Genomic DNA, 144,179 nt, shown 5'->3' with positions numbered 1-144,179 from the left:
ACTATGTGATCCCAACAATGACCATTTATTCGCGACCCAATTAGCACCTTAGCACATCCAGGCACAGAGACAATGTCAACAACTGGCCTTACCTGAGATGGCTTATTGGATGATGAAGAGTAGAGGTAAGGCCTGTCTACTCTAGAAGCCACCCTGCTAACCTGGTATATATAGTACATGTGCAAGGAGTGGCCACTCGAGAAGAGGACACACAAAAACCTCCTGATGGTAAATGGTGCTGCCAGGTGCCAGTCCATGCCTCCAGAAATCCAAATGCTGAACCAGTCCTCAAAGAATGCAGTTGCAATGCTTCTATACCACCTCACCACCCCCGCCTGACCCCATGGACTGGCTTACTACGGCTTCCTCCTCCACCTCCACGCCCGCCAACCTGGATGACTCCAGAGCATCTTCCGCACTGGATGGCCCCTGTGTTGTATCATCTGTTCCTCCCGGTGTTGAGGTGTCCATGTCCACATTCACCCTCTTGGACTTCCCCAGCAGTTTTGCCCGATGGTCCAGATGTGGACCTAGCCTCCTCGCTCCCCGATGATGTTGTGTCCAAGGGGCGTGGCTTGGCCTTGATCCTCTGCCTGGTGGAGACAACCCATGTTTTGTGTTTCTGGGTGCCACAGCGTATTGCATATTGCTTTTTCTTATCACGTGAGCACCTGAGGTGTCGCTTACACACATTATTGATTTTTGGGATGCCTGTGCATTAAGCATCCCATATATTTTTTCACCAGGGGTAATATAGAGCCTTGCTGGATCAATGAAGTATGTTGACCATCACATACACTGCCCCCTCACTCTGATTGCCCAGGACAATTGCTTGGTGTGCCTTCCGCTGTACTAGTCCATCTGTACCATGAGTGGTAAGGCCCCAAGAGGGCAAAGTGGCAGAAGTGGCCGGGGTCGGGGATGTGCAGAGAGAGCTGTGGTCCCCACCACCTAGAGTCAGGGACATGTAGGGGCTGCTGCTGTCCCCACCACCCAGGGTCTGGGAGCCGTAGCGGTAACTGTTGTCATCCCCCCAGGTACACGGACACCCAGGGGCTGCTCATGTCTGTCCCTCAAAAGGGAAGGGACGTCCATGTAAAGCTGCTGTCCCCAGCACCCAAGGTCAGGGAACTGCAGGGGCAGCTGTTGTTGTTCCCCTGCCAGGTACACGGACACCCAGGGGCAGCTGATGTCCATCCCTCAAAGGGGAAAGGACGTCCATGTAAATCTCCTGTCCCCACCACCTGGGTTAGGGACCTGCAGGGGCAGCTGCTGTCCCAGTATCAGTGGGTGATGGCATGGCCCAGGCCACTAGTGGTGCAGGATCTGGTGCCCTGAGTGGTATCAGCCACACAGGGTCTGCACAACTTGCCAAGTAGGCAAAGCATGCACAATAGGAAGAGGCTCAACCCTAATGCACAGCACAGGACACCACCATATCGAGAAAGAGGAGCTTCAATGATGAAGAACCCCAGATCCTCGTGGACTATGTGCGCGAACACGACCGTGACATGTGCACGCAGCCAGTGAGCACACAGAGGCCTGCTCAGCATATGGTGCACTGGCAGTGAGTCACAGATGATGTCAGTGCCTTAGGGAATGAGAGGTGCACAACTGCTCAGGTCATGAAGCGGTGGAATGACCTCCACTGTCGCACCAAACACAAGCTGGGTGACAGCCTTGCCTCCGCTCTGACAGCTGGAGGGGGATCAACAATAGAAGCTCACACCACATGAAGAGGCCATGAGCACATTAATTCATGTGGATCAAGTGCAAGGAGTGGGAGACCTGCCAAATTACGATGACATGTCTGGTAAGTGATCAACCATTAGCATCCTGAATATGTGTATGTAGATTAAAAAAAATAGTATGATTGTGTGGCACTTGGGCATGCATTTGAATGAATTCCCTGGATGAACCATGTCATGGTGTACTGACTCATGCACAGTGTACTGCAAAGTGCATACAACCCATGTGCTGTACCTACATTGAACATGGCTTTGTGTTAAACGAATCTTCACGGGATCGTGGTTTACCTCTTTTTCCTGTAGACCGTGGAGTTGAGGTTGCCAGTCTGTCGAAGTCTTGATAGCCGATGAAAGAGTAACGCGAGGAATTAGCCCAATCCCCTCCTGACGGTATATGACAGGATGGCACTGAACCAACTCCCAACGCCACGGGTGGCACTTCTCAGGATTAGCGTGACGTCGGGACAGTGTTTCCACTGGCTGAGAAGGCTTGATGAAATCACCGATGAAAACGGAGAGGAACTCAGGAACTTCCAAGGCAGTAAGGCACAGGTACCGGCAGGGCACAAGACAGGCAAAGGAAAGCAAACTGCAAGAAGAAGCAGTACTGACAGGGGTCCCCACTACTACTAGGAACCCAGACGAAACCTCCTCCACCCTGAACCAGGGACTGGCTAGTAACGAAAATAAGGGAAGAAAGGATAGGAGGACCAGTAAGCAAGAAGGAGTAAAGAGAAGAGGCAGGACTGAGCAGGAAAGGTAGACCTGGAAACTGGAGGACTGAAAACCTAGCACCAGGGCTCCAGCAGCGCATACACAGTAACAACCGCGTTGAGACGCGTTGTCCCTGTGTATGCGATGCCTATTTATGGTCCGGGGTCAAAACGAGGCTTGGAACGCATGTTCCGATGCTGCGCATGCGCGGGACGTCGAATACTGACGATCCGCGCATGCGCAGATCCTCGCAAGATGGCGGCGTCCACGGCGCCCATCCGAACCGCGGGTCGGCGTGAAGAGAGTCGCCACCGCGGGTACAGCCTCCATGAAGGAGGAGACTGCTGCGGCCGTGGACCAGGGACCCAGGTAAGTGGCGCCGACGCCCGCGAGCGAGCGCGCGGCGTGACACCATACCCCCTCCCGGACAACCCCGGAGCACCGGGTTTCCAAGGAAAGCGGAGATAGAAATCCCGAACCAGGCGCGGTGCATGCACGAAGGAGCGCGGTTCCCAAGTGCGGTCACAAGCTGGATAACCCTTCCAGCTGACCAGGAACTGCAGAACACCGCGCCAAATTCGTGAATCACAAATCTCCTGCACCTCAAATTCAGGGACCCCCCGAACCAATAGCGGAGCAGGACGGGAACAGGTACGACCCATAACATCGGGCACATAGGGCTTTAAAAGGGAAACATGAAAGACAGGATGGATCCTCCAAGAGCGAGGCAAAGACAAACGAAAGGCAACAGAGGAAATACGCTCAGAGACGCGGAAGGGACCAAAAAAGCGGGGGGCTAGTTTCACAGGTAAGTTGCGTACTGGTAGATTCTTGGAGGATAGCCAAACCATGTCCCCAACATGAAGGACAGGCTCCGGGCTCCGTCTCTTGTCAGCCTGCTCCTTCATATGTGCTTGTGCCGCTGCCAAGGTACTGGCCGCCAGACGATGTTGATCCTGCGGAAGGAACGGTGCTGGAATACGTTGGATGAACAGGCAGCAGGCGAGGATGAAGACCAGTAGAGCAATAAAAGGGGCTGAGTCCAGTAGCGGAATGAACAGCGTTGTTGTAAGCTGCTTCCGCGGTGTCCAACCATTCCGACCAGTTGTCTTGGGTAGCATTGGCATAACAACGTAGGTATTGCTCAAGGGTCTGATTGGTACGTTCTGTCTGTCCATTAGTCTGCGGATGATAGCCGGAACTCAGGGCTCGCTGAATGTCCAAATGTCGACACAGTTGACCCCAAAAGGAAGAGATGTATTGAGACCCCCGGTCTGACAAGATCTTCTCCGGAAGACCATGAAGGCGATACACCTCATGTAGAAAACATCGTGCCATCTGAGATGCAGTGGGCAGCTTAGGAAAGGGCAAGAAATGAGCCGTCTTGGTGAAACAATCCACCACCACCATTATACAGGTAAATCCACCGGACAAGGGCAGGTCAACGATGAAATCCGTGGCGATGGTATGCCAAGGGTACGGAGGCGTAGGCGTGGGTTTCAGAAGGCCAATTGGCCTTTTGCGAGGAATCTTGGTCTGGGCACATACAGGACAGGAGTCCACGTATTGCTTTACCAGTGTAGCCCATCCAGGCCACCAGTACTGTCGTGCAACCAGTTCTTGTGTTGTGCGGACTCCACGGTGACCGCAAACGACGGAATCATGGCAATTCTGTAAAATGATTTTCTGGAGTTCCAATGTGGGAACGTACAGACGATCCTTGAAGAACAACAAGCCGTCACGTTCCTTAATGTCGGCACGTTGTAGTATCTGTGCTCTTGTGGGATCCGTACGTGTGGCCTCAACAAACTGTTGGAGCCGGGGAGTCAGCATCAATAGAAAATGTTTGGATGCAATCAAAGGTTCCGGTTCATTGACACCTTCAACGTTGTTTTCCAAAGAACGAGACAAGGCATCAGCCTTCGTGTTCTGGGAACAAGGAATGTACGTGACAGTGAAATCAAACTGTGAAAAGAAAAAGGCCCAACGAGCATGACGGGAAGTTCTGCATTGCAAAGAGCGCAGGAACTGTAGATTGCGGTGATCTGTGCGAACCACCACCGAGTACCTCCCACCCAGCAAGTGATGTCTCCATTCCTCGAAGGCAGCTTTTATTGCCAGTAGTTCCTTTTCTATCACTGCATAGTTTCTCTCGCTCACTGACAATTTCCTTGAGTAGTATGCCACCGGGTGTTCTGTTCCTGTGACTGCATCTTGCTGTAGTAAGACCGCACCGATTGCGTAGTCAGAAGCGTCTGTCTCAACCACAAATGGTTTTTCATCATCTGGATGTCTAAGAACAGGAGCCGACATGAAAGATTTCTTTAATTCCAGGAATGCCTCCTCGGCCCGCGTGTCCCAGATAAACGGCACCTTGGTACTGGTCAGGCGAGTTAGACTGTTGGCCAGTTTAGAAAAGCGTGGGATGAAACGCCGATAAAAGTTGGCAAAGCCCAAGAACCTTTGAAGCGACTTCACGCCATGTGGTGGTTTCCATTCTTGTATAGCTTGCAGTTTTGCGGGATCCATCTGTACTCCTGTGTTGCTGATCACATAACCCAGAAACTCCATGCTTTCCTTATGAAATTGACATTTTTCGATTTTGGCATACAGGCCGTTGTGTATTAACCTCCGGAGGACTTCCTGAACATGCACTACGTGTGCAGTACGAGAGTCAGAAAAAACCAATATGTCGTCAAGGTAAACCCAGACAGAAATCCCAATAAGGTCAGAAAAGACATCGTCCATGAACCGTTGAAAGACTGCCGGGGCATTGCAGAGTCCAAACGGCATCACCCTGTATTCGAAGTGACCAATAGGCGTTTTGAAGGCCGTCTTCCACTCATCTCCATTCTTAATCCGCACCAAGTGATAGGCCCCTCTTAGATCCAGTTTGGTGAAGATCTGTGCTGTTTTCAGAGATTCGATGATGTCCCGGATGAGTGGTAACGGGTACCTGTCTTTCCTCGTGATTTCGTTTAATTGACGATAGTCGATACAAGGGCGCAAAGTGCCCTCTTTCTTCTTGACGAAGAATAACGGGAATCCCGCAGGGGATTTGGAGGGTATAATGTAGCCTTTGTTCAGGCAATCCGTAATGTACTCCTGTAGGATGCCTTTCTCGAGTTGAGTCAACGAATAAATCTTGCCGTGGGGAATGATCGCACCAGGCAGAATGTCAATGGAACAATCAAAGTACCGATGAGGTGGTAATGGTATGTCTTCAGGCTTGGAGAACGCCTTGTGGTAGTCAGCATATTCATGAGGTACCGATTGAGTGGCACATAGACGAGTAGACACGTCAGCAGGATTGAGGGACTCCATAACTGCAGGAAAGGTTTCATGGATTACGCAATCACTAGGGCAACGTGTCGAAGTAAACATCAAAGAGCGAGCGGTCCAGTCGACCTGGGGATTGTGATACAACAACCATGGTAACCCCAGAACCACCGGAAATGAGGGGGATTTGATGACGTCCAAGGAGATACGTTCGAGATGCCCTTCTACAGAGAGCCACAAGGGATCAGAGTGTTGGCAAACAGGACCCGAAGACAAAGTAGAACCATCGATCACCTCGACCGCTGTAGGTCGTTCCTTGTTATGTAAACGGATCCCCTTGGCAATCGCAAATGAGGCATCGATGTAGTTGCCGGATGCTCCGCAATCCAAAAGGGCCCAGGTCTGCACACATTTTCCAAGCCAGGCAACACCGATTTTCAGGATCAACAAAGGTACTGAGTTCATGGGAGGAAGGACGGAATCAGAAGGGCGGCCCGTTGCTGCCTTCGCCTCAAACAACGGGCCTGTTAGTTTTCCTGTTTCTTCAGCGGGCGCAGCGGACAGGTGCCTAAAAAGTGGTCAGAACCACCGCAATACAGGCACAAATTCTTCTGTCGTCTTCTTTTCTTTTCGGTCTCGGACAACGGACCACGGACGGCACCCAACTGCATGGGTTCTGGACCTACTTCAGTAGAAACAGCTGGTCCGGGGTTCTGTGCAAGAGGAATCGGTTGATACCTGGCAGACCTGCGGCGTTCACTCCGTCGTTCGGTCAACCTGTGGTCAATGCGTAAGACTTGTTCCACCAAAGCAGGCAATGTTTCTGGCTCCGGAATGTGCAGTAATTCATCCTTGTACTCCTCTCGTAATCCCCGACGAAACAAGGTTTTTTGAGTAATTTCAGGCCATTGTGAATCAGTTGCTAATTGTCGAAACCGACTGATGTAGCGGATTATGTCATCTGACCCTTGCTTGATCTCCATTAATTGATTCTGAGCCATGGCTGCCAAATTGGGTGGTTTAAAGACGTCCAAAAAGGCTTTCTCAAAGGCAGTGAAATCACCCAACAGAGGACTGTTAGTAGAGACTAGAGGTGCTGCCCAGGCGAGTGCATTGCCGGTCAGATTGCCAAGGATGTACCCGATCTTGGCCTTGTCTTGAGCAAAATGAGTCGATCTGAACTGGAAATGGATCCGACAATGAGTACAGAACTCAGCCACTCGACGCGGATCACCATCATACTTCATCGGAGTCGTGTAAGCCATGGAGTTCTCTGGCGGTGTGACAGGTTGTGCGGGACTAGCCAAACACCGATCCAATGCCTGTCTGAGGGTGTTGTTCTCCTGGCGGAGAGTGGTCATTTCAAGACGCATGGCACGCATTTCTTCACGTAGTTCCTGTATGTCGTCCATGTCGGAACTGGGGTTAAGGCGTCTCAATCTGTTAAACGAATCTTCACGGGATCGTGGTTTACCTCTTTTTCCTGTAGACCGTGGAGTTGAGGTTGCCAGTCTGTCGAAGTCTTGATAGCCGATGAAAGAGTAACGCGAGGAATTAGCCCAATCCCCTCCTGACGGTATATGACAGGATGGCACTGAACCAACTCCCAACGCCACGGGTGGCACTTCTCAGGATTAGCGTGACGTCGGGACAGTGTTTCCACTGGCTGAGAAGGCTTGATGAAATCACCGATGAAAACGGAGAGGAACTCAGGAACTTCCAAGGCAGTAAGGCACAGGTACCGGCAGGGCACAAGACAGGCAAAGGAAAGCAAACTGCAAGAAGAAGCAGTACTGACAGGGGTCCCCACTACTACTAGGAACCCAGACGAAACCTCCTCCACCCTGAACCAGGGACTGGCTAGTAACGAAAATAAGGGAAGAAAGGATAGGAGGACCAGTAAGCAAGAAGGAGTAAAGAGAAGAGGCAGGACTGAGCAGGAAAGGTAGACCTGGAAACTGGAGGACTGAAAACCTAGCACCAGGGCTCCAGCAGCGCATACACAGTAACAACCGCGTTGAGACGCGTTGTCCCTGTGTATGCGATGCCTATTTATGGTCCGGGGTCAAAACGAGGCTTGGAACGCATGTTCCGATGCTGCGCATGCGCGGGACGTCGAATACTGACGATCCGCGCATGCGCAGATCCTCGCAAGATGGCGGCGTCCACGGCGCCCATCCGAACCGCGGGTCGGCGTGAAGAGAGTCGCCACCGCGGGTACAGCCTCCATGAAGGAGGAGACTGCTGCGGCCGTGGACCAGGGACCCAGGTAAGTGGCGCCGACGCCCGCGAGCGAGCGCGCGGCGTGACACTTTGTGACAGTAGTCATCATCAACCGTCATATACAAAAAGACATTTCCTATATGCCACCACAACGTGGAATCTGGTTAATTGCATCAGTGATGTTAGTAACTCTGCTATGCTAGACAAGTGCATGTGTCTGAAGCACATGTTACACATCATGCACTGCATGTTGTAGATAGTCCTTCCACACATGTACGTAGTTGGTTCCATGCTACAGATGACTTCCATGAACACTGTAAGCGGGCCTGACAGTGTGTCATGAGTGACATCGCATTTTTCTACACTGTGCACATCCCCACTGCAGCTATGGCACTGATGCCATTGTGAAATATTTGTCAGGATGCATCCATCACGCACCTGGGACTCCACACTCAGGCCATGTCCACATTGTATGCACTCCCTGTGCCAGTGGTGCACTGGTGTTTCATGTAATTGTAATGGACATGGCTGTGAACATGTGTTCCAGTGTTCACGTGTAGTGTAATGTCATGTTGCATATCCACTTGATGAGTCACATTTAGCATGTTTTTGTCAACTGTTTGCTGTGCCATGGGACAGAATATGCTTCCAGAGATCCATGGCTGTTGGCAAAGTGTCCAGTGGCTACATGGTCTGAGACTTGGGATGTTGTCTCAAGTCTGCATATGCCATGATCTGAAAGCTTTTTGTACATAGTGTGTGTATGCAATTTATGGCATGGTAACATGCATGGCAATGTGTTGCAGGACACCATTGTGATACCAATGTATATTTTCGATGCAATTAACATGATTCTTCATGTCTTTATATGTCCTTGAGCAGGTGATGAGGCACCAGATGCAGGGAGGAGGTAGAGGAGGAATAGCAGTCTGAGCCGGAACAGACCACCAGTGGAGGACGTGGTGTGGCAGCCAATGAAAATCCACTAGTGCTGCAGTCCATCTATCTGGGGTATGGCTCAGCATAACACTGACTCCTCTGAAACCAGTAGCATTGTTGGTGAATCAGTGGTCCATTCCTCTATGCTGTCAGAGGTTGGTGCACCAAGTGTTGGAGTTGTTGAAGCCCGTGCATCTGCAGGGGTTCAGGTGCCCTCACAGGGCCAGTCAGTGGTGTTGCGTCCATCTGTGGTGGTTACGGCTGCAAGGCCACGCTCCACATTATTGGTATCTGATCCTGAGACACATGTCCAAGGGAGGGATGCAGTCCTGCAGCAACAGACAGTGGCATCACATCAAGGGCCATGCTCCCTTGGGTCAGGCAGGCGTGGGCCCGCACACGTGGTGGACATGTGCAGGCTGGAGAGGCAGTGTAGGAGCAGTCATTGTTGTGTATTGCACAACAACAGGGTGCTGCGTATGAGTTGTTGGCTGAGGGCATGCATAGGGTGGCCAATTCCCCGATACCACCAGAAACACAGGTAGAGCACTAGCTGAAAGCATTGCGGTCCAGATGGCGCTCACACAGGCTGCACATGGAGGCCAGCAGCAGGAGCCGATGGGCCGATCTGCGGTCTCTCCCGGCATCCCTGATTGCAGATGGTGGGGCCCACAGGGAAGCACAGAGGCAAGAGTTGTTGGCCCTGAGAGCTTTAATGGAAGTGCTAGAGGCAGCGCGCAGTACACCGTACCAACAGGAGATGCAACTATTGAGGCAGACCATCTCGGAGGAAAACCACGCATCCGGTGAGGTTTGCAAGGGGACCTCTGAGGCTTCATGTTGCAGATGCATTCATCTGAGTCCTGCCTGGTCGCTGCCACTGAGGACCAGGCCAGGGCACTACATGGTCAACCGCCCTTACCACTACCACCTTCTGATTCTGCACAGGAAGGTGGCCACAGCAGAAACATGCCTCCCAATCCAAGATTGCCGTGCGGTCATTGAGCCCATGGAGGGAATTGTTTTCTTCAACATCCACCGATGTCGAAGTTGACGTACACTCTGCCTCTCTCCCTTTGTGGGTCCCCTTCCCCGGTCCAAGATGGACATTTTTATTCCTGTTTTTTAAAAATGTTTACACCCCCCTGGCCATATGTTGTTCCATTAACTCCTCAAGGACTACATGTGTGCTGTGGTGTACATGCAGTCATGCATAGTGAAGTCAACTGGCATGTTTGCATGGTGGTACACAGGATAGCATGTGCAAGTAATTAGAGGTTTGGTGTTCCGTTGCACGTGTGTGCTATCTCAATGGTACTTCACAATGGCTTTTTTAATATGTTCTTCCATGTTGTTTCAGTAATCCGTGATGTGGCAGTGACTGCTGTCCATTTGAAGTTCATGCTCCCCATGCCCTCCACCAGACACTGTCCTTCCTGTACCAAATTAGGAAACACACTTACTGGTGAATGTGATGTGGGATTTCCACCATGAAGGCACAGTCAGAGGGTAAGCTTTTGCACAGTCTTGCATTTTGAGCATGCCTCATTGTTGTGCATATTTACTGCATGTGCCAGTTGTTTTATCTGTCCTTTGCATCCTGTCATGCCGTTATGGTAATTTGATTGGTGTGCATGTCACTGTGTAACTTACCTATGTGTATACCGCTATGGGAGCACCGACTTTACTGTGCAGCTTGTCATTGTACATCTGAAAACAAGGCCATGTAGTCAGTAACCTGTCATTTCCTTATTATTCCCTCTTTCTGTTTTGGTACACTGTACGCCTGTTAAAATCCCAATCGATAACCATTCACCCTGTGGCACCCTGTGTTGCTCCAGCATTGTGTGCTCTATGCATATTTCTTTCACTGTAGGTTCATGTTGTTTGTGCTGTTACTCTGCATTGCATTCAATTTAGGTAAAGTATCTCCCAATGGGTGTATCATATGCAAGGCAAGTGAGTTACATGGACAGGTGCTGACACTTCTGTGGTTTTTGCATGGGAGTGGGTCACTATGGGCCTCATTACACGGATGGCGGTAAGGGTTTACCGGTACTGGTATTTTACCGGTACCGGTAAATCCTTACTGCCTTACTACAAGGTCCCTTTGCGGGTTGGGGAATTTAACGCCTGCTTTTTGCAGGCGGTAAAAACCAACCCGCAAAGGGACCAGGGAGCTAATTACGGTACCACAATTTGCGGTACCGTAATTAGCGCCTTCCCCATTCCCATAGAGCCCTATGGGCCAAAAATGGGAATGGAGAAGGGCAATGGTGGAAGGGGGAATTACCGTCCCGCCAACCTTGGAATAGGGCAGTAATTCCCCTTTTCACCAAGGCGGTGCCGGTATTTTACCGGCATGAACCATGGCGCTAATAGCGCCATGGTTCACCGCCATCCGTGTAATGAGGCCCTATGTGTGCTCAGTTTGGTTTGACTTACCTTATGCTCTAACTGTTATGCTCATCTGGTATCCATGGGGACGACACCCAGCCAGTTGGTCGTTTTTGCCCTTCCCAATGATTCCCTGGTGTGGTCTCGGTGTCGATGGGATTCCGCCTGGAAATGAAGACTATATTAGGACTGGGCGACCAAGGTAAGTTTTCCCCCACCTCCCTTGTGTTTCCAGCCCCTCCAGGTTCTCTTCTCACCTGGTTGTCGGAATCGGTGGGCTCTCCGTCCTGCTCTTTGGGCAGGGGCGCGTTGTGTTTTGTGGGCACGGGCGGTCCAGTTATTTCACTGACTGCTTCCTTATAGTGTCTTTCAGGTAGGTCTTATTGCGATTGATGGCGTTGTAATTCTTGCATGCCTTTTCTCTGTTCTAAATGTCTCTTTTTTATCTCCCTAGGAGCGTGGAGTGTCCGCTTGGAGAACTGGATATGCTGGTTCTCACCAGGAGATGATGGCGCGCTATAGCGCTATGATGCGGTAAGGAGAGGCGCTTTGCATAGTGCAGCAATGTCTTGTCCTCACTGACCGATGCTTTTCTCTTTTCGTAGGTCGTGGTGAGTTCCCAGCGTCGATGGAGTTCCGGAGCTATGCCGGCCGAAAAGCAACCAACCAGGTAAGTCTTTAAGCGCTTTGTGGTTGCAATGTCTCCACTACCTCCTTTAATGATGTCTTTCTCCTTTTCTCAGGTCCTTCGATCCGGGTGGTGAACTCCACCAACAGAGCTGCCCAGGAACTGCGAGCAGTGAAGGATGATGAATGCAGGTAAGATTCTGCTGCTAACAATGTTATTGGTTTTTCTGCAGGTCTGAAACTCACCAGGTTTGTGAGAAAGCTGGACATGGTGGTCGTCACATTGCTAGAAGCAAAGAAACGCGAAGCGTGTTGTCTTGTTCGGGTGTTGTTTAAATAGCCACTGTAAAGTAGTCCAGGTAAAGTAGTCCCTAGGCCACCACACCCAAAACACTAGACCGCATAGCTTGGTTCTAGGAAAGCCTAAATAAAGTAGTTCCTCAAGCAGATGTCTTTCCTTACTGATGAGCCTGGCCCCAAGAGGGCCTGAGAAGTGGATGCCAGGCCTTATTTTGATCCGAGGCCTGATTCCACCTGGCCAATGGGCTTGTTAGTGGGGATCAGGGCTGAGGGTCGTGACACTAACACTATTGCTTTAGGGGGGCATGATTTACACAAGGGTGATTCTAATGGGGCCAATGGTCATGTTCTTCAGATGGATAGCTGGGCCCACTGTTCACTGATTATGATAACTGTGGTTTTTATCTTTGTGGTGGGCTTTCATGGTTGTTTGGGAGTGTGTATCATGGTCTGGACTGTGTCAGGTGCAGATGTTTGGGCTGAGATGTGCCTCATTCAACTTTTATCATGTCTGATGAGTGACACATCAGATCCCTAGCAGGGTTCTTGGGATTGGGATGATTGTCACATTTGGCAGGTCAAAATTATGGATGAACTATTAGGGTGTCCTACAGCATTGTGAAGCCACAAACATGTGCTATGTCTTATGGTATGTGTGATATTTGATCTGACAGCACATCAGGTTTTGTGTTGTTAGTGGGTTTTCTTTAATTTCTCATGCATGCAGCAACATGGTGTATGCAGCTTCTAGTACAACACGTATGGATGCATGTTGGTGCTGCATTGTAATAGATGCAGCATTGGACCATTCCTATGCGGTGACAATCAAGTCTGCATTGACCATGGTCTGGTGGTTTGCTGTGTACTTTTAGCATGATTTAATTGTCAATCAATTTATCTATTTGCTTTGTGTTGTCTGCTTATGTCTTCCATTGCAGCTTCATCGGAGTGCAGAAATCCTTGATGCCATCAAGCATGGTTCTGGCGGAGGTGCAAGAGGTGAGTGGCTCAATGATTTATGAACAGCGTTCCTGGCTAGCAACATACTGGGGAATAGCTTCACAGGCCTTGCAGGAGAAACTGGTTGCCAAATTGGTCTGCACACAAATGACCCACATGGGGGCATTCTTGTGGATGTACATGGATACCAGTGTGAATTGAAACTGTCTGGATCAACAGACACTGATCTACAGGGGTCACATGAGTGAATGGTACCATCTTTCAATTCATCATGTCCAGCAGTCCTGATCATCCTTGATGTCTAATATGATTTTCACACAATGATGCATGCCATCCTCTTTTTGATGCTCCCTGAACAGACAGTGGACTTGGTTAGGTCATTCCAAAAAATCTATTTCATGGATACCCCATACTGTGTCCTTTCTTCTACCCTACTTCAGCCGCCACCTGTGGCATTGTTAGGGAGAATTCTCTGTTTAGGCTGAATTTCCTAATTTAGTGAGTCCCCCAGCAGCTTTGCTGGATTTCTGGAGTTTGTTTTTTTCCATCCTGCCAAGAGTGAGACTCTTTTCTCCCACTCTTGGACATGAATGTGGTAATTCCTTTGAATGTCAATCGAGGTCATTACGACCCAGGCGTTAAGGGTTAATGCCGTCGTTAACCCTTAACGCCTGATTCCAATTTTAACGGCTGCTTTTAGCAGGCGTTAAAATCCATGGCGCTATCCCGCCTTGGTGCTAATTACGGCACCGTAATTTACGGTGCCGTAATTAGCGCCTTCCCCACTCCCATTATGCCCTATGGGGCAAAAATGGGAATGGGGAAGGGTAAATGGGAAATGGGGATTTACCGCCCCACTCACCTTGGAATGGGGCAGTAAATCCGCCATCCACCATGGTGTAAACATAGTTTACACCATGGTGGTAAAGTTGGTGTACTTACCGCCTGGGTCGTAATGACCTCCAATGTGTTCTATGGGCTATGGGTTCTTTTACTCCATAGGGTCTCATGTGTTTTGCTATGTGTGTTACAACGCACCCTCCGTGCCGTAACACCGGGGCGAACTAGAGGACCCCCACCATAGACTCCATACCCGGGGTCTGACTACTGTCTCCCCGGGCATGTAAAGTCACCATTGGCTTTACTAGACCTAAATTTACTAACAGAACTAGTACAAACCATCCTATTGTGGACGTACTGGTAGGGGTAATTAGATTACCCCTGGGTCTGTTATTCGAGGGGGCACTGTTCCGTCCCCCCTCGTCGAGTTTTGGCTGGTGGCAGTGGAAACTACTTGTTATATTCGACCCCGAATATAACTCTATGGGATTCTTCCCATTGTTGGAGGTTGATACTTTTTCTCGTTAATCTCTAACATACCACCGGTTTATTTGTCTTAAACAAATCTATCGGTTGGTATTTTCTGCCAGAACTCGGTTTTTAAAATGGCGTCTGTGTTCGTCTCTGTGACTCCTAAACCAAAGGTTGAGCCCTTTGTTCCACTTTTGGCGAGCTTCTGCACAGAGGCCCTCCAAAGTGGTGCCATTCTGTCTGGGTACCACAGGGGGTGTGGGAGGGGGTTTAGGCACCCTGGACTGAGTTGCCTTGCCAACTCAAGTCGCACTCTGGTGTGATTGGCCCAAGTGGTGAGGCACCCCGCTCACCACTTAGCGTGTTTTGATTGACAGCTAGGCTGAATGAATGGGGGTTTTCTGCATAAAAGCAGGGCTTTTGGGACTGGATCTTCAGAAGTCGCCACAGGACCTAAGAATCCGACGAGGGTAAAGCTGAGCCGACCTGCAACGACGACACCTCCGGAGGAGCCCTGCTGAACCGACTCACCACTTCCCGACGACAGAGGAGATCTCCCCGCCAGAGAGTCTTCTTCCCCTGACTGGTGGGCACAACCAGTCCCCTTTGCTTTTTCTTCGCTTCCGGGGCGTAGTGGTCAAATTGCCTGTGCGGAGCACCCCGGAAACCGGATAGTCACTACCCCATACCGTGACCAAAAGGTGGTGCCTTGTGACGGAGCACTCCGCGGCTGGTCTCTTCCCTGGTGGTGCAACGATCTTCAACTTTCCTTCGACGACGAGATCATCTCTTCTCTTGGCAAAGCCCCGACTTGCATCCACCACCAGGAACAACTGGCCCCGCTGGAGCTGTCTCTCCACAATCAAGGTACCGTGTCCGCCTGGCTTCCCTCGTGACGGATAGCGTGAGGTGTCTTAATCCTCGCCTCTCCATTGGGTCGCCTCCAAGCTTTCTTAACTTTCTGTTCTGAACTGGTCCAATCTTTCTATAACAATTTGCGACAAAGACTCGAAGTGCATTTCCACTGTGATACTTTTTGGGACATATCGCCTTGCCTCTCTCCGAGTGGGCCTGGCCTCTGACTTTGCGATCTACAGTAGACCCTGCCTTACTTGCCTTGCATTTGTTCGTAAAAGTGTTGGTACCGAGTTGATTTCATACCCTGCCTTTTCTCTCCCATCCTAACGAATATTAGAGTGCCATCTAGGTTAAAGCATTCACCTCTGTCTGCAAATAAGTGGTGCTGTTGAACCTAGACTTGTCGAACTATTGTTAGGGGGATTGATTTACTTATAGTAATTGTAATTGAAGTTGTTTGCCGTATTAGTGCCAGAGTGTTTTCATAGATGTGTTGTTATAAATAAATACCTATATATCTTTACACCCAAGCTCTGTTCCGTGTTTGCTTGTTCTACTGTGTAAATTGCCCTATTTTGTATACTCCACATACTGCCTAACTTTTCTTGAGAGAGGTCTGACTGCTCAGCCACAGCTACCAGGTGAATCTGTGTGGTACAGACAGCTACCAAGTGGGTTTACTGCCAACTCCTGTAAGCCTAAATCTTTTGCAGTGGTCCCAGAGGGAACTGCACAGGTTTTCCGCTTAACACTGGCGTACAGCGGTGGGATTTGTATCGAGTATACAGTTTAGAGTGCTTTTCAACACTTTAGGATAACTAACCACAAAGCTTAGCACTAAAAAGCAACTTTCAAAAACATGTCTACTGTGGAAGTTTACAGTCAAGAGTCCTTGTCAGGTGAAAATACTGAGAGTTTGAGAGCTCTCTGTAGACACGAGAATCTTTCTGTAAGAGGCAAGAAAGTAGAATTGATTGCAAGATTGCTGGAAAACCAAAGTATGGGTACTGGTTCAGAGGAACCAACTTCTCCAGCAAATGTAGAAAACAGTGATGGTATTGATCTGAATCAAAGTCTTGATAATGAGTCAGAAGAGGAAAGTGAACCTAATGAAGTTAGCCACTCTGAGCCTTTGTCTGCCTTACCTACTGTACCTACGGGGCCCATACCAGGTCCCACATGTAACCCTGCTTATTTTGAACTTGAAAAAATGAAGCTCGAATTAGAATACAAACGGTTTTTGGCTCAATCTGAAAGAAACCAAGAGCTAGAGTTCAGACGGATGAATGCCCAGGCTGAGCAGAAGCAAGCTGAGTTAAGGCTCAGAGAAATAGAACTTAATCACGAGTTAGAGATGAAAAAGTTTTCTGTGGAAAATGCTTCTCTCTCCTCTGGTTCCTCTAGAAGCTCCAGTCCCAAAAGACCCCGGATGCCGAAGGAATTAGTGGGTATGTATGAACCGAGATTGGATGTTTTGGATTGGTTAAAACTGTTTAAGTACAATCATGGGCTCCAGGACATCACCGGGAATGATTTACTTCCCTGGTTGTTCTCTAGGCTTCCCCCTGTTGCGACTGATGTGGTAATGGAGTTGGGGGAGGCGGATAAGAAGGATTACGAAAGTGTGAAACTAGCTTTGATAGCTAGATTCGGGAAGACCCCTTCCCAGTATCTTAAGAGGTTTAGAACCCTCAAAAAGCATGATGGTACCCCTTGGGCTACCTGGGTGAGTGAAGGGTTGAAAAACTTAGAGGGATGCATTAAGGGTTACAAAGTAAACACTTATGAGGGTATGAAGAATCTTTTTATGTGGGAGTCTATTTATGATGCCTGTTCTCCTGAGCTCAGACAGCACTTGGCTGATTCGAAGGAATTGGATTCCAGGGAGCTAGCTAAGGCTGCTGACTTGTGGGTCGCCAACCGGGCTACATTCACATCCTGTGAGTTACTCACAACCAAACTACACACCTCCCCCACAACCACGATCACCATCCACCTCATATATAGACCCCCAGACCCCCCTGGGACCTTCGAAGAAGACATCACATCCCTCATCACCGAAATTTCCAAACCAACAGCACAAATCATGATCCTCGGAGACTTCAACCTCGGCTACCAAGACCCAAACGATGCACATGCTGCATCCCTAGCCAATGTCCTAACCGATCATGGTCTCACTCAACTCATTGTACTCCCCACCCACCAAAAAGGCAGAACCCTTGATTGGGTAGCAACCCAAAATTGCAACACAACCTGCAAAGACCCCCAACCTCTGGCATGGACCGATCACCACATGATCCCCCTTGAGGTTAACACCAATCAGGTACTGCCCAATAAGCACCCCATGGCACCAGCATGCCCCACCAGGAATAAACGCAAAATCACTGCTGAAGCCCTACTACCACTGGTCTTACCTACCCTCAATGCTCTCCCAGCTAACGCTGACTTAAACCTGCTGATCGACACCTTCAATGATTCCATGGCCAGAGCAATGGACACCGTTGCCCCCTTGAAAATACGCAAAGTTAAACCCAAAGCTCATCTGAACTCGTGGTACACCCCTGAGCTCAAGCTACTCAGGAAAGAGAAAGCTAAGGCTCACCACACCTGGAAGACTAACCCCACTGCGGAAAACAAATCCACCCTCACTAACTTATCCTCACTTTACAAAAGCGAGATAATCCGGACCAAAAAAGATACATACAACACCAGGATCACTCAGGCAGGATCCTCCACTAAAGAATTATTCAAAATTCTGAAGGAACTAGAAAACCCTATTTCACCTCCGGAAACCTGCCTGAAAGACAAATCCTGGTGCACCAACATCCAGAACGCCCTCAACAATAAAATTTTAGGACTCCAAACTAAAATCGAAGACAAACGGCAACAACTCTTCAACAATAATGTCACCAACCTTAGCCTACCCACACCTAACAACACTAGCGCAGGCTTTTCGTTCAAAAAGTCACCATCCCGGAAGTTCAAAAAATCATCACCTCCCTGAAACCCTCTAACTGTAAAGGAGACAGCTGCCTGGCTCAGATCATAAAAGATGCAGCCAGAGAGCTCTCCCCCTTCATCACCAAACTCATCAACCTATCCTTCACCAATAGCTCTATTCCCAGCAACTTAAAACAATCATGGGTTCTCCCTCTCCTGAAAAAACAATCCCTCGACCCGGCCACACCCACACACTACAGGCCCATCACCACAGTCCCCTCCCTACTGAAAATCCTGGACAGAGTCGCCTACATCCAAATTCAGGAATACCTAGAATCCAACCAACTGCTAGGAATACGTCAATCTGGCTTCAGACCTCAACACGGAACTGAAATCGCCCTTGTTGATCTCAAAAGCCAGATTGATGAAATTAAAGACAAAGGCAATGCCACAATCCTACTCCTCCTAGACCTCTCAGCGGCCTTTGACCTGGTCAGCCATGAAGTCCTCTGTAATCACCTTGTCACCGCAGCCCACTTCTCCTCCCCTGCCATCACATGGATACAATCCTTCCTGGCAAACAGAACCATACGAGTCTTTTCCACTACAGCTGCAGCAGACCCCATCCCCATCACATGCGGGGTCCCACAAGGTTCCTGTGTATCCCCCACTTTGTACAACATATTTACAAAGCCTCTATTTGACCAACTGGACCATCTGGGTGTCACCTACACAAACTACACAGATGACACCCAGATACTCCTCACTATCTCTGGTAATTACCAAGAAGACTCCGCCCGGATCAACAAAATATTCTCCATCATTCAGGCATGGATGGCCTCCCATGGTCTCTGCCTGAATGATGAGAAGACAGAGCTCCTAATCGTCGGCTCCCCCAACACTCTAACTAAACTTGACCATAGCTATAATAACATCACCATCGATGGTCATTCCATTCCCATAGCCAAAAGCGTAAAAACCCTTGGTTTCTATCTAGATGCCAACACCAACCTTAGCAAACACACCAATATGACTGCCTCTGCCGCTGCCTATACCGGCAAGCTCATTAGGGCCAGCAGACCCTTCCTATCACCCAACAGCTGCCTCACCCTTGCCAGGGCCCTAATACAATCCAAACTGGATTACTGTAACAGCCTGTACCTAGGTGCTAATCAATCCGTACTCAACAAATTGCAGGTAATACAAAATAACGCCTTGCGCGCAGCCCTCAACATTCCCAGACAAGAGCATATCTCTGCTACTAGGAAAGCCTGCAAATGGCTATCCATACGCCAAAAAATTGATCTAAAAACCATCTGCCTCACGTACAAAGCCCTCAATTACCTAGCACCACCTTATCTAGCTAATAAACTCACCCTGAAACCTGCCACCAGATTCACCAGATCCTCCAACACTCTTTGCCTATCAGTGCCCAGGTTCCACCTAAAAAGAGCTGGAGGGGTAAGCTTCACAGTGCTTGCCCCCCAACTCTGGAACTCCCTACCGCTTAACATCAAAACTGTCGAATCCTTCCAGATCTTTAGGAAGCAGGTCATCAGCTGGCTGCTAAACAAAGAATAACACCACTAACTCTAGACCCGTGCGGTAAATAGCTTAGACACTGTATTTATTCTGAAAATTGTATATTGTACGTACTGCATATGTTCTGTTTATTGACAACTGTATATATATGTATATATCAAAAACTTGTACGAAGTATGCAACACAAAGACACTTCTCAACGCTGTAACCAAATTCTTAAGCGCCCTTCTACCTCTGGGTTTGGAGCGCCATACAAATAAAATAAACAAACAAACAAACAATAAGGATTCTGGGGCAACTCAGAAAAAGGATGAGGGAAAACAGCCTAAGAAAGACTCAAAAGAGAATTCGAATAACTCAAATTCCAAAGAGGGCCCCAAACAAAACCAGAAGGGTAAGCCACAAGGAAATCCGCAGCAGAATAGTGTGCCTTCTGGTGCCAAACCGGAAGGAGGCCAGAACAAGCCACCATTCCAGAAAGCATTCGGTAAACGCTTTGTTTGTGGCTCGACTGACCACGTGAAAGGAGATCCCAGATGTAAGGGTAAACCTTCAAGGGTCCAGCTTGTCTCCTTAGCCTTCGCTCCAGAGGAGGAAGTCCAAATGGCAAGTGGAAACTTTCTACAGCTGGCTGATGAACCCATTGGAGTCTCAGCCAGTGTTTCTTTAGTGTCTCTGGGGTTGTGGGAACAACAGAATTTAGACGTCTATAATTCTATCCCCGATAATACTAAAGAGTATTATAAGGACAGTGTCCAGGTGAATGGTCAGGAGACTCCTGCCATTAGGGACACTGGGGCCAGCAAAACTGCGGTGGATAAATCGTTTTTTCAGGCTGAGGATGTTGCTAAGGCACCCAAACGCCTCACCAAGTTAGCTGGAGGGCCTGTGCAGATGCTTCCCCAATTACCAGTTCTCATCCAGTGTAACGACATGGCTGTGAAGATACCTATCAGCATACAGAGTGAGGTACCAGGGCGCGTTCTGTTGGGTAATGATTTGAAAACTCTCGGAGTTGTGTCGCATACCCCCAGACCTCCTAGTAAACGGTTACAGGAGCTAACCAGACCTGCCAGGGAGAGAACCATGCGAGGTACTCTCCAGGAGATGATGAAGAAAGAAATCACTCCTGCTCCACTGGAATTGTCAGCCGCTGTCTCCAAGAAATCAGAAGCGAAAGGGAAACCTAAGACTTCTATACCGAAACCAGCAGCCAGCATTTCAGTGCAGCCAACAAGGACTTCCCCGCGGTTGTCCAAAGCTACACCCGTAACTCCACCTCCAGCTGCGACTGAGAGGGAGGTACAACCCTGTGTGGTAGAATTAGACTCTGAAGAAGAGCTAATGGAAGGCCAGGAACTCATTGGAGATCTGGATCCTGTTGACCATCCTGAGCTGCAGTCTTTACTGGCAGAAGGTGGACCCAACAGGGCAGACTTCAGTAAGGGACTGAGGGAATGTCCAACTCTGGAAGGTCTTTGCCACCAGGCAGAAGCTCAGGCTGAAGGGCAAGAGCCTGGGAAATACAGGTTGCACTGGGAAGATGGCCTCTTCTACAGTGAACCAACCGAGTCTGCACCTGGAGACTACAAACGACTTGTAGTACCCCAAGAGAACAGACCACAGTTCTTGCAGTTAGCCCACAAGATTCCTTTGGCTGGTCACTTGAGTTTCAAGAAGACTAAGGAAAGGCTATCTCTCTACTTTTATTGGCCAAAGATGGGGGCCGAAGTAGAAAAACACTGCAGGAGTTGCCACACCTGCCAGACCTCTGGTAAGGTTGGCGCCAAGAATGTGGCACCTTTAGTGCCTCTCCCAGTTGTGGGAGTCCCATTTGAGAGAGTAGGGATTGACATTGTTGGTCCCCTTGATCCTCCAAATTCCTCAGACAACAGGTTTATACTTGTTGTAGTAGACCATGCTACTAGGTATCCTGAGGCAATTCCTATGAGGACTGTTATAGCTCCGGCTGTGGCTAAGGCGCTCCTTGGTATTTTTACCAGGGTCGGGTTTCCTAAGGAAGTAATCTCTGACAGGGGGTCAAACATTATGACCCACTACATGAAAGCCATGTGGAAAACCTGTGGAGTTACTTACAAGTTCTCAACAGCTTACCACCCACAAACCAATGGGTTGGTAGAACGGTTCAACCGAACCATGAAGAGCATGATAGGTGCTTTAGAAGAACCCCTTAAACGAAAGTGGGACCTTCTACTGCCATGCCTTCTCTTTGCTTATAGAGAAGTCCCTCAGGAGGGAGTAGGTTATTCTCCCTTTGAGCTCCTCTATGGTCATCCCGTCAGAGGTCCATTGGCCCTGATTAAGGAGGGGTTGGAGAGTGCTCCTTCCCCCAAGCCAGTCAGAGTGACTGACTACGTGATAGGTCTCCGGAGGAGAATGTCGCACATGATGACAGAAGCAAGCGATAACTTGAAAGCTGGACAAGCATTTGTCAAGCACTGGCATGATCAAAAGGCTAACATGGTTGAGTTCACTCAAGACCAGCTAGTTCTCGTTATGATCCCAACAAGGCAGAGGGCCTTGCAAGACAAATGGATGGGACCCTTCAGAGTTGTGTGTAAACTCGGAGAGGTCAACTATCTGGTGGACTTGGGCAATCCCAAGGGGGCTCCGACAGTCTTCCACACCAACCGACTCAAAGCGTATGTCTCGAGACCTGATGTAGGAGCATTGCTTCTAGCATCATCAGAGGAAGAAGAAGAGAGTGAAGCTCTTCCGGATCTCCTCAGAGGCTTACCTTTAGACAAAACAATTGAAGGAGTAAATCTCTCTTCAAATCTGACACCTGAGCAACAAGAAGAGTGCAAATCTATGTTGAATCAGTTTGCCTCTCTGTTCTCACTTTCACCAGGCTTGACCCCTTGGGGCCAGCATGACATACTCACTGGTGACTGTCTGCCAGTCAAAATCAGAGGATACCGAATGTTAGAAAACGTACAAACCCACATCAAAGGTGAGGTCAGCAAGATGCTTGATCTCGGGGTAATAGAGCCCTCTACTAGTCCATGGCCTAGCCCAGTTGTGTTAGTACCAAAGGCCGGATCTAAAGAACTTAGATTCTGCGTGGATTATAGAGCTCTTAATGCAGTCACCAAGACTGATGCCCACCCTTTGCCAAGAACAGATGTGTTGGTGGATAAACTTGGCGCCGCCAAGTTCCTCAGCACATTTGACTTGACGTCAGGCTATTGGCAAATAGCCCTGACAGACCATGCCAAGGAGAAAACTGCATTTTCTACCCCCGTTGGCTTATACCAGTTTAAGGTTATGCCTTTCGGATTGAAGAATGCACCTGCTACATTTCAACGGATGGTAAACCAGGTTCTGAATGGGATGGAGGACTTCTGCATGGCATACTTGGATGATATAGCAGTGTTCAGCAATTCCTGGGAAGAACATGTAACCCACCTAAGAGATGTTTTGCAGGCTCTTGGACGAGCCAATCTGACCATAAAGGCGAGTAAATGCCAAATTGGACAGAGTAAGGTAGTCTATCTTGGACATGAGGTAGGAGGTGGAGAAATAAGGCCTTTGCTCAGTAAGATTGAAGCTGTGCAAAATTGGACAACACCTACTACTCAGACCCAAGTGAGAGCCTTCTTAGGCCTCACTGGGTATAACAGGAATTTCATTGAGAACTATGGGACCATAGCTTCTCCACTGAATGTCATCTCCTCGCCCAAATTTCCTAAAAAGGTTAGATGGAACGAGGAGTGCAATCAGGCTTTTGAAAACCTGAAAAAGGCTCTTTGCCAAGCCCCAGTACTCAGACCTCCTGATTACCGCCAAACTTTCATTGTGCAGGCAGATGCTTCAAATGTAGGAATAGGTGCCGTACTCAGTCAACTGGATGGGAAAGGAAGGGAGCACCCCGTTTGCTTCATCAGCCGCAAGCTGAAGGATCCTGAAACAAGGTGGGCAACAATCGAAAGAGAATGCTTTGCTATCGTGTGGGCTCTGAAGAAGTTTAGGCCATACTTGTATGGTTCTACTTTTGTCATTCAGACTGACCACCAACCCTTGAGATGGTTAATGCAAATGAAAGGGGAAAACCCAAAACTACTGAGATGGTCGATCAGCCTGCAAGGGTTTGATTTTACCATTGAGCACAGGTCAGGGTGTCACCACCAAAATGCTGTTGGTCTCTCTAGGATGTATGTCATCGACTAGAGGTATGAGATTCATCCAGGAGTGGATTAAATCCTCCTGTCCCTTAGTCTGGGGGGGCGAGTGTTAGGGAAAATTCTCTGTTTAGGCTGAATTCCCTAACCTAGTGAGTCCCCCAGCAGCTTTGCTAGGTTTTTGGAGTTTGTTTTTTTCCATCCTGCCAAGAGTTAGACTCTTTTCTCCCACTCTTGGACATGAATGTGGTAATTCCTTTGAATGTCAATGTTTTCTATGGGCTATGGGGTCTTTTACTCCATAGGGTCTCATGTGTTTTGCTATGTGTGTTACAATGCACCCTCCATGCCGTAACACCGGGGCCTCCTAGAGGACCCCCACCATAGACTCCATACCCGGGGTCTGACTACTGTCTCCCCGGGCATGTAAAGTCACCATTGGCTTTACTAGACCTAAATTTACTAACAGAACTAGTACAAACCATCCTATTGTGGACGTACTGGTAGGGGTAATTTGATTACCCCTGGGTCTGTTATTCGAGGGGGCACTGTCCCGTCCCCCCTCGTCGAGTTTTGGCTGGTGGCAGTGGAAACTACTTGTTATATTCGACCCCGAATATATCTCTATGGGATTCTTCCCATTGTTGGAGGTTGATACTTTTTCTCGTTAATCTCTAACATACCACCGGTTTATTTGTCTTAAACAAATCTATCTGTTGGTATTTTCTGCCAGAACTCGGTTTTTAAAATGGCGTCTGTGTTCGTCTCTGTGACTCCTAAACCAAAGGTTGAGCCCTTTGTTCCACTTTTGGCGGGCTTCTGCACAGAGGCCCTCCAAAATGGTGCCAGTCTGTCTGGGTACCACAGTGGGTGTGGGAGGGGGTTTAGGCACCCTGGACTGAGTTGCCTTGCCAACTCAAGTCGCACTCTGGTGTGATTGGCCCAAGTGGTGAGCCACCCCGCTCACCACTTAGCGTGTTTTGATTGACAGCTAAGCTGAATGAATGGGGGTTTTCTGCATAAAAGCAGGGCTTTTGGGACTGGATCTTCAGAAGTCGCCACAGGACCTAAGAATCCGACAAGGGTAAAGCTGAGCCGACCTGCAATGACGACACCTCCGGTAGAGCCCTGCTGAACCGACTCACCACTTCCCGACGACAGAGGAGATATCCCCGCCGGAGAGTCTTCTTCCCCTGACTGGTGGGCACAACCAGTCCCCTTTGCTTTTTCTTCACTTCTGGGGCGTAGTGGTCGAATTGCCCGTGTGGAGCACCCCGGCAACCGGATAGCCACTACCCCATACCATGACCAAAAGGTGGTGCCTTGTGACGGAGCACTCCGCGGCTGGTCTCTTCCCTGGTGGTGCAATGATCTTCAACTTTCCTTCGACAACGAGATCATCTCTTCTCTTGGCAAAGCCCCGACTTGCATCCACCACCAGGAACAACTGCCCCCGCCGGAGCTGTCTCTCCACATACAAGGTACCGTGTCCGCCTGGCTTCCCTCATGACGGATAGCGTGAGGTGTCTTAATCGTCGCCTCTCCATTGGGTAGCCTCCAAGCTTTCTTAACTTTCTGTTCTGAACTGGTCCAATCTTTGTATAACAATTTGCGACTCGAAGTGCATTTCCACTGTGATACTTTTTGGGACATATCGCCTTGCCTCTCTCCGAGTGGGCCTGGCCTCTGACTTTGCGATCTACAGTAGACCCTGCCTTACTTGCCTTGCATTTGTTCGTAAAAGTGTTGGTACCGAGTTGATTTCATACCCTGCCTTTTCCCTCCCATCCTAACGAATATTAGAGTGCCATCTAGGTTAAAGCATTCACCTCTGTCTGCAAATAAGTGGTGCCGTTGAACCTAGACTTGTCGAACTATTGTTAGGGGGATTGATTTACTTATAGTAATTGTAATTGAAGTTGTTTGCCGTATTAGTGCCAGAGTGTTTTCATAGATGTGTTGTTATAAATAAATACCTATATATCTTTACACCCAAGCTCTGTTCCGTGTTTGCTTGTTCTACTGTGTAAATTGCCCTATTTTGTATACTCCACATACTGCCTAACTTTTTTTGAGAGAGGTCTGACTGCTCAGCCACAGCTACCAGGTGAATCTGTGTGGTACAGACAGCTACCAAGTGGGTTTACTGCCAACACCTGTAAGCCTAAATCTTTTGCAGTGGTCCCAGAGGGAACTGCACAGGTTTTCCGCTTAACAGGCATCATGCAGGTGTACATTCCTTTTCCATGCATCTTTGACATATCCATTTGCCTGCTGCAACGCTTATTTGAACCATTGTCAAACTGATTCATGCGCTATGATGAGGACAGACTACTCTTCAGCACTTTTCCTAGTGACATACTTGCACCCTTATTCACCATGTCTGCCTCACAGCCATCTGGACTGGTGCCAATGAGCTTGTGCGCCATTTACAAAATTGCATGTCCAAATTGACTCCACTGGAGCCTACTTCTGGTATTGACTCTGTCCTTCATACATGGGCTCACTCCCTGCACACTCATCACAGGGTAGGAATGTTGGATTCATCTTTGACTACCCCCTTCTCTTAATGCCACATATTTGTATGATTGTCAAGGAGTATGACTTGCAACTCTAGAGGCACACAGTTAATGTACACTTCCACAACATCACGCAGATGTGCAATGTTATACGTGCTGTGGTACTCTCCATGCTACACTACTGCAACATCCGACTCATGAGTGTTCCTTGTTCTACCCTGCGACCCCTACAGCTGACCCGATTATGTATGCGTAACTCGTCATTTGACTCTGGGTGAGGGCCAACGTCTCTCCTGCAATAAGAATGCTTCTGAGGCTCACAGACTCTGCACATATTACATTGTAATACCGGGATATCATACACAGGGATGTCAGGGTCCTGGTACCATCTTCAACGCTTCATGATGATATACTACCCTTCGTACTCCTGCATTCCTTAGGCAACTACTCCCTGGGTGTGAAGCACTTCGGTATTGGAAGGGATGGTGGTGGGTCAATTTGCTCTTCGTGAAGCCTTCTGTGTGGTAGACTCCCTCTCCCCCTGCACATTCAGCAAGTACTCTTTAAGGTCACATTGATTATGTAGTCCTTTCTCTTAGCCACTTCCATCTCCCACTGCATTACGTGCTATTGATGCAGTAGCGTGCTTCATGTCCACGTGCCTTATGTGTCCTTGGTGCCATGACCCATCACATGTTTCATGTGAAGTATTGTGTATATGGTGTACGTGCTCAGGATCAGCATCAACACGTGACTGATCCCTTCAATTAGTGTATTATGTTCTTGCCTTTTCTGCACAAGATGTTCTCCATGCACTAATCCCCCCTGTCCCCAAACTGTTCTCCTGTGTGCCCTTGGAATTTTTTGGGGATAGTGGATGTTTGCCTGAGCTACGTGCAACACATTTGTTAATTGGCAATGTGCTTCCATGACTGTGCTGTTCAGATAGCTGCAGAATTCAGTCCACACATTCTTGGGGCGGGATAGGGTGGGTAATGAGCCAATATACTCTTCTTCACATGTTTGTACCCAAGTAAGAGCCTTCAACCACATCGTTAGAGTCGGGGGAGATCTGCGCTTCCAACATTGTAATATACATCTTTTGGCAACGATAGTGCTCACATTTAAGAATTTTGACATTTTTTTTTCACCTTCCCCAGCCCAGACCCCAAACAACAAGGCCAATGGGTCAGGGTCCACCGGGGATCCAACTATCTCTGAGAGCGCCTTCGTCACATCCCGCCAAAACGTGCCTAGCGCGGCGCATGACCAAAACATATGTATATGGTCCGCTTCTTCAGACGTACATTTTGGCCATGTGTGGGTCAGGGTGTGAGAACATTTTGTAATTTTGAACGGTATGTAGCACAGTCTGTTGAGGAGTTTATATTGTATGCAGCGAAATCTAGCACTTAGGGAGACCTTGCGCGTATGTGCGCACATTTTGTTCCACATTTCATCGGTAATTTCCCTCCCTAGCTCCTCGGCCCAGGCTTCCCGTGGCTTGGGGGATACGTCCTCTAGTTTCCCCAGCTGCATTTTGTACAGGGAGGATATAATTCCCTTACTTCTTGCAGAGTTTGAAATGTACTGGAGCTCTGGGGAGTCCGGAGGCTCATTTGGGTAGGAGGGCCACATTCTACGGACTGCCGCCCTTAGCCGAAAGTATTGTAGTAGCTCCAGCGGTGAGTTGGAGTGTTCGGGCCGCCACGTTAGGGGAGTAATACATTTACCATCCGGATATAGGTCGGTGAGTGCACGGTAGCCCAGGTTTCCCCAATGACGGATGAACTGCTGATCGTGTGTGGGAGAGAGCCCAGGAACTTGCCATATGGGAAGCCATTTGTAGTACGGGCGATGGTCCTGTTTTGAGTCGAGAATGGTATTCCACGCTCTAATAGTGGCAGCGACAGGATTCGCCTGGGCATTCGTCTGATATGTATGGTGTGACACTAGGGTCATGATATTATTCCTTTCGCCAGACAGTTTATCCAATTTGACATGTGGGGGCGGGTTGCTGTGTTCATACCAGTGTGTGGTATGTCGGGCCTGAGCCGCAATCCAGTACAGTGTAAGGTCAGGGGCTGCAAAACCACCTTTTTCATAGGGTAAGGTCATATATTGCCATTTTTTACGTATGGCCCTAGAGTGCCATAGAAAATGGGCACATGCCGAGTGGAGCCTCTTGAAGTAGTGCTTCCCGGGCCACACCGGGACGTTAGCGAAAGTGTAGAGGAGTTTGTGAACCACGATAATTTTTATGAGGGATAGCATGCCTGCGAGGGACAGCGGAAGATTGCGCCATTTGAGCATTTTGGACTCAGTAAACTGTGCCGTGTTCTCATAATTCTCTGCCAGTAGAGAGGTTTTGGTTCGTGATACTTTCACGCCGAGGTATCTGATACCACCTGGGGACCAGCGCAGGGGGAATTCGCATGATGGCTGATGGGTCGCCTCGGTGAGAGGAAATATCTCTGACTTAGAGTAGTTAATGGTAAAGCCAGAGTACGTGCCAATTTTTGTTATGTCTCTGATGATTGGGTCTAGATACGTGGAAGGGTTTCTGACATACAGGAGCACATCATCAGCATATAGTGAGATGATTTCTGGTGCATCCTGTAGACGAATGCCCTTACGGGTGTGCTTATTTCGAACATGGGCCGCCATAGGCTCGATAGCGAGTGCAAAAAGGATAGGGGAGAACGGACATCCCTGGCGGGTTCCTCTATGTAACGCGAAGGGAGAGGAGACACTGGAATTGACCAACACCCTGGCCATAGGTCCTGTATACAGGAGTTTTATGTAGGCGATCATATTAGGACCAACATTCATTTTCTCCAACACGGCCCACAGGTAGTGCCAGGAGACCATGTCAAACGCCTTCTGGGCGTCCAGTGTGAATGCTACTGCGTCCGCTTCCGGGTCTATTCTGGCCATCACGTTGAATAGATGGCGGATATTAAGCGCCGTGGAGCGGCCGGGGATGAATCCGTTTTGGTCTGCATGAACTAGGTGGGGCATGAATGGAAGGAACCTATTTGCTATTATTTTGGCAAATATCTTCATGTCAGTGTTTATAAGCGATAAGGGCCTGTAGGAACCGCATTCATCGGGGGGCTTGTCTGGTTTGGGGAGGACAGTGATCAGGGCTTCTCTCAAGGAGGGAGGGAGGGTGGATGACCGTAGTGATGCAGCCCAGACCCTGTAGAGTACGGGAGCCAGAATAGCAACATGCTCATGGTAAAACTCAGATGTGAGCCCGTCTGGACCGGGGGCCTTGTTCTTGGGAAGGTCGGAGATTACCTGGACTATCTCATCCAGGGTGAATGGGGCATCTAGTTGTTCCTTGGTGCTTTGGGAGATGAGGGTCATGGGGATGTTTTCTAATAAATCGTCCAGGTCTTGAGCAGTGTGCTCTGGCTGGGGGCCGTATAGAGTGGCATAAAAGCGAGCAAAGATGACAATGATGGATTGGTCGGACCAGTGTCGTGAGCCTTGTTCATCGAGAATGCTATCTATCCTTGTTCTGCCCCTCTCCGACCGGACTAGTTTAGCCAGGGTCCTCCCGGGTCTGTCCCCCTCACCATATCTACAGGCGGCTACAGGACGAGCATAGTATCGCACCTCGCTCAGGGCGTGAGATTCAAATACCTCCAGTTCTGTTCTAATTTTTGCGAGGGTCGCCAGGGCTGGTGCAGAGGCATGCTCCTGTTCCAATGCTTTAAGCTTTGCTTCAGAATTATTTAGGGCTTGCCTGATAGATTTGAGGACCCCTGCCTCCTTTGAGATGCACATCCCCCTGATATATACCTTAAATGCCTCCCAACGGGTCCCCTCAGTGGTGTCTTGCGTATTGTTATTTTCAAAAAAGGCGTGTATATCAGACAGGGGGCCTCATTACATTTTTAGCAGGCGTTAAAATGCAAGGTGCTAACCCGCCTTGGTGCTAGTTACGGCACCGTAATTTACGGTGCCGTAATTAGCGCCTTCCCCACTCCCATTATGCCCTATGGGGCAAAAATGGGTATGGGGAAGGGTAAATGGGGAATGGGGATTTACCGCCCCACTCACCTTGGAATGGGGCAGTAAATCCGCCATCCACCATGGTGTAAACAGAGTTTACACCATGGTGGTAAAGTAGGGAACTTACCGCCTGGGTTGTAATGAGGCCCAGGATCTCCGCTTTAAAGACAATGTCAGATAGCGAGTTAGCTTTAAAGCACCAAGGAGGTTGTGCAGGGAGGGTCCCAGGGAGGGTCACCCAGCTGGATCTGTAACAATACAGGAGAGTGATCTGAAAGTGTGCGTGCTAGAATCTTGACACTCGTCACCTTGCCCACCCGGCATCCCGACAATAGAAACATATCGATTCTTGAGGAGCTATTGTGTACCATTGAGTGGAAGGTGTAGTCTCTTTCCTGGGGGTGGAACATTCTCCATACATCGTGTAGGTTTAGGGTATTCATGTATGTTATAAGTTGTCTGGCAGCACGGGATGTGACCCTGTGTGAGGTGGTTGTGCTATCCAGGACATTGTCGAGTATAAGATTCATATCTCCCCCCATATAATAGGAACTTCTACATATCTTGTCAGAATATCTGCTATTGCATCTATGAATTCGGGGGAATCAGTGTTGGGATCATATGAATTGGCTATCAAGCATTCCTCATTATCCAAAGTGCAGTGGAGGATCACATACCTGCTGTCTGTGTCGATATGGGCTGTGTGAAGCGTGAATTTGACCGATTTGTGGATAAGAGTCAAGACTCCCCTGGACTGAGTGGAGTATTGAGTGTAGAATCTGTTAGGGCCCCAGGTCTGCGCCAGGTTAGATGAAAGGAGTTTCCGTGCATGAGTTTCCTGGAGTAGGAGTACCTTAATTCCATGTCTCTGTGCATATGCAGTAATCCTACGGCACTTCCTAAAGTTAGTTAAACCCTGTACATTCCACGTTAACATTTTAATAGCCATGGTGACACTTTAAGGAACATCCCAGACAAAGGGACCATCTCTGACTACAGTCAAGGATCTGTTTCTGATTACCATCATATGTGCTGTGGCCCGCCATGGAAGCAGACCGGTCCTCTCCCTCCTGCCAGTTTTAACGTAATGCCCCACAACTTTACCACCCCCCACCCTCACCGCCCGCTGTGAACTAGCAGTGTGATAATACCCACCCCTAGAGCGCTCATCTGCGTGCTGTCCCCAACTTGGCAACGCACGGTGTGCGCGACCCCTAGCATGACTGCCAGGGCGCCACGACCAGACCATCCGCTTCAGTCCGTTTGCCCAAAAGTGCCGGAACCAAGAGCATAACCACAACATTGAAATTGCAATTGCAGTGGGGGCGCCACTGCCGTGTACCCAATTAAGCAAATAGTGTGGCGCATAAGCGCCTAAAAGGCAGCGACAATATTTCAAAGTATCATGTTACAGTGAAAAATTATTGTAGGATAGTGTCTTCAAAAGAAAGGTGCAGTCATCGCCAGTGCAATGGGAGTCTAGCGACCTCAGTCATTGTTCATCTCATCATCAGGAGGTGCCTCCCAAGGGATTTGTGCTTCAATGAATTTGACTGCTTCGTCGGGGACCATGAAGAAGTACAGTTTATTACGGAAGGAGAATTTCAGGCGTGCCGGGAATAGCATTGCATATGTTTCTGTCGCGGAGCATTTTCTTCACCCCATTAAACTGTCTGCGCTCCGCCTGAACCCCCACGGAAAAGTCTGGGAAGATTCTTATGATTTGTGAGTCCATTCGTAGTTCGCCTCTCTCTCGTGCCAGTCTCAATATGTGGTCTCTATCCCGATAGCTGAGGATTTTCACTATTATCTGCCTTGGGAAATCACTCGGCTTCGGGCGGGGAGCGAGAGAGCGGTGCGCTTGCTTGATAGTGAAGAAAGGTGAGAGTGGAGGGTCACCCAGTAGATCCTTGAGGAGGGATTCAACCGCCAACTCCATACGGCCCTTCAGTGCGGACTCCGGAACCCCCACAATGCGAATATTATTCCTTTGGGACCTTGATTCAAGATCGTCGCACTTGGCCTTGACACTCTTCATGTCGCGGACCAGCCCTGACACTGTGTCTTGGAGTGTGTGCACGCTGTCTTCGGTTGCCCCGATTCTGGTTTCGGTCTCGGTGATCCTGGTGCCATGTTGGTCTAGTTTCGACCTGAGCGAGGCCACATTAGCATTTATATCGTCCAACTTCTCATGGAAGGAGGCAAAGTTTTTGGCCATCGACTCCATCATTGTGGTTAGGTCCGGTTGATGGGGTTCTAGTGGGGTCTCATTGTCGGCGGCATTAGAGGAGGTGGTACTCTGTTCCGCCCTGGGTGTTGGTCTGGCGAATTTGTCCATAATCCCAGCCTTGGATGTCCCACGGGATTTGCTGGGCATCCCAAAGTAGGTGATAATGAGTACAAGTGTAATGGGTTGGCTCTTACGCCGTTACAGGGAGAGTCAGAGGGCGCGGGTGGAGGCCGCTGTGTGGAAGGCCACACGCAGCAGCGCACCTTCAGCTGGGTCCTCTTGTTCGTGGCTAAGCGAGGGGTCCAGACGGGCACCCCGGAATTATGTATGTGTCAGCCATCCGGGGAGTAGCAGATGTTTACACAGAACAAGGAAGGCCCAACCGACCAGCAGTAGGAGCGCAGGATGCAGATTGGGCCCGTGGGGCAAGGTAGGTATGTATGTTGATTCCCTATGGGAAGGGCGAGGTCCCGCAGGTGGGACTGACCCTGTCTCGAAGGAGGCCACTGTGCAGGCGCTAAGCGGGCCTGTGCTGGAGGGGGAACGAGGTTCTCCTCCCGCCGCGTTGTTGTTGGTCGTCTTCTGCAGCGCCACCCCAGTGCACGGCGAGCCAGGGAGACAGGGCCCAATGCCGCTTAAGGCTGGTTAGTGTGGGAGCTGGGGGCTGTGGATCCTTGCGATGCAGCAGTCGCGGGTGTACTTGGGCAGTCCCCCAGCTTCTTACCTCACGTTCCAGTGATCTGGCTAGAGTGAAGGGAAGGTGCCGCAGTGGTTGATGGGCCCCACAGATAAGGCGCGACTCCGGGCACTACCGGCCAATCGCCCGCAGCGCGGGGCGCGATCTGAAGCGCCGCCGGGGAGGAGGCTGTGGGCCGCGCCGACGAAAGTCTTCCCGCTGCGCCTCCAGGTAGAACGTGCCGGCAGTCCTCCGTCAGTCAGCAGTTGTCCGGGGAGCGGAAGAGGAGGGGGCGGGTACGCCGCCCGGAACGCCGCAGGCCAGGCGAAGCAGCAGGGCCCGGGATTGCAGGCACAGCGTCACACGAGGAAGGCACGTCCTCCCCGGCCCAAGGAAGGGCCGCAAACAGGGTCCCCGGTGTCCAAATTTCTTCGGGATTGGACGTGGGTGTAGCTCAGGAGCAGCGCTACACACCACTGTACCTTCCAGCAAAGGATTCGATGTTACGCCGCCGATGATATCAGATAGGATGCTGTTGGGCACAGAGCTCCGCGGCTAGGCAGCCATTTTCTAGACTGCTCAACAGCGCCCCCTCATATTTGTTTTTGGTAAAATGTTTGTCATATGTGCTGTCTTCACAGTTTCATGTGGCATGTGGAGTGAAGTGTGCAGTATGTATGTGACAATGTTTAATGATTGTGGATGTGTTGCATGCACATTTGCTGCATGTCATTGATGTGGACAGGCAGTGTGTGAGAGATTGTTGGGTGTGAGTGTGTGTGCATTGTGTGTTTGTAGTGCATGCAGTATACAGGTGTTATGCAAGTGTGCAGGGACATATGTTACTGGCTGATTTTCGACTTGTGGTTTGCATATGTTTCAGTTCACTGAGGGGTGCCCGTGTGTATTGAAGTATTTTTATGCATTTATGTGGTACATGACAATGTTTCATGTTTTTCTTTGTCTGCAGATCCTTACGTCTGGTAATGATAGGTATTTCATGTTAAAAAAAAAAATTGAAGTGTGAACTGCATGTCATGGGTACAGGTAAGGTGTTCTTTTATATTTGTCGTTATGTAAGGTTACACTTTTAACAGCCATGTTAATTGTTGTCATTCACTAATGCAGCTTGTGTACACTGCTCTGCATATGCTGCACATGGTTCAGGGATCAGTTTATGGTGAAGGGAGGGCAGAAATGTCCCTCATCTCCACCTTACGGATTGGGGGAAATGAGCTGTGACACAAACAGAAAGCGTAAAACCCCTACGCAAGACTTTTACGTTTCTATTTACATGACGGCTCATCCAAAATAAGCCCCGAGCAGTAAAAGAAAATATTGCACTAAAAATTATCTTCAGGAGTCCTGCTTCCAAAGAACGTTTGGCCACACGTGTAAAAAAAACACACAAAAAACAGTGGCTTCACATTCAAGAAGGTTAATATACCTGAAGTGATGAAAATTATAGCCTCTTTGAAACCCTCCAATTGTAAAGGGGACAGCTGCCCTGCTCAAATTATAAAAGACGCAGCCAGAGACCTATCCCCCTTCATTACCAAACTAATAAACTCATCATTTGCCAGTAACTCAGTCCCAAGCAATTTGAAACAATCATGGGATCTCCCACTTCTAAAAAAACAAACATTAGACCCGTCTATAACCACTAATTACAGACCAATCACTACTGTCCCGTTCCTTCTGAAAATCCTAGCTAGAGTTGCCTACCTGCAAATTCAAGACCTAGAGACTAACCAACTACTAGGAATCCGTCAATCTGGCTTCAGACCTCAACATGGAACTGAAACGGCCCTTGTTGACCTCAAAAGTCAGATTTGGTTGATCATAAAATCCTTTGTAACCACCTGTCGTCGGCAGCACACTTCTCCCTCTCTGCTGTCACGTGGATTCAATCCTTCCTCGCAAATAGAACCATGCAGGTCTTCTCACCCTCAGCGGTGGCTGACCAGATCCCCATCACATGTGGTGTCCCACAAGGGTCATGTGTTTCACCAACTTTGTACAACATTTTTACAAAGCCATTATTCGACAAACTGGACCATCTGGGTGTCACCTACACTAACTACGCAGATGACACCCAGATACTTCTAACCATATCAAGCTACAAAACCATTATATTAAAAAAAGACAGTCACAAGGGGGCATATCAGGTAACTATAGCTCTGACCTCAACCGGATTGACAAAGTCTTCACTATCATTCAGGCCTGGATGGCCACACATGGCCTCTGCCTGAATGATGATAAGACTGCACTGCTTCTTGTTGGGTCACCCAACAACCTGTTGAAACTCAGCCCCAACTACAACAGTATCATCATCGATGTAAATACCATACCTATTGCAAAAAGTGTAAACACCCTCGGTTTCTACCTTGATGCTAACACCAACCTCTCTAAACAAACCAACATGACTGCCTCAGCCACTGCCTACACAGGTAAGCTGATCAGGGCCTGCAGACCTTTTCTGTCCTCCAACAGTTGCCTCATACTGGCTAGGGCTCTTATACAGTCCAAATTGGACTACTGTAACAGCTTATACCTAGGCACAAACAAATCCATAATCAACAAATTGAAAGTCCTCCAAAATAACGCATTACGAGCGGCTCTAAACATTCCCCGGTGAGAGCACATCTCTACTATTAGAAAATCGCGCAAGTGGCTCTCCATACAACAGAAAATCGACCTAAAAACCATTTGCCTCACTTACAAAGCTTTGAACCCCCAAGCCCCTCCATACCTCACCAACAAATTCACCCTGAAATCTTCTGCCAGAATTACAAGATTCTCCAACACATTATGCTTGGTGGTGCCCAGATTTACCTTAAAAAGAGCCGGCGGAACCAGCTTCCCATTTCTAGCCTCCCAACTCTGGAATACTTTACCACTAGACATCAAATCCATCTCAACCTTTCAATCATTCAGAAACCATGTCATCTCATCGATACTGAACAAAACTAACACTACATTGTCCGATTCATGACATCACATACTCACACCTTAGCATTCACTCTCTCTTACCTCCATGCCTCGATTGTATTGTTCTGTACCAGAAATGTGTATAAACCATCTAAATTGTATAAATTGTATAAATTGTATAAATTGTAAAATATATCCAAATGTATAAACTGTATCCTGTAACCACTTACCTAAGTGTCTTTTTACCCCTGAGTCTGGCGCGCTATATAAATAAATAAACAAACAAACAAACAAACACCACAGAGTGGCACCAGGCTGTGAGGTATGCATGTGCATGTTCTCCTGTTTTCGACTATGTCAGTTGGAAAAGAATGGGGCTTAATGTGTCCCATTAGGAAATCATGCATCATTTAAAAGGAAGTGAGTCATTAAAACCCTGGCAGCAAGCACAATATAACCTGAAAGCAAGGGTAAAATAGGAAAACAAGCAGGATCTTTTTTGTGTATGAACATGTCTCAGGGATATAGACAGACAAGCAATCTCAGGTAATGCACCACTGCAATCATATACCAGGCTTTTCATGACGCATGATCTAGTCAAATCTGCACAGTGTTATCACCGTAACCTTTAGGTTCTGAATCCTTTTTCTGACTACATTAGGATAATAATAAAATGGCTGCTAGCCCACTCTTTCAAGTGATTTCCGATGTCACATCATGGCCTTCAATACATTAAGGGGGCGCAGCGCATTGCGGGAGATGGATCTTGCATTGGTAGCTGTTACTTGCTCATGTAAGACAGTGATATCATATGATATGACATTTTATTTGTATCGTGCTTATACACAAGTGTTTCAGAGCACAACGTGGCAAGGGAGAGGAACAAGGGAGGACACAAACAACGATCTTACTAGGACCAGTGACATTGAGAATGCACAAGTGCAGCAGAGATGAAAGGGGGAAAGTGCAAGGGAGACGGGAAAAGTGGGAAGTGCTGAGCAAGCGATAAAAACAAAAAACTGGTAGTGCAGCCAGCAAGGTGGCAAGTGCAAGCTTTGAAGCACAGACAACGGATGTTCGATAAATGCAAGTAAGAGGACTGTAGGGTTACAGATAGAGACCAAATGCAAGGGTTGCCAGGTGGAAGTGCAGGTGTGTGGCATATGGCCCGGGACCTGAGCCTGAAATCAGACGGTAGCCAGGTGCAGGTGCTGAAGCGGCAAGATCAGCAGGGGAGAGGAAGAGCAAAGGCAGAAGCAAAGAGGAAGGTCTTGAGGTGCTTCCCGAACTGGAGATGGTTCTCCTCAAGTTTCAGAGTGGCAGGGAGGCTGTTCCAGAGGGAGTCCCGGGCCAAGGAAAGAGATCTACCACAACTCATTGCTTGGAGAAGTGACTGACCTGAGGGAGCTGGAGGCAGAGGAGGGGAGAGCTCGAGTGGGAAGGTATTTATGGAGGGAGAGTTGAAGGTATTGTGGACCCAGGCCTCAGAAAGCCTTGTGGACAATGCAGAGGACCTTGAATTGAATCCTCGCAGCCACTGAGAGCCAATGAAGTGATTTCAGGGCTGGAGAGATATGATCCCAGGGCTTGAGGCCAAGGACAAGTCGCGCAGTCCTGTTCTGGATGAGTTGCAGAGGTCAGAGAGTAGAAGCAGGCAGATTTAGAAAGAGGCTGTTGCAGTAGTCCAGCCTAGAGAGAACCAGTTTCTCTAGAGACAGTAAGCTTCTGGGGGAAGGAGAGGAAAGGAAGAATACCTCTGAGGAGGTGCAGTTGGTAGTTTTACTTTTTAGAGACGTCAGAGGTGTGAGGAGAAAAGGAGAGTGTGGAATCGAAGATGACCCCAGGGTTCTTAGCCTTGCAGTTTGGAGCAGAAAGAGGGCCAAGGGAGGCCAGCCAGAGTGTGATAGGAAAGGATGGTGCAGGTGTGCCGATGAGGAAAATCTCCATCTTACTGGCATTGAGGCAGAGATCATTTGTGGCACACCACTCCTGAATAGCTGACATGCAATCAGAGATGAAAGAGGGAGAAGTGGTGGCAGAGGGAAGCATGAAAATTAAGTGAGTGTCATCCGCATAGCACTGAAAGTTAGAACAGAGAGCGGCAATACAATGGGCAAGGGATGCCAGGTATAGGTTGAAGAGCAAGGGAGTGTCACAACCTCATCCCCACCGAGGGTTCACAGGGCCCTAAAGACCTTATTCGGTTCTCCTCGGATTCCTTGGAGCCAGTCCTGGCGCTGTTGGCATCGGAGACACATGCTGGGACGGGGTTTCAATGGGCAATGGATAAGCATGGCCGCTCCCATGAGGAATACTGGAGAACTACATTCAGCGGTCTAGCATCCAGGGTGGGGCCCGCCCCGAAGGCACCTGGGATACCACCTGGCTATTTAAACCACGCCCGATTAGAGGCACGCGCTTCGCGTTATTCTGCTCTTGCAGCGTGACGTTCATCGGGTCTTGCTCTGCATCCTGATCTTCTGGGGCGAGAAGAGGCTAGAACCATCGCCATCCTTACCTGCTCAGCAGCATCCTTCTGCAATCGAAGTCCTCCAGCGCTAGTCGACTGTCTCCTGTTTCATCACTAGAAGGTAACGGGAAAATAACGGAACATCTTGGGAACCACCTACCAGTTCGTCAGGAAGACCATCACCTCCAAGACATCTTTTGTCCCTTGGATTCCTGAGAACCACTCATCTTCAGTTCTTCTCGATCTGCAAGACAAACAATAGAACAGGTCAGCCATTTGCAAGGACGCTCGCTGAGCCGCTGGCGTACCATCTTACCTTCTGGAACTTGGCCCCGGCTTCCATCGCAGCTTCCAGCATCTGCAAGAAGAAGGGAAAAGGTTACTTAGTGCAAACCCTGATAAAGACATTGCTTTCACCTTTAAAGACTTACCTGAGAAGAGGGAGTTGCAGCCAGTCTGAACTCCGGCCCTCGCCAGTGAAGAAACTCGGCAGAACGGTACCTTTAACGACGCGCCCCTGCCCGGTGCGGCAGGACGGAGAGCGCATACTTAGAAATCAAGGTGAGAGACGTCCCCTGGGGAACTGCATGGGGAACCGGGGAGGTGGGTCGCAAGGAAGGGACAGCAGTTAAACTTCACCTCCTGTCTTCTAGAGACGATCCTCGACAGCCCGAACTCCAGGAAAGGTGAGAGGTCCCGAAGAGCATCCCGGCTCATCGTGAGACGTCCCCGTGGAAACAAGGTGAGCGTTACAGGGAGAGAGGTGATACCCCTGAGGAACACAACAGGTAGAGCGTGAGATAGAGGAAAGGAAGGGCGCAAGTTGGACTCAGGAGGGTCGGTCAGAGAGAAAAAAAGGTCAGCCAGGCCATGGCCTGATCGGTGATACCCAGGCTATCGCAGAGACGGCTGAGCAGGATGGCATGGTTGACAGTGTCAAAAGCAGAGGAGAGATTGAGTAGGATGAGGACAGAAGGGATGTTAGAATCAAGGTTGGAGAGCATGTGTTCAAGGATATTCAGGAGAGCAGTGTCCATGCTTCTGGAAGCTTTAAAGCCATACTGATGGTCATGTAGATAACCTGCAGAATCAGTGTGAAGATTAAGCTGGAGATGGGCAGCTTTTCCGGGAGTTTTCCCAGGAAAGGAGTGATGGAGATTGGGCGATAGTTAGCCGGGCAAAAGGGGTTGGCTGAAGGTTTCCTGAGAAGAGGGTGCACAATAGAGTGCCTCAGTTGGGAGGGAAGGCTCCAGAGGTGAAAGAGAGGTTGCAGAAGTTGGCAAGCGCAGAAGCAAGGGTGTCAATGTGGTCCTTGATGGTTTTTGACAAACAGGGAAGAACCTGTTTTGACAAGACTTTCATAGATCGAACTTGTCTAGAACCTCATCATGGGAAAACAGAGGAAAGGAAGAGAACGAAGAAGAGGGTTTGGCTGCAGGAGGGCCAGAGTTAGCAGATAGGGATGGGTAAATAGGAGAAGAGAAAGGGAGGGTGGACAGGATGTCCTGGTTTTTTTTTTGATGAAGTAAGAAGCCATGGCCATGCAAAGGGTCTGGGAGGCAGCAGGAGAGGTAGAGACTGCAGCAGGTTAGGCCAGCTCCTAGCAGATTTTGAAGATTTTGGCTGAGTTGTTTCATGCTGTAGAGATGCAGGCTTGGATGTGGGCTCTCTTCTTAGTTTGGACAAGGAGCCGGTATTGCCTTTGGAGCAGGTGGCTGGCCAGTTTGTCAGAGGGTGTACAAGAAGCCTGTCATTTCCTCTCAGCCATCCTGCACTCACGTTTAAGGGTAGCTAAGTCGGAATCATACCAAGAGTTGCACTTGGCTTTGGGCTTCAAGCGGATCCTCATGACAGGGCAAGAACATCCGGAGTATCGGAGAAAGAAGTGTAGAGTGAGGAGAGGACTGTGTCAGGATGTGAGTCAGCCAGAGGTGGAGCAGGGGAGGGGGAGTGGCAGCGAAAACCTCGACTGACACGCGCTGCATGGGTTGGATGAATGATAAGGTAGGTGGTAGTGTCGGAGTTGGCTTAGACTGATGGTTAGAAAGGGAGAGATGGGAGGAAAGGAGGGAGTGTTCGCTCCAGGAAAGATGAGTGGTCAGGGGGGTGGAGAGGGTGAGGTCAGATGAGATCAGAACATCCAGAGTGTGCCCTGCAGAGTGAGTCGGGCTAGATGGGAGAATAGAAAGAGAGAGAGAATCACAGAGGTCACAAAAGAATCCAGAGGAGGAACAGGCAGCCTCCAGGTGGATATTGAGGTTGTCCAGAAGAGGTAGTTGAGTGGTAGAGACCAGGAGGGAGAAGGAGTGGTCTGCCCATTCAGAGAGGAAGGAGGTGATCAGACCAGGTGGCCAATAGATAGTTGCCATTGTAAGAGAGTGGCCGGGAGAGAGGGCATGCAGACAAGGCATTCGAAAGAGGGCAGTGGCTTTCTGGAGCTGATGCAGACCTATTATTGAGTTTCAGTGTATAGGGCCCCTCCATCAACATTAGCGAAAGGTACCAATGCCTGGTTTTGCAGTCTGACTATCCCAATAACACACATTTAATAGTTTCTATTGATCTCTATTAGCAGAGAATTGAAAGATCTGGTTCTTGCAATGCATTTTCAGTCAAGGGTCCACACGCTTTGTGATCTAACACTGTTTACAGGGTCCTCACATCAGGAGGGGATTTTTGGGATGACTTCTTGTGTGGCATGTGAGTGGCGAAAGTTTCTTCGGTTAAGCAATTGATCACAATGACTAAGCTATGTAAATCCTAGAAATGGACTGTTTCTTCAATAAGAGATACTCACATGGTAGCATGGATGGTGGGATACGAGTAGAAACAGAGTTCAGTTTCAAAAAGAAGCACACAGTAGAAAAAGCATAGAGGATTCACGTCATTTGCATGGCTCAAAGGAATTAACAGGTCACGTTATTCACAAAGGTGTCTAGTGCATACATTGGGGGCCCATGGGCATCCAAAAATGGGGCGGTGACTGGCTATGGCAAAATTCCATCTACAACGAGATAGCTCATTGGTATTGTTACATTTCAAAAGGTGAAGTCTTTCACATATACTCAGTAGTTAACCAAGCCTTATCAATGCCAACCAAAGTTGGCTTTTTTGTAGGCATGGGAAATACATTTCCCAGGCACTGCCATAGTGATATTAACTGGTCATTGATGGTGGCAGCAGCAACATGGTGTAAGTACTTGGCATATACTAACACAAATCAAAACCGTTGGCTTTAACAATGCTTTTTTTGTAGAGTTAAGTAAAGGGCAGGCATAATGCGTATAAATCAAATGGCTGAAGCCAGACCTGGTTAGAAATTTGTATTACACCAATAGCATTTGCAGCTCCAATTAAGTAATTACCTCTAAAAAGACTACTTTCAAATAACACTGGCAGGTACTTCTAGTGCACTGTTTGATAGGTAAATCTTCATAAAGATAGTTGTTTTTGGTGGTGAGTGTCAGGAACTATGTATGAATGCCCATAGGAATAAGCATGGCTATGGGAAGTCAATGGGTGGTGTGAGGGGTCAGACATGCGATACGGACATAAAGGTATAGTGTTCTCAAAAGCTGCAATGTTTATTAAATAAAATGTGGTGAGATAAATGCCTATCTTTCGTTAACCTAAAAAGTATGTCCCTGCCTGGCAAACTATAACTAAAGAAAAATTACCTAGTATCCAAAAAGTATCTGACGTTCACACTAATGCACACAACACAATTATACAAGGAATGATTGGCAATTTTCAGTTCCACAAAATATTATAACAATTCAAACTCAAAGGTTGTAGAAAATATTCTTAGTGAACAGGGTTGGACTCCCTTCCCCTGGATCAATTCAGAATGCCTTGAGTAAAGTTTAGATTCTATAAAGTATGGTGCACTAACAAAATCCTGTTCAACGTAGCACAAAAAGTATTTTCCATTCATTGTATCCTTCCACTTGACAAAGAAAATGTCGCTCACACAAATGATTGATATAAATGAAAACAACTGTTGTTTTCCACAGTCTTCTGCTTGACAAATCAAAGGCAAATTCCTCTCTTCAAAAGGCCAAATAACCATTAGCACACATCCTTCTTCAACGAAAACACTTTTTTCAGGATAGCACAGCAATATAACAGTTCATCAAGAAAGGTAATAGAATTACCAAGTTCCTTCCAACACCTTTTTACCACAACAACAGTACTTTACATCATTGTCTTCTTTCCTTGTAACCTCGCCTGCTAAGACTAACTACTATTGGTCCCTTTCCTGGTATACTCGCCTGCCAGGAATAAAACTCCTACTGCTACAATTGTGTTCAGTGGTAATGCTTGTTCCAGGATTCTCCACACCAGTATCCGATGTGAGGAGGCTTGAACACTAACAGCTTCTCTTTATAGTCTTTTCACAAGGTGGGATACCGATCTCCCCAAAATGGTATTCCATAAAAGGGACACTGGGCCCTTGTCCTTGTATTCTTCCTCTATAGACTTTTGGCTGTTGGCAATGCAGGGACAGGCTTCTCCTCATGGAATTCTCATATAAGGAGAGTTTTGTTCCTGTGGCCTTTGTATGACTCTTATGCTTCCTCTTGGCTGCTGGTAATGCGGGTTACAAAATATCCCCCAATTGGTATCCGTTATTAGGACTATTACACCATGGCTGCCTTTGTTCCACTCTTCTTTTGCCTCTTGGCTTCAGGCAATGTGGGTTAGAAATATCCCCCAATTGGTATCACTTATCAGGAGAATCGCACTGGGGCTGCCTTTGTTACACTCTTCTGTTGCCTGTTGGCTTCTGGCAATGAGGGTTACAAATATCCCTCAATGGGTATATCTTATCACCATTTTTGCACCCTGGCTGCCATTGTTGCACTCTTCTGTTAACCTTTTGGCTACTGGCAATGTGGGTTATAAAGATCCGCCAATTGGTATCCCTTATCAGGAGTATTGTGCCCTGGATGCCTTTGTATTATTTCAGTTGTTCGTTATTCAAAATCATAAGTCTCATTTAAAGATCTGATTTGGAGCGCCTCAGGGTCCCCTGCCATTTTAGGCCAACTCACCGGTCTTCCTTTGCGTCTCCATGTCACTCATGGGTATTGCAGAGGGTAACCTCAGGTCTGACTGCACTGCTGCCAGCTCTGGTATGACTGCTAGAGTAAGCACAGTCCTCCAGGGAAGGTCTGACATCTCCATGAGGTCTCTGGTACGGCTTCTCGCCCGGAGCAGTTCACAGCATGCTGGCAGCCCTTCTTCCACACAGGTTTGCTTTCCCCACTGCCATTTCCAGCTGCGCTTTCTCTGCACTGCCACGCTGCCTCTCTTGCATTGACTCTGCTGCTGCTTCTTCTGCTGCTCCCGCATCTAGTTCTGCTGCCGCTTCTACCACTCCATCGGTGTCTACTTCCCTCCCCTGAAACTCAGACCTGAAGTTAAATGTCCCGTTCAGGTGGTCCATGTTACAACAACTAGACCGCTCATTATGTTTCATGGTACTTTTAATCTGAGACCATCTTTCTCTTACTAAGCGAAAAGTAGTGTCCTAAACTATTGGACACTCTCATCCCCTGCATACCCTTTTCTATTGAAGAAGCTCAGTCAATGCTTTTTTTGGTAAAATTAAGTTGAATTCAGATGCTTTATGTAGCGCTGTCTGTTTTTTAATACAAAAATAATAATAATGAACACAACAATGGGCTCTACGCATTTCGGGAAATATAATCCTTCATCAAGAGTGGCAAATCTTTAAGAACAGTTGTGTCAACATATCTTCATATTTAATGACTCTACAAACATAAGTAGAACACATCTGTAAGTATCGGGGACTGTGAATAAGTGAAATATTATTTTAGCAAAATGATCACAAGGTGGCTTTTTAGCAGCTTATTTAGAATTCACCTCAATGACTGCACGAGGACAGTTGAACTGTGAAGGTCTTCGAAATTAGAATCCATCTCGTCACAGACTGAAGTATAACATTCTATTAGTCTAATGGTAAACTGCCAAGTGGTAAGCCTACCTTGTTCTTGGGATGCATGAAGTGATGATTAGGTACTCTAAGATCTGGGAAGGACAACAATGTCGGATACTGGTATTCATAATCTTGAATCTGTGGATATGTCTATCTATATAAACAGAAATATAGGTCAGATTCAAAAATGTCTCAGAATACATTGCGGGCAAGCGCTCAAAGAGTGTAACTTTTTGAGGTGAGGAGTACACACCTGGTGTCATGGTCAAGACTAGCGATTCTGTGAGATGCTTCAAGACTGGTTACAATATGTCAGCAGTTAAATGCTGTGTGGGTAAGTATCTCTTGGCTTGTCTTGGGACAGCCTCTATTAAAAGCAGAAATCGTGCACTGTAGGGCTAATGGCTTAAGTTAGTTGGCATTTGCCCGAGTCTGGTGATTTAGAACTTCTAAACATGGAAAGAAGTATGTAAATTGCCAACGTTTTTCGTAGACCCCATGGACACAGGCGTAAACACGTCAATGAGTAAGTCGCAGCACACATGATGACATCATTGTGATGACGTTAGTACAACAATATGTAAGGAATGTGTGCCAATGCCTGTGCAGATGGCATTATGCGTCTCCTATGGTTACAGAAATTCAGTGTCTGAATGCCTCTCATACAACTAATGTAATTGACTTGGAGAGTCTATAGGATGACGTAGCATGAGACAGGCTTGTAAATTCGTGCGTGCAACTGATTAGTGCAACCTAATTTATTCAAATGTGAGCGTAGTGCCAAACAAATTAATGCCACTGCTCAGGTATCCTTGTGCAGCACTGGACAAAGATGATTTGAATACATTTTAGGAGGAGTGGCTAAGCTGTATGGGCTATGCAAGTTATGTGTTTCAAATGATTTCAAAAGGATAACAGTTTCATTATCATGTTAAAGGATACTTCTTTTTTTTTGTTCCGCACACTATCACCACCGGAGTGGTCCCCTGGTGCTTTGGCAGCTCTGAAAAGAAAGGAAAATGGGTGGGGTGAGTTAGTGAGAATAAGCTGGAAAAGTGCAAGGGAGTAGTGATGTTCTGTTGGCAGCCTCAACCCGGTTTAACCGTTGGCTGGGCTTGGAGTGTTTTCCGGTCGGCAGCCGTCGTGTACTGTTGAGTCTACGGGCCTCATTAAACGGATGGCGGTAAGGATTTACCGGTACCGGTAAAATACCGGTACCGGTAAATCCTTACCGCCTTACTACGAGGTCCTTTTGCGAGTTGGGGGATTTAACGCCTGCTTTTTGCAGGCGTTAAAAACCAACCCGCAAAGGGACCCAGGGAGCTAATTACGGTACCGCAATTTGCGGTACCGCAATTAGCGCCTTCCCCATTCCCATTGAGCCCTATGGGGCAAAAACGGGAATGGGGAAGGGCAATGGTGGAAGGGGGAATTACCGCCCCGCCAACCTTGGAATGGGGCGGTAATTCCCCTTTCCGCCAAGGCGGTGCCGGTATTTTACTGGCATTGAACCATGGCGCTATTAGCGCCATGGTTCTCCGCCATCCGTGTAACGAGGCCCTATGTGTGGTTTTGTTTTGTTGTTGTAGTGTAGTGAAGTTTGTGCGGATTGTTGCGTTTATAGGCTTGTGCTTGCATTTGCTTAGAGTTTGAGAGGGTTGAAAATTGGGTTGGCTAGTTGGCATAGCTGTTAGGAAGCGAAGCGCTAAACTTCCATATTTCCTCTCCTTGTGTGGCGTGCAGGCACCTCCACCCCTCGATCCTGCTCTGGGACTGGCTGACACCCCGCAGTCCCTTCCACACATGACGCCCACCCGATTCACAACCGTGTGAAAGTTTGGTCCCGCTTATCTCTGTCAAACCTGTCTGTATGCGGGGTAAGCAGGTGTTTATGACTCCATCCAAATCTAGCCACGATAGCCTTCCGATTCCAGTCAATATGCGGCATCGGTCAGCCAAAGCCACTCCTTCCAGACTTAGCAGAGGTCAGCATTCACAGTTTAGCCATCTGCTCACGCAGGCTGCCGCTCACAGCCCGCTAGAAGCAGTTCAGGTGCAGTATCTGCCATATTTCACAACTCTATCGTGGCCTTGTTCATGGCTATGTCCACAACTTAGTTCAAGTGTGGCAGCTGCTAACATTCACTCAGCTCTATTGAAATGTGTTATCTGGTAGCGTTAAAGGAGTCGGTGAGGTTGTAGGGTGGGGTTGGCTAGGGGTGTTGATTCTGTCTTTATGGGGCTGTTGTTTGTGTCCTATTCAATCTAGCATCGTCTATTTGTAATTGTAGGGGGTTTCCCCTTGGTCGGTTCTGGGTGTTTTGTCAGTGTTCTTCTAAAATCTGTCATCCTGTTCTTTGTGTTTCCTGTTTGATTGTTTTAGTTTTTCAGTTTGAATTTGCAGTGTGGAAGAGCCAGGTTTTTAGTAGTTTTCTGAATTGTAGGTGGTCTTTGGTGTTTCTTATACCTTTCGGGATGTTGTTCCAGGTTTTTGCGGCCAGGTTGGAGAAGGAGGAGCCTCCTAGGTTTTTCTTGAGGTACGGTTTTTGTTCCAGGTGGATTTCGTTGCTTGATCTGAGAAGTCTCATTAGCTTGTAGATTGTTATTTTCTTTTGAAGGAATTCTGCTCCCCGTCCGCTGATTGCCCTGTGTGTTATGCACATTGTTTTGAAGGTGATGCGATGTTTGATTGGGAGCCAGTGTAGTATTTTTATCACTGGTGTGATGTGGTCTCTCCTGGATAGTTTGAGGAGAAGTCTGGCTGCTGCATTTTGGATGCGTTGTAGTTTCTTCATGAGGTTTTCTGGCATAATGCTATAGAGGCTGTTTGCGTAGTCGATTCTTGATATGATGAGGACGACGATTGTGAGTGTTTTGTGGGTGAAGGAGAGGAAAGGTAGGATTCTTCTTGATCATCAAATAATGTTACATAATATGAAGTCGATAATATAGTGCTACATTTGCAATGATCTTTACCAACTCTGTACATTGCGCGCTGTTATTTAACAAAGCTCAGTTTCCGAAATTTGTCAGTGCATACATGTATATGCAATGTGTCAACAGCTCAATGTAAATAAATACAATTCATTGTAGGGTCATCCACGGAACTCATTATGCATAATAAATATCAGGTCATGGTTCAAGATAAGTCATAGTCTATATATAACATAATATCACAATGCCCAAAGGAGTTGAACCTCTCATACCTATTTACTCAAATATGTTTCTGCAGTGTCAGAAAGTTGATACAATTAACAGCAATAGTTCATGCTGTAATTCCAATCATTATACAGTGAGTGGTCTACTTCAGTACAATGGAAATTAAGTAAATGGAGTATAGAACACCAGTTTTGAATTTTCCAAGATGAATATTGTCAAGTAAGGGATTCCAATGGTGCCAAGCATGTCAGAAAAAATGACATGCTCCACTTGAGGGAATGTGTTAGTGAGTATGCATTATAGGAAGGCTGCTAATGAGAATTCTTCATTTATTCCCGTTGGTTCCAGTGAGTCCAGCTTATGTATCCAGAAGATTTCTCTGCGCATAAGGAGGTCACTTGGATTTCCTCCTCTTGATGATATTTTGACTACTTCTACGATGAAAATTTCAGTTGGGCTATGGTGTGTCTGTTTCCGACAAAGTGTCTGGTTACAGAGGATTTTTGATTCCTAGTTATGATGTTTTACTTATGCTCATTGAGTCTTTCTTTCATTTTCCTAGTTTTTTGTCCTACATAGAACTGACCACAAGGGCACATAAGTCCATAGATGACATATTTCAAGGCACAGGTTGCATAACGTTTAAGAGTGATCTTCTGTCCAAGACGGGGATATCTTGCATACTCACCCTTCTGTACATTGCTGCAATGACTGCAACAAAGACACAGAAAGGTGCCATATTTGGGTGTATTGAGGAATAGTTGTCTTGGGGAGTATACTCTGCTTTCAGTAAGTTGTCTCTGAATTTCCGTCCTCTTGTGAGTACTACCATGGGTGGTCTTGGAAAGAGTTTTGTAAGTTGGGGATCAAGTCTTGTGATGATCCAATTCTTTTCGATTAGGCGATTTATTTGGGAACTCTGTTTGGAATATTTCATCGGATGTATTAGGAGTGGGCAGCCTTTTTTTCTTTTGGGTTTTAACAGAAGTTTCCTGGTCTGTAAGGCACTCATATTCTTGGCTTGTGTGAGTACAAGTTCAGGGTAACCCCTAAATCTGAATCTACTAGTCAATGTATCTGCTGCTTCTATATACTCATTGTCATCACATCCAATTTGTCTCACTCTGAGGAGTTGGCTGAGTGGCAGGTTGATTTTAAAATGTTGGGGCATTGGTAACTTGCGTAGTGTAATGTATTGTTGACGTCGGTGGGTTTACAGTAAATAGATGTGCTCAATTTGTTGTCTCTGGGAGGGACTTTGAAATCTAGGAAATGTATGCTGGGGGATCCCACTTTGATTCTGGGGTGACATTCATTGAGGTTTTTGAGGGAGGAATGGAGTTCATCCTTTGGGCCCTTCCAAATGCCAAAGATGTCATCAAAATATCTCTTCCCTGTGGCTAATTTGTTAGCCCATACTTGATGTTCAAGAATGTTGTGTTTCAAATGCAAACATACATATGTTGGCGTAGACTGGGGACATGGCTGAGCCCATTGATGTACCAGATATTTGAAGGTAAAATTGATTGTTAAATCTAAAGTAGTTATTGTACAGGATTGTTTTTGTTAATTCTGAAGTGAAGATTGTATGGGATGGAAGCATAAAGAAAAGTGAACCGGGGCCCTAGGATTGGAACCGTCCTTGCTAAGCTCTGTTTATTATTGTGATGTTTGTATTCTTATTGCAAGGTCACAGAATGCGTTTTGAGGTGAAGCCCACAACTCCTTTGTTGTACGATAAGGGTTTTTCCTGGATACCTCACAGTACGATATTTTTCAGAAAATAGATTTTACACACTATTTAGTGTTAAGTGATAAGTGAAGGTTTTTTATTCATCAAATTGATTGTGATGTGGGTGCATGGTCCCAGTTATGGTCCGCTGACATGTGTTTCGACCTTGTGGATCTTTATTTAATTTGTTAAGGAACTTCGTAATTGGATCAAAAATGCTGTCTTTAGCAGCTACTATAGGTCTGAAAGGTGGATAGTGTTAGTTCTTATGGATTTTAGGGAGTCAATACAATACCAGCATTATTGGGAATTTGGTAATTTGGTTGTCAAGAAATCATTAGTCTTTTTTCTGTAATCCACTCTGTAATGCATTCTTCTGCGAGTGCATTGGTAAGTACATTTTCAATAATAGGCCTAATGGAGTATGCTGGGTCATGGTCAAGTAACAAATAGGTATCAGTGTCACGGAGGAGGGCTAGACAGCTAGTGGTATACATGTATGTGTCCATTAAAACGATGGCCCCACCTTTGTCTGCTGGTTTAATTTCTATGGTCTGATCTTCAGACATTTGTGTAAGAAGTTTCAACTGATGTTTCTGCATATTGTTTTCCCTTATATCAAAGTATTTAATGGTTTTAAGATCTTTTACCATTTTAGTTTAAAAAAGGTCTGAGTTGCGTATTGTGGAGTTAAATGTTCTCTTAGGTCTCATCTCCAGATAATTAAATGTTTGTGATCTCTCTTTCCTCTGGGGAATAGAGTCGAAGAATAGTTTCAGTCTAATTTTCCTTGTCAATTTCGCTACATTGATTTGTTTGTCAAATAGGCTTGTATTATTCCTTGGTACAAATGACAGTCCCAGACTGAGTGGGTACATTTGTTGTTTCCGAAAAGGACTGACTGGAAATGTTTATTACTAATTCACTGATTTTTTCTTTCCTCTTAATTTTCTTGTTTCCTCTTCCAGTCTTTCGACCTCTAAAAAAGGATGTGTGCTGGTTGTTCTTGGTTCAATCTTTGTTGTATTCCATTGTGGTCAAGGCTACTGGTGTAGTTATGCTTGTACACGGGATGGGATAGTAGTAGTTTGTTCTTTGCCACTGTCAGTCGTTGGGTCAGTACTTATACTATTGTTTCTAGATGTCTATCCTGTTTTAAATTGTTGATTCTGCTAGTAGAAGTCCTGCTATGAATAAGCTATATCTCATGAATAATCAAGTGTGTTTTGTCTAAATTTCCTGATCTTTCTTTGTCCGATCTCACATTGGTATGTGTCTAAAATCACAAGAATTTTCATTAGTTGTTCTTGGGATAATAGGGAACTGAGTTGTTCTTTGAGATCTAAATTGTCATAGTCTATTTTGAAGAGTGATTTGGCCAGTTCCATTAGAATTAAATCTAATTTTGACGAATTTGCCGTTTTCTTTACACAGTGTGGGTCTTTAGTAAACTCCAAGTCATTTGGAATTCATTGAGCTTTATAATACTATAATATAATACTGTGCTAGAGTCAGCACTACATAAAGCATCTGAATTCAGCTTAATTGTACCAACATTGTTTGACTATTTTCAAGTATTGGCTGAGCTTCTTCAGTATAAAGGCTGTGTAGGGGATGGGAGTGACTGATAGTTTAGGTCACTACTTTTCTCTTAGTAAACAGTAGCAGCTTAATGTGTCAGAGCTGCATTTGTCTCCCCTACTTCCACAGACATTTCAGATTCACTAAGATTAAGGGCCTCATTACGACCCTGGCGCTAAGTGTTTAAACGGCGCCGTAAAAGTCTGCAGCGCCGTTAAACCCTTAGCGCCTTACTAGGAGGTCCCTTTGCGGGACCCGACCTTAACGGCTGGTCTAGACCAGCCGTTAAAGTAGGGACCCGCAAAGGGACCTTGGTGCTAAATACGGTACCGCAATTTGCGGTACCGTACTAAGCTCCTTCCCCATTCCCATAGAGCCCTATGGGGCGAAAACGAGAATGGGGAAGGGCCATGGTTCAATGGGGAATTACCACCCTGCCAACCTTGGAATGGGGTGGTAATTCCCCATTGAACCATCGCGGACCCGTTACAACACCGGCACCAACCATGGTGCTAATAGCGCCATGGTTTAGCGCCGGTGTTGTAATGAGGGCCTATGTATTGTACGTAACACAGAAAATGTTGTTTATATAGACGTGCGCACCATTAGAACACAGCGCCCTCTTGATCATCCCAGTACCCCAAGCATTATGGCTTCTAAAGTCCATAATGCTTTTGGTCTTTTTATTTTTAGTTAACTTCAACTGATTTGCGAACAGAGTTGTCAAGATTATGGGATGCTGTAAAAAGAATGTGTGATTTACCCTTGGGTTTAGAACCTTTATGTAAGGCGGACTCATAACAATTGGAGGTTGTCATATTTACTTCAGGAACCCCCAATATACCAACTTTATGTTGTTTAGAAGAATTTTCATATTTTCTGCTTTGGGTAATTCTAGGAGAAGGATTTGTACATTGACATCATGCTGTTAGCTATTTGGGTATTAGGGGAATTTCATCCTCAGAAGAAATTAATACTGCGTCTCTCCTAGTGGAGTCACCACTTCTCCCTGACAGCCATCTCCTCTCATGTGATCCTCCCTCATGTTACCAGCCCCAGGGTTAGGATTAGGTAGCCGCTGCCTTCCCCATTGCACATAAGAGGAGACTTTAGGCTGGGGCTTAGTGATGACTCAGCAGGATTCATCACAGCGGATGAACAACCAAACAACACCTACAGTATTTGTGTCCCTCCTGATATGAAATATCTCCCTAGATATACTCGAATGCAATGGTTTCAGCCTATAGGTGTAGCTTTATCGAACACTAAAAATGGTGTCTCCTTGCCTTAGTGTAACTAAATCAAACATGGTTTAGCAAGAGCCGGAATACACACTATAATATGAAAAGAGTTATAGATGTTCTTGAATAGGTGACCTGCACTAATCAAATGTTCGTCTTGTTGTCACTCATTGCCAACAAGGTATTTGACATCGTAAACTGGGCTTGTATAAAAGAAGGGGTTTTCTCTTCTAGTTTGAGCCCATTCTTTACAAAAGTTATATTATCAAACCTTCCAATTCAAAAACCGCAATGAGAGTAAACCATATTTTACTAATCTCATATAAAATAGCAGGGGCTCCTAGCAGGTATGTCGCTTGTCTCTTTAAATTTCGTACTGACATTAGAATATTTGGTTCAGACAATATATAAAAATACATACATGCAAGCTGACAATCTACAGATTGTCAGAGAATAACTCACAAAATATCATTGAATGCAGATGACATAATAGCTTTCATGGGAAGTAGATCAGCATGAGTCCTGGGACTCTTTAGTAAAGCTTCCGGATGTACAGGCAATGATTTCTAAATCAAAAGGTATGAAAGAATCACAATTAGAAACACATTGTCCCTGGAGAAGTTGCAATATCTCAGAATTACACTGGCTCCCTCATATAAATCTCCATACCAATATTCCCACCATATTCAACAAGTGTGAAGAAGTGCTGCAGCAATGGGGCCTACAGCAGATCGTGTTGCTAGGGCAGCCAACATCAGTCAAAACGACTCTTTGTAGACTGCTAAACACATTGCATGCTCTCCCCTTGATATCCCCTACTAAGAAGATAAGGAACTTGCAAGGAAAGATTTTCACATTTTGTGCTGCAAATAAACATGAGTACCTCCTTATATATTGCTTAGTTCACTGCTTACGAGGGAGCTAGAATCACCATCTATCAAGCAATAACGATATGGTACATTAATTAGTGATATCATGGAATGGTTGCTTGACACTGGATCGAAGAGATGGAAAGATGTGGAACAGAGCCAGTTGGTGTTGTCTTTGACTTACCTACCTTTCCTTAGTAATAAAGGGAGGAGTTCTAGAAAATCACTGTTGTAATCAATTAAATGTAAACTTACATAAAGCGACAGAGGCCTTAGAATGTTGGGTTTCCCCGCAGGCATGAGCCAGTTCTCTCCCATAACTCAATGCCCAGACTTAAACCCGGTAATGTACAAGGGAAGCTCCAAAGCTTGGGAGGTAGGAGGAGGACTCACTCTGACCCAGCTCCCTGAAGACGGGACACCACAAACAGTTGAAGACTGTAGCCAGAAATGTTCATTACCCAAAATGGAAAGATGTTATTATTTGTTATTAAGACATCAGACATCAGATTAAGACATCAGATCTTGAACAAGGAAGCCCTTTTAGTGAGTCCTGCTAGTTTGATGATTTTATTATCAGAGAGTATATACAAAGGGTATATATAAAAGGTGAACATCCCAATGTTACAAGTTCTCTGCCTCCATTCTCAAGTCCCTTCCGACTGAAAAACTACTCCCTTATCTGAAACTCATCAACAACTCCCTAACTCAAGGCACCTTCTCCTCAACCTTCAAGATTGGACAAATCATCCTACTTCTCAGGAAACAAACAGTGGACCCTGACAACCTCAGCACCTACCTCCCCATTTCCCATCTTCCCTTCATAGGTAAGATCCTTGAGAAAGAAGTAGCCAAGCAATTCCTCAAACACACCCAAACCAATAACCTCCTTCAGTCCTAGCAATCTGTCTTCCAATCCAGATGCAGCACAGAAACAGCTACCATCAAGGTGGTTATTGATGCCCTTCAGTTCTTCCATGATGGTCATCCTTGCATCCTGGTTCTCACTGATCTCTCAGCATCATATGACACAGTAGACCATCAGACATTCATGGACAATCTACCGCGTTGCATGGGTATCAGTGAGATTGTCCTCAGGTGGTTCAATTCCTACCTTGCTAATCAGCAACAGTTCATACAAAGGGTTCTTCCGGATCACCAACTCTACCAATCACTGATGGAGTTCCATCCTGTCCCACATGATCAAAACCCTTCTTGCTCCACACAACAACCACCAATACGCAGATGACATGCAGATCTACCTCATGATATCCTTCATTGAAGACATTCACTGGCTGCTCAAGACCTGCAACACATTGCTTCAGTCATGAATGCCCAGTGCTTTCTGAAGCTCGACCCTTCCAAGACTGAGATCCTACTGCTGACCAACAACACAGAACACCCTAACATCCAGGCCTGGCTCTCTGATATGAACCTCAAGGACTTCACACATAAACTGGACAACTGCGCCATGTCTCTTGGGTTTTACATCTTCAAACAGCACATATCAAGTAAGACGCAAACGGATTGGTACCAACTTTCTCTCCCATGGATAATGAAACAGTTAATCCAAGATAACAATTTAAGATCTACTATCCAATCCTGGGTCCTCTTCCACCTGGATTGTAGCAATGCCCCTTTTGAAGGCATTCCAACGGCTACCCTGACACCCCTGAGATGTATCTGAGAGCAGCTGCACGACTCATCAAATTTCGGCCACATCACCCTGGCCCTCATCACACTGCACTGGCTCCCGTTGAAAACCTGTATTATCTTCAAATCCTGTTGCATCATCTATAAGGCTGTCACCAAGCTATCTGTGAGGAATCGGCATCTGGCAAGGGTGCAATACAGTGGCTTTTTTATTTTTTATTAGCAAATAGAATGATGAAGGTAATTATGTCTCCAAAATGCGTAATCTGCCAACCAGATTCCCCTTTTTCATTGACTCCATACCAAAAACATAGTGCACTCATGCCCTGCTGCATCAGTAGCCTGATCCACGGCCACTCTACTCATGTCACCAAGCAGGTTTGAAGGTCATGAGATGGCCACTTAGCAGACGCAGAGACCGCCAAGTCCCTGCAGTGCAGAAACTGCATTTAAGATTTGCCAAACTGTACCCAAAACTATGATGATCATGAGTCATCTTTGCTGGTTCAGGGTAAACTCTAAATAAAAGCTATGCCTACATTTAGGCATAGTGCATGTTGATACTTATGATCACAACTGCCACATTCCAATTAATTTCACACATGTGTCAGCTTGTGAGTCAGTTCAACTATTGAAGGTGATGTGTATTCTGGTCAGCCGCGGGTAGCCTGCCAAATGGCAGGACGAGAACCTGAGGGACAGGCCTCCTCCTTGATCTCTTCATGAGGGCAGGTAACACCCTCTACCTGAGACAGCCACACATCATGCAGCTGTTCCTGTCCGGGCATCAAGGGAGCACACCCCTTCAAAAGGAGTAGCCTCACACCAGGGTGCTTCATCTCATTAAGAAGGGAAGGGGCAGGATTATTATAGGCAGAAAGGCTTTGGTCAAGGGAAAGAGGCTTCCACCATCTTGACTTCCACTGCCTCTTGCTCTCTTTCCTGTCCTTTCGACTTCCTCTGGAGCAAATCACTTTTGGTTTGACATCAGAAGGGCAAAGTCCACTCCATTGAAGAGCAGGGATTGTATCAATAAAGAAGGCTAGATTTAGTCCAACCACCTGAGGACTTTTTCCCTTAAAAGACGGGGTCTGCTTTTAAGGGAAGCAGAATCCATTTTGTCGTACTGCCTCACTGAGAAGCTCAGCATCTCTGGAGGACGTGTGTGGGAATTGATCTCCACTTGGGCAGGAAGGAAAGAACCAGAAGATAGGCCTTCTCTCTCTACGCCCCAATACTCTGAAACATACTCCCCTGCAACATCAGACTCACCCCATCGCTTATACAGTTCAGGAAAGGGCTATAGACCTTGCTCTTCAAGGAATAGCTCCTCCCCAAACACAAGTGTGCTCAATGGGCCCCAGTCGGCCCATAGGACTGGGGGTTTCCAAACAGCACTTTAAGATGAGCAGCAGCACCCTTGAGATGGATGGGGATGCAGATTCATACTCTTGCACCAAATCAATAATGACAACTCATCAATAGTTTGGCAAAGGGAGTCAATTTAATGACAAGTACAAAAAACGGGGAGTTCAATGAATATCGCCAATTGCTCAATCTTCCTTCTCGCTTCAACTCCAATTAATTTCAGAAAATACATAACATTTATACAAAAAACACATCATCGCTGACTTGTAACTCTTAAAACTTAGCATGCAACTCGATTGGTTCTAGGAAGGTAACATTAACATAGGTATTATATCTGTATATGGTAACGGGGCGAGGTGATTGAATAAATAATGTCAGGTGGGGCAACTAAGCCCTTCCTTCAAAATGGCTACTGTAAACGTCACTAAGGTACAACGTCTTATTGGTTCTACTAACTATAGGACCCTAGATTCCACTATGATTGGGTTGGCATCAACCCCACTCATACTTTTCCACTTGCACTTAGCAGCATGCAGAATAGCCGGCCAGTTGCAGGGAGTTTGTCTGCACCCCCAGCTTCCCTCTAATTATTGTTACAATCAATCATCACCTCAGTGGTCACGTGTCAATTATTTCTTTGTGGTTGGCCTCGATTCTGCTTCTTGGTCTGGGAATGTTAAGGTGTCTGTGTATGGCAAAGGTAGGTCTGAAAGTTTCATCCCTTCCTGCTTGTCTGGTCCCGTGATTCTGACACACTGAAATCAGCTTTTCCTTCATACAATTTTATGTATTTGATTTAAATCTGCCAGTCGTCTGCCATCTGTGGCTTATCTAGACCTTTCCGAACAGGATACTCTGTTCTTCAATCTCTTAATTGTATCCACTGTCGGCCTATTCCAGCTGATACGACCTTGGCTTCTTGGCATGGTTACCTTCGTCTGACTTTCTCTCTGTCTTTAATTCTCAATTTGTTTGCTGCAAAACTCTCCTCTTGAGACCTTTAGTAACCTTTGGTTGATTCTGCTCTTGTGCGTAGTGGAAGTATACTTACATAAAGTGCTCTTTTGAGGTAATTATATGTATAGGTGGCGTTTGCCGCAATCTATCTTACCACTAAGCATAAGCAAGTATCACGATTTCTTGCTTCTTGCGGTTTCTTGCATATTTACATGTTTAAACGAACTGAATATCTTCATCGCGCATATGGCATAAGTTTCTGACATCTAGACATCAATTATTTCACTTTAGGCTCAAGATGTCACTTATCCATGGTATTTCGTCTCGTTTGTCATCATTCTCAGGTCATCATATCTTCTATATGTGAGTCAGTCTGGGTTTTCATGACGTCACCATTTGTCTTCCTTCAGTATCTTTTTAGCTTCTTCAGGTATTGTATTCTGACAATCGTTATTCTGTCTCACTTGTCGATATGGTTTTCTCAGTGGGTACCTTACTGTCCAGGTTTTCTTAGGTGTCGGTACTTCAACAGGCGCTGTTATTCTGATAGCTACTGGACAGAGCCCAACTGCGGCTCTCTGCTGGTTTATTTGCTCATCATACCTCACATATTTCGGCGTGAACGTTCCTGGTACTTCAAAATGGGCGGTTGGAGTGAGAATCGAGCTTGGCACCTCCTCTACACTTAGGTCCACACACCCGCCACTTCCCAACCTATGTGAAAGTCAGTGATCTGCTCCTCACTGTTTTCACCCCAGGCTGCTTGTAGAACCCTTGCTGCCAATTGCCCATCCTCCGCTGTTAGCTGCCCGCTCCCCGCTCCCTTTTTCTCTGCTTCCTGCAATGTGTTCTTTCCTCTGTGATTGTGATGTGCTCAGTTGCTTCCCAAAACTAGGTCTGTGCACAATACATTAAATAATAATAACAATAATAATAATAATAATCATCATAATCATCATAATCATCATCATAATAATAATTCAACTATGGAGGTTTGTCCATCAAACCCTATCAAGTGGCAAGGAACTCACCAACTTTCCTCAGGAACGTCTTTGCTTATGGAGTGGTAAAGATCTTTTTTGTTGTATAACCTGTTGGAGACCTAAGGATGCAAAGCCTTCCACCATGAGTGTGAAGCCAGTCAAATCCCGGAGGTAGAAGGCCCCTTTCCCTAATATCCACATGGAACAGAAGGGGCAGCTACTGACAGAATCCAAGAGCTTTCCTGCCATGGAGGGCCAGAAAGCCAGGACACCCAGATACCAGCAGAGTTAGTGTGCCTGAGGGTTCCCCAGGAACTTCATCATAAGGGTGAAGGATAGGAGAGAACACCAGTTTGTTAGGTTCTTTTAGATGGAACCTCCAGCATCTACCTGGCCTGCAAATGCCACTTCTGGCAGTAGCTGAAAACCGGCAGACACTAAAAACATGTGAATCAGTGATCTCGATATTCAGCTATCATCGAACCATTACTTCACATCCGCCTACGGTTTACTGCCATTCAATCCATCAAAAAACCAGAACTGTTGAAATGCTGACAAAGCTAGAGGAGTCAATTCACGCTGTGGTCATTGCTGCAATCGTAGAGCATTGTCTACCCAACTCAAGGATATCTTGGGGACACCGCCGCCGGGACTAGGTGCCTTTGAGCCACCAGAGGATGTCAATCCAACCAGTACAAATCATCAGAATATCCAGCTTGAAGTTGTCTAGCATCAATAACACAATTCTAGAGCAGATGATCTAGTGGACTAGTTGCCAGCCTCAGGGGCTCTAGGCACCCTGACCCCCAAGCTTTAACTTGACTCGTTATGTTCCCTAATACTGCATTAGCCCGAGGGAAAGCTTTTTAAACAGGCCTCCTGCATTGAAGATCCGGGATACAAAGTCTGACTATTGTTGATATTAACTCTGATATTTGATTGAAATATAAGATTTTTTAAATGTGTTGCTAATATATGCTTATGCTGATACCTTAACATTATTATTTAGAAAGTTTTTGTTGGTTTAACCTTTTCTTTTTGTGATTTGTTTTAAATAAATAACGAAGATCTTCTTGGATATCCCTTATATTTAGTGTTTACTGAACTGTGAACCTTTGAATGCTTCCGAAGCTGACCCATACAGATTGCTCTTGGCCAGCGCTACTGAAGGCAAAGGAGGTACACTGTTTACTTCTGTCTGCTTAACCTCTTTAACTGCATTACCTCTGGGTTCTGATTCAAGTTGTGTACATTGCGTAGAAACATCCCTTACCTCCAAAAGCTCTGTCATTATAAAATGTTGAAAACAAGAGTATCTTTCCTTGGGGTATAGATCTCCAGGTTTAAAAACAGATGCCCAGAATAGTCAGAATTCATTATGAAGTAATTGCAGACTCCTCTTTGTCTGTTTCACACATGCACAATGGGATGCGTGCCTTTAACAAGGTTCCATTGAGACTCATTGCGAGTTTTGCAGTAAATAACCAAATTTACCAGCATGCCGCTGCCACCGAGTCCATTAGGCACTGCTGGCAGAATCAACGTCTGATTCCGAGTCAGCGTGCCCAGACAAAACAGCATGCCGGTAACGGTAGCACCGGCATATAATTAACGCCCTCCAAACCCCACATAGCGGCACCCGTGACGCCGCAGACACCGGCTCCGATGAAGCTGGAAAAACCGGTAACTGTAATACTCTTGTCAAGAATTCTGATTAAGTGTTTGGAGGAGCCTTGCGCAGGCCAGCCCAGATCAGGAAAAAGGCCTTATGGAATGAAGTGGCCTTCAAAGTGTCAACGGTGGGCACAGCACTCAGGACCGTTAAAGACTGCAGAAAAAGGTGATGTTTTGCGGCTCCGGTATGGAACCTCCTTGCAGCAGAGCGCAGCCAGGGGCAGGCCACGGGAGGCGGACCACATTCACTTTTGAAATTGCAGCCATGGGAGGAAAGATGTGCGTTAATAATCAACATGGACAGCATTGAAGGGGTCGGACATGCAGAGCACAGAGCATTAACATCTGGAGATGCCGGTGAGTGACCATGACTAACATCTCAAAACCCAGATATGTGCCCCCAATGTCAATTGTGCTTTCCGTATGACAACTCAGTGCCACCAGATATCTGTCTCCCTGCCACACACCAACCAGACCATTGCACGTAAACATGCCCCTACCAGGAACACTGGCAACAAACCCTACAGACACACTTCATATGTCCCCTGCAATGCACACAGAACCACCATCAGCATCCGCAGACATACCTCACTGTCCAACATGCCCTCTGCTCCATGCCAACACATGGTCCAATTGACCTCAGTCCAAGACGCATGCATCATTGCCACCAGTCACCAACATGCCAACCCCCTCATTCCCCTTCCCGCAGACACAACATCATTGCCTCTACGTACATTAGCATACCACATCCCCATCACAGGCAGACTACACATGTCCTTGAGCCATGGGCGCATGGACACGCCACCCATGGCAGAACACACCAGTACCACACCAAACATGCATAGCTCAATCCATGGCCTATAAGTGATTTCAATCCTGCACTTCACCTAGATCAACACGTAGCGTGTAATGCACAACTGAAATCCTTATTTATTTGCGTCTAAAAGTTCTTTTATTCTGAACGATGTACCAATCATATCACGCCCCTCTCTTGGAACCCCCGGTGACACTGAACCAGGAATCAGACTGGTAGTTAAAATATTTATTTATGTATTCACAATATAATCACCCTCATTTTAATGAGTGTACAATAATCACCAATGGGGTGATGTAACACTAAGCAATCTCTTTAATCATAAGGAGTAATAGTAATAGTGAGCAAAACAATTCAGCACAGAAATAACACTTGTGTGTGTGTTCAGATCAAATAGCAGTATGGTTACTATTTCCCCCCGCACACCACTCAACCACCCAATAGACAATGTAAAGAGACAGGAGGAGGGCGAACAGGTTTCAGGAACGCAGAATTCAAACAAAATATCAATCCCAATTTCTCCCCAGCAAACACAAGAGAAAAACGGAATTGATTGGCAAGCTGTCAAAATGGTTTTAAAGTTATCTTGTGAATGGAATGTGCAAAAACACTAAATCTGGTTTAAATTGCTGAAATTGTTTAAATTCTTTTGGGAGCCACTTTAGATAGTTGCAGACAAACACTAGCAATGATTTCATACTAAGGAACAATGTAAAATCTTAAAATTGAGGTTGGGGGCAATCAAAAGCTGTTTTACACGTGTCAGAAATTTCCTAAAACAAAATTTGCGGCAAACTATTCCAGGCACGATAATCGCGATTTCGGGAGAACTATATGGATTTGGAAAGTTTTAGGTTCAATGGAAAGCTGAGGATGTTAGCTACAAGCAGGAGTTTCTAGGATAAAAATTGAGAAAGTTATGGACGTTTTAGTGGCGGTCGTTTTTCTGAGATAGGCGCAAGAATGGGAAAACAGTAATGCAATTAAAAGACAAAGAGGATTTTTTTACACTAGGGGATGACTATGAAGAAGCAAATACCATACGGAAGCACAGCCACTGCATCAGGGCGACCTCCTGCCGAGGAGCTTGCCTTCTTCAGATGAAATATATCAGCGCAAAGATATTTCTAACAATACTAGTACAGAAGGAAGATAGTAGGGAAAAGATCGAGAGTTCAGAGTTCAGGCAATTCAAAAAGAATTCTAACAATGCAGGTTCTGAAGACAAGATAGGATGGATTTAAATATAGGGATTGGACTAAGCCAGGTACATATGCTAGTGACACAGTTCTATTCTATAGATACTCACTATATAAGTTTTGATTGGAACCGTCAGGATTTCTGGTCAGGGATTCTGGTCAGGTATTCAGCTCAGGGATTCTGCTGGGCACACCGGACTGGACTGGGTCTGTTCACTGCATGGCACAGGACTGGATGGGGTCTGCTGTGGCTCTGGTCACAGCACAGCACAACTGGATTGGATCTTTTGGTTCTGCTGATAATTCTTTTAGCAGGAAAGCAGTTACAGCACAGCCCGGCTGTTTCTTTTGTTCCCCTTAGGTTTCTGGGGTGGGTTCTGGAATCTTAGGGCGTAGCTGAAAATGGTTCAGCTATGCAATGAGCCTTTCTGCTTGCCAAGTTTCTGGAGTCTGGAGCAATGAAGATGGAGGGTTCTCTAGCAGGGTGCTCCACCAGCAATCGGTTAGTGGGTGAATCTGTGTGTCTTTTCTAAGTCCTCAGCTGTCTCTATTTATGCTTATGATAAAGGGGTGTGTCCTGGTTTATCCTCAGCGTGCCCCTTAGGCAGGCGATTGGCTGGAGTCTCTTCTCTCACTTGATTGGAGGAGAAAACAGGGTATCCCCATGATGAATCCACCCCTTGTCCCTTTGAACATAAAATCTACTTGTGGTACAATACATATTTACATGTGTGCAATCTCTATAACAATAAAATATATAGATTACATATTTTGTGTAGCAGATACTCCTCCAAACCTCATCACTGTAGGATTTTGTGTCTGCTTTTGACAGAATTTTGCCCTTTTTGTCTGGAACACAATATCCAGTTTATCAGAAAATGTGTACAAATGTGCACATTGAATATGGGCATAAGTGTATGAAGTTTCATGCTTTTGGCATACATACATTTGGTGTAAAACCATATTTCCTGCTGTTACTTCTCAGAACATCTCACAGAGTTCTGGCGCCTCTTAAAACGTGCTGCGAAAAATTAGATTCACAAATCTGTTGTTTACATATTTTTCACAATTTTACACAGTAAATTATCAGTCATTTAAGAATGTGCTTTTGGCCTTTGTTAAGCAACAAATTGTGGTTTGTCTCTGCCTCCTTCTTCTCCTGGCAGCTCAGAAGCAGTCTCTTCCCAGTTCCTTCTGGGCCCAGCCATTTATGACGTTTCACACTTCGCATTTCCTTTCAGCCAGAGGATGCCCATTGTCCCCTTCCCCTGCAGCCTAAATTCTAATCTACTCATCACAGCGGTGTGATTTCCTGGTGGAGAAAAGCAGAAGGGAGATGCCTGGCCTCCGTGGGGGAAGCTGTTGGACTGGTTTGATTGCTTTTAGGCAGGCATAAATTCAATGTCATTCTGTTACACTTTTTTCTTGGTTTAAAACAATTTTGTAATTTCAAAACAAGTAGCTAGAACACTTATTCCAGATTCTAAACCATGGGATTAAACGGTTACAACCTAGGGAACTCTCAATAACAGGTCATTTAGTTTTCAGACATTAGATTTCAGTTGTACAAGTTTAAATTCTCTCATGCAAGCTACGGACAGCTGTCACACAGGTGGCCATGGCTACTGCGCCCAGATTTTGATAGATTTCACAGGGAGGCACATTTTTGCTGTGAATGTTTTGATGACAATTTCAGCTTTCCAGGACATTGTATGTTCATAATGATTTCTTGAACTAAGTGAATTGTAGCACTCAGCAAGAATATTGGATGTTTGAGGGTGTTTTGTACCAGCATTCTGAAGTTTCAGCAAAGCACTGCTTTTCCCTCTGTGCTCCATTTTTACTTGTTGGGCAGCACAGTGACATGTTTCAGGAGTGCGCTCTCTGTTCCACCACTGATAACATGCATGGCAGATTGGGCATTCGTCTTTTTGTGTTCCATAGGTTTTGACGTGCATGAGGGTTTTGCAGCCATTTTGATAATTCTGGCACCACCAAAACACAGTGATGCTGCAGGGCAGAGCATAAGTGGGTTAGTACATCCCACAGGCCACACAGCAACACGTCCCTGCACAGCTCCACCCCCACTCATGTGTGCAGCATGAATGTACCAAGTTTGATGCATGTCACATGGATTGCCACACAACAGTAATGGGCTGCTGCACTGTCCCCCACAAGCACCTCATAAGAAAGCGAGGGCGAGCTTGCCCCAACACCAACAACCACCACTGCATGTGAACGGAGGAAGAAATCCACGCCAAGCAGCCAGGACCTCGGAACCAGTGGCAACAGACCGGAGCAGACAGCCTCAACCACCCATCCCCCCCGCCACCACATACATCTAGCAGCAAGAAGAGGAAGTCCGAAACCTTCTTTCAGTCCTCCCCAGCAAACAACAGCAGCAGTGGCCGACCCGATATGTCATCCAAGAACACCTGTCATGAAGCCAGCACAGCGAGTCGTTGAAACGGCATCACCAGACATGAGCATGCCTGAAGACCTGCATTCCACAGCCCTGAGCATGCCTGCAGAGCCACTATCTCCAGTCCCAGGCATGCCTGACCTTCAGGACTCATCAACACCCACCCATCTGCCAAACATGGGAGGTCCAATGCCTGAAGCTGGGGGACGCGGCACCGTAGAGGCCACTGGCCCCGGAACCAATGGCAATGTCCCCAGGATGATGTGCCTTTATTTAGTCCATCTGGCCCCTGCAGCCCACCACCCATGCCAGTACCAGGAATCCACCACATTTGTGATATTGAGGGCGGCCTCACCCGGATGGAGGAGCGACTGGAAGGCTTGCATGCCCTTGTAAGCCGCTAACTCACTGTAGCTGAGCTCACCAGGCAGACAATGCAGGACCACACACGCAACACTTCACGCATGCTAGACCGGGCGACTGAGGCCATTTACCAACTGGCCCATTTACCAACTGGCCCGAAGAGTGTAGGGGAGGAATGAGGTCATGTCCTCGATGCTGGAATCCATCAATTTGCTGGCCACTGCTATAGCCGAAAAATGGCATATCATCACGTCACCGGTGGATTCTGCTAGTGCTACGCCAAGCACATCAACCCAGGGGAGCCCTGTGCTGCTCTCTACGAGACTTACCCGTTTGCAGGGGCCTGAACCACATGCACCTAGAAGGTGCCGCAAATAGGCCTTGGACACCAGTGCATGGATGGAAGTAGTTGTTAGGGAAGGGATGTTGGGGTAATGGTGGAGGCAATAGTGGACTTGGGGGTGGGGTTTGTGGGGTGGGTGGGATTGGATCTGGGTTACTGGGGGCGTGTGTGTTGGGGCATTGTTTGTGGGGATGTTGGGGTTTTGGGAGTGTGTTCATTCACAAGGGGATAGATGTGTATGGTGAAACAATGTTATGGTGTACATAGTTCAGCATACATCAATACACTGGTGTTGCTTGCATGTGTAGGTTATTTTATGATGCACAGTGCCCATCATCCAGTGTGACCCACGCCCATACCCATGTCTTCATGATTACATCAAAAAATAATTAGCAACCAATGCTTGTCCTGTGGCCTGTCCATCATGGCCATGGTGTTGCTGAGGGATTCCATCATCATCCTCATCATCATCATTAACCTACGGTGGCATCATGTCCATGTCCGGGGGCAGAGGTACATTACATCGGATGCACATGTTGTGCAACATTGCACAAACCATCACAATTCGCCCCACCCTCTCAGGACCATAGATAAGGGTACCTCGGACCTGCTAAGGCAGCGGACCTGGCTCTTCAGCAGTCCAAATGTCTGTCCGATAGTCACGCGGGTCCGTGCATGGGAGCGATTGTAGACCTCTTCATGTCTGTTGTGTGGACACCTCATCAGGAGATACCTGGCATCACCTGCATTTGAGCTAGAGAAAGGGTACCTGTGATGATTTGGTTCATTTGATGTTGTCACAGGCTGTACGATGTTAACCACAATGATGGACAGAGACAATTGATGACACGACAATGCATGCTGATTCTCATTATCTGTCGCCCAAAAGATGTACGTAGGCCTGCTATTTCGTTGGGTTGGTAGCTGCAGTCGCTGACGCATGGCAAATGGGATGGGCACCTGCACAGGCACAATTAATGTCAGACTGACACTGTGGCCTCACCTTCAAAGTATCAGTTGACAATGTGAGAGGAGTGTGCATTCTCAGGGTGGAATCACACATATGCAGTATCTCATCGTAGGGATACAGGGCTTGCAACCTCAGGTGTGCGTTCATGGTGTGTATGTTGGGAAGGCTACGGTAGGTAGGTCCACTTCCACTTAGGACTGAGCGTTCCTTTGGCCTACCCACTCCCTCTGCACTTCTTTCCCTTCCTGGTTCTGTCTATGTGTTTCGGCAGGGTTCCCAGTGCATTCATTCATGCAGTGTGCACTTGTGATCCAAGATGAAGCAATGATGTGCCATGTACCAACACTCCACATGGCCCACCCAGCAGCCAGGTTCCCAGTGCTGACAACAAACCCCCCCCCTCAATCATTACCGCACATGGCACACCCAGTAGGCAGGTTCCCAGTGCTGGCAACAAAGCCCGCCCCCCACAATCATTACCCCACAGGGCCACCCAGCAGGCAGGTTCCCAGTGCTGGCAACAAAGCCCCCCCCAATCATCAACGCGTATGCCCCTGTGGTCAGACTCACCCAACAGCCATGTGTGAGATCCGGCATGTCGATCCATGTAGAGGGGCAGCGTGGAGTTCCGCAGGACCATTGCGTTGTGTGTGGAGCCTAGGTATCTTTCACAGCAGTGTGTTATTATTTGGCTGGCATCGCACACCATCTGTACATTCAGCGAATGGTACTGCTTTGTGTTGCGGTACACTACCTCCACGGCATGCCACACCACCAGCTCAACATGTGTGCAGTATATCGCACCAATGACGTTGGACATGCCTGCTATTGCATGGAATGCAACTTTGGTCACATTGACCTCCGCTGCAGTCTGTGGCATGCTTATGTGGTCACGTACATGTTTGAGGAGTGCTTCAAGTACCTGGGTGAGCACATACGAGAAGCAGGGTTGTGATATCCCGTGCAGTTTGCCCACTGTGTGCTGATAGGTTCCTGTTGCCAAGAAGTAGAGCACGCACACTACCTTCAGCAGGGGGGGTGGCTGTCCGGATGTTGATGACGCTCACAAGGTCACCGTGTATGAGGTCCACTAGTGTGGTGATGGTGTCCCTGTTCAGGCTGTACATGGTGTGGATCTGTGCAGAGGTTAGGTTAGATGGGCTGGCCCATTGCCGGGGGATTGGTGGCAACCTGCGGGCACAATGGCCTGCACATTGGGTATGTGCTGTCCCCTACTCACCCTCCTTCTCCTTCTGTGCATTTGCTGCATGGCCTGGCTCACTACCTCCTCATAGAGTAGCTGCACATGCATGTACTCCTGCTCCAGCAGTGCTAGTGCTAGTGGTAGCATTTTTGCTTTGGGAGGGGTGTGGTGTGTGGGTGTGCTGCCTTTATGCTGTGCCTGGATTGGAATAGTCTCCTGTGTTGATTGTGGCCACCTGTGGCAGGTTTCTGCATACCAGGTTCCTGTTAACACCAGTTCCGGGATGCCGATGTCAACGGCATCCTTTTGGGCGTTGTTACCGGTATGTGCATGCCTGTATTTACATGTCTGTGCACCTCTGAATGTGCACTTGTCTGTGGCATGCCGGTGTCACTGGCTCGGCTGGCGTGTGTCAGGGTCGATACCGGCAAAGGGGAAGCCGGTCACACATGGTCCATGCCGGTGCCGGTGGCACCACCTGCACAGGTCGTAATGCTCCTGCCCGGAAAACGATGCTGGTAATACCGTACCGGCATTAATTTTGCTGGACCGGCAGGCTTGTAATGAGGCCAATTCTCTTTTTATTTGACATGCCCTTCTGAAATGCATGGAAATTACTCCTTTATGGCACATTTGCGCACTGCATTGTATATTTGAATCCGAATGCGCATATTCAGAAGTCGGCTTGTGAATCTAGTGCATCTTTTTGTGGCACGAATCCTTCAAGATCGCCAAAAATGGTATATAGACATAGCGTGTTTCAATGGGGAAAGCGCTTTGTTAATCAGGCCCAGAGCATTTCCAAAATGTTTTCCCATTTTCAATTCCAGTCCTTCGGCGAATAAAGCCTATCCACTTTCTTGAAAGTCATCAGATGGTCTTCTGAGGGAAGGTTAAGACTGCACCAAGCGCCACTTCCTTGATTGATCTGCGATGAGTGTCGCACCTGCACGTTGAGAATCGAAATGCCACCGCTCAGGGTCTGCTCCCAGGTTGCAAGGACGGCCTTTTCATCACCAGAAGTAATTACATCAGAGATTGCCTGCTTGGGGTCAGAGGTCTGAAGGCCCACACTGACAGACTGTTTGTTCTTAGTGTGCTTTCAGGGGGGTTAACGTGCGCAGGGGCCCAACGGCTCCACCAGGACTGCATTTTCTTGCCAAAGGCATCAGCAAGTTGATGCAAGACGCCCGGGTAAAATCTCTCTGAATGCCAAACAATATGAACACTACAGCCTGCTCCACACAAACATTACAAATGGCCACACACTACTGAGAATGAACACACAATGTGAGAACATATTGGGAAAGTTGTTAACTAAAGGAGCAATGCAAACATGGCGTACGCTCCTGTAGTCTATTCATTAAAGTGCCTGGAGACTATGCAAATGGCAGCTCTATGGGGCATAAATCCCATTACCGGAACATAACTGCATAATTGTAGGCACATAGTACAAACTGGACTTGCAATCCACTTAGAAAAGAGCATGTTTCTACTGATTATAATGTGCAGCGTCTTCCTCAGGGTAAAAAGGTGGCAGCAGATCTTGCAAAGGGTCACTACAAGTTTCGTGGTATCCTGCCGCTAATTCTGGTGGGATACCAGGAAACTGCCCCTACCGTCTCTGCCGCCTGATAACCCGGTATTACCTGGATGTTACGGGCTGCGAAGACGCCTGTAAATTCCCAACTCATGGAGTCCCGTTGGACTCCATGGGATGGGATTGCCTGAATTACCGGTGTCAGTTGTACCAGTGGCGGTGATTCCGGCATTTATTTGCCGGTAGGGGCCAGATCTACCGGCAGGTCAGGCCTGTGGGTAGAACTGAGCCACCACCAGCAAACTTGTGTTTCCCCGGTCTGGAACAAATGCGGGTGCTGGAATTACCAGACTTAAAATAAGCTTTTTTAAATCCTTTAAGCTACAATTAAGGCATTGCTTCTCAGTCTTCTGAGAGGTTTTGTGCCAGTGTATCTTCATTACTGTGTCAGCCTGGTCGATCAAATGGCAGGTCCTCCCCTCCTTTTAACCAGTTAGGCGAGTGTATAAATTGACACCAGAGGGTGCATAAACCCAGAGGTGTCACCAGGAATCAAATTTAGGAGAGGCATAGAGGGGGCCGAAGACAAAAGTAAGGGGGCCACAGAAAAAAGTAGGGGGGCCACCTATGAAAGGGAATGTGAGACATCACAAGCACTCCTGCAGATAGACTTGTGTGCACACCAACTACCAAACCCCACTGCACCTCCCCTCCCATCAGAATGTAGGCATAAAACCTTCAGGTCATTAATGACCCATCATTCCCAGTTTTGTGCGCTACATTCTGACTGGAGGGTCAGGTCTTAATGGCAGAGGGAACTTAACAGCTCTTCATTGTTTATTGCGGTCCTGTGTGCGTGTGCCGTGCAGGGCGGACACAGCACTGCAGACAGTGCAGAGTGAGTAGCTCAGCTGACCAAGGGGCACCCAAGGGGGGGCCAGGATTTCAGAGCAGGGGCCCAGACCCCCCCCACTCTCCCCACTAGCGACGCCACTCCATAAACCCTGTGTCAAGACACACAGTTATTGTAGTCACAATAGCGCCAGAAGCATTGACCTACTCCAGGTTAGTGCTAACATAGTGAGGGGCATTCAGACCACTGTTCCTGTTAAATTATGTCCATATTGTTTCTGTTTGCAAAATGTGTGCACCAAGTGCCTCCACCCAGGTTACTGCGGGGAAACAAGGGAAACCCTTTTAAAAATACAGTGGGGTTCATTACGAGTTTGGAGGTAGCCATGGTGCAAATAGCACCCTGGCTGCCTCCAAACCCGTGTCCGGATCCGTGGTGTCGGAATGTGGATTTACCGGGACATTCCGACCTATGCGGACCCGGTTAGTCCACATTTCAAAAACCATTCCGCATTAGGGCTCAATGGGAATGGGGAAGAAGCTAATAACGGGTAAAACCAGCCGGCCCTATTGGGACCCACTAAGGGACCTCGGAATGCGGCAGTAGGGGGTTAACGGCACCGGCATCCTTACCGGTGCCATTAACCCCCTACCGCCATACTCGAAATGACCCCCAGTGTATTATTCATCTTGCGAATGTCAATTGAGTAGAACAAGAACAATTACTTAAAAATCTTATTGCGCGAACTCAATGACACAAGGCCTAGTAAGATTGTTGTTTTGTCCTCCCTCTGTTGCCCGCCTTGAAACACTTGTGTACAGGTCCATTGAAAATGCCATATCATATCATAGATAAAGAGGACAAAGAGGAAACAACTGAAGAATTTTACTCTCTATTATTGACAGGATACATTTGACATACTGAGCTGACCCCTTTAACTATGTTTGCCTCAAGCGATAACATAACAGTACAGGTTCTCTCATACGGACATGTGTGTGTGGTGTGCTACCTCCTACAATTCTGCTGCGTGCATAATGGCGTTTTAAAGCATCGCAGGATAGGTCGCTGTGCTAGGCAGCAGCACTTGCCCTTTCGACCTTCAAGCGCACTTCTCACTTGAGCATTTCTAGCTCAACACATTTAATTCTTTATTTATTTGTATGTTATTTGGTAGTTTGCTAGACAGCCCCTAAAGAGGGTGCCATTAGTATATATTGATGATAATATGATAGGGAGCATGCCAATTAGTAAAGCGGTCATGCAGTGGAAAATAGACAGGGTACAATAACAGTGGAACATACATAAATATGACAGACATTTAGGCCCTGGCCCAGCATTAACATAGGTGCAGTCTACCTGTGTATGTGTCCTTGATGCCCTGAGTAGCAAAGGCTTTGTGGTCAGATGCGGAGGGAGTCTGTGGGGGTTCAGAAAGCCTTCTTGCCAACTACAGCTCAATTCGGCGTTCATCCCCGTTCCAGGGGCTGGAACGGGTGATAGCGGCCCAGTAGCCCAAGTTATCTGATAACGAGGGCTCTGGGCCGTTATCCCCCCATTCCAGCCCCTGAAATGGGGAATGAAGGCCATTAGCACCCCGTGTTGCCAAAGCCGTAACCCAGGGTGCTAAAAGAAAAGGATTTTCCTTCCTACAATGTCCCACTGTAGGAAGTAAATTCCTTTTCCATGATGGCTGCCATCGAAACAGAAGGTGGGGCTTCGTACAGAGCCCATCTTCCCTTTCCATGGCGGCCCTTGGGAGGGGGAAGACAAGGATCGGATGCGGCAGCGAGTGTCGCCACTGCAATAAGGTAAGTGTGAGAGGTGAAAAAATAGACCAAGATGGCGGATGGGGAGCCAGCCGCCAGGCGGCTTGGAACACAGGCTTGTACCGGCAGTACAAGTCTGCGTTACTAGTCATCTGATTGGATGGCTTCTCCGCCGAGTGTGTTAATGGACGATCTTGCTTTAATGGAGCAATATGGAGGGGGGTTGAAGACGGAGAGGGTCTCAGCAGATTGTAGATGTTGTGTGTGGCAAAGTTGAGAACACGGTGATGCACTCCATGATATCTGGGTTGAGAGATGGAAAGGAGAAGAAGATATGCGTGGCCCTGTGATAAGGAATGTGTCAAGGTTGCCAGGGATGATGAGGCCAGCAATCCATACTGCGTGTATTATGGCAGAGCAAGCATTGATGATACTAATGTTGCATGTGTTTTTTGGAGGTGGCATGTGGGCATTGATCGGTGGGATATGTATGATGTTCTGTGGGCTGGAAGAACGTGGGAAAAGGGTCCTGACATGATGTTTGCTGTCACACCTGCACCTCCCACCTGGCAATCCCCGCACTTGGGGACTATCTCTGTATCCCTACAGTCCCCCTCCCAGCCCTTGACACCTGATGTCTGCACTTACCATGCATTTGCCACATGGTGGCCGCTACATACTTATTGCTATCATCTTTGCCATGTACTGCACTGTCCCTGCCCCCTTCCCACATGCTTGCGCGATCTGAATGACAACTGGCCTAGTAGGATCGCTGTCCCTCCTCCCTTTGTTCCCCTCCCTTGCCTCGTCGCGCCTCGAAACACTTGTCTATAGGCGCGTTATAAATGCCATATGATATCATATATCATATCATATGTGGACACAGGAAGGGATAGTAATGGCTGAGTGACGTTTGAGGTGCATGCTGCTGGCTTACCTAGGATGTCTGCAGCCCGGATCCCGGCCTTTTCCTGGTCCTAACAGGACCACACAGGAATTGCCCTTTTATCTGTAACGTAGTCACTTTGCTCTGGGCATGTGCGTGAGAGACCTCCAGAGATATAAGAGTTCAGATGAGAAAGAAAGATGTGGGTAGACAAAAATAGTAGCAGGATATTGGATTTGCAGGTGGGCAGGGCAGAGATCACGTCACCTAGAACTACTTGTACTAGCTGACCAACTGCAAACAAAAGGAAGACTAGGCCTCAGCAAAAGAAGTGAATGTAAGGGATGGAGAAGGCAAACCAAGTGCCAAAATATTATCAGGTGGGTTGGCTGACCTACAACTGCAAAAGAAAATAAGGTTTGGAGGCAACCTACGAAGCAGAGGCACTAAAATTAGGATAACCTATGCCAGCAGAGCATCTCACCACCTCTTCTTTCGCTAATTGCAAATCATTGGCAGTGTTTCTTCATCCTGAACATGGTTCTATTACTCACTGAGGTAGACAACTTCCACCTTTTAGAGCACTTAAAGTTGGGGGTCTCCTACAGATCCAGTAACAGTTACAAGTCTCAGACTATATTCTGAAGTTACCACCAGTACCTCCAGTAACCCTAATAAGTACCATTTCTTTTCTTAAATGATATATGCATGCAACCTTAAATTCTGACATACATCTCCCACTTTTTAAAAAAAACCCTCTCTAAATCCATCAATGAAAGCATATTCTCTGTCTGCAACTGCTATGCATTTGTAATTTGCTGTCTCTCTCTCTGGATTTTTGAATCTACCGATGAGTTGGATCCCTTTCAAGTGGGCTTTTGACCAGCTGTGGATCAAAAATCTGTCTTGGCGATGGACCTTGTTATCCTTCGACTGGCCTCAGAGGTCAGCAGTGCCTCTAGATTGATTTCATAAGATCTTTTAGCTGCATTGGACACTGGCAACCATTCTATTCTTATTTCGGGGCTTGTCTAATTTGGGCATCGGGAGCATAACCTTGAACTGATTGTGATCCTTTTTACATGGATGAACCCAGTCAGTTGACTTGGCTCCTTTTTTGTCTCCTCATGTATCACTTCGTCATGGGGTCCTCTAGATCTCTGTGCTTTAACAACATTTGTTTTACCTTTTGGGCTTTGGATGACGTGGAATGCAGCTGCGACTCCTTCCGTTTCTTCTGCAGCATTCAATTGACATAGAATTCAGGATTCAGGGGACAAGCAAAAAGACCAAGATTAGAAAGGAAGCAGGAAAGGGACGAAAAGGTCGAACATGTTTTTGCTATTGCATTGATGTGTGCTTCCAAAGTGAGACGGTTGTCCATGAGGATTCCCAGAATTTTATCACTGTTGATGTCTCTGTCGGGTTCTCATGGTCGGGGTCTAGATGAGGGGTGTCTGTGTTGGACTGTCTTCTCTTGAGGCGTTCATTATTTCTGTTTTGGTTGGGTTTACTTTGAGGTTTTTCTTTAACATCCAAGTGTTTATGTTGGTGAGGGATTTATTGAGGGTGTTATCAGGGTCGTTGTTAGTTATCTTGAAGATACATTGGGTGTCATCTGCGTAGTTGCAGGCTGCCAGTCCATGGGTTTGAATGAGCTTTATTTGGAGGGGTCTTATAAATGTTGAAGAGGAGTGGGGAGAGGTTTGATGCTTGTGGTACACAGCAGGTGATTTGTGTTTGATGTAAATGGTGGCATGAGGGTTCTTTCAGTTCGATCAGTGAGGAAAGATTTCATCCATAGTAGTGTGGAGCTTTGAATACTGTATTCCTCCAGTCTCTTGATTAGAATTGTGTGTTTGAACATATCAAAGGCAGCTGATATGTCCAGTAGCATGAGCGTTGATTGGGTGTCAATGGCCGCATTCATTTTTAGGTCGTCCCATATGGAGCAAAGTGATGATTCTATTCCTCTCATTGGTCTGAAGCCAAACAGGGATTGGTCAAGTATTCCATTGCTTTCTACATGATTGAGTAGTTCTCTCTACACACTGTTCTCCAAAATGCATGCTGGGAATGGTAAGTTTGAAATGGATCAGTAGCTAGTAGAATCATCTGTATTTCCTGACTCATCCTTTAGGCAAGGTTTGGTGTGCACTGATATGAATGACTTTGGGACTATTCCCATTTTTAGGGATAGATTCATTAGTAGTCAGATTTAGAAGTCGAGTGTTTTATGGGCATAGGTCTCTGGGAGATCCGGCTATGTTGGTATCTTTTAATAGTTTGTCAATTATTTCCTTGCTTATCTGTTTGAATTGATGGAGTGTTGTCCTGATTGTTTGGGTCCTGGTTTCTGGTCCTGCAGGATGCATCGATGGCCTGTTATATTGCTTCTATTCTTGCACTTAGGTGCGTCGTGATGCTATTGCATAGGGTTTGTGAGAGTATGGTGCTGTTGCATGAATTTGTTATTTTATTTCCTTGATTCTAAACGTTTTTGTGGATTTGTTGCTTATTGAATTCTCGCAGTATAGTAGACCTTTTTGTCTTTCAGGACTGTCGATTCATATAGCCGAATTTTTTGTTGGTAGTTGATTTTGTCCATTGTGTTGTAGTGCTTGCTCCATTGCTTTAAATGCTAGTTTACGTTTTTTTTATTTTGAATGCCCTAAGTTTCTATGTAAACCATCTTGCTGTTGACTTTTTCAGAGTGAGTGTGAAGAGTTTTAAGGGTGTTAGTTGCTCGAACGCATCTGTGATCCAGCAGTGAAGATTCTCTTACACTGTAACATTTTGTTTGGTCTGGTTTGGTAGTTTCTAATATGTGTGTCAAAGTTTCAAGGTCAAGTACTTTTCAGGTTCTTTTGTTTGTTGCCAGAAGTTTTGTGTTTGTGGGCATCATGTGGCTTGGGATTTTGATGGTGAAAGGGATCACATGATGGTCATCCCATATATGCAGTACCCTTTAGGAACACCACATACAATTAAGACTACAAGTGACAGTACAAATTTGTCTTTGGTACAAGCCTGTATTACACATTAAAGTGGTAGCGATGGCTGAGCAGCCAGACTTATCTCAAGAGTAAAGTGAGCAGTACCAATAGTTACACAAAGGACAGCAATTACTATGATTCAAACAAACACTGACTCAAGGTTTCTGAGTAAAAGAATATACATTTATTTACACATCACTATTATCAACCAGTTGAAAAATCACGATCTTAATACACTACACCACACCCAATAGATTCTGGACAAGTTAGGCTCAAAATGAAGTGTGAGCAAAATGGCACTCCAGTAATTTAAAAGGGAGGGAAAGACAAAGTTAGACAAGAATTGAGCAGCACCAACAAGTAACTAAGCAGGGCAATCTAGAAAAAGGAACTACAGTGAGGAAATCAAATCAAGAGGCCTAGGCCAAAGTCAATGGACCAAAGTCTTTTCAGAGGATCACACAGTTCAGGGTAGTTTGCGGTTAAGTCTTTGCCAAGAGTCGAGAACGAAGTTGTTCAGACGAAAAGTTACTTTAAAGAATAGAGAAGGACAAGCCCTCGGATTGGTGAAAGATTTCACACACTTTCACCGCGGCTGGGCGAAATGAACAACCGGGTTAGCACAGTACCTTTAGAGCAGAAGAATGCTTTAGCTGAGGCAGACGTTCCTGGCAGGTCCTGCAGGCTCACTGTTTCTGACGCGACTGTTGGAATGACAAAAAGGAGGAAGACTGGAGGGTCCTGCACTGCCCAGGGAAGAAAACAGCAGCAGAGCAAGGTGACGAATAAAAGGTGCGCTCCTTAAAACCCAAGCAGGGTCCGATCCGCGTGGCTATCCGGTTCACTGTAGCTGTGCACAGCAAATTCAACCAGAGGAGGGAGGCCTGGTTTGCAGTTTGGCGAACTGGTTGTTCCCACCAGCTCAAGGGTAGAAGATTCCTTGCAGATCTTCCCTGTCGTCGAAGTTTGGAGATTCGGACCCACAGCAGGGCTTCACTGGGAGGTTCAGCCGTGGGAGAGGTCCTCTTCTGTCAGCTTCTCTTCAGTTCTCTCGATCCAGTGGCGACTCTGCCTTCTCAGTCCCAGAGACCTGCTTTTTATTCAGTTTTCCCCCATGCACACAGCCTGGCTGTCAATCACACAGCAGGATGGCTGTCCTGGCGGGACAGTCACCTAGCCAATCAAACAGGAGTGTGACTTGGGTTACCAAGGGAACCCATGACCGGGGTCCTAAAACCCCTCCCTCACATCCTGCCTACCCAGACTTTCAGGCGCCTAAGGAGTACTTCTGTGTAGAAGCCCCCCAAAGGACGACGAACAAAGGGACTAAACCTGGTTTGACACGCAGAGTAAAACATGAGAACGACCTTTACAGAAAGAAATGTCAAATAAACCCAACAGGAACCAAATAAAAGTAAATGTGGTCCAGTGGATTTAAGTTTGAGGCTACTAAAGTAGCCTAAAACAATACCAAGGCTATTTCAAATAATCGCGGTAGGAAAAATAGGGTAGATACCACTGCCACCAGCCAAATCTTAATGAAAAGGCAATGAAACAATGTTCCACGAGAGACAGACAAAAAGGGATAACAATTAACCCTTTCCAGTACTCTATGTAAGATAGTTTGTGCTGGGTCTGTGCTTTTAAAAAGACTAATAAAGTCAATGGCAACTTTACATGTTCAACCGCCTTACCGCATTCCGGGTCCGTGTTCCCGGAATAGGGACTTACCGGGTTATTCCGACCTTGGAGGACCCGGTAAGTCCCCATTCCGGGAACCATTCCCCATTTCCATTTGAGCCCCCATAGGGCTCAATGGGAATGGGGAAGTAGCTAATAACGGTACTGCAATTTGCGGTACCGTTATTAGCTCTGAAGTCCCTTAACGGGTCCCATCCTTAACACCAGGTCAGACCTGGCGTTAAGGAAGGGACTCGCTAAGGGACCTCGGTGCCCTTACCGGTGCCGGTAATCCCTTACCGCCTACCGTGTAATGAGGCCCAATGCCTATGGAGTAGGTGAGGCTCCACAGTCTATGAGCACAAAAATGTTAAACACACACAGCAAGACACATATAAGAGTGGGAAAAAAGGCTCACACTCTTACCTGGTGAAAAAAAGAAATCCTAGAAATGCAGCAAAGCTGCTGAGGGACTCAGTAGGTAAGGGAAATTAGCCATTTTGGAGAATTCTCCCTAACAAGAAGGAAGAGTACATTGAATTGTTTGATGAGGTTGACTAGGAGTGACTCGCATTCTTCCATGTCTGCTGATGATAGTGATGAGGAACTGATGAGATTGTTGTGTGCTAGGGTGATTCTGCATCCTCTTCCAATTTCTCTGTTCAATTGCAATAGTTTGTAGTTGTCTGTTATGGCTTCATGACCGATCACTTTGTAGTTGTGTGAGAGCCATGTTTCTGTGGAGAATAGAGCGTCAGTGTCGTCTTCGCTTAGGACGTCATACATTTCTGTTTTGTGCTTTTCCATAGAGCATACATTGAGTAGGCTGCAGTGTAGTGTGTGTGATTTAGCTTGTCGTATGTTAGGTATTTTTTCTGGCGTATCTTTGGGGGCAGTGTGTGTCAGTCCTTCAACTCTCTGCACGGCTGGCTTTTTATAGTATGCATTTGTGTCATCTGTCCCATTGTTGAGTAGTTCCATTAGGATGCGCGATGGTATTCTCTGTCCCGAGTGGTAGTAGTTAGATTTTTGGTTGTAAGGTGTTTTTTCTGCTAATCTCTGTTTGTTGCAAGGGGTGTACATGGTGAGGGATTGCTGTATATTTGCAACACTGGTTCTTATAGGTATCTTTCTGAAGTTGTCTTATCCATTGTCAGGATCTGTGTGTTGGTGTCAGTGGTTTGCTAGTATTGCCTGGGTCCTTTGTTGTGGGCTGTTTCATTTTTTATATGGCTGGTCTATAGTTGGAGAGGTAACGTCTTTGTTCTAGAGTATGTCCAGATCTTTAGTTTGTTCAGAGGGTGTTGGAAGAGGTTTAGAGGGTTTGTGAATTCTGGTAGGCAGTTATGCCATGGTGTTGTGCTGGCATTGGTCATCTTGAAGTTCTTCAGGCATGCCACTCTTTGTGTTAACCATGGGAGGAACTGAACATTTTTGAGCTTGACTTTAAGCCATTTTATTTGTAATAGTTCAGCAGGTACCGCTAGCTGGAGAATAGTTTACAGAGACATGTGTTTAGGGTTTTTCACAGGACTTCTTTATCCAGTGTTGGATTCCCCTGGATTGTAGATTACAAAGCAGAGGGAGTTGTTGTGGTACTGTTGTGGTTTTACTTATTACTTTGAGCAGTGTGTGAAGCTTCTGAGAAGGCTTGCCATCTTGCTTGTCTAGGCAGATTCAGTTTTCCAATCTGATATGGAAAGGTTATTGAGTTTCACCCTGGAAAACGTCTTTGACAGTGTGTCTAACATGTCAGTCATTTGTTGAACATGTGCAGCAGCTTGCTGGTCAGTCTATTCTTATTAAGAAAGTGTTTGGTGAAGAGTGGCAGAGGATACATTCTGGGCCTTTTGGAACCATCTGTTTTTTCTTGGTATTACCATCTTATCCAGTAGTCTAGACTCTTTTCTTTAGCCTCTAACTTCTATCAGTGCATCTTACAACCTCAATTAAAGAATAAAAAGAAATAGCTTTGCAACGTTTTTTCGAGATTGGGTGTCTTCTCTGCTTTGTGCTTTAGCATGGGATTGGTTGCGTATGCTCTGCACGCCTCTCACAGAATGAATTGTGTTTTAGTATGGGTTTGGCTGAGTATTCTCTGCCTTTAATAATATGTGTGTACATGCATGGAGTGCACTGGTTCTTGTATGACCCATTTAATGTTATTGAAAAGGCTGCAGATTTAACATTATCTGAGTATTTTCTCATCAAAAGTAATTCAGATCACCTTTCCCAACCGTATGTATGTCTTTACGCCCCTGCATTCACTTTGCCCTACATTCACCGAGTCACATTTACTTCTTCATACCTTTACTTCTCCTGGCTTTCACTTCCCCTTAGCATTCACTTTGTCATTACAGGGGAGACCCCCTGTAGACCCTGTCTTTTTCTCCCCATATTCTACCCTCCTGCTACACCTTGAACAAAATCCTAACCTTAACCACATGCATTGCCTGGCAAGATGCAGACTAAGGCCTCATTAGGAGTTGGGTGGTATCCCACCGGTAAATCTGCCGGAATACTGCTCAGAATACTGCACAATGCAATTACCGTTACCGCCAGTTGGTCCACCGGATCACAAGTGGAGTTGGTGGTGTAAGTCTCCATTTATTGTTTTTTAGTCATTAAACATTTTAGATATATTTTTTAAAGTTTTATATTTTGTTCCCTGGAACCGGATTATTTTCAACAATCTGTCATGAGCAAATATTGAGAAGGAGATTAGACACCAATTCTCACCTTATCAGTCTATACAGGAATCCAAGAAAGCCACTTATGAAAACCGAAACAGATACATGACTATTGCTCATACATAGGGTTATTCTCAGAACTCCAAGATCTGTACTAGAACAGTGGTCAAAGTGTACGAAAAGAAGTAGTCGAACTATGTACCCTGCTGGCCTGTTCCCGCTCGCCACAAACCTCATTGTATGCCCCCTTCCACATGCAATACAAACCCCTCAACACATGCACCACTGTTTAAGAGCACTGTCAGTCCAGTGCACTAAAGTGCAAGTTTCAACTTCTTCCTACACTTTACTTTAAAATGAAACTAATTTCTTAATTGGAGGGGTGGAAATGTTTCCCAGAAATACACTGAAAGACCAAGCTTAGCGTCTGGGACTGAACCAACCAAGAAATGTTTGGGTATTTTCACCTGGGAAAATAGTTAACATAATGGATTAAAATGGTTCATTTTCAGCACCTTTTAAGTGAAAAAGTGGTTAACAAACGAGACAGTTTTCAATTGGTACTGAAGCCTAACTCATGAGAAAATCCAGTAGATGCAAGTCCCCAACAGTTTCCAGAACACCATCCAAATGCATTTTCATGATGACTTTGCCGACAATATATGCCAGTATATAAAAATGTTTACACTGGTTGTGCTCCTACACGATTGCTTTGCTCATAATCCCAGCAGCGATACTATAAGAAAGCATGGCCGCACTGATTCTGCAAATATATGGCAGTACCCCGTTCTAAGAACGTACTTCAATTGGCTTTGTCATTAAATGTGCCATGCCACAATGTGAAAACATGTCCAAACTGGTTGCACCAAAATGCCAGTCGAGGCAAGTGATAGAACATCAAGCTTGCGGTATCATAGATGCTCAGTAAAAAATGCCATGCCAAAGACATGCTAGACTGGCTGCATCAAAATGCCAGTCTAGTCAGGTAATAATACTTATCAGGCTTCCTTTATCATAGAGGGCGCGTAAAAAATGCCATGCCACACTTGTGCAATACGCATGATCATCATGCTGTTGCAGGGGCATGCCGCACACTGCACCAGATGAAACGTATAAATATGTGTTTTAATCAAGCCTTAAATCTTTCAGTCACCCAAATATATCAGCCATCTCTGTGCGTGGCAACTAATATCATGCACAGTAATGATACCATTAGAATATATGTTTATGCTGGCTCTGCAAGTAAATGGCAATATTTCCATGTATGAACATTTTCTTGTTATCTCTGTCCCGCTGTGAAGAAGAGACCCCTCAGACCTGGCAAGGCCTTCGTGAGCACACCAAATCCTTTTGTAAGGTGCATTGCATTTCACTGTGCCATCCAGACTTCTGGCAAGCTTTCTCCTCCCGTTGGCCCGGTGTCTCACCCTCCACTGCCTCCTCCACCTCCTCACAGGCCCACCTGGTCCCTGATTAGTTGTAAACTTCCAGGAAGCTGCGTACAAATCCCTGTGCTTCCTTTCATTTCACAGGCCAGCCCTGCCCAGGCAGCCAGCGAAGGTCCAACGGTAAAGGACAGCTACCTCCTAACTCGGGTCTGGGTCCGTGTCTCGCAAAAGGGGACTTACCAGGCCATTCCGACCTTGGAGGGCCTGGTAATTCCCTTTCGCGGAACCGGACCTGGTACATCCCCATTCCCATTTGAGCCCCCTTAGGGCTCAATGGGAATAGGGAGGATGCTAACAACGGGCCCGTTGTTAGCATCCTGGTCTGCTACCGGGTCCCGCTCTGCACATCTGGTCCCTTACCGGCACCGTTCATACCGCGGCCGCCCTCATTGTAACGAGGCCAACTGTCTCTAATTTGTCTGCCCCGTGCACAGCTACCTCACTCATATCAGTGCAATCAGGGCACAGCCTTAGTATTGAACCGAGCCACATACTTAGCCTCTGTATGGACCCAGGTACTTCTTGAGTACAACTGTACTGTTGTTTAGATAATAATAATAATTTTGAATTTATATAGTGCTACGAAACATGTGTGGTGCTCATTTATTGACTTCGGAAGGATAAAAGGGTAGTTTGGCCCTGCCAGGATTTGAACCTGCGTTGGTGGGCTCTGTCAAAGCCAACGCTCTACTCGCTGTGCTAGTTGACCGGCAGAAGCACCCTTGAGAATACACTGAATGGTTTACAAACTTAAATGTAGAAAATGTTTTGAATCCAGTTGCAATTAATTTAAGTGTAGCACATGTTTAGAATCTAGTTGCTGTGTGAGTGTAGCTAATGTTTTTGAATCAATTTCAATTTGAGCATAGATAATGATTTGAATCTAGCTTCTATCTGACTGTAGGAATGTCTTCAATCTAGTTGCAATTTAAGTGTAGCAAATGGTTTGAATCTAGTTGCAAATTGAGCATAGATAATTATTTGAATCTAGCTGCTATCTGACTGTAGGAAATGTTTTGAATCCAGTTGCAATTTAAGTGTGACAAATGTATAGAATCTGGTTGTAATTTAAGTGGAGCTATTGTTTTAAATCTAGCTGTTGTCTGTGTGTAGCAAATCTTTTAAATCTAGTTGCAATTCATGTGTAGCAATTGTTTTGAACCTAGTTGCAATGTGAATGTAGCTTATGGTTTGAATCTAGTTGCTGTCTGAGTGTAGCTAATGCTTTGAATCCAGTTGCAATTTAAGTTTAACAATAGTTCTGAATCCAGTTGCAATTTAAGTGTAACAAATGTTTTGAATATAGTAATTTGAGTGTAGCTAATGTTTCATATCTAGTTGCTGTCTGAGGATTGCAATTGTCTTTGCATTTAGTGACACTCAAGCATAATTACAATACCACACCTACCTACACCACACCTACACACTCCTTTCTGAAGCCACCCCCTGCCTATATTCCTGTTCCACCAACCCTGAATCCTTGCAACCTCTGTCAATCTAGGTGGCCTGAGTAGACAGACAGGGCCACTGGCCCATAGGTGTGGCTCTAAACATCAGAACACGAACAGCATACCTCAATCATACCTCCATCAAACCAAGCAGCTCCAAGGTAAGAGGGGCACTATGGCGATCCAGAAACCTAACCACCACCCCTTCCTGCCCTCCTCCCATCATCCTTCCCACTCTCCCCCCTTAGAGACAGCTTTTGGTGGGCACCCTACACTACTCCCCCTCCAACTCATCAGGTCTCCTGAGCCCACACCACCTCACAGTCTTCTTCTCCCCTAACCTTCCCAGAACATTCTCTTTATCTCTCTCTCTCTCTCTCTCTCTCTCTCTCATGCACCCTCCTCGCCCACCCCCTCATCTGTACACCCTTCCCATCCCTAACCACATCTCAGGCCGCCTTGGGACATACATACCCCTTGGCAGCCTCACCAATACTCACACTAACACCATTGGCACCCACACACCCTTCAAAATACAGAAGTCAAAACCCCATTAGACTCGCATCCAATCACTCCTCTGCCACCGAGACCCCATACTGCACCTCTGTCCTATACCATCATGACCTGCCCTTCCTCTTCCAACCCAGTACATTTACTGTTCTCCTGCCGCTCTGCCCACTTAAATCACCTCTGAACATCAACACCCAGCTCCATCTGCCACCCTCCACCACACTTCATCTTCTTCTCCTGCCAACAATGACCCCACTACCTCAACAGCCCCTCCTCCGTCCCCACACACTGCTCAATTTACGCAAAGGCTGCTCGTTCTCCCCCCTCAGACAGGACCACCCTCCAGCCAACTTACCCCTAAGAAACCATCCATCATGAGCACTCTTCCCTCTCAGTCAAAGATTACTACCAGCATCCCCTCACACATCCTTACAGAGAATCAGCCCCCCTTTCATCACTTCCTCTCCAACCCTCGATTCCCACTCTGCACACCCTCCACCTACATCACCCCCTTTGCACTCCAGTGGGATTTAACCTAGGAGTTGCCCTTTCCAACAGGCACTCTCTCCTTCCTCTGGTCCTCCTCTGCCCTACTCTCTGAGGCCCAACCACCCCTGCACACCTTACCTATCTTTTTGCATCCTTATTAATACCAGATCAATCACCAAAATAGACACAACATATTCAACTTTATTTCCTCTGAAAGCCCAGAAATACTCTTTGTCAAAGAAACATGGTTCTCTGATGACTTCCAACCCGTTGCGCACAAGGCATTCACCCTTGGCTAAACCCTGATCCTGCAAAACTGACCCAGCAGAGAAGGGGGGATAGGCATCCTCCACAAACAACTCCTCACAGTCTCACACTCTGAGAAACAACAATGCAACAGAGTCGGCAAATATTTCCTAGTGCAATTCCAAATCACTCCCTCCCTCACCTACAGCTTCCTACTCCCTTACAGACCTCTTGGCTACAATAGGTACTTCACCAACACCCTTAGAGATTCCTTAGTGGCCATCCTGATCTTTCACCCCTCCCTCACCATGCTAGGGGACCTCAACATGTGGTTTGATGCCCCAAACAACCCTAGGATCCGTCAACTCATGGACAACATGGAAGACCTCAACATGACCCAACTGAGCTGAAGCCCAACACACATAGCAGGACACACCCTTGATGTAATATTCAGCTCCACCAATCTGATTTCCACACTCTCTCCCAGACCACTAATATGGACTGATCACGCAACCATCTTTTTCTCACTTATCACAGCCACCCCTCTCCTCCTCCTCACCAGCACCAAACCGTCATCATGTGTACCTCTGTGAAATAAGGTCATTGTAATCCCCGACCTGGCTGACTCTCTGCTTTCTTCCCTTCCCAAACTCCCTCTCCAAGACTACCATCTATCGAAAATGTTCACCTACGTCTCTCCAACACCCTCATGCCCCTTAAGCCAACCGGATCTTCTTGCAGACACGGACATACCCCCAAGTGGATCACTCCCTCCCTCAGATCTCTCAAAAAACCCTTAACCACTGCCTAGAGCACAAATGGTGTGCCAACATCTCCCCCAGAACAGAACCACTTATTCCAGGCAGATCAAGACCCACAGGGCAGAAGTTAGGAAACCAATAGCCTTCTATGGAAACTGAATTGCCAACGCCTGTAACTCCAGAAGGGAACTCCACAAGATCAACACAGTATTCAAGGCCCCTCTCTGCTCTTCCACCCTCAATCAAGCACTGTGTAATGCCCTGTCACACCACTATTACAACACCACTATTGGAAGAAACCACACCACCAATTAACTATTCATAGATGTGATGAATCTAGTGAGATCATCATTGAAAACCAGTTATGGGCCTCCTATCATGTGGCCGTGGGAAAGCAGCCACTACCGGATCCTGATCCTGGGTGGTATTATGTGGGAAGATCACATGGAAGGGGACTCATATAAGGGAGAATTGGTGATCTCCCTAACTCCAGATTCCCCTATTCCCCCTAAAACAGTGATGGCATATCAAAGGCACATCAAAGGCACACAACACCCACCTCTTAAATGTGCACTAGTGAACGTACGCTCCCTACCTGCACATGCCCTCGAGATAAATGATCTACTATCCACACTTAATCTGGACTTACTTTGCATCACCAAATCCTGGCTCAATGATGCCTCCTGCCCAGCCATCGCACTAGCCCTACCCACAGGCTACACCATCCTTAGGCAAGATAGATGTGATAAGATTGGAGGGGAGTCGCCCTTATCCACAAAGACTCACTATCCATCAGATTAGCAGACCATAGTACATGGGGTGGTAATGCTGATATCCTATCAGCCAAGCTTACGCTCTCCCCCAATAATCTAATCAACATCCACATCCGATACAGACCTCCCGGACTCCCAGCTGACTTCCAAGAGCACCTCTCCCATCGACTCAGCAACAACATTAAAAAGTCCTCCAAAATCCTTCTATTAGGCTACCTTAATTTAGAATACAATGATCCTAAGGATAAATCAGCCGCAAGCCTAGCTAAAGAACTTGCAGACTTAGGTTTCTCCCAAAGAGTCCTCATCCCTACTCACTCCAAAGGCTGCACCCTTGACTGGGTCATGGATCACAACTGTGCATCCAACATTACCTCAAACACCGCCCTTCCTTGGACGGACCACACATGCATCGAATTCTTCATCCGCACCAACCCTAAACCTAAGACTCTCACCCACGCACCACCTGCCACAATAAGAAGTTCTAAAAAACTCAACGCAGACAACTTGCGTCCCCACCTTAAAAGCCCCTGCCTAGCACCACCTTTCTTTCAGGACCCAAATATACTATCAGCTATCTTGAATGATACTCTCACCAATACCATAAACTCTATAGCCCCACTTGAAAGCAAGAAGGAAAAAAAAATAATTTCATTGCAACTCTTGGTTCTCGGAAGAACTCCAAACCCTCCGAGCTCAAAAGCGCCAGTCGCTTAAAAACTGGCAAACGGATGTGATCTAAATAAGAGCCTCTTCAAACAAATAGCCCTCCAATATAAAAAAGCCATTTTAGCAGCAAGATTCAACTCCTTCAATGATAGGATCTCAAAGGCCAACTCCCAAGTTAAAGAACTATTCGCAATCTTTAATGAATTAGTCACTCCTCCGGCTACCACTGACGAGATAACTAAAGACAAGCCTCGTGTGCCAGCATTCAGTCCGCCATGCTTTTCAAAATAAAACTCCTCCAGAACAAAATCCAAAACCACTGCAAAGCCCTCCCACACCAAAAAACCAACCGCCCTACACAAGACAATTGTAGTAATCTCAATCACGCTCAATTCTCCTTCAGAATCATCACTGAACCTGAGGTCCCTAATCTCATCAAAAACCTCAAACCATCCCTCTGCAAAGCAGACATTTGCCCTCCCGAAATCATCAAGGAATGCGCCAATGACCTAGCACCCCTGATTACTGCCTTCATTAACGCCTCTTTCCAAACAGAAACTGTCCCAAACAATCTTAAGGAAGCCTGGGTGCGGCCACTTCTAAAAAAGGCCACACTTGACTCAGCGCAACCCAACAACTACAGACCGATAACGACCGTCCCGTTCCTCCTACAAATCCTGGACAAAGCAGCTCACATCCAGATCCAATCATACATAGAAGCTAACTCTATACTAGGCAAAAGACAATCTGGCTTCCGTGTCGGGCATGGAACAGAATCAGCCTTATTAGACCTAAAAAATCAAATCTCACAGATCATGGACAAAGGCAAACCTGCCTTGCTCCTCCTCCTCCATCTATCAGCTGCTTTTGACCTGGTAGATCACCAAACACTCACCACCCACCTCACCCATGCAGCCCATTTCTCTAATCAAGCAGCATCCTGGATCACTTCCTTCCTTGAAGGAAGAGCCATGAAGGTCTACTCCGACACAGCTAACGCAGATCCTACCACTATAAACTGCGGTGTCCCCCAAGGATCTTGTACAGCCCCCACCCTCTATAACCTCTTCACAAAACCCCTCTTCGACCTACTTGACTCCAAGGGTGTTGCATATACAAACTATGCAGACGACACTCAAGTACTTTTACCCCTATCTGGACTCTATCACCAAGACGCCACGGCCCTTCACAACATCTATGCCACTATCCAAGCTTGGATGGCAATCAATGGCTTCTGTCTTAACGGGGAGAAGACTGAAATTCTCATCCTGGGTCAGACAAACACATTATCGAAACTAAGCCCCCAATACAACAACTTCAAAATAGACAACTCAACCATCTCCGTATCATCCTCTGTCAAGACTCTAGGTGTTCACATGGATGCAAATCTATCGATGAACATACAAGTCAGCGCCATAGCCTCTGCATCAGCGTTCAGCGCCAAACTCATCAATGCCATTAAACCCTACTTATCCACCCCCAACCGCTTGGCCATAGCTAGAGCAACTATAGGGGCCAAACTCGATTATTGCAACGCCCTTCTAGCTGGCACCTCTGCCAAAAACATTCACAGACTGCAAACCACACAAAACAATGCCCTCAGAGCCGCCATGAGCATCCCTAGAAGAGACCATATATCCCACGCCAGACGTGAAGCACGGTGGCTCCAGGTCAAAGACTGTATTACTCTGAAAATCCTCACCATCACTCACAGGGGCATCAACAAAACCGCTCCAGCATACCTATCTGAAGCAATATCAAGGGCCACATCCACTCGCCCCACCAGAGCTCAGTACACCAACCAGCTACATATACCACGCATAAAGAGAGCCACAGCGGGAGGTCTAGGCTTCTCCTATATTGCACCGAAACTCTGGAACTCACTCCCTGCCACCCTTAGAGCTGAAACTTCCATCTCTGTCTTCCGCAACAACCTCAAGGCCACTCTCCTCAACTAGCAAGTGGAGGACTGCCTCCTCCACTTCTGCCATAAATATTGTAATATAACACAAATGTAATATAACTATATTGTAACCTGTATATATACTGCTAATGACTATGTAACTATATTGCAACCTGTATATATATTGCTAATGACCATGTAACTCAGTAACTAAGCTTTGTACTGTAACAAGTGCCACGATGTCCTCGGGCTGTTGTGCGCTATATAAATACGAATAAAACAAATAATACAAGAATCTTTTTGCTTTGAACATCCTCCAGATACGAACAAAATTAACACCAGGAACAACAACATTGAGAACTCTGATTTCATGACCTTAGAGCAAAAACGAAGGTGCTCTTGCAAGCCACCGAATAAGTCAGATAATACATCTTCTAACAGGGAGCCTCTTAATATTCGATCCAGTCAGATTCAGGATCCATGAGCCAGTCCCAAAAGAAAATTGCATAATAGAGAGCAATTGCACTCTAACCAAAAGGCTGAATACACAACATCCTTGGCTAATAATGAAAATGATGATGACACTAAAAACTTGGCTATTAAACAATCTGATGTCCTGATTCTAACCATGAAGTACAGACACAGAAATGTCAGATAATACATCTTCTAACAGGGAGCCTCTTAATATTGGATCCTGTCAGATTCAGGATCCATGAGCCAGTCCCAAGAGAAAATTGCATAATAGAGAGCGATTGCACTCTTACCAAAAGGCTGAATACACTACATCCTTGGCAAATAATGAAAATGATGATGACACTAAAAACTTGGCTATTAAAAAATCAGATGTCCTGATTCTAACCATGAAGGACAGGCAAAGAGAAGATCCCAGATAGTATAACAATTATAACAGTATTTAATTCCATATCCACCTTAAAATTAATACAATCACAAGACATTCAATGTATCCAATTCATCAACAATACCAAAATGGATACAGTCGAACTGACTGTACCATCACAGATCATTAGAGTATTTATATGGAATACTAAAGACAAATTGAGACAGCTTGTGTTCAAACTAGAAATCAAAAGATTAATGAAATCACCTAATTCAAGGAAGACGTTCAACTGTAGACTTCCCTTATTTGAGAACTTGCGTTCAAACAAATTTGAACACTTGTTTATCAATTGGAAAGGCAATCAGTGACACTTAATATGAGAAGCATCCTTTAAAGATGCCCATCGGAATATCAGAAAAGCAACATGGTCATAGCTATTAAAAGACATCAATCACACAACCCAGCAAAAAAAGAAAAAAGACTAACGACAGGATACACTCATGAGTCATAATAACATAATATCAGGATGGTTGTGTGGAATAAAACAGGTTTCAAACATTTGATGAGACAGAATGACAATCACTCATTAGCCTCTTATGACATCATCGGCCTCCAAGAAACTTGGATAACGAGCAAACCAATGTGGGCAAGCTATGAAATATGCTCGATTTCAGCTATTAAACAGGCAAAGGGAAGACCATCAGCGGGCCTTCTAACATCAGTAAAATTGGATTTGGGCAGCAGGTTATTACCATGGGCATCTCCCCACCCATGCATACAATTGACCAAACTCTCATCCTCAAACCCATTCAGTCCTCTTGGCATCGACACAGCCATCCTGAATTTGTACTGGAATTCAGCCATAATTGTTGAAGATTTGAAATGGTGAGCAACATGTTGGATTTGATTGGGACTGAAACAACCATTCATATGACATTAATTATTGGAGATCTCAATATTACATGTATGGGCCAGAATTATTTCATGCTAACTAATCGAGCTAAATGGAACGATTGAAGGCGATATTACTCCTTGTCCAACATGGCGTAGAGATGCTTGTTCGCCATATTGGACTATATATTTATTTCCACACACACATCTAATAATGGGCAAAGCTTTGATATCAGCCCAAAACTAGACAGTGACCATAACATTTTGGGAATCCAAACAGAGCAGATATTTTGTGTATATTACAGGCCACACATCAAACCCGGAGAAGGGAGGAATAGGGTCAAATGGACTAATTCCAAATTAGTACACTTTCGGATCGTCTACAAAATGACCTCAATGCCATAGGTACGGACATGACTTTACCCTACACTGAAACTCTGCACCTTTTCGTGGTGACCGCTCAAAGACTTACCCCCGACAGATTCACACATAAACACTCATATGACCCTAAAGTTCAAAACATGAAAGCAACGATGAGCAGAGACACGTACTCAGCTAAATAGTCCCACAAAGAGACTAACTGAAATAGCTAAATTGTGTACATCTTATAAAAATTGCCTCAAACAACACAAGGCACTTAGACTTCAACTAGCAGGTGAACACATGCTACCGTCCTTGGCATACAAATTGAGTCCCGAAATATGGGGATTACTGAAAGATAGCACCAACAATGCCACAAACTCTCTTTTACTCAATGCAATCAGTACCCAAACATGGATCACTCATTTCTAGACCCTATTTCCCAGGCTCTCAGCTCCAACCCAGAGACCCTCTATCAGTAAAAATTATTTGCACCTATTGGTATTTGACCACTTGGATATTCATATGCAAATTAATAGATTAAACTCATCTAGAGCACCGGGCCCAGATGGGCTATCCAACGCCACCTTAAAAGCCCATCCTGACTCATGGGCCAACATCCTATGCCTAATATTTCATAATGTCATAGCCACTGGCTTGATTCGAATTCATGGAAACATTCAATTATCGTTTCTATATTCAAGAAGAGCAACCAAAAGGATCCCTAAAACAACCGTCCAATTACTCTACTTAACATCCCGGGTAAAATCTTTGCCTGCTTGGTATTGAGAGATTTACCCAAGTGGTTAAAGGCAACAGTCCAAATAGACAGCCATCAATCAGGTGTTGTAGCTGGGTTAGGCACAACTGTTAATTTACACATATTAACAGCCATTAAAAAGCAAGTATTATTAACTAATCAACCGACATACTTAGCTTTTATAGATTTCAAACAAGCATTTGATTTCATATCAAGAGATCTACTGTTGTGAAAATTAATGAAAGCTGGGTGTTCATCATTCATTCTTAATTTAATCTATCAATTCTCTTCTAATACATCTATTCAAGTTATATTAAATCAAGAAGGTTTGCAATCCCAGCTGATCCCCACACATCGAGGTCTAAAACAGGGCTGTATTCTAGCTGCAACACTATTCAATTTCTATATCAGAGACATAAATACTCATCTGGAAGTCATAAGATCATTTCCGCCTAAAGCTGTAGAATCCCCTGCTTCCTGGTTTCTCTACGCAGATGATCTGCTCATTCTAGATCAGACACCCATTCGACTTCAGAGGAAGCTAACCGCGTTGCAAAATTATGCAGTGTCAAATTCTCTAACAATTAACATAAACAAATCAAATATTCTTAAACTATCACCTGGCAATGGAAGGAAAAAAACGTAATTTTAAGTGGTCAATTGGATAACAAACCTTAGACATAATTCATGATTTCCGATATTTAGGGAAAAACATCAATGATAACACACAAGGGCGAATACAAAATGGAAACTATATCTTCTCAAGAGAAACTAGTACAAAGAACATATGCCAATTCTCATGTATACCTATGATAACCTTTTATAAACAGAAAGTCGTACCTGTTGTCACATATGGAGCCCAGGCTAAATTACCCGAAACCCACACAAATTGATTGGCATACTTCAAATTATATGATTCAAACTAGGATTAGTATCTCTTAGAGCTGCGATAGCTTGGCACGCTTTAGCTCTTTTTAAAAAGACGCTTGATAAATAAAACATTTTCATTCAGTCTAATTCCAGTGCTTGCGGGTGTATTAGAAGGAAATCATGATAAATCTTTAAAAACATGGAAAGCATACTATCTAACAACTATAAAGGAAGCTGACATTGAAGAAAAATGACTCATATATGACCATGCAAAGAGGAAATTGTGGGAGTTTGATTGGGGAACAACCTGCGACAAGTGCAACCAATACAAACTATTCAATCACGTAAAATTTCACAATCAAACCACTTCAGCAAATTCCTAAATATCTTCAAATATTTCCGGATAAGAAATATTGCATGCACCTCAAAAGACTGTGCTTTAACTTATGGCCAACTAAAGCACTGCTTGCCTTGCTGTCAGGATTAGTCAGGCGAGTACAAAGGCACCGAATATGGCAAGGGAAATGTGCACTAAATCACACAGTGAATAGCTTCGAATTAAACTACGTGCACACAGGAACAACGACTCATGTATGCTAGAACCCAGGAGTGCAAATAGAGTGTGACAACAAAACCAATATATGAAAAGGGATGTGGGGTAAGCACCTGACCGCGAGGAAAGTTGGCAAGCGCCTTACCCCCAATTGCTGTTACAGGTACTGACAGCGCTAAACCCACGTGGAGGGCAAGCAATGACAGGATCTGTGAACTAACACTCTTGATGGTATTAAATAAGGGAACTAAAGAACTGTACTCACGAGGACAAGATAAACCTCTTGAATGTCAGCTAGCCCACGAATCCTGTTGAAGAAACTGGGACCCAGAAAGGCTAGAACAGCAATGGGAGGAAAACTAAATACCTAAATTGGAATAGTGATTACAAATTAGTGAGGAAAACATAAGCATTCACACAGGAGCTAGCTACAACCGCACACCACACCTAATAATCAAATGGGAAATAAATGCAGAAGTGCAATGGAAAACATGGAATGGATCCCAATAGAAAGTAAGGATCAGGAGCAGGGAAAAACGAAATAACCAATGCAAACTTCTCCCTACCCCTCCAAGGAAAAGACAGGAAGCTAATCTAAGAGGAAGGCTAAGGCATACGGGTTTACAGCAGCAAAGGACAGAGTCAAAGAAATATAGAACACAGACAAAATGGGCTGCATCTAAAAGGGGAAAGCACTGAGAAATGCTGCCTGCAAACAGAGGAAGACAAAAAGGGAATAAAGGGAGCAGAAATCAATTAGCACAAGAATCCGAGATTCAGGGCGGAGGAACAAGAAAACAGGAACTAGGAACTAGGTACAAAGGCAAGGAACAAGGAACAAGGGACTAGTCACAACAGGAACACTGCAAACGATGACCAGCGCTGGACTGAAGTAAGACTGAGGCTTTTAAAGCTGCTTAACGAGCACACGCCTCAGGTGTGCTGATTGCTGCACCTGCAGCCACAGCTGTTACCTATCCTCCACCCAACCTTGTCCTGCAAGGGTGGAGGTGGAGCAGTGGGCCAGGCATTCTGGGAAGCATAGTCATTTGGTTAAAGAAGCATGCTGGCTGCCAAAAACCTGGAATGGATCCGGAAGGGAAGTAGCTTGGAAAATAGGGATTTAGCGCTCCCAATTCATCACAGCACTGTAGCATAAGGTTCGGAGGAAAGGTCCAGTAGGGAATAAACCCCAAATCATGCCCCCAAGTGGTGGGAACGGGAGCGAAGGGAGCGAGTCGTGACAGTATACCCCCTCCTATGGCCGTCTTCGGGTGCCCGCCACCCGCACGAGACATCTTCTTTCCATGATGGGAGTGCTTTTTCTTTGGAGGTGGCACTGATGGAAATGGTGGCCTGTGGGCAAAGGCAGATGGACTTCCATGATAGGAGTGCTTTGTCTTTGGAGGTGGTACTGATGGAAACGGTGGCTTCTGGTGAGGAAGAGACTCATGGTTCGAAAAAAGGCATGAAGTACTTGCAGGACCTGAAGCAGAGTTGAAAGGTCCAGGAAGCTCAGTCACTGGGAGTGGACCCTTATAAGTCTCTGAGGAGGGAGGCAGGCTGGTGCAACATGCCTTAGACAATGGTAGAAGCCCTGTTAGCCTTTCTGCCGAGAGTGGACATGCGGGAGGTGAGGAAATTGCTGGCTTCAGGAAAGGTTTATGTTCAGCCATTAGAGAAGGTGGCGGCTGAGGTAGAGGTTCAGATTTTCTTCTGTCATCCATCTGGGAAAAGGCTTGTGGTTGAAAGTGACTAAGGTTTGACTGCACATGTTCTACGCCTTGGAGACCTGAAAGTCCAATGGGTTGTACAAGGCTGGTACTCCTGGTGACAGTCGTGTAACCACCTTGTTGCACGTGGGATACAACAGCAGGGACGTTTGGCATACTGATAGGAGTGATAGACGCAGTACTTGGTATTTCAGGCACACTCGCAGAAGGAGCAATAACAGACACATTTTGAACTGCAGCAGTCATTCCCTTCCTTTGGCTACTAGCACCCAACTGGTGCTTCTTGGCGGAATTCTGTTACACAAGTCCTGTAGGTAATACGCCGGTCTGCACCACCCCCTGTGCACACCCAGGTGAGTGGTTCTGACTCACCACTTGGTCCAGCTTGATGACTCTGAAGCGGGAGCTGGCAAAAGTCTCAAACTCTGATGCTGCATTTTTAGGAGGCTCTAAAGCTGAAGGATGATCTGCAGGATGAGTCACTGTAGCTGAAGACAGACAGGCCAGGGGAAACCTTGAGGCTGAAGGCATGCATGCTGAAGCAATCTCGGTTGCTGGATACAAACATGTCCAGGTCTTTGGGACTGGCTCTTGAGTAAATGGCAGACATGGCAGCGGTTAATTGGTTGAAGACACGTGTGCCAAAGATGACTTTAGGGCTGTGGATTGGATCATAGAAGAGTCAATGGTTGTAGGAGGACAGACAGAAGTCTCAGAAGTTGACAGACACATTGGTGGCTCAGGAATGGAGGGCACCTTTAGGGCAGTAGACTCCTTGGCACCAGTAACCAAAGACTGAGCTGTACCCTTGCAGTCCCTTTCTTTAGTGGGTGACACAGAGTCTCTTTCTTTGTAGAAGTCAAAATCAACCAGTGGAATCACCATAGTAAAGTCTCTGTTAATCAGGATTTCGTCAATTGTCCATTCCTCTGTTTTAGCTTCTGAAAGAGGCAGATTAACAATCAACAGTTCAGGAATCGCCTGCCGGTTTTTTGGTTCTGTTTACTGTGGAATGAGTCCATCAGAACATGAAATCTGTACTGTCTCTGACTGTTCGTATTGATCAGAATTGGCAGAAGGAAGAGTGAACCCAGAGGTAACATCATTTTCCACATCAGCTTTAACATCTACTTCAGTCTCAGCAGCTGTATCAAGAGCAGGGCCTAAGCCTACTGTAGTGACTGAATCTGTGTATGCCACCATTGTGGATTGTGTTTGGAAATCAGAAGCTTGTATGTGTGCTAGCTCAGAATTATGACAAACTGCTACACAGGAAATTTTAGGTAAAGGAGTGGCTTGTAAATCTTCAGCTAACTGCAATCCCTGACAAACAGCAGAACAATTGTTAGAAACTGTGCCCAGATTAAGCGCTGTGCTAGACGAAAGACCTTCACTCCCAATAGATCTAACATATTGACAAATATCATGGTTTACCAAAGTCTCTGCACTCAGGGGCTGAACAGTGTTCACTTCCTCAACATCAACAGATAAAGTCTGAGGTGTATTCAGTAAAGAGTGCAAGGTTTTATTCTCCTCTTGTAAAGAAATTAATTCTTGTCTTAACTCCTCAAGCTTAGCTCTTAGCATGCCCTGCATTAACTGTACATCACTATCAGTAGGCACAGGGGGAGGCATAGTGGCATCAGGGCTGGATCCTGCACTAGCAATCTGGATGTGCACCGATTGTACATTGTCCTCTACTGCTTGCAGGTTCTGTGATTTATAGTTTCTCTTACCAACTTGGTCTGTGTTTCCCTTAAGCAAACTATTGACATTAGACCTCTTGGCATTAGGGACTACAGTATGTACCTGTGCAAAGGAGTATGCTTTAGACTGAGGGTAGAAAACAGAAGTTATGCAAGGAACCCCTCCATTCTTTATGTTTGTACCATGAAACTGTTCTATCTGAGGTGAAGCACAACTGGAATCATGGGGTTCAACAACAGAGGTACTCTTGTATAATAAGTCTAACAGTGTGTTGTTTTCTGCGGCTAAGGCTTGCGCTGACATAGAATCGGGATCAAAACAAAAGATAGAACTAGGATCAGGCAATGTAGGATGTGCCATCCTATGGGAAAAATACTTTGCACGTAAATGCCCATTCGTGACAAGGAGTTCATTTAAGTCAGGACTAGTGATTTGATTGTCACAGGTAAATGTAGGGGAAGCTTTCTGTACAAACTTGTTAGAGGCCTTGCTGCCTTTCTTTCTTAAACTTGCCATATTCAATGGGAATTTTGGGCTGGTCATTCTGTCAGGATTAGTCAGGCGAGTACAAAGGCAGCGAATATGGCAAGGGAAATGTGCACTAAATCACACAGTGAATAGCTTTGAATTAAACTACGTGCACACAGGAACAACGACTCATGTATGCTAGAACCCAGGAGTGCAAATAGAGTGTGACAACAAAACCAATATATGAAAAGGGATGTGGGGTAAGCACCTGACCGCGAGGAAAGTTGGCAAGCGCCTTACCCCCAATTGCTGTTACAGGTACTGACAGCGCTAAACCCACGTGGAGGGCAAGCAATGACAGAATCTGTGAACTAACACTCTTGATGGTATTAAATAAGGGAACTAAAGAACTGTACTCACGAGGACAAGATAAACCTCTTGAATGTCAGCTAGCCCACGAATCCTGTTGAAGAAACTGGGACCCAGAAAAGCTAGAACAGCAATGGGAGGAAAACTAAATACCTAAATTGGAATAGTGATTACAAATTAGTGAGGAAAACATAAGCATTCACACAGGAGCTAGCTACAACCGCACACCACACCTAATAATCAAATGGGAAATAAATGCAGAAGTGCAATGGAAAACATGGAATGGATCCCAATAGAAAGTAAGGATCAGGAGCAGGGAAAAACGAAATAACCAATGCAAACTTCTCCCTACCCCTCCAAGGAAAAGACAGGAAGCTAATCTAAGAGGAAGGCTAAGGAATACGGGTTTACAGCAGCAAAGGACAGAGTCAAAGAAATATAGAACACAGACAAAATGGGCTGCATCTAAAAGGGGAAAGCACTGAGAAATGCTGCCTGCAAACAGAGGAAGACAAAAAGGGAATAAAGGGAGCAGAAATCAATTAGCACAAGAATCCGAGATTCAGGGCGGAGGAACAAGAAAACAGGAACTAGGAACTAGGTACAAAGGCAAGGAACAAGGAACAAGGGACTAGTCACAACAGGAACACTGCAAACGATGACCAGCGCTGGACTGAAGTAAGACTGAGGCTTTTAAAGCTGCTTAACGAGCACACGCCTCAGGTGTGCTGATTGCTGCACCTGCAGCCACAGCTGTTACCTATCCTCCACCCAACCTTGTCCTGCAAGGGTGGAGGTGGAGCAGTGGGCCAGGCATTCTGGGAAGCATAGTCATTTGGTTAAAGAAGCATGCTGGCTGCCAAAAACCTGGAATGGATCCGGAAGGGAAGTAGCTTGGAAAATAGGGATTTAGCGCTCCCAATTCATCACAGCACTGTAGCATAAGGTTCGGAGGAAAGGTCCAGTAGGGAATAAACCCCAAATCATGCCCCCAAGTGGTGGGAACGGGAGCGAAGGGAGCGAGTCGTGACACTTGCGCTCCAAACACCTGATCCAAGAAAACCCTTGGAGATTCTGTGGCCTCCCTTCCAAGAGCGAGACCTTAGAACATTTACTTGTTGAATGTAACACCTTAGTTTCATTGAGAAAAATTCTTCTTTGACTTTAGACTTCTATCCCTTGAGCAAATGTGGTTCATGATATTTAATCTCATCTTGCTAAATATAGCCACAATAAACTACCTTTTGAAACTAAACATATAATTGTAACTCTACATCGACTAGCCGACCTAGAGAATTAGTAGAGTTGAGTAGGAGTATTGCCTTTGTTTGTCAGCTCCTGTAATAACATGGATGTTCGTCAATTTTAAACAATGCAGTTGATGTGTGCTATGATACTAAGACATTCGATAATGCTACAATGAGTCACAAACCTGAATAGCTGTGCATAGATTGTGGTATCTTACAGCATCATTGTTTTATATTCAAATTTAGGATTGAACTGAAAAATTATATAATTTTAGGAAAAACATAATCCTGAATTTAGTTTTAATTGTGTGCCCAAAAATAATATGCATATTAATGTATTTATAAACTGTGTTTTTTAAAAGGATATCTTAATTACTGTAATGTTTTAATGAATGGAAGAACTTAATATCAAGTACATCGAAATGTATTCAAATCATTAACTGTTAGTAAATGTGTAAATTGTTTTTGTATTTGAAAGGTTGTTTTTTACAATTACAAATTTTTAAATAAAAATAAATAAAGACAACGGTACTTAGTCCTGGCAGGTGAGTGGACCAGGAAAGAAAAAGATGTTTTGAAACAATGTGTTTGTAGCAAAGGGTATGGTAGGTAGAAAGTGTTACCGCTATGATTTTGACAAACTGTTGCTTTACAAGAAGAAATTGTTTGCTATCCTGACAAAAGTATACAGTTGGAAGAAAAAGTGTGATATGCTAATAATTACTTTATATCCTGAAGAGAACACTTTCCTTGGATTACCTACTTTTGTTTTGTGAGAAAGACATTTGCCTTACCAAGAAGGATATCATGGAAGACAACAAGTGCTTTGCTTTTTGAAGCAAGTTTTTATGAAAGAGATATTTACTTTATCCAAGGGTAGGATGTATTGTCAGGAAAAAAAACATTTTTCTTGAACTGATAGAAATGTGTTGAATCAGAACTTTTCCACAAGTGTTCCTACATTGAGCCAGGGGAAGGGAGCACAACCCTAGTCACAAGGAGTACTCATTAAAACATATAAGTATGAACTTTTGCATGTGGTGTTGAATTGAAGACTGCCAAATATTCCTTGTGTTATTTTATTGTATGTATTAGTGTGAGGCTCAGAGACATTTTGGACACTAGGTCACCCTTCTTAATTTAAACTTGCTGGGTAGGGACATCCTTGTTAGGATAGGGAAAGATAGCCGTTAATCTCACTCCTTTCCATTAAATAAATGGCAAACCTTCAGAAAACTATACTATTGTGTCGTCTTGCATTTCTGACCCTTTACACTGACCAGAGGGATTTTCCCAGCAGCATTCAAGACCTTGCACGTCAAACCCCTTCTCAAAAATACTCTCCTTCAAACCCCTCCATTCATCCAACTACCGCTCAATCTCAAACAACCGCTTCATTGCCAAAATCATTGACCGCACAGCATACTCCCAGCTCTGCCTCTTCACCAAATTCAATTCCCTGCTCGACTCTGCCCAGTACGGATTCAGTACCCTCTAAGCAACTGAATTATTACTAGTCTCCATTCGGGATGACCTGAAAAGAACTGCATACTCAGAAGGCTGTGCTTCACTTATCCCCCTGGACCTCTCCGCAGCCTTTGACACTTTCAACCACATCATCCTCATGGACATACTGTACTCTCCAGACATCACGATATGATATGATATGATATGGCATTTGTAACGCGCCTATATACAAGTGTTTCAAGGTGCGACGAGGCAAGGGGGAACAAGGGTAGACAGACAACGATCCTACTAGGCCAGGTGTCATTCAGATCGCGCAAGTGCAAGGGTAGAGGGGAAGTCAAAAGTGCAGTACAGGGTTAGTAGAATACAAGATGAATAATTAGTAGGGCCAGCTGGTGGCAAGTGCAAGGTAAGTGCCGGGAGGAGGGGCTGTAGGATACAGAGACAGTCCCGTAGTGCAGGGAGGCAGTGCAGAAAGAGTGGCTGGGCCAAGGACCGAGATCGGTGAGCGGACCAGTTGCAGATTCAAAGCGGAGGCAAAGAGGAAGGTTTTGAGGTGCTTCCGGAACCTGAGATGGTTCTCCTCAATTTTCAGGGGGGCAGGAAGGCTGTTCCAGAGGGAGGCCCCTGCTGCGGAGAAAGATCTACCCCCAACTCGTTGCTTGGAGAAGCGGCTGACCCTGAGGGAGTTGGAGGTGGATGAGCGAAGAGCTCGAGAAGGAAGATATTTAGGAAGAGAGAGTTGAAGGAATTTTGGCACAAGGCCCCAGGAGGCCTGGTGGACAATGCAGAGGGTTTTGAACTTAATCCTCACAGCCACTGGGAGCCAGTGTAGTGATTTCAGTCCTGGAGAGATACGGTCCCTGCGCCAAGGACAAGTCTCGCAGTCCTGTTCTGGATGAGTTTCAAGGGGCGGAGAGTAGAGGCAGGCAGATTTAGATAGAGGCTGTTACAGTAGTCCAGCTTCGAGAGAACCAGGGCTCTAGAGACAGTGAGCTTCTGGGGGAAGGAGAGGAAAGGAAGGATACCTCTGAGGAGGTGTAGCTGGTAGTGTGACTTCTTAGAGTCATCAGATATGTGAGGAGAGAAAGAGAGTGTGGAGTCGAAGATGACCCCTAGGTTTTCTGCCTTGCAGGAAGAAGCAGGAAGAGGGCCAAGGGAGGCAGGCCAGAGAGCTGCAGGGAAGGAGGGAGTGGGTGTGCCGATGAGTAGAATCTCAGTCTTACTGGCATTAAGGCAGAGGTCAAAAGGCCAGTCCACCCCTGGTCATTGGCGTCACGCCATTCATGGATAGCAGAAAGACAGTCAGAGATGAGGGGAGGGGAAGAGGAGGCCGAGGGTAGCCTGAAGATGAGCTGGGTATCATCCGCGTAGCACTGAAAGTTGGGACAGAGAGCGGCGATGCGGTGGGCAAGAAGTGCCAGATACTGGTTGAAAAGCCAGGGGGAGAGGTTAGATCCCTGGGGGACACCACAGGTAGAGAAAAAGATGTCAGAGAGGAAGGACCCCAGTTGGACCTGGGAGGGTCGATTGGAGAGGAAGGAGGTCAGCCACGCCAGAGTCTGACCAGTGATACCCAGGTTTTCACGGAGACGGTTGAGCAGCATGGTGTGGTTGACATTGTCAAAGGCAGAAGAGAGATCGAGGAAAATGAGAACACAAGGGGTGTTGGAGTCAAGGTTTGAGAGCAGGTCCTCACGGATGTTCAGGAGAGCAGTTTCCGTGCTTCTGGCAGCTCTGACTCTGAATGAGGAGGAATCTCCTTTTTCCTGGTGAACCATTCACAAATTACCCTACTCCTCTCCCCCCCCCACAATGACTCCAATAGGGTCCCACAGGGGGCCTCCCATGCCCCCTACTCTTCAACCTCTACCTGAGCCCCCTCCCCACTCTTATTTGCTCGCATGACCTAACCTGCTACAACTACACCAATGACACCCAGATTGTTTTCAAGATCCCCAAGACCCCTGCTTCTCCCCATCCTGACCTTGCCTTGTGCATCACAGAAATCAACCACTGGATGACAGCTCACCACTTCCACCTTAATCTTGGTACAAGAGAAATCCTGATCTGAGGTAATATGGCACTCTTCCTCCAACTCACCCCCTGGCCGTCCTCCCTAAGCCCCTGCAGCATCTAACTAAGTAAAGAAACTGGGATGCACCATGGATCCGGATCTAACACTTCTCACCTCATCAACGTTGCATATAGATCATACCATCTACACCTCTGCATCCTCAGATGAATCTTCACATATCTCTCCTACCATCACAGAGTCATGACAATTTTGGCTATCATCCCCTCCAGCCTGTACTATACCAATTGCCTTTATCTGGGTGCCCTTGCTTACCAGCTCAGAAAGCTCTAATGGATCCATAATTCTACAGCTAGACTCCTCCTTGTCCCCGCCCCCTTAGAGAACACATTACTCCTGTGTGCTCCACTGGTTTCCTATCGGCTGACCGGCCACCTTCAAGGCCATGTGTATCACCCACAGTGCCCTCAGGCACAAGACAAGCCCTGAATTCTATCAACATCAACAACCTTAGATTAGGCTCTAAACTCCTTGTGAGCCCTCCCTTTGATTCCACTAGAATAGGGGGGTTCCCTTTCTCCATCCAAGCTCTCATACTCTGGCACTCCCTTCCACTTAACATCCACCACATAGTGGGTTAGCATTCCTTCCGGAAGGCCCTCAACACCTGGCTCTTCCCTCCTGCAATCTGACAAACATATGCCTCATCTCATGTTTAACCATATGGCACTTAGACCGTGCCACTGTTTGTCTCCCCAGGATTTCTCCAGAGCAAAGTAAAGTATAACCCCAAGAAGACGAGATGGCAAAATTACAGGCCACATCGACAAAAGCAAAAAACCAACTGGGGCTCAAGGGTGCGTATCTCACACCACTTTGATGGATTTTATTGCAGTAGGGCCACCCACCCGCACACATCCACTACCATACACCAGTCTAAAACACAACGCACAACATCTCTGCCATCAGACTGCAGATAAGTGCCACGACAAAAATTCAGTCAAGCTGGACACATAACGAGTCTCTTGTACTCATACACTCTCCTGACTACCTCTCAGCACCCATCAATGTGCCTGATCGACATGGTTTTCTAACTGGGGTTTAGCCATTTCACCCAACAATATTTGGCAAAATGCATTGACGCATTATAATCTTCTGACAATGTCCCCATAACCTGGACTTGAATCCCCCAATGGCGCTGTCTCACAGTGCTTTGAGGCCATACCAATTGGATAAAGGCACTATACAAATGACAAAATACTACTACTTAATGCCATTATAAATGTCTTGCCACAGGAAGAAAACATGTTATTACTGGCTGCACAAATGCTTGTACCACCATGTAAGAATACTCTTTAAGTTGACCATGCTCTCAATGCCAGAAAAACACACAATGCTACAGTAAGGAAACATGTCCTTGTTAGGCTGCACAAATGCACTCACCATTCATGTAAGAACACACACCACAGTCTTGCCTGTGATGTGAATAAAAAATACCACGCCACAGAAAATGTCCAGTCTGCATGCCACCTTGCGTTATAAATCCCCCACACCCACCTCCATGTAATATCATTCATCAAGCTGACTTTGCTAGAAAATGTACGAACATTTCCATATTATAGTGCCCCTTGCCCAGCTGCAACCTTGCACGCACTCATTCATACCCATTCAACCACCATTAACTCACCCAGTGCCGCTGGTGACTGTTTTAACTGAAGGGGCATAATTATTTACCACGAATATTCCAGAGTGACTAAGAGTAGCAAGGATGCTCAATACATCCAGTGGGGCTTGGGGGTGTTCCCTCAAGATAAATGTTTGAATAATGGGTTAAAAAGGTGCATGATATAGGTTGGGTAAAAAGCCAGTGGTTTTGTAAGTTAACTCCAATCCAAAAATCCAATAGATGCAAGTCACCAATAGCGCACAGGAGCATTAATGCTTCAAATAATGTTATGCTTTGCCATTAAAAATGCAATGCCACAATAAGAAAACATGTCCAAACTGGGTTCACAATGTGGGCTGGTCTAGACTTGTAATACATTGCCATGCCACAGTAAGACATGCCTAGACTGGTTGCACCAAAATGCCACTCTAACCACGTAATAACACTTTCTTTTTTTTTAAACTTCAATTTTTATTCAGGTTTACAGAAAAACAGATTCCCCATGTCCCCCCCACCCTGCACCCCCACCGCCCCAACTTGTGCCCACCCCCCCTGTCCAATGCCCAAGCCCAGTCTGTTGTGCCGGGAGACTCGCTGAGTACAATCCCTCCAAGTGTGATGCAGCTGATGCCCTTAGTACCGTCTGGTCTGGTGCCGTCTCGCCCCGGGTACTGGGCTTCCCCGACCGCTGAGGTGCCATCCTCCGCGTGGATGCCCCATTGGAACCGGGATCTCTCACCGGAAGGGTTAGTGGATCTCCCATCCCCAAGTTTGTTGTATTCCATACCAGTTTGTAAGGAAGGCGCTGGTGTCATTGTTCACCATGGCAGTCAGTTTATCCATTGTATACATATTTTTAACCTTTTTCATCCACTCTTCCTTGGAGGGTGGCTCCGGGCTTTTCCATTTTTTTGCGAGGGCTACCCTGCCCGCTCGCAGCATTGTCTCCCACATCCTCGGGTACCTGTGAACTTCTATTTCCTCGGGGGGGAGGCCCAACAGCATCGTCAGAGGATTGAGAGGTAAAAGTTCCTCTATTACTTCCGCCATCCAGCCCCTCACCAACCCCCAGTACACCTGTGCCTTTGGACAGTGCCACCACAAATGGCTCCTGGAGCCTGTTTGCCCACACCCCCTCGGGCACAGTGGGGACACCCCCGAGAACATCTTCGACAGTTTCACTGGGTCCCTGTGCCACCCTTGTAGTACCTTGAAATTGTGTTCCATATCGGCCGTGAAAAGGTTCCCATGGAAGGCGATTTTGAAAATTCTCGACCAGGAGTCCTCTGAGATCTCCTCTCCCGCCAGCTCTTCCCAGAACTTACGGAAGGTTCTCCTTCCCTGGAGGTCATACGTATTGAGGATTTTGTACATGCTAGAAACCGCCCCCTTCCTAGAGGTCGCCGTGTCTATCAGTTCTTCAAAGGGGGTTAGCTGTCTACTCAGACTGGAGCCCCATGATTGATCGCACAAAATACCCTTCAAACGGAGGTACTCAAAAACGGACAGGGATCCCCGGCCGAGTGTGTCTCTCAATTCTTCATAGGGCAAGAATTCACCTTCCCTGAACAGCTGACCCGCCCATTCCAGACCTTTGTCCGACCAGGATTGGGAGAACCTGAACCCTTTGCTACCCAGGTTAAGGGGATGCCCCCAGAGGGAAGACATCGGGGATGGCCATGTAGTGAGATGCGCCGTCTGAGGGCCTTCTCTCCAGATGTCCCACAGGACTCCCAAGGTCGGGTGAGCCCTCAGGTGACTCGGGATCGTTCTCCGTGGGGCCCACAGGAGGTCGCGCACCTTCAGGGGGTGGGTGTCCATGTCCTCCAGATACGACCAGTACGTCCCCATTCCCTCCTTCATGTGCTCCAGGAGGACCCTCAGCTGAGCCGCCCGAAAGTACAGGCCGAAGTCCGGCAGTCCAAACCCTCCCTCCTCCCTGGGCAGCGTCAGCGTAGTCCTCCTGGTCCTCGGTGTTTTCCCCTGCCATATGAAGTCCCTAGTGGAGTTCTGTAACACCCTGAAAGTCTGCTGCGGAACACTGGTTGGGAGTGCCGTGAAGAGGTACAGGAACCGTGGCAGTACATTCATTTTAACCGCCGTCATCCTGCCATACCAGGAGAGGATCATCCTTCCCCACCTCCTTAAATCTGATGTGATCCCTTCTATTATGGGGTCATAGTTTGCAGTGGCCAGTTTAGTTAAATCCCGTGTAAGGAGGACCCCCAGGTATCGAATTTCAGCCTTCCCCACTGCAATCCCGTGGAGTCTATTCAGGGGGTCTAGCCCCGGGTCTCGGAGTCTCATGGGGAGCAGGACCGATTTCAAAGCGTTAATCTTCAGGCCCGAAAAGCGACCAAATTCCGATATCAGGTCCAGCAGCGGGGGGAGTGAGGAGCTAGGGTCCACCAGGTAGACCAAGATATCGTCTGCGAACAAAGAGAGTTTAAATTCTACCTCCCCCCTGCTGATCCCCTTAATTCCTGGGTGGGCCCTGATGGCTATGGCCAGGGCCTCTATCGTAAGGACGTATATCAGAGGGGAGAGAGGGCACCCCTGTCTTGTCCCTCGAGAGAGGGGGAAGGCGTCGGTCAACTCCCCATTTACTTGGACCCTTGCCGTGGGAGCTCGGTAAAGGGCCGTTACCCAGCTCATAATGTGGGCCCCGAACCCCATCTTCCTCAGGAGGAGGTCCATGTACCGCCACTCGACTCTGTCGAACGCCTTCTCTGAGTCCAGAGAGAGGACACTAGCGTTAAGGTCTGACCGTTGTGCAAAGTGGAACAGGTCTATGGTCTTGCGTATGTTATCCGAACCCTGTCTCCCACTGATGAACCCCACCTGGTCCCCATGGATTAGTTTCGGGAGTACACCCTCTATCCGCTTCCCCACCACCTTGGCCAGTATCTTAACATCTGTGTTAAGCAGTGATATAGGGCGGTAGGAGGCACATTCCTTGGGGTCCCTCCCCTCCTTAGGTAATACCACAATGATAGCCCCCATCATAGAGTCGGGTAGGGCTCCCCCCTCTAGCACCGAGTTGAAAACCCTCACTAAGTACGGGATTAAGGAAGATCTGAATTTTTTGTAAAAAAAGACAGAGAACCCATCTTCCCCAGGGGAGGTGCCCGCTTTCATCCCACCTAGGGCCCTATCCACTTCCTCTTCGGTCACTGGCCCTTCCAGCCCTTCGGATGTTTCCCTGGATAGAGCCGGGAGCCGGATGGAGCTCAAAAAATTCTCTATCGGGGAGTTTCCCTCGTCGTATTCGGAGGAGTACAGGGTCTTATAATATTGGCGGAAGGCTCCTCCGATATGGGAGGATTCGCAACCCAAAGTTCCCTGGGCGTCCCTCACTTCCCTCACCATTCTGCTCCTCTGGACCTCCCTCAGCTTCCATGCCAAGATCCTGTCCGCTTTGTCCCGCTTCTCATAATACTTCTGCTTTACCATCTGAAGACTTCTCTCCGTTTTGTAGAGAAGTAAGTCCTTCAACTGGAGTCTGTAATCCTCCAGGGCGGCCACTCGATCGCGGTCTGGGGTCCGGTCTGGGGACCCCCTCAGTTGGAGACAGGCGATTTTTTCCCGCAGGGACCTTTCCTGGGCCTCCCTTTCCCTTTTTACCCTTGCACCTTTTTGGATGAGGATACCACGAAGAGTCGCCTTGAAGGCATCCCAGAGTGTGTGCGTGGCCACTTCCCCATTGTCATTTAACTCAAAGAATTCTGTTATGGCATCTGCAATCTCTTGGGCACGAGCCTCATCCTTCAGTAGGGCATCGTTGCATCTCCAACGGCCCCTGCGCTCCTCACACCCTCCCCCCGATATTGACACCCTTACCATGTCATGGTCGGACCAGGGAACAGGATCGACCCTATAAAGCCTGTAACATACGGGCGAAGCGTTTCATCCACCAAGATGTAATCTATCCTCGAGAACGAGGCGTGGATGGCCGAGTAATAGGTATAAGAGGGGACACCTGTTCTGGGGGTCGGGATTGAGTCTACGAGGCCTAGCTCCTCATTAACTCTCCGGAAGGATCGCGCCATGGGTTCCTCCGAGGGTCTAAGGTTCTGGGGGCCCACCCTCTTCCTGTCCATGGACGGGACCAACACCATGTTAAAATCTCCTCCCACCACTAGTGTGCCCCTCGTGAATAATTTAAGCTTCTCCTTGACCTCTTCCCAGAACTGGGCCTGGCCGTCGTTCGGACCGTACACCACAGCCAGTGTCAGGGGGGCTCCTTGTAGGGTACCCCTCACCAGAAGAAAGCGACCCTCGGGGTCCTGCATGGTAGCCTCATTTGTGAAGCGGAGACCCCTGGCGACCAGGATAGCCACCCCTCTTTTCTTCCCCTTATGGGATGCGTGAAAGACTTCCCCTATACCTCCCCCTCTCATTTTGGGTTCCTTCCCTTTCGCCCAATGTGTCTCTTGTAAGAACAGCAGGTCCAGCTGCGCCCTCCTGAATTCGCGACAAACCAGGGACCTCTTGGTGGGCGTGTTCAAGCCCCGTACGTTCAGAGAGCCCACCCCCAGGGCCGGTCGGCAGTCAGCCATATTCTAAGTCATCAAAGCTGTTGGGCACCCGCTTAACATCACTGTTCGTTATCTGTTCCCGTAATGGCACTGGTCGGGCATTATTCGGACCTTCCCTCAACTTTTCCCCTATCCCCTTCCCCCAACAACAACCCCCTGGTAACTTCACCCCCCCCCCCCCTACCCGGCGTCCAGCCATTGAGTTCCGCCATTCCTGGCATTAGGCCGGACCACCAGTCTGCCCTACCCGGCCGGGCACGCTGGGCTAAGCTCTTTGTTGTGAGCCCCCCCGCCCCATTTTTTCCCCCATCTTCGATCCCACCTTACTTGCTGTCCTGGGGAAGTGTGTGGTCAACCGGACCCTCACTGCATCGACTCTCCAGTGGGCCAGTCGCCCCTGTTCTCAGTCGTCTGTGTCGTTGCGCTCCCCCTCCCTCGCAGCCGGGGGGGTATTGAGCTTCCTGTATTTTCTTGAGCCGGTTTTCCTCCTCCTGGGCCCAGGACGGTCCAAAGGCCCCTCCCCCAAACCCGCCGGGCCCACCGGGCCTCTTCTGTCGGTGGGCTCAGTCACATAGTCCTGAATGGCCCCTTTTATGTCCTCTTCCGTGATTAGCAACGTCTTTTGGCCCATGTATTCAAAAGCCAGGGAGAATGGGTACCCCCACCTGTAGCGTACTCCTTTATCTTTCAGTAATTGCGTTAGGGGGCGGCACATTCTCCGCTTCGCCAGGGTGTAGGCTGAAAGGTCTTGGAATATCGAGATCTCAGCACCGTTGTAAGAGATCATCCCTGCTTTCCTTGCCTCCTCCAGGACCTTTGCCTTGTCCGTATAGTAATGAAATCGTGCAAGGATCGATCGGGGGCTTCCCGCTCTGCCGCCCGCCCTGTGCACGCGGTCGAATGTCAATTCCGTTGTCATTTCTTTGGCAAAGAGAAGGGTGATGATATCTCGAACCACCCGAATTAAGTCTCTCTCTGTTTCCCCTTCCACTTCCGGGACCCCAAAAAATCTAAGGTTGTTCCTCCTTTCCCTATTTTCGTAATCATCCATTTGTCTGGCCCTTTCCTCGTCCCTCTTTTCCAAGGCAGCCAGCCGCATTTCCATTTGCACTTCTTGGATGGCTGAGGACGACTGGTCGGTCTCCACCCGCAGGAGCCTGTCTTCCATCTTATCCACCCTGTCATCCATTTTTTCCAGCTTTTGCGCGATGTCTGATCGCATATCCCGGATCTCTTGGAGTATGGATGCAAATCCCTTCTCCATGGCTGTGGTGGAGGGCGTTGGAGTTTCCGGGTGGGCCATGGCCCCGTGGATTGTGGGGCTCTCGCTATTTTTCCCAGCCCCTTTGTAGCGAAAAGATTGCAAGGCTTCCTGCCAGTCCATGCAGGCCTTCTACGCACCTGTTTCGTTGTCCACCGCCAGCTCAGGGCCACGGGAGTTGTTCTTCGGCCCCAGACAATGGGGGCCCGGGAGGTTGAGGAGAGCCTTCAGGCGGGCACACGCCCCACGAGAGCCAAGTGGGGGCCTCGCGCCTGGGTCCGTTTCCTGGTTCTGACCGCTCCTGGGGGGCTGTGGGCGGGCACACGCCCTGTGAGTTAGTGCAGGGGCCTCGGGTACCAGGTGACTCCGTCGGCGTAGCTGTGTTGTACCTCTGGGTCCGGGGGGGGGGGGGCGGACCGTTGTCCAGGTCTTTGAGCCCCGACGCCGTCGCCTGCCTTTCCCTCAGTTTCAGGCCTCGGGAGGGCCAGAGGGGACCTCGCTGGGGTGAGGGGGCCTCCCCGGGGCCTCGCTGTGTTAGCCCTGTGCTTCTACTGGGCAGCGGGGGGCCGCCCTTGTCGCGGCGCCTCCCGCGCTCCGCTCCGCGGGGGTCGGCGGAGCACTCGAGTTCCGCTGCTGTGGGAGGGCCGTCTGCGGCTTCCCCTTCCGCGCCTGAGCCCGCCCGGGGGCGTAGGCGCTGATGTCCTTGTCCCGCTCGGGACTTGCGTCCTTGGTTCTCGCGTCCTCCTGCGGGACGGGCCGAGGGCTCCCCGAGAGGGCCTCACCTTCCGGGTCCTGTCGCCTGCGATGTCTCAGCCGAGGGAGTCGCCAGGCGCCTTTGGCGCGCCCTCGTCCCGGGCCGCAAAGTTCGTTCTCCGGCTCCTCGTGGAACCCGGAGTCCGCTCTTTCGCGCGGGGGGCGCGGGGGGGTCCGGTTGCCGATCCCGCTCTGCGTTGCCGTCGGGGGGGTCCGGGGGGGGCTCAATCCCCGTTAACCGGCCTCGGACGGCGAGAGAGCAACGCTCAGGCAGCCATCACCTGCGCGCCCCCTGGTGGCCACCTCCGTAATAACACTTGCAATGCTTACATTATGATTGAAGCCCACTGAAATAATGCCATGCCACAGTAAGACATTATTTTGATTTGTTTTGTATTTATATAGCACTAAACGCCAAATGAGTACACTGGCTGAACCAGAAAGCCTGTCTAGCCACATACTATGCTTGCTTTATCATGGATGCCCATTCAAATTACAATTTAGCGCACCATCTGAGGCCCCAGTCTTCCCTTATACCTGCCACCCTCCTTGACCAAACCCAAAATCAACTCCTTGGCGCAATATTAACAAAAGCACAAACACATTCACAAATACATTTACACACCATCCACTCACTCATTTACATGTGCACACATACACCATACACTCACACAAACACTCAGCCACACATTCATCATGCGCTCACTCATTAACACACATTACATAATATAGATTTGCACACACCCTTACATGCACTCACCCACCCTTTTACAATAAATACATTTTTCTTACCATTTTTGCCAAAGCTGTTGCTCTGAGGGACTCCTCTACAGGCAGGCCTACGGCTCCCGTGCTTCCATCTCGCAGTAACCAGAACCATGTCACGGGGGGCACCCAACTGACTTCAAAAAAATATAATTTCTCTTTGAAGTAACTCTGAATGTACCCTTGCTGAGGGAGGTGTGAACTATCCTAAGGAGAGCAGAAAGGGCAGCAACAATACCTTTTGTAATGATGGTGGCCAGAAGGAAATCATCAGTGTAAGAGGTTGGTTTTAATGATGCAAGAGTGTACATATGGTCCTCGGGTAAGACTAGAGAGGTGAGTCCATTTTTGAGCGGACAGTGGGGGAATATAGTGAGGGTGTCAGAGTTTTTCTATACTGCTATAAACCAATATTAGTACCAATCCTACTCCTACTACTCACAAATGATAGTGTAATTTTTATGTTGCTTTTTTTTGTTTTGGGGAATACAAATAGGACTTGGAAGGTGTTCTTTTACTTTTTTACATTAAAGGGAAAAGAAATAAGAAGAAAAGGCAACTTTTGTTGTCATTTTTGATACGGGGACCCTAACACAACACACTATCACACTCAAACAGTAAGATAAAAAAGCATACAATGATGGCTTCAAAAATACACCATACAGCAAGAAACTACACAAAGACGAGCAATAATCAGATACAACCTCAAACACTTCTCAAAAAATCCAAAATCCAACAAACACCTATCAAATGTAAGCATGTTCTGTGCAACAACTTCCCTCGCAGTCTAGCAAAACCCACAAAGGAACAGGAAGTGAGATGCGTGGATCTGCGTGATCCGACCGTGGCTGCTTTAACTGCGACTGAAATGTTTGCATGAGAAATGCACAAACACAAAATGTTCGTACATTTCCCATGCGAACATGCAGGGGTTTCCCCTGCAACCCCCTCTCACTATACTATGCAGTATAGTGAGCGGGATGTTGCGGGGGTCACCCCAGCAGCCCGTTATTTTTTCTTTTTTTCCCTGTTCTGTTGGGAGAGCTTGGGGGTGTGGCCCGCAATCCCCGCTCACTATCGTGAGCGGGATGTTGCGGGGGACACCCACAGAGCCCCCTGCAGCCTTTAAAAAAAATTAAAATGTCATACCGACTCCACCAAAACACCTAAACACATACCACGAAAAGTTCGAACTATTGATAGTTAGAACTTTTCGTGGTTTGTGTTTTAGGTCTTTTGGTGGGGTCGGTAATTTTTTTTCCGACATTTTGTACTATTCAGAGATGCACATTATATGAGACTTACTTTAGCAGATCCATAACCTTTGATTGGCTGAATGAACTAGAAATAACTCAAAACACCACTAAAGAGGACCGTGGTTGGCTCATCAAACTCGATGAATAAACATGTTATTTGTCACTAGATGGCTGCAAATGATTTGACAAAGAATAATAATGTGAGATCCGGAAACCCGCTGAATATTTGTGAGCGTCAAAAACATGTCCCGTTCTCGTGGTAGGGACGAATGTTCACTACAAGACGTTTCTGCTACCCCAGATCAGTTTTTGTCCAGGCCTACAAAGTATGACTTTCAAAGGCGGCTCAAACCCTCCAAAATGTTTCGGCTCGTCTACCGAAAGTCTGTGCTGATGATTTTCCTTCTGTGGTCAGACAGTAAGGAAGGGCCTTAGGACATTGGTTACACGGGTCTCACAGAAGGCCTCTTAGCCTACGTTGATTTGCAGGGCCCAGCTTCCCCGTGTTTCACTCCAGGTGCTTCCAGCCATAGACAGTTCCCACCACTTAAGTGATTTTGAGACCTACACTTTGCTCTTAGCCCAACTCCTGCCCAAGGCCTACACTTTTGTAAATCCCCCTTGCGGTTAGTGAGCAGGCTGTGCCAATTATCCTCCTCTTCTAGAATTACAGATTTCCTAAGAAACGACAATATATATAGCTTGACTAAGAATGTATAAAAACACCATTGAGGAAAATTGCCTTATTCTGTAAAGGACTTTCAAATGAACTGTGTTTTTTTCTCAGAAATCTCTATTTAAATGAACATCAGATTACTTCCCCACGGAACCTGAAACATTCCTGCACTTTCCAGAGCAGTATTGGTTGGTTCTCAGTGATAGTTGTAATTCCATGTATCAATGATCCATTTCTGGCAAACATGTCCCGGGAAGCCTTCCCAGATTCTAGTCTTGCAGGTGTTCTTTTTTTTTATATTGTATTTGGTATGATTACAAACCTTTACAATTTACAAAACAAACAATAAAAATACAAAATTATGATAACACATTTTTTACAATTTTTTTTTAAAAACACATTTTTCATTTTTCTTCATTCCGAATAAGCACGATTCTTTTGCTACAATTCATATGTATTAAAACAAATTTCCTTCATGTAATACAGTAGTCAGAGACATGACAGAACTAAAATACACTTAGCCAAATCATAACATCCTTTTAAACCTTAATTGGTAGTGGTTTTAGACTATGTACATAAGAGATTAATCTCTTTCAGTTTCTTATCAATTTCACACAATATCATAGTCAGTTTCATAATCATTGTGGTATTGTTGCCTACCATACACCTGGACCAAAGGCTCATTCTCGCCAGCAAGGTGTTCTCGGAAGAGCTTTTGTTTTGATGTGGTACAGCGATCCCTGCTAGCTCACGGGTGTCATTAAACTGAAAGCACTTGTGAGGAGGACTGGTTTTGGTGTTTTCATACAGAGGTGCTGTGATGATTTTCGGGCAGCACGCTACCTGGCAACTAGGATAGTTCAGAAGACTGTTGATCAACAACATCTGTGGCCCACTCTCATTGAATCCCTCTAGCCTGGCCTCTAGAAAGTAAAGCTAGATATACCTGTGGATCTATGAACGTTCTTCTTATTTTTTTGTTAAAGTCAATTTCACCAGTTTTCTTTGGCTGACTTTCCACTTTTTACCCCATAAAAAGCGGGGTAGACCCCTTGCACCTTTCACTTCCGCCCTCACCAACACCTCCCAATATACCGTATCCAAATTTACCATGTATATTTTTCTGGTAAGAAAAGCAGCAAAAATAACTTTGCCAAACTTGGATCAATACATCTGACATCTACCCATCAGATTCGGCTAACATGGATATGGGAATGTTCATTCTTTTTTTTTTTTTTTTTTTAATTTATTTATTTGTTTTGGTAGCAAAAATTAATTTACACCTTGACAAATAGTACATAGCACATATAAAACATATATCATATAAAAGTCATAAAAAAACAGCCAAAGTTAGTCAATACTTGAGTAACTAAAAGATAATAAAAACACTTGAGTATATTTCCAATATATCATCAAAGGTCAAATATCACAAGTGGAGGTCTACAACAACAGATAGCCTGCCTAACATAAGCTAACAATGATGGTATGGCGTCGCTACCCTCCACAAGCTTAAACACTCCCACAAACAGTTGGCTAATACCATCAATCATAAGAATAACAAAAATCTCAGACACCCAAAAAATTTTTACCCACTCCAAATGGTCCTATTGAGAGCCAACAATTGCTCCTCAATTAATGTAACAAGTCTGACAGTTGCTAGTATGATGGAGTTTGAATTTCCCTGCATACATCTCAGCCATACTAAATGACATTCATACAGAGAGAAAGAAGTAAGATATGCGACCAGACAACATTGCCTCTGTTTGAGAAAGAAGTTGCAGTACATAAAGAGATGTTGCAGAGTTTCGGGCTCAGATGTATTTAGGCAAAATCTACATCCCTCCCATTTTGCCAAAGCCCTATAACAATCCCAATTCCTAATACGAGCACCCGTGTGGATAAGGTCCAGGCGGAAGCGCATATAGGACCTTATTGCTACTTTGTCTGGGAAACATAAAATATATGATAGCCGTGGTGCAACTGCATGCCTGAAAGTGGCATATTCAGTAAAGGAGGAGTAGCTTCCAATCTGATCAGAAATATGAGCCCAGGAATTTTTGAAGAAGCGCCTTTTGACTTTGGCAGGGGTGTTTATCAAATCATCCTGCGTCATATTCAATGAACTTAAAATCGCATGTGTCGTCTCTTTCACCTTGAGGATCGAAGTTGGACACTTTCCAGCAAGCATTTCCTGAAAGTCCTCATAGAGTGAGTTTGGGGGTGGAGAGATCATTTTAGAAAATGCAGATACAGTCCGCCAAAGGTATTTGTCTTCTAGTGGATATAAGCCCAATTCATGTATGATTATAGCATTGGGTAGATATCCGGGAAGCCCCAAAATCTTCTTCCAGAGTTTGCCTTGTAGGAGATTTAAGAGGGGCCCCAAGTTCAGAAGGCACATGTCGACTGCATATAGGAGAATGGGCTCTATTTTCATAGTATAATATTGTATGAGAGGCAGGAGGGAGTAACAACAATATTTGGTATAGATAATTCTCATTTGGGCCAGAAGTGGGTTAAACTTTGCGTTCAACACTGTACGCCACTTGCTAGCAGACGTCCCATTCGATAGGTGATAGCCCAGATACTGAATCTCTTCTTTTCTCACAATCGGCTGGGCATTTATTGTAAGGTTGAATCTAGGAAGCTTTTTTTTTTGCAGTGAAAACCAATATATGTGATTTAGCTGAATTAATGGTCATGTTATTCAGCTTACAATATTCGCCAAACAAATTTAATTTATTTTGGAGTCCAAACGGCACTCTATCAAATATTATGATGTCATCGGCAAATGCTAGCCAATGGAGCCGCATAGAACCCAGTATAACCGGGAAAGAGTTGGAACCCTGCCAAATCTTGTCGATGTCGGCAAGGTAAAGATTGAATAGGACTGCAGCCAAATTGCAGCCCTGTTTAACACCTATATGTGTAGGTATGTTGTCAGTCAATAGCCCTTCCGCAGTAATACGGACCCGGTAGGATGTATTCCGGTGTAATGCTGCGATTAACGCTACTAGTGGAGATGGTATACCATGAGCCAGCATCTTTTGCCATAGCCGGGTGCGAAGTACATTGTCAAATGCAGCCGAAAGGTCCAAAGCCGCCATATATATGGTGCCGTTGGACTTAGAATGTGCATTCCGAAGAAGATGGGCTAATATAGAAGCGTTTAGTTGGGTGCCCATTGCTCTCCGAAAACCAACCTGGGCTTTAGACAGAATTTTTAGGTCATGTATGTAGACTTCCAATTCTGAAAGGATCAATCGTGCAAACATTTTCCCAGCTGTATCTATAAGGGCAATCGGCCTGAAGTTTAGAGGATTATTTAACGCACCCTTTTTATGTATTGGAATAATTATGGCGGTCAGCCATGATGTCGGAATTTTGCCAGTTTTGTAGATCAGCTGGTAGCAAGGAAGGAGATAACTGGCCCAGAAATGAGGATCGTCTTTTAGAACACAAGGGGGGAGCCCATCTGGACCAGCTGCTTTTGAAAACTTCAATTGAGACATTGCCCATATAATGTCTTTTATGTCCCAGGGACAGACTCGCGGAAAAGGCAAATACATATTTCTACTTTCTTTTTTGAAATGCATAGTTGGCAAAGCATATTTTTGGGAAAAAAACTTCTCCCATTCGATTCCCGAGATGGTCGCCACAGAACGAGTGGTCGCCTGACGGGTTTCTTAAAATGGCCCATAATTCTCGAGGTTTTTTTTTGCAGAGCAGACTAATCATGTGTTGGTTGGCGAGGGTGTAGGCAGCCTGGCGGAGATGCTTTATTTGGTGCTTAAAGCCCCTAATGATGTAATTTTTTTCACGATGATAGATGATAGGACTGAGTGACATTTTTCTTATGTTAGCCAGTTCTCGATTTTTTTGCTTTTTTAAGGTTGCTATCTGATTCAAATTTGGGTGGGAATCTAAAAAGATATCTTTACCCAAGGAGTCCTTCACTAGGGATATTAAATGTGTCTGAATCATATTGATGTTTCGTTCGTTAATTTTTTCAATATTCGCCAGTGATATGAGGTCATCTTGGCATGATATGAGATCTCTATTCACCAGGAACGCCAGTTTCCTACACACGACAGGATTCCAGTTGACAGAGATGGAGTTTCTGTCGGGAGCCGCCAAACAGGCAGGAGGGGAAAACATACAGACATCACACCCCATATGGAGTTCAGAACACAGCATATGGTGGTCGCTCAGGCCCAGATCCAAAATTGAGACTGGTTCAAGCAACCCAGAGCACACTTTGGATGCAAGGACATAATCAATGAGGGATGAAGCATTGCCCCGTGACCATGAAATATGTAAAGAATGAGGTGCCAACTGAATCGGGTAAATGCCCCATTTCTCAAAGAAACTTGACAAATGGTACCCTCTATGAGAAGCTTGTTGAGCATAGGAGGAGGAAGAAGTAGGATAGCATAGTATATTAGAAAACTGGAGGTATGAGTTTAAATCACCTCCGATCACAATTTCATGATTGGGGCATGAGACTGAAGCATGACCCAAAATTCTGTCAAGATCCTCCAAGAGAGAAGGGAGGGAGACTGACCTAGGATTCCAATACAACAACATTAAAAGCAAAGGCAAGACCTTAGCATGTTCAAACGACAGCTCCACTAAGATGCATGATGTCGAAGTATCCAGAATAGAAGCCACTGTTTTTAAACCATTTTTAATAAGAATAGCAATACCCCCAGAAGGACGGCCTGCAAGTAAACGGCAGGCTGGAACAGAAAAACTGGAATACCCGTCGAGAGAAATCTCATTTAGGCACATCATTTCCTGAAGGAAAAGTATGTCGGGTTTCTTGTCAGGGACAACCCGCTTATGCCATTCAACCAGGTTGCCCAGGCCACAACAATTCCAGGATGAGATAGTCAGACTGGCCAGTTATGAGCCTGGAGAGGGCCCCTTAATGGCTGCAGCTGTTTTTATCAGGGGTTCCAGCCAAGCTAGCCCACTCAGTACTTGGGTTAGTGATGCTAATTGAAGTGATAATTGAGTAACCTGAGAGTCGGACGAATCTATACCTAGCCCCACTGAACATGCTGGCAAAGTGGGAGGTACCCAGTCAAGAAAAGCCCATGCACTATCCATATCCGCAAATAGGCAAGGTGTAAGACCAATGGAGTGAAAATCCTCAGCAAACTCCAACAGCATTTTAGTTATAATCTGCGATTGGACTCTGCAGAGGGCTCTATGGTTGTTATGGGCTGCCAATTTGACCCAATCGAGGTCCTTAGATGAAAGATTCCTGAGAGCTGGGATTTGAAAGAACGAATTCATCAGAAATGACCTGTTTATACGAGCCGGGCCGTTTGTCTCTAAATTACTAGTCCAACCAAGGATTAGTTTCATGTTCTTTGGTGTATGCGTAAAGGACAAGGCGTCAGGAAAAGATTTTCCAACCGCTATATGCGGGAGGTGCGTAGCCTCCACATTGGGAGGCCGTGCCGGAGACGCCAAAATCACATGCGCTTCCGGAAGCAGGGAAGGACAAGCGCGATCTTCACTTACGGCGACAGGAGGTGCTAGAGGAGTAGCAGCTGCATCCTTACCGACCAAAGACCCTTCCAACTGTACGGGAGCACTGCTTGGGCTCACAGCAAATGTCACTGTCGCCTCAGCTGGAATCATAGTGCTCGCCTTTCTAGGTTGGATGTTAGGAAAGAAGGAATGGAGCTGAGATTGCAGCTTGACCGTGGGGGTTCCTTGAGGGGCACGAGGGGCGATCTGAGTATTGTCATTTTTCAAGGCTGCAATTTGTAGATGTTTCCTGCTTTCCTCGTCAAGATCACATAAGGCTAAACCTAAGTCGTCGTGGCAATTCCCAGTACCCACATTTACTTTAGATTCAGAGATCGAGTGGGCGCAAACCGGGGTTGGTGTTTTAAAGCTAGCTTTCTTTTGACTAGCCTTAGTAAGGTTTAGGCATTTTTGAGCTCTAAGGAAGGACTTCCTTGCTTTACGCGAGACAAAGTGTCTTCCTTCATGCACCACAGGTCCCTCCTCCAAGTCTGAACATAAATCTGCCACCGTCGATACAGGACTAGGCGGGGCCTCGATAATGTCAGTCAGGGCGGAGGGACTGTCCGGAGGGGCAGCAAAACCTTGAGTACCCACGGATTCCTCTCTTGAGGAGTCTATTGGGTCCAGTTGTTGTTGGGTTGCAGCTAGCTTATAAAGAAGCTGCTCTACCTGTACTAGACGTTCATGCTGGAGTTTAAGAACCTCCACCAAGTCTATGACCTCCGAATTTGCATGCTCCAACATACCCGGGATTACCCCTTTCACGACCTGGGAGCAAGAAGTCTGTGGGGAGACTATGGAACACATTTCCGGATCAGTCTGGGAACCTTGATTGAAAGTTGAAATAGAGGTAGGGATCTGAGGTGATCTAGCTGGAATATTCTCCAGCATTTTTTCCAGATGGGCCAGATAGAAGGCTCTGGAATGTTCTTCAGCTAGAATAAAGCCTTCCAGTCTGGCCATCTTATCTTTCATAAGAGATAATGAAGACTGCATCTCTCTTATGGAGCAATGTGTCAGCTCATGCCCCTTGTCCAGCAAGTTGAGAATACGTGAAATTACTGGGAAGTTAAAGGGTTCATTGAGCTGAGAATGTGAGCAGAAGTCCTCTGGGGTAGAGGCCGATCTAACTTCTCCCTTTAGAGCTGCAAGATCTGCCTCTTCATTCACTAAAGAGAAGGGGACCGCACCTCCTACAGAGAAAGGCCCTACCGACATCTCGCCGCCAGTCTGAATGTTATCATAGAGGGAGGCGGGGCCCCCTTCCAAGACCCTTTTACTGTTAGTTTCTGAGGGGAGGTGAAAGTGAACTTGTTCACGAAAGGGAAATGCAGTCGACGCAGGAGACGAAGGTCCCAAAGAGAGCCGCACTCTTTTACTTAATTCGCTGACAATAGTAGGTGCCAAAATAGACGTGTCAGTGATGCACGGGAGGCCTCGAAGGCCTTGTATGGAGGAACAGTCTAAGTCAAGGCCGTGGCTAGACACGGCACCCTCATCTCCGACAAAGTCATTGGCTTCTTGGACTGAGAATGTTGACACAGCCAAGGATGGAGGCGGTCCATGAGAAGAGGCGGGGCTGACCAATGATGGTACCGCCGATATGACAGTCTCGTTACACCCCACCTGGCCCAGCCCAACCCCCCTCTCTATTAAGAGGTTTGACATAGGTAGTGAAGGTGCAGATGCTGCCAGAAACAGGGGAAGAGGAGTCAATTGGATGTAAGTAACAGACTCTTTAGCGGGTTCTGGCGGAGAGGAGCCGGTTTTACAGCCACTTCTTAAGGTCGGGCTCATACTCAACCGCTGAACACACCCCAAAACCAAACAGTAAGACCCACCCCTTTTTGCCCAAGGTGAAGGGTAATGCCAAACAACAAAATGCCAGATACTGTACTAACACAAGCCCACACTTCAAGAAATGTCCTCTATGGATTCACTAAGAGATTTACCAAAGGGTAAACATAGCCTCTAAACACATAGAAGTAGCATATTAGAATTATGTCAGAGTTGTTACACATATGACACGTCTTGGACACAATGAAGAAGGTGCCCCACACAGGGAACCTCCCCAGGGACTATCTCCCCCCGGTTCTCAAAATGGTAGACCACAGTATCAAAGTTTGCAGCAAAAGGTGTCAAATGGATTGCACTGTGTTTGTGAGAGAAACAAAAAAAAAAAAAGGGTATCAAAGCATTCGCCACACTAGGCCATGCAAGACACTGCAGGAAGCCTGAAAACCTTAGATTGTACTTGGCAGGTGCGCGGCGCGGTTGCGCGAGGAGGCTGAGTTATAACGAGGCTTCCTGGGCGTCACACGACACGAGGGGGCGGGGCCTCCTCTGAAAGGGAAACCTAAGGGGGAGGAACACAAAAAGGAGAACGTTAAGCCACACCTCCAGGGAAACGCTAGGGAGGTACACACTTAGAACAATGAGGCAGCAAAAAATAGAGTAACAAGAAAGGTTCCCTGCCCAGGGAACAAATCAAGTGAAAGAGGACAAGTCATGGGCAGGGACAAGTCGAGTAGTAAGAAACAGTCACCTCCTTTCCTCAATCGAGGGCCAGGCAAACTGTGTGTAACACAGTGAGACGTCCTCCTGGCTTTCAGGGACTCCAAGCCGTACACACGGCGACCGGAGGCAGAAGCGCGATGCAGCGCGAAACAAAGCCGGCGCTGTGAAGCAAAAGATCCAAAGGACAGGGCAGTCCAGACCAAGTCCACAGCCAACAGTACTTAGATTGTACTTGGCAGGTTCATTCATTTCTAGAAAGTTATCTCATCTTCTCAGATTAAAGGTACATTTGTGGTGCCCCTGACGAAGGTACCTATGAAGATACAGGTGCAGTGTTAGGACAGGATCAGGCAGGGAGCCAGTGCATAAGAAACACATAGCTTGATTGGGAAATGATGTCTACAGTTCCAGTTTGCTCTTTTTGGTATAACACCCACAAGTCCATCCTTAGTCTTGCTCAGCTCGCCCCATCCTACATTCATTGAACCTTGCATGCATCTTCAATCATCCAACGTTCTTCTGAGCTGCTGGTCACTCACAGACAGAAACCTTCCAACAGCATGCATGGAGTGCCAGCAGGACAAAGGCATTGGACAACACACACATGCAACTCACGGACACAAGACCCACTGCACCTCCCTTCTTGGCACAATGCAAAAAGGGAGTCAGACTAATCTCATATGTGTTCAAATTACAGACCAGCAACCACACACTGAAGAAGATAGAGCCAAAGGAATGGAATTAAGAAGTAACAAAAGAAATAGCTTCAAAGCCCCTCCAGATATAATAATAACTCAATACCCACGGGAGGCACCAATAACAAACCATTCAAGAGGGGATGTGAACCCAACAATGAGAAGGCGTTTTGCCAAAACCACCAAACAATTGTTGATCATAAAAACACCTCAACTGAGACGGGTGTTGCCTTGAACAAGCTCGGGCTAAAGAACCCTGAAAATGGCCTACAAACACCTAAGGAGCAAGAGGTCAGGCAAATCAGTGAGGAGGGATTGAGTACATTGGCGGAAGGGTAAGTAACCAATCAAGGTGAACCGAGAGAGCACAGCATTCACTCACACAGCCAACAGGACAGTGGCCTGAATGGTGAAGGCCGTAAGAGAAGGCCCTAGTAGGAGCCAAATAGAAATGTGAATCACTGACATCACGCACACATATTCACATAACAAATGTAGTGGTGCCACATAACTAATGTAGGGCAGAATTTCCCAAAGCTACACCACGCACCTGACTAGGAATAAACGTGCGTTCCATCAGCACCTGAAATGGTATCTACCACCATAGCTTAACATAAGGGGCCTACTGGAGAACGAACGTATCCGGCCAACTAGAAAGATTTAGGTCATTTATGATCCAAAAGTCTCTCTTGCAGGCACTTATTGTTTCATCAGAAATGCCCAGGTAAAACCTTTCCCTGTTTTATGGTTCCACAGCACCTGAACGTGATGCGCTGAGCTAAACCACTCCAAGCAGCTCCAGGACCAAAATCCAGACTCAAGCAAAACTAATGCTTCAAAGCAGGGTTATTAGTGGGGTAGTGCTTGCAGGGGCACAGCCCCATCACTCTCCAACTAGTAACATTGAGCCGAGGCTCTGCCAGTGCCCCCACCCACTAGCGCTGACCCATGCAGGCAGCCCTTTTACCTGCAGGCTTCGATGATGCACAAACAAGGGATGAGGTGGGTGCATTGCGAGCATTCATTTTGCTGCACCCATTGATCACACTGTTTATTACTCTGTGGAGCAAAGACCTGTAGGCAACCCTTTCACAGGCGATGAAAGGCTGGCTGACGGGGTCAGCGACCAGATTAAGAAACACAATCAGTGACAGATGCATCAAAATGAATACTTGCAACCGCCCGTTTCTCCTATTGACCTTTTAATAAATGCCTACCAATCTTGTCTCCCCCTGATGTCAGCCTTCACCCCCCCACCATACTTAAACTATCTGCCATGCACTCCCACTCGATTTCTTTTCACACTAAATGCACTGCTTCCATATCCTCTTCTATTCTACAACCCTAGGCACAGGTTAAAGAGTAGCCCATGATATTACAAAATGCCGGATCTAGCCACACAAATGCCGTTTTGCTCAATTTTCAGGGAGCTGTAAAGTCATTGTGTTGCACTCCCCTTGTTTACATTTCTCAGCTGCTTTACGATAGGACCATAGGAGGGCAATGCACCATTGCTTGTGTGGTCACATATGAATGCTGGCAATGCACCCACCTTTTCCCTTGTTTGCTAATGTGTATCCCCGGACTCAAAAGCCCTCTCTATCACTGCCTGCACGATACTTGTCATCATCTTTCAGCCGTCACACCTCCCTGTCCCCTGTTTAGGCCTATGTGTTTCGCATTTTTGAGAAATTCACCATCCACCCTCCATCGTTTCTGCTCCATGTGTCATTTTGTGGAGTCACCTGCAGAGCTGCAGCACACACTCAGCTACCACAGGCCTGGTGCCGCATCAAACACCGGGGATTTTGTGTCTGTTGATAGTGGTGGAGGGGGAATTCATTTTGGACTTTTTGAGAAGAATTTGGGGCGTGAGGGGGACAGCAGGGTAGACCTTTAGGGGTGAAATGGGCATGGATTCTGGCCTCTACCACAAACAGTGCCTGACGAATTCCTGACAAATGTCTTTTTGTCCGACCCAAGACAGGCCTTGCCCTGACGGATAGCATTCCCAGTAGGCCACTGAGCACAGTACCTGAGCACGGTAGAGTAAGCTTTGAAAAATCTCTCAGCCTGCTAATGAACATGACAAAATGAGTGACTGCGGCCTCAACTTTCATGTAGCTCTTTTTCTGAAACAAAGGTTCTTGCCTCCCCTGACACTTTGCTGTGGCTTATGAAAATTGACTAGAGTTTACACACTGCCCTTCTCCCTTCCTCATCTGCAAACTTGCCGATGCTTGTGCTGGTGAACATGGGATGCAATTTATCATTGTGTGAGAGAGAGAAAAGGAGAGAAGATAGGGAAAGAGAGACAGATAGAGAGAGAGAGAGAGAGAGAGAGAGGGAGAAAGAGAGTAAGAGAGAGAGAGTAAGAGAGAACCAGTTCCTCTCTTTCATTTCACATTACAGCAGGGAAGAGCTCACAGCAGAGTAACACTTTCAGCAAAAGGCATCCATAAACAACAGCTCTTATGCTAGCGAACAGATCTCTTTTGTGCCTGAATGCATAGATTAGTCAGGAGTGGACTGGGAACCAAAATAGGCCCTGGAAATAATTTGCAAAGTGGCCCCAAATTACACATTTTCATCAAGCCCAACACTTTTCCTAAGAGAACATTTGGAAATTCCAAACAAAAGATGCCCAGGGTGCAGAGGCCTACCGTGCAATCTCCAGAGTCGGTCAAACAACCCCTGAGAATAGTGAAAAGAGCCCAGCATTCACCAGCGGCGCTGTGTACCACCCTACATCACAAGAAAGTAGGAACTTTCACACAACCTCTCCTTTCGGTATGACACTGCATGGCCCCTAAACACAGAACCACACGTGAACTAAAGAACCGAGAAATATTTGACGGAATCTTGTGCCCCCTCTGTTCGTGCCTCTAATACCTCTTGCTATGGACTTGAGGCTTCCGAGTTGGCATGATTGTGCAAAGTACAATCCAGAGGTTGAAATGCTGTGTGGGGACCCGATGGCCCCGAAGAAATTCATACATCCCAGCGACCTAAAGAGTAATGGAAAAGCTGACTCAGCATGAATGTAAGCATCGGTCTATTGTAAGTAGAGTTGAAGCCTGGGGCTATGCTCAGACCACAGCTCAAATCACAGTAAAGGTGCAGCTTCTTACCCGAGGACAGATGAAAGCTTATGGGGGCGATAGGTGTGGCTCTTTGGCTGTGCGCCCTTCTACAGCACGCTTAGATTTTGCCTTTGTCACCAATATTATGATGCATGTTCATGAATCAAGATACAAAGAGGCAGGAATCCAGCACGTAAGAAACACATAGCTTTAGTGTTGAAGTGTATACAAAGTTCCAGTTACTCTTATAAGTAGATTACCAGGAGCACAACCACCCATCCCTTTTCAGTCTCCCTCCTCTCAAGATCTACTGAAGTCACAGGATCTAGCATCCCTCATCTAACATTCTTCTGAGCTGCCATTCACTCAGACAGCAATATGCTGACAGCATGCATGGAGGTCCACCACAAACATATGAGCCAACAGGAACCTTTTGGCTAGTAAATTGAAAACAATGGTTTACACTCCACCTCTTGCAATCCAGGTAAATGGCCATCTGGCCAACACATTTATTGCAAAACATGATGCATTTTCCCACAAATTCATATGAAAATGAAACAAAATAAGAGTCATTTTAATGTCTGTTATGATTTAACTTAATAACGATAGTGGGGGCAGGTTCATTGTGAAACAGAATTTTCTTGCATTTGTCAGGCGGAGTTGGAATGGTTACGAGCATACCATGTCTGCCTCCATTTCACACACTGCCAGAGAAATGCACCTGCCTTACCAACAGCTTGGACATTCATACTGGTGTGAACCTATGAATTCCTATGGAATCAGGGCCTTACTAGGGACTCATGTCCTGTTATGTGGCTTGGACTGTAAGAGGAGAGATGAATTCTAGGTCAGCTCAAGACAACCTGTACCAATGAGTTCAGAAATGAATGCACAACTTTCCCTCTTACAATTCAATACTTTTTACACGTATCATTTAGGGTTAAATAATATGCAGCGCTATTCAAAGTGAAGTGAATTGCATGGAAAATACAAAGAAAATTTGAATAATTCCTCATTTCTGCAATACACTTCCCATTATTCTTGTTAAAAGGAAACATATTGCAAAATACAATCACTGAACATGAATGACAGTTTATGATAATACACAAATGATATTTTCTTCTATATGGGTGATCCAGGTACCTAACACTTTGATTAAATCCCTGACTTGTATTTGGGTACCAAAAATGTAAATACATGTACTTGAGGCCAGCTAAATTATTTTCGATGTGACAAACACACTCTGATGCAGATGTGGCGCACATGTCTATACCAACAGATCAGGCAATAGTTCAAGAAAAACTTGATTTATATGTGTGTCTTTTAATAGGAAAACAGGCATTTTTGCAATGTCTTATAGAAAGTTCCCATGTACATCAGCACAGTTCAGAAAACACCCTTAGCATTGAAAAGCCATTCTCTGGATTCAAATTGAAGCCCTGGAAATAGTTGCAATTCATCTCTCCAGTACACACGCAATTATTTGCACCTCACATTTTATAGGGGCACTCTAGACATCATGGCAACTAGTAAGAGGCACAATCCAGCAGGAGTCAGCGTTTTGTGAATGGCACCTTTCCCGCTCTTTCAGAGGGATTTTTCTGTTGTCAGCTCACATTAGGCACTTATCTTTTAGGTCCAATGTTCCTTACACTACGATGCAGCATGCCACTGGATCACGAGACGAAGGGCAACATTACTAGTCAGGCGGAAATACTCAAACCTATCAGTATTTCTGAACACCACCTGCCTTACTACCCACCAGATTATGAGATGTGGGGATACTTACCATATGCAGTTTTGTAGTAATATTACTTGTGGTTTCACTGCATTCACCATTTCAAATACCACACATAGACCTCCAAATTGCACCTCCGTCCAAGCAGAGGTAGAAATTGTAAAAACTCCCAAGAAGTTATATTAGATTTATGTTCCTACATTGAAGAGAAGCACTTGCACATACTTCAATGCAGGGAAATATGAAGTCTGCTAATGTTTTACAAACAGTAGTATTGAGAACTACTACTGCATATGAGCCTTTTCTATCCCCAAAATGAGGGGCAGATCGAGTTAGAAGTATTGCATGCAGATTCACAGAAATACTGTAGGCAGCATTTCTGGAAATCTGTCTCCTTTGTGAACACCAACCTGGTGCTATTCTCACAACTAGGCATACATCTGAAAATACTGCATGCATTAACAACAATAACCAGTTCGGGTGGAGGCTCCAAGCCTTTTCTTTTCATTAGGTTTAGAAATTACGTATAGCACTGAAAGAAAAGATAAATAAATATATTGTAACTATTCTACTCTTGTTACAGGTCTAAAGACACTGGCAACACCTACTCTACAGACAAAAATCAGCTTCCTAAGCAGGCAAAAGACACCTAAGAGAAAGTAGTGGATTACAGGAATTCTGCGGGTCTCAGTGTGTGAAAAAGGTTCTCTGCTGGAACATTATGTGCAAATTGTTTTTTGGTCAGTCATTATAATAAAAATCTCATCACCTGCTGATCATCAGCCGCAAGGGCTAAAACACGTTTTGTGAGTCGCTCTCAGTGTCATTGCATCAGAGTGAACTTAATTAACCTATTCACTCTGGCAGGTGGCGGACAACGGCATAGCCTGACTGGCAGCGGCCCACTCCCGCCGGCAGCGATTAGCATGCAGGTGGCTGATTTATGCCAGTTTTCATTGGTGACCGGTGGGAAGCGTTGGAAGATTGTGGGTGTGTAATAGACTCAGGAGTTGTTTACCTGGCGCTGCAGTACTTTGTGGAAAGGGGTGCTGTGTATCTTTTTGAGCTTCATTTAAAAATTGCATTATTCATGGTCAAGAGAAAATAACAGGAGAGTAAGAGAAAAGCAACCTCTCAGCTCCCTCACGATTGCATAAATTGCTTCGTGCAGCACATCCACAGTAAACAAATATTTAATTTTGTTGATCATATAGTTATACATTTTAGCACACAATCACAAACAAAGAAACACATAAAACAAGCATCATTGTCACAGCGTACATTATTACACACATTATTATTACATACACAATCTATTTCATGTCTCTGGCAAAATATAGCCACTAAAACACACATAAAAATGAAGATTCCTTCTTCCTAAATATATACGAATTACTGTTAGGCAGAATCACCTGCAGTACCCTTTGGGAACACTACAGGCAATTAAGACTACAAGTGTCAGTACAATTTAACCTTTGGTACAAGCCTGTACTACACAGTTATGTGGTAGCAGTGGCTGAGCAGCCAGACATATCTCAAGAGCTGCACAATGGACCAACTAATACAGTGATTCAAATAGACACTTACTCAAGGTTTCTTGGTAAAATAATATACATTTATTTACTCAATCAGTTAGAAAACATTACACTAGCACAAGCAGATCAATATCACACACTAGTAAACCACAAAAATGCAACCGGTAAGTAAATGAACAAGTTTAGCTCCAAAATGAAGTGGGAGCAAAATGGCACTTCAGATACTTAATAAAGGAGGGAAAAGACAAGGTTATAAGAATAGACAGCCAAATACATTCATAGGCAGAGCAAGAGGTTCCAGTTAAATACAACCATCAATTCTTCTCAATAGGCCTTGGCCAAAGTCAGTGGTTCAGAGTCTTTTGTATAGTACATCACAGTTCTGGTAAGTAACGGTTAAGTGTTTGCCACATATTTTTAAAGGATTTGGCTAGGGGAAAAGTTTGACGAATGTTACGGGAAGTACAAGCCTTCGTAGTTGAGGAAAGCTTCATGCACTTTCACGATGACTGAAAATATTTCTGGACCGCGTTTGCAGTCCCTTGTCAAAGAAGAAAGCTGTAGCTGAGGCAGTTGTTCTTGGCAGTTCTAGCAGCTCTAGCTGTTCCTGTGCTTCAGTCGTGGGGACAACAAGGAGGACATCGGGAGGTTCCTGCATTGCCCAGGGAAGAGGCCAAAAGCTGTAGCAAGATCTCGGTTTTAAGGTGTGAGTGCCTTAAAGTCCACGCGCTGGTTTCCTTCCCCCTGGCTATCTGGATTTCAACAGCATTCTGATGAGAATTCGACCGGATGGTGTCCAGGTGGCTTGTGTGTTGGTTTTTCCCACCAAACTCAAGGGAAGAAGTTAACCTTGAAGGGCTTCTGTGTCGTCAGAGTTTCAGGCATTTCGGACCTGCAGCAGGGCTTCACCGGTCGTCCAGGAGTTGCAGCAGTCCTCTTCCTTCCGCTCCTCTTCGGTTCTTTCGTTCCAGTGGTCGACTCTGCTTTCCAAGTCCCAGAGACCTGCTTTGAAACAGTTTTCCCCATTCATTCCAGCCTGACAGCCAGCCGGCCAATCACACCAGAGTGCATTCAGTTCTCCTAGGAGACTAAGCACAGGGAGTTTTGGGCACCTCCCTCACTTCCTGTCCACCCCAGCCACTCAGGCGCCAGAGAAGGGCTTCAGCACTGAAGCCCGCCAAAGGCCAACAAACAAAGGGACCAAACCTGGTTTGCAGCACAGAGACAAACACAAGAAGACCCTTTCCTAAAAGAAATGGCGAAAAAAGATGACCATAGTCTGTTTTTATAGATAGGTCTTGGGCGCCATATTGAAAAACATGGCTGACCCGATTTTTAGATACCATTGTTAGCGGTCGGGAAAAATCATGGTAGTTTGATCTAAACCACTGCCACCAGGCATTTAAAGTAGGAAAAGGGTCGCATTTTACTTTTAAATGAGGGTTTTGACTCAGGGGAAGCTAAGCAACCCCTCCAGCACACTATAAGAAGATAGTGTGTGCTGGGTCAGTAAATTTAAAGAAACCTGTAAAGTCAATTTAACATACATGCTCTGGGAGACAGTAGTCAGTCCCAGAGAAGGTGTTTAAACCTTGGGGAGTCTGAAAGATACCCCTGTGCCGCTGCACTGAAGGTGCTGTGTGACACACAGAAAAAGATGATGCCTATGGAGTTGTTTTAAAACTCCATAACCAAAGAACACAAAAGTAAAACACACATCAAAATACATGAGAGAGTGGGAAAAAAAGGCTCACTCTCTTTCCAGGTAAAAAAATCAAATCCTAGAAATCCAACAAAGTTGCTGGCGGTCTCAAAAAGTAAGGGAAATTAGCAACTTTTGAGAATTTTCCCTAACAATTACCATACTGAGCCATTTACACAATAATACTTTAAAAACATCACTCACAGATCAGATGTACACATAGTAAAATCATGACCTTCCTTCAAGTTTCTTAGCAGCAATTTTCCGCACCTGTGTAACAGCAATTATTAGATACTTGCTGTATCCATACAATCATGTCAACAAAAATTGACAAGCCTGCATACTTTCTAGTTCTTCAACATGTTTACTGTAGAAATGTGTATATCTCATGATTGTAGCACTGCATGACATCAATACATGTTTTTATGTTTCAATCTGTAAATGACTCAGCTGAGATCCTCTTCTGGAATCTGAAGCCACGCGTCTTTTATGTCCAAGACCTCAAGTTTATTTAATCTAAGGAGCATAAATGTTCTTAAAAATCTAGAGGGCGCAATCTTTAAATAATCTTACAGTATTTGTAAATAAAGCCCATCTGTGCAAAGGTTGCGAGTTATTTCGATTTGCTAAGACTTTTCAGAGCACTCATTAAAGGATTTCTACACATATCCAATGCCTTCCTCCCATCTTGGTATCCACCCAATTAAATAAAACAATCCTCATTCAGTTTTTGTTAACAATTCCATTGTATGACTCACAACATAAATATGGAACCATCTAAGGCATAGATTAGCTTTATAAAAAGCTTCCCCCTATTTATCTTTATCAGGTTTGCTTTAGAGATGTGCCCCAACTCCAGTCTAAGTGCTTCTATTCTAGTCGATCCCGGATATTTCTCCAAATTGCACCTTAGTCTTATGAGCCCATATGGTATAATCCCTATCTTATGTCTCCAATGCATACAGCAGTGATGGAACGTGTTTCTGCTTGTATACATTTAACACACCTATAAGACTAAAGCCAGCGGAATGTTGTTTTAAATTGCATTCCATCAGCCAAAATTGATAGCATTCTTGAACTTTTCTTTAGTAAAACCATTCAGGCCCACCTCGATTTCATAGCCCAGATAGGTATAGCTGGATACTCTGGACACATCACCCAAATTAAGCCTAATTGTTTTATGATTAGATCCTTTTTTCCCAAACATCAAATATTGCTTTTTTTTCCAAATGTACTATCAGCACATTTTATACGCATAGTCAAGCTTGGATTGCACACAATGGCATAAGCCAATATAAGTCCTATCAAATACTGCAAAATCGTCGGCATATGCTAGCCAAGCGATTTTCCTAGTGCCAAGCCTGGGAAAAGCATTCTTGACTAATGCCAATGTGCTACCAATATCCGCAACATAAAGATTAAACAGAAGAGGAGCCAGAACACAATCTTGTCTGACTCCCCTCCTGATAGGGAAAGTTCCCCCAATCCATTTAGTTGGACTCTGGCCTTATTATCATAATATGGAAGCTGACATGCATACCATAAATCATTAGGCAGGCCCATTTTCTCAATTTTTTACCACAATTTCCTACTGTCTATGGTGTCAAATGCAGATGTAAAATCTCCAAAAAGGATATGCAGTGGTACGGCATCTTTGTTTTTGTATTGCCAATCAATGTGTTAAAAGTAAGGATATTTATACTTGTGGATTGTCACTTTCTAAAGTCAGCCTGACATTCGCTTAACTATAAACATAGGCACAATCTTACTAGACATTTCAGTTAGAGCCAGCAATCTATTATGTTCCTTGTTATTGCGTAGGCCCTTTTTATGAAATGAAACCAAGTGAGACATCCTCCAAGAAACACTTGTGTATAGGCGTGATATAAATGCCATATCATATCATATCATATCATATCATATCATATCAAGAGTCAGGGACCAGACCATTTGTCTCTACCTTATTGAATAGATAACACAAAACGTCTGCCCAGAGCAGAGGGTTCGACTTAAGTATGATATTGCATAACCCATAATGCCCGGGTGCTTGTGAATGTTTCAGAATTTTAATTATCTCTCACTATAGAGGCATGACCAAAACCAAGCCTAACCCTGCCTTTGCCTCCAACAATTACATCCATACACCACATTTCTTTTTAGGTAAGGGCAGCCAAATAGGCCCACTAATACAACACTGCAAATCTGTTTGGTTCCTTTGAGTAATGGATTTGTAAAATGACCACATTTTGCTGTCACCTTCAATCAAAACTTTCACCATAGATTGCCATGCCTCATTTACAGTTGATACTTAGTACTGTTTCACCTTATTCATATTTACACACATTTTTTATTATTATTTACTTATATAACCTATCCAGGCCCCTAATTTCTCATATCATATCTCTTTTTGAAGCAGCTATATTTTTATCATAGAATCTTCCTGGACCATCATTTGTATTCATGCAGATACAGTTTCCCATTGGTAAGAAATCATACGGAGTAGAGGTTACCCATTCCACCATATCATTGGCAGTATGTAGATGGTCAATCAATTATAACTTGTGACATATCATATCCAGATTTCTATCTGTCCAACCAAAGCAGTTTCCACCTGAATTTAACTTTATGGCTGTTACCTTATCATAGATTTTAACCCTAGATTTGGAGGGTTGAAGAAGAAAGATAGGATTGCATAGTCTCTATGAATATTCATTACCAGGTTGGGATCCAAAGCCCTCTTCATCACCTTTTTGCTAACATAGACATAGTCAATGATAGAGGACACCTTGCCATTGCTTCATGTAGGCACATCTCCTCGCAGCAGGTGCAGCAGGCACATCTCCTCGCAGACAACCATTTAACATGAATACCTCTATAACTTCAAAAAACTTGTACCATCCAATTAAACATTCAATAATGCAATCTGGTGCTTCCTTTGTCTTGTTCAAAATTTGAATATAGGTAATAATCCTAAGAATATAATTATTAGAAATGAATATAACACCTTGTATTGACAATCAGAAGATATAACAAATACGGTGAAAAATCACAACTACTGCATCTCAAACACACACTGTTACTTGGTTTACTTGAATAGAATTATTTCATCACATACTTCACATATTCTGCATGCTTTGATATTTTGGTTGGCCACAAGTTTGGTGAATGAATATTTGTAAAGTGTACCAGAATTTGCCCAATAATTAGTTATTATGTTTATGTCATTAACTGGTGTTGATAGACTGAAATGTAGTGTATATATATATTCAGTGAAAAAAACTTTGTTAAAGGGACATTATGGTTAAGTTGCGCTACTAAAAACCTATGAAAATCAGTAATAAAAAACGTTGTTCCAGGGACGTTATGGTTCCAAGTAAAACTGAAAAACCCCTGAAATTCGCCAGTTATGGTAAGCTAAGCAACAATAACTCGTGCCACCACCGTGCACTGCTAAAACTAACACCCAGGACATCAAAGATGACATCACAAATTACAATTTCAAAGACACAAATGTGGGAAATATTGTTGACGTAAATATAAAAAAAAGGGAAATACTACACCAAATGCCGCTTTGGTTTCCCTAGACCAGTTTCAACAACAGGTCAAGTAAACAGCTTCATGTCTTCAGTCAGACATAGTGTCAAAGGTAAATCACCTAAGAACACATATTACATAAAAAGAACAGACAAATCAAAATACACCAATGATTACAATGCAATCATTGCCCTCCTATGGAATGCAAACATAGATGTGCAGTACATTGCAGACAATTCCACTGCAGTTCCATGATATGTCACAGCCTACTTAACCAAAGCAGAGAAAACAGATATTCAAGACCTCTGGGATGACATATCATCTGACAAAACACTATCACAGACATTGTACATCTTAGGCATAAACATGCTCTCTCATAGAGAATGTGGCTGCTATGAAGCTGCAGACCGCTTAACCGGTACTGCCTTGTAGAGAAAATCTGACAATATAGTATGGCTAAGTCTTGGTCCAGCTAAATCTAGAAAAACAGTTCTCAATTTATATGAGGACATCGAAACAATAGCCAAAAATGATCCCAAAAGCCAAGACATTTTGAAAAACATTTTACTAGACACATACTACCCAAACAGGAGTACCACTTTGGAAACACTGTATCTCTACCACGTAGCAGAAACTTCACATACAAAAATAATATTAAACCAGATGAAAAGAAAGATAGATACAGAGTGGTAAATTGTGAAGGCAGCTTAATGAAACTTACCAAACGTAGCTTAATTAATCATATCAAATTGTCATTAAAAACTCCTCAACATAAAGAACTGTATTACATGTCCCTGCTACAATTTTTTAAACCATGGAGTAAAGAAGAAGAGTTACTGGATACATATGACTCCTATGAAGACACTTTCAAATCAAATGAAAACACTATAACAGAAGTAAACTTTACACAGTACCAAACAATATTGCACAATGAACAGCAACACAAAGAAGAACTGCAGGCCCAACTACAAGTGGACATTCCTGACAGTAGTCAAACCTCTGTAACAGGAAGCCAAGAACCACTTGGACAGCCACTCATAGCAAATGAGGCAGAATTAGCCATGACAGAAGTAGAAAACACCATATGTCAGTATGAACAAGCTACAGAAGACCTTGCTGTACTGAAATCAGAACTGAACAATGAACAGCATAGCATTTTCCAAGAAATAACAAAACAAATTTAACATGGTGTGGAACATTAAAATAAAACATGTACCTGCCAAGACTACAAACCTATACTGCTATACATGAGTGGTGAAGCTGGTTCAGGCAAAACATTCTTAATCAAAATCATCAGCAAGTTAATTCAACAATTGACAAACAACAAATTGTCAGCTGTTGTAACTGCCCCCACAGGTTTATCTGCCTACAAAATAGGCAGTGCCACTTTACTCCGATTACTACTCCTTCCAGTAGAACACCAAAACAAATTACACTATTACAAACTTTCCACAGAAGCTGCAATGCAACTATGCAGAGTTTTCAAACAAATGAAAATGCTGCTAATAGATGAGGTGAGCATGGTCTCCAACCTAATGTTGGTTTGATTCACCTCAGATTACAAGAGGTCCTCAAAACAAACTACGACCAGCTCTTTGGAGGAAAACACATTATTGTTTTCGGAGATCTTCTTCAATGGACACCAGTGAAAGCTGAACCTATTTCTAAACCCTTAGGGCACAAAATGTGCTGTAAAACTTTTGGCAGCATAGGAAATGTAAAGATGTGCCAGTCTGCAGACCTCACATACGCCAACATTTTAAAAAAGTATTAGAGTTGGTGTACTATCTCAAGAAGCACAATCAATATTAAAAACCAGGCACATCCATAAACTCTATGGCCATAACTCATGTGCTACTGACCAATGCACCATTAGCACACAAAAATGTCAATTGTATGTCCTTGATGCCAACTCTTGCAAGATGTTCCAAATTCAATGAAACAATGTTGAAAAAAGAAATGCAAACAATAATTGAAATGTGCTCCACAGATAAACTGGGTGTACATGGTATGACACTACCCATGTGTGAACAAGCCACAACAAGACTAAATGCTCTAGAAAACTCTATCCCCAACACAGCTGGTTTGGAGAAAATATTAAAATTATCCTTAAACTGTAGAGTAATGCTTAAATATAACCTTGACGTGGAGCAAGCACTAGCTATTGGAGCACTTGGTACAGTTGTTGGCTTTCAACCATACCCATGTGACAGCAACATTCAATTTGTCAATATTCTCTTTGACAAACTTTCAGAAGTTAAAAGGATAGGACATTCAACAGCCTGCTTCCTTCTTTTCAAAGACATGTTTTTATGCAGAGAACAATTTTCACTTACTCATAGCATATGCAGTGACCATTCACAAATCACAAGGTCTTACCCTAGATAAAGCATTAATAGATATTGGTAGCACAGTCTTTAAAGGAGGCATGAGCTACGTAGCACTATCAAGCTTACGTACATTTAACGGGCTATTTCTAATCAACTTTGATGCAAGCAAAGTAAATGCTGATATTCCTTGCATTCTACAATAAAATCGGCTGCATTCACTCCACACCCCCATCTGAAAACATATCCTGTTCCACAATAAGCAAAATGTTGCAAAAGAAATCTATATCAAACTGAAACGATACAGGACATCACTACAATTCCTCCAAAGAAAAAAAAAGAAACTAATACTTCTTCAAGTACCACAATCAAACAATAATCTAGTGGTCAAAGTAACTCAACTACTTCTTCAAAGAAACAACACAAACTCCAAACAAATGACTTCCACACAGAACTATCAGGCCCATTCAAATTTTCTAATGTAACTGCTGTAAATTGCTACGCAAATGTAGCAATAAATATTCTATTCCAATTGCCACCAAGTATTGAGAACATTTACTTATACAGTACATACCAATTGTGTTTGCAAATGTTAGTCCTTCGTAGAAATGCAACCACCAATCCTGACAACACTTACAGTGTTCATGGAATAAGACAAGATTTGAATACTGTGCTGGAATTGTCAAATTCACTATAAACTCACAAGAAGATCCACTAGAATTTCTAATGTACTTACTACAAGTACTGGGAAAAAAAACATACCTATAAATGAAATCTTTATGTGGAAACATACATGCACTCTCTGCAACCACGTGGCACAGGAAGAAGTCCCTAATGAACACTTTGTGTATGTATCCATACCTAACTGTGAATCCATTCCATTTCAGCAACTTGTACAAAATGCAAACCATGGCAGATTATGTACTACCTACAAATACAGAAACATAGTAAATATGTAATAGTAATGCTTTTATGTTACAATGCAGATGGTACCAAAAACAACTGTAAGCTGAATGGATTCACACATGGTGAAGTATCACTTGGTAAGAAAACCTTCACAACAATAGCTATAATCTACCACGCAGGAGCCACAACCAATGCAAGTCACTACACTACATATATAAAAAAGAATTGTGGATGGTTCGAATGTAACGATAGTACCATTACTCTAAAGCAGAGATTGCCAACAAATCTTGTAAACGCTTACTTAATATTCTTAAAACCAAAATTTAATACGGATTCTGTGTATGAACATAAGCAAAACTTCAACTTCAAAACTGTGCACAGTTAGAGTACACCAACATGTATCTAACTGCCCCAAGATTCTGCAACAATCAAACAGTTAAATAAATACCACTAAAATGTAACAAGAAATACACAGTTAGAATACGCCAACAGGTATCTAACTGCCCGAAGATTCTGCAACAAGCAAACAGATAAATAAATACAACTAAAATCAAACAAGGAATATACAGTTAGAATGCACTGACATGTATCTAACTGCCCCACAAATGTACAGCAAACTGTCATGATGCCTACCCCCGGAGCACCAGGACAGGCCCAGCACCCCCGGGAGTAGGCATCATGCCCTCGGGTAAAAGCCCAGCGGCCCCTAACAGGGGCTCTTTGGACTTTGTCCTGGCGCCTTTGGCGCCATGCTCATGTTGGACATCAGTCCTGGCGCCATAGGCGCCAGGCTCATAAAAGAGGGTGTTTGGTGCACTTACCTGACGCAGACATTGCTGCATGAAGCCTCAAGCCAAATGAGGTTTAGGAGGGACTATTTTATCAAAGGAATTATTTTACTTGCGTGGGGACCGTGGAAGAATACTTACCTGGAACTTCTTCCAAGGCTATTTAAACCACGCCCGGACTGCCACACGTCCTTTGCGTTGCTCTGCATCTAGCAGCTGAACGCTCACCGTGCCGGCTCCTGCATCTTGCCTCCAGCCACGCCCGCCTCGATCTTGGGATACCTGAAAGGAAGGAAGGGAAGAGAAAAGGTGAAAACCAAGGACTTAATCTAACTTCCTACCTGTGTCCGGAACCATCACGTCAGCAATGCTGAAGATAGACATTCTTTAAAAGCATTGTGCTACTTGTTGCAGCACTGCGCATCACTCACCTGCCTCGTGGGCTCTTCACTATCCACCGCGACCCTCTGGGCATTCCGCCACATCTCTGCACCTGCAGGGGAGAAGAAGAGACAAAAGTTGAGCAGGAGGAACAATGAGGAAAGCCTGATTTTCCGTCACAAGACTTACCTGGCCATATTTGATGGAACCACTCCTCATTTCGGGTCGGCGCCACTTCTTGGCCTGGTACCGCATGCCGGCCCCTAAGGGGAAAAAAGAAAGACATTACTAGAGGGATTCAAAGACATTTAAAGGGATCATTTTATCACAAACTCACCTAAGTTCATCTCTGGCAATATCCCTCGAAGCTTCACTTCCACTCTGCACCTGAAAATAAGGACAGATCGCAGGTTAAGAAAAGCAAACAAAGAGAAGACTCTACTCTGGAACTTTTTAAACTGCATACTTATGGCATTTCGCCTTCCGAAACCAGTGAAGTAACTGGTCAAATACGCGCCCCTGCACCAGAAGCAGGATGGAGAGCTCATCCATTCAAATATTAAGGTGAGCCTTGATTGGGGATTTCGGAGGTGGTCATAGAAGAGCAAAGGGGAGGTGGGAAGCAATCACAATACTCTGCAGTCAGTTAATCCCCTTTCTCCACCTACAGAAAGATTTTTCTACGGGCCAGACAAGCCAGATTTGGTGGTCCAGTTCAGTCGGTGTTTCGAATCCTGCGCATCACGCTTGAAGAGGTCACAGCAATCCAGACCAGGTCAGCGCCTCCGTGGGAGCCAGGTGAGCGTTACAGAACGCGAAGCCTTCCTACAAATTTCCACCCAGGCGCTATGGAAACTTCTGAGACTGATATGGTGGCCCAATTACTGGGGGAATTACGGGCCGAAGTACATGCTGCTCGTCAAGAGACTAATGCCCTCAGGAGGGAAATAATCGTATCTAAGGAACGAACTGATGACCTGGCTAGGCAGGTATTGCAAGGTCAAGCTGGGCAAACCCCTCTACCTGGTTCCGGGGGGAATTCTGTTCCTGTGGCTTCAAGTAACCCTGTGCAAATCAATCTACCTGGAAATATGCCGCTGGCCCCACCTGAACGCTTTGCTGGGGACCCCAAACGGTTCGCCGTATTCATGAATCAATGTCGTTTGCACTTCCTATGCAGACCTGGGGCCTTCCCTAATGACCAGACCAAGGTAGCTTTTGTGTTGTCATACCTTAGCGGTTGTGCTGCCGATTGGTCAGTACCACTTACTCAAGATGACCCAATCCTCCGGGATTTCCAAGGATTTCAAGCAAGCATGGAGAGATTATTTGCTCGACATTCTCAGGGACAAGCTCTGGATGATGAACTTCTATCCCTGCGACAGGGCAACCAAGACCTCCTCTCCTACATAGCAACCTTTAACAGACTAATCGTGGAAACTGGGTGGCCAAAGGATAAAAGAATCACATTATTCTATCGGGGTCTACGCGGAGAACTTAAAGATGTCTTGGCCGAAGTTGTAAATCCGCCCCAAGAATGCACAGAATATATAGACTTCGTGGTCCAATTGAATCACAGGCTCCAAAACCGAAAAGCGGATCGGTCCAAGTTTGAAACCCGGGTGTTGGTCAAGACCCACGTCACTCCCAAGGGTGCTGATGTCTCCGAGCCTATGCAAATTGGAGGGGTTAGAGGACCTTTAACCCAAAAGGAACGTGAAAGGAGGCGGCAGTTAAAATTATGTCTTTATTGTGGGAACTCTGGACACTTTCTACGAGATTGCCCGGCAAAACCGCCCAAGAAGGTGGTAGGAGCCGCTGATAAAAACCATGAAGACTCTGTTTCGGGAAACGACTCCGCCCGACAAGCGTAGGGGTCCGCTTGCCGAGCTTGAAAACTAACTCTCAGACCTCGCATTTCATTGTGCCAATGGTTCTCGTAGATCCGGAACAGCTTAAGCGGTTGCATGCAATAAAGGCATACATCGATAGTGGGCTATAGGAAACTATGTGGATCGTGAATTGGTCTATAGGATTAACCTCCCTCTGCATCCAAAAATCAGCAAAGATGTCATCACCACAGTCGATGGAACTGAAATTGCCTCAGGACCGGTAACACATTCCACTACTGAGGTGACTCTTATAGGTCCGGACGCCCATCGGGAGGCAGTTGTGTTTGACGTAATCAAGGCCCCACAGTTTCAGGTTATTCTTGGAATTCCTTGCTTAGAGACACATAATCCTCGAATTGATTGGCGAGCAAAGAGAATAACCTTCCCGGATTGTGCACAAACCTGCTACCCAGAAAATCTGAAGATTAGTCTAGCATCTGTAACCTCTGTCTCCATGCAACTACCTCCGGAATACCAAGACTTTCAGGACGTCTTCCAAAAGGAACAGGCCAACACGTTACCCCCCCACAGATCGTACGATTGCCAAATCGATCTGGTGCCCGGTGCACAACCCCCTTGTAGCAGGATTTATGCCCTTACTGAACCTGAGAACCAGCATTTGAGACAATATTTAGATCAATACCTAGCCAATGGTTTCATTCGCCCGTCAAAGTCCCCGGCATCCTCGGCTTTGTTCTTCGTGCCCAAAAAAGAAGGCGACCTTAGAACTTGTATCGACTACCGCGCATTGAACCAGATAACGATTAAAAACCGTTACCCTCTGCCTTTGATCCCTGAACTCCTTGACCAGGTGAAGGACGCTTGCGTATACACCAAGTTAGATCTCCGGGGGGCTTATCATCTGGTGCGAGTAAAAGAAGGCGACGAATGGAAAACGGCCTTCCGTACAAAATATGGTTTATTCGAATACCAGGTGATGCCTTTTGGGTTGTGCAACGCGCCTGCTGCCTTCCAATTCTTCATGAACGATGTCCTTCAGGAACTTATCGATGTTTGTGTTGTCGTATATATCAATGACATTCTTGTGTACTCCTCTTCGGAATCTGATCACAGAAAGCATGTCCGGGCCGACCTTGAGAAATTGCGCCAGCACAAACTGTTTGCTAAGCTGGAAAAGTGTGTTTTCCATACCACCGAGGTGGAGTTTCTTGGATTCATCCTGACACCTAATGGGGTCCGAATGGACTCACGGAAAGTGGAGGCCATCCTCAAATGACCATCTCCTAGCTCGGTAAAAGTGGTCCAAAGCATGCTTGGTTTTGCCAATTTTTATCGCAGATTTATTCCGGAATTTTCACGTGTAGTACAACCCATCACTGCACTTTTGCGGAAAAATAAACGTTTCGAATGGACCAAGGAAGCCGAACAGGCCTTTCAGGAATTGAAAGCTAAATTCACGTCTGCACCTATTTTGAAGCACCCGCGTCCCGATCTCCCATACATAGTCGAAACTGACGCGTCCAGTTTAGCCATGGGAGCTGTCCTGTCTCAGAGAGACCCTGAAACCAACCAACTGCATCCTGTAGCATTTTGGTCCAGAAAGTTCTCACCGCCTGAGGTAAATTATGCAATTACCGATAAGAAATTATTAGCCATTAAGTCTGCCTTTAAGGCTTGGCGGCATTATCTTCTTGGCGCCAGGCACACCATCACCATGATCACTGATCATCGAAATTTACAATATTTAAAGACTGCCAAGGCTCAATCATCACGTCAGCTCCGATTGGCTTTGTTCTTTGCTGAGTTTGATTTCGTAATCACTTACCGTCCCGGCTGTAAGAATGGCAAAGCAGACGCACTATCTAGAATAGGAATGGGAGAAATAGACACTAATTCAGAACCTGTGCCGATCATTCCCGAACAAAGAATTTTGGGATTAACCTCCTTACAAACCTTTGAAGACATTCAAGCACGAGTAAAACAACTCCTGGACTCTACCGCCTTGCAGGATTGGATCCAAAGGGGGTCTTAATTTTCGGTCAACGATGGCTTACCTTACTTCCAAGGACGTTTATTTCTGCCAGAAAAGGAATTACAAGAACTGGTTATTTCCCGTCATCATGATACCCTGATGGAAGGACATCCTGGCATTGCCAAAACTGAGGAAAAAATTAAACGACAATTCTGGTGGCCTTCCTGGCGAAAGGACATTAAACCTTTTGTGATGTCCTGTGGAGTTTGCGCCCAAAACAATGGCCAAAAGACAAAACCCGCCGGTCTTCTTCAGCCTTTAGACATTCCACCAGCGCCTTAGCACAACTTGTCACTAGATTTTATCACGGACCTGCTCCCTTGTAATGGATACAATACTATTCTGGTTGTGCTAGATCTATTTTCTAAAATGGCTCATTTTATTCCGTTGAAAGGATTACCTTCAGCTTCTGTCCTTGCTAAGGAATTCCTCGAAAATATCATCCGCTTGCATGGATTCCCGTCCATATTAGTCTCTGACCGGGGAAGCCAGTTTATTTCACATTTTTGGAAAAGGTGTTGTCAACTGGCACAAATCGACGTAAGACTCTCAACCAGCCATCACCCACAGACCGATGGTCAGACGGAGAGAACGAACCAGACCCTTGAACAATACCTACGGTGTATGTTGCACCAATCGGAGGGTAATTGGAAGGATTTGTTATGGGTGGCCGAATATGCATACAATAACTCGGTGCACTCTGGAACTGGACAAAGCCCCTTTTACACCCTATATGGACATCACCCTCGTACTTCAGACCTGGACTCTCCTCTGAGCCTTGAAATGCCCGCAGTAGACCATTTGCATTCCACTATAACTCAAGCATTCAAGAATGCAACTGCCCATTTGCAACAAGCGAAAGAGAAATACAAGAAAAATGCAGATCTGCATCGGAAGGAGGTGCCTTCATACCAAATAGGAGACCAAGTATGGTTGGCTACCAAACATTTATTGCTCAAGGGACCTCGAACTTTTAATCCAAGGTATTTGGGCCCTTATTCGATCAAAGCTATCATTAATACAGTGGCAGTCAAGCTCGATCTGCCAGCTAACATGCGGATTCATCCTGTTTTTCATGTGTCACTTTTGAAACCAGTGCAACCAGGAACCATATTAATAAAGCCACCAGAACCAATTCAGATAGATGGGGAGCCTGAATTTGAGGTGAAGAACATTTTGGATTCTAAAATTTCAAAATCAAAACTTTTCTATCTAATTGATTGGAAAGGGTACGGGCCTCAGGAAAGGTCTTGGGAACCCAGCGACCACGTACATGCACCTCAGCTGGTAAAAAAGTTCCATCGGGATTTCCCAAACAAACAGAAACCTCCAGAGGGAACGACCCTGGGAGGGGCCTTGGGGGGGAGTGCTGTCATGATGCCTACCCCCGGAGCACCAGGACAGGCCAAGCACACCCAAGAGCAGCCATCATGCCCTCGGGTAAAAGCCCAGCGGCCCCTAATAGGGGCTCTTTGGACTTTGTCCTGGCGCCTTTGGCGCCAGGCTCATGTTGGACATCAGTCCTGGCGCCATAGGCGCCAGGCTCATAAAAGAGGGTGTTTGGTGCACTTACCTCACGCAGACCATGCTGCATGAAGCCTCAAGCCAAATGAGGCTTAGGAGGGACTATTTTATCAAAGGAACTACTTTACTTGGGTGTGGACCGTGGAAGAATACTTACCTGGAACTTCTTCCAAGGCTATTTACCCACGCCCGGACTGCCACACGTGCTTCGCGTTGCTCTGCATCTAGCAGCTGAACGCTCACCGTGCCTGCTCCTGCATCTTGCCTCCAGCCACGCCCGCCTCGATCTTGGGATACCTGAAAGGAAGGAAGGGAAGAGAAAAGGTGAAAACCAAGGACTTAATCTAACTTCCTACCTGTGTCCGGAACCATCACGCCAGCAATCCTGAAGATAGACATTCTTTAAAAGCATCGCGCTACTTGTTGCAGCGCTGCGCATCACTCTCCTGCCTCGTGGGCTCTTCACTATCCACCGCGACCTTCTGGGCATTCCGCCACATCTCTGCACCTGCAGGGGAGAAGAAGAGACAAAAGGTGAGCAGGAGGAACAAATGAGGAAAGCCTGATTTTCCGTCACAAGACTTACCTGGCCATATTTGACGGAACCACTCCTCATTTCGGGTCGGTGCCACTTCTTGTCCTGGTACCGCACCCCGGCCCCTAAGGGGAAAAAAGAAAGACATTACTAGAGGGATTCAAAGACATTTAAAGGGATCATTTTATCACAAACTCACCTGAGTTTATCTCCGGCAATATCCCTCGAAGCTTCACTTCCACTCTGCACCTGAAAATAAGGACAGATCACAGGTTAAGAAAAGCAAACAAAGAGAAGACTCTACTCTGGAACTTTTTAAACTGCATACTTACGGCATTTCGCCTTCCGAAACCAGTGAAGTAACTGGTCAAATACGCGCCCCTGCACCAGAAGCAGGATGGAGAGCTCATCCATTCAAATATTAAGGTGAGCCTTGATTGGGGATTTCGGAGGTGGTCATAGAAGAGCAAAGGGGAGGTGGGAAGCAATCACAATACTCTGCCGTCAGTTAATGCCCTTTCTCCACCTACAGAAAGATTTTTCTACGGGCCAGACAAGCCAGATTTGGGGGTCCAGTTCAGTCGGTGTTTCGAATCCTGCGCATCACGCTTGAAGAGGTCACAGCAATCCAGACCAGGTCAGCGCCTCCGTGGGAGCCAGGTGAGCGTTACACAAACCAAAATCCCACAGACTCAATGATTTAGAAAACAAACACAGAAATTGAGCAAATGGCACAGTACACTGGTCTGAACTATACTACTAAAGTACTAAATATGAGGGTAAAATAAATACAGTAATGTCTATTATGCAATGCAATAACTACCTGCTCTAACATATGATATTTTCTTTTATCACAGAGATGGAAAAGTATGTCTGGTCCAGTTACCCATGTCATGCAAAAACTGCATACAACCACAAAAATCTCAACCAGTAAGTATCCAATAAATCAACCCAGAGACACTGCACTCCTTGTTATAAACTCTACAATCTTAACTGCATAACCTAGCCAAAACTTCACATACAAACTCTACAAATTAAACAGTACACAAACATTTGGGTTGTGGATATTAGATTGGTGTTTGATTCTATGGGTGTGTTATGCTGTGGTGGTTGTGGCCAGGGCCTAGCCACAACCACTGCAGCATAACACACCTATAATACCAAACATTTTGACTGTGATATTTGGGCGGCTTATAGATGATATTCAGTATAATCAATGCTGTACTAAAAACCCAAAACCAACATCATACTAAAGTAAAATTCATTATGTCCCTGGAAAGCCGCGGCGACC

This window comes from Ambystoma mexicanum, chromosome 3q, assembly GCF_040938575.1.
Source record: "Ambystoma mexicanum isolate Mex_15411 chromosome 3q, UKY_AmexF1_1, whole genome shotgun sequence".
NCBI classification, from domain to species: domain Eukaryota; kingdom Metazoa; phylum Chordata; class Amphibia; order Caudata; family Ambystomatidae; genus Ambystoma; species Ambystoma mexicanum.
The sequence above is the reverse complement of the archived record's forward strand: the minus strand, read 5'-3'. Positions refer to the sequence as shown.